This window comes from Aplidium turbinatum, chromosome 1, assembly GCF_918807975.1.
Source record: "Aplidium turbinatum chromosome 1, kaAplTurb1.1, whole genome shotgun sequence".
Classification (NCBI taxonomy): domain Eukaryota; kingdom Metazoa; phylum Chordata; class Ascidiacea; order Aplousobranchia; family Polyclinidae; genus Aplidium; species Aplidium turbinatum.
The window spans coordinates 49115099-49238829 of NC_137472.1; the positions used below are offsets into that span (position 1 = coordinate 49115099).

Consider the following 123731-nt stretch of genomic DNA (forward strand, 5'->3'; position numbering starts at 1 on the left):
GCGGCGTATTAAGCAGCTACAGGGCGCTTTGACTCTTCAAGCGCAAGTCGTTGGTCTGATAAAAGCCTTTCAGAGTGACTTCACTGCAATTTTAACAAGCCTTCTAAACCGTAGCTATAGTTCCCAAATGGTGAAGAATTATCAAGATAAAGTGATTAAGCATGACGATCGACGCTAAAACTGGTGTGTCCGCCGTGAGACTTAATTTGTCCGCCGAGATAGCTGCTCAGACCGGACACGTTTGTCCGCCGTCAACAAAAACGAATTTCGAGGCCTGCTATAATAGTCATCGAGTCAGCTGCTTCCCGTTACCTCCCGTTACTCTGTTACTCTAATAGTCATCGAGTCAGCTGCTTCCCGTTAGAGGAACTGTTACCTCTCGCGCTGTGCAGAGGGGATCCGACCACGCTTTTCAGTTCACTGTTTTTAACGTTTTATTTTAGGCATTGCCGTGTAATATTGCATCATTTTTTGCTAAGACATCTTCATCAGAAGTCAAACGGCTTGCCCCGTTGTCTGTAGCGCCCGAACACTCTCTCTGACGTACGTCATGCGCGCTGGAATCCACTGATTTGTACAAATATTGTAGGCTTTTAGCGCAATCCTGTGTCTCGCTTAGAAATCTAGGAAATTGAATTTATGGAATTGTAAGCAATGAATTCTTGGAAGAATGCTCAATTGCATTCTGACTAGTGCTTCATGGACACTTAGATGTAGGCAGCGTTTGCAATGAATGCGATTAGGCATTCTTCCAAAATTTCATTACCGTACTTACAATTCCCTAAATTAAATTCCATAGATTTCTAAGCGATTTCAAAGCGATTTTATCTTATCTCTTGCACTCAACTGTTTTTCAGCTTACTATGTTTTTTATATCATCTGCTCTCAAAGCCAACTTAGATCCAGCTCATGTATTCATAAACAGGTTTTGAAGTCAAGATTGAGTTGGTCAAGTAAAAATAGTAGACTACACGCTTAGCCAAAGCACTCTGAGCAAAGTAAGTTCAGAAATCAGTAGGCCTATGTTTAACGACATCAGATTCTCCGTCTTGAAACATTTAACATAGCCCACCTTAATAACTTACGAGAATGATTTGTTCTTGACAATAAATATCTGAAGTAGCATCTATGATCTACTACTGTAGGCTAGGGTGGAGTGAAAATAACTTTTTCGCGAAATTCAAAAACATAGCCTCCTAGAAAGTTGCTTTTGTTCATGAAAAACACATTTGTGAAAAAATAAAAATAAAAAAAATAATGTCTTGGTGAATCTCAATCCACAAATCAAAGATGGCCGCCAACTTTGCTTGAAAATACAGTAAATTCACCATAACTTTGCCAATACTTGCCCAATTTTCATCATATTTCAACAAGCTTTCCTCGTTCATGTCATAAAACACTAGAAATACATATGATGACAGCGTGAGCAAATTATGACGTCACCAAATCCAATATGGCCGCCAAATTCAGTTTTTCACATTTCCTATCCATGTTCCACACTTCTTTTTCGATTTGCTCCAACGTTTGACAGTTATATGGTTATGCTGTCTTCTGTCGTGGGTACGATTGTTTCTCTTGATAATAGTAAATACAGATGGAAGCTTTATTTAGTATAGTATTCATCTAGAAATTAAAAATACCTTCAATAATTGCAACAGAGTAGGGTAGGACGTTTAGCCGTTAAGCCCGTAGAATTAACGTTTCCAGTTCACGCCACGTGGAGGCAGTCCTACATGTGAACCTTTTAGGGGACAAACCGGGGATGGAATACGTTTGTCGCCCAAGGGCATTCTGGGAAGTCCAAGGGATATGAATTTCACCCCAGAATCACCTGTTCAATGTAACCTTCATTGAAATTCTAAACTTTGAAATCAGCCTTGCTGTCAAACTTTGGCATTTTTCGCCTGCTCTCTATTCGAGCCCTGATGAAACTATCTATGTTATCTTCTCCACAAACGGAGCCTGAAGCCTCTGTCACAAGCTTAACATGGCGTTCCACAGCCTGGTTATGACATGGGAAACTTTCAACTGTGAGAGAACTCATCGTGAATGGATTTGTTTTGATCATATTAATCAAATTTTTATTGCCAAGGTTCTTGGTGTGGGGAGGTTCAGTAATATCTTCGGTCTGCCAGTCATTTATTTCTATATAATTCCTAGCGTGAAGGTTCAAGGTTGGCACTCTAAAAACTCGCACTGCACTGCTGCTCTTGCGTTCTCTGGACTTCAGTATTCGCCTGACAGCTAGTTCTCTGATACTGATGTTGTCGTCTGCCAACATTGCGAGCAGAACGTTTTCAGGGTGCGCAAAAAAGGCATTTCTCTGGATAGCATTCATAACAACTTCCTTAAGCTCATCCTCAAGATATCTGGCCTTGTCTACCATGTTGTAGACATGTTTTGCTCCATCTGTACACAAAGATGCCTTTTTAATAGAGAACCACATCGGTGCATACACTTTCAAAATAAAGGTGACAACAGTCTTCAATTCTATGGACGGTGCTTCTGTTGAAATATACAACCGCAATATGCGATTTGCTAAAGTCAGCCATCTTGCTTGATTAATTGTACCAGGGCATTTGAGTGAAAGCTCCAAAGAGCAACAACCTTTGCTAATAGCCAGACAGATTTCAAACAGATACGTCTGATCGGTGCTTAAGTCTTTGGGTTGCAGTATGTGCTCTAAATCACAAGGTATTTTGTCAAAATTTACCAGTGGTTGACGGTCACAGCCTCACAGATATGAACGGCTATGCCGACTGGTCCTGCAAATCCATGGGGGCCAGTAGTTGGACCATCTATCTTCTGAAAAAGATACCTGAAAGGTATCTCATTTGCATGCATGTCACCTTTATTTTGAAAGTGTATGCACCGATGTGGTTCTCCATTAAAAAGGCATCTTTGTGTACAGATGGAGCAAAGCATGTTTACAACATGGTAGACAAGGCCATATATCTTGAGGATGAGCTTAAGGAAGTTGTTATGAATGCTATCCAGAGAAATGCCTTTTTTGCGCACCCTGAAAACGTTCTGCTCGCAATGTTGGCAGACGACAACATCAGTATCAGAGAACTAGCTGTCAGGCGAATACTGAAGTCCAGTTAACGCAAGAGCACCAGTACAGTGCGAGTTTTTAGAGTGCCAACCTTGAACCTTCACGCTAGGAATTATATAGAAATAAATGACTGGCAGACCGAAGATATCACTGAACCTCCCCACACCAAGAACCTTAGCAATGAAGATTTGATTAATATGATCAAAACAAATCCATTCACGATGAGTCCTCTCACAGTTGAAAGTTTCCCCTGTCATAACCAGGATGTGGAATGCCATGTTAAGCTTGTGACAGAGGCTTCAGGCTCCGTTTGTGGAGATCAGTGGTTACGCGCCCGGCTCAAGATCACACGGCGCTGGTTCGACTCTCGGGGTGTGCGTTTGAGCAACGCATTTCAGGACTGCTCTCCATTCAGCGGCATCTAGTGAATGGAATAATTTCTCGGCAACAAGACTTCAACAATCGGAAAACTTCACTCTGCCAATCTCGGTAACCGGCCCTGCGTCAAGTGCCTCTACAAGTATGCGAACAAGTACCAGGAATAACCTATCAAGGCTTTGTCAGTCCGAGGATAAAGATTCAAAACCAAAACCAACCAAAGATAACAGAGATAATTTCATCAGGGCTCGAATAGAGAGCAGGCGAAAAATGCCAAAGTTTGACAGCAAGGCTGATTTCAAAGTTTAGAATTTCAATGAAGGTTACATTGAACAGGTGATTCTGGGGTGAAATTCATATCCCTTAGACTTCCCAGAATGCCCTTGGGCGACAAACGTATTCCATCCCCGGTTTGTCCCCTAAAAGGTTCACATGTAGGACTGCCTCCACGTGGCGTGAACTGGAAACGTTAATTCTACGGGCTTAACGGCTAAACGTCCTACCCTACTCTGTTGCAATTATTGAAGGTATTTTTAATCTTTAGATGAATACTATACTAAATAAAGCTTCCATCTGTATTTACTATTATCAAGAGCAGGTTTTTTTAAGGTTTGGTTTGGGCGACCGCTAAGTAGTTTTAAGAGACCGCAAGTGTTTCATTTAAATACCAAAAAATAACCATATTTGCTTAAGACATAGCGAGAAACAACCATTACTTTTCTACTGTAGTTGCAAGTCACAATTTTGGGAAACCGCTGGAGAAATTTGGGGGACCGTTTCGGACCCTAAAAACACCTTAAAAAAAACACTGATTAAGAAAAACAATCGTACCCACGACAGAAGACAGCATAACCATATAACTGTCAAACGTTGGAGCAAATCGAAAAAGAAGTGTGGAACATGGATAGGAAATGTGAAAAACTGAATTTGGCGGCCATATTGGATTTGGTGACGTCATAATTTGCTCACGCTGTCATCATATGTATTTCTAGTGTTTTATGACATGAACGAGGAAAGCTTGTTGAAATATGATGAAAATTGGGCAAGTATTGGCAAAGTTATGGTGAATTTACTGTATTTTCAAGCAAAGTTGGCGGCCATCTTTGATTTGTGGATTGAGATTCATCAAGACATTATTTTTTTTATTTTATTTTTTCACAAATGTGTTTTTCATGAACAAAAGCAACTTTTTAGGGGGCTATGTTTTTGAATTTTGCGAAAAAGTTATTTTCACTCCACCCTACTGTAGGCCTATCGGCCTAATGATCGAAAAATAGTTGGAACTACACCTTTCATTCAAAAATTTGTTTATTTTTAAGTTGCTTCATTTTTATTTTAAAAAGTAAAATTGGGCCCCCTCAGAACTGAAAAAAAAAAACGGAAGACTAGGCCTACTCGTTTTTCTTTTACATGTTTATACTAGGGGAAAATTTTCTCGACTTCCACCATCTCGGAACCCCTGACAGTCGGTAGCCTACCCTACCGCTTTAAGCGAGCCGCAAAAAGGCGATCGTTTTCTGAGAAAAGTTGCCATATGAGTCTGTTTTAAGGAGAATTTTGACTGTTAGTGTCTCAAAAACTGCAAATGTCAACAACTAGGCAGAGCTTAAGTGATAACTTTGATAAGGTGGAGTCCAATAGGCCTAATTTGACTTTTCTCCAGTTTGAGTAAAGCTGAGCTGAGCAAGTAGGCTAGGCTAAACCCTAAGAAAGAACTTCTATGGTATGATCAGTTTAGACAGCGATTAATTTTACGCTTTCTTCCTAATCACGATTGATCAAACAAGCTAGAAATTGCAATAGTCAATTTTCATAAGTAGCCTAATCTCAGGCTAAATCAAAACTGTTCTAGAGAGGCTTTTGTTAAAAACTGTTTTGAAAAACAACAGTTTATTAGCCTACAAGTACAAAATGTAACAGTTAGGCTATACTTTTTCCCTATGTAAGACTGGCTTACTAGCCTAATTAAAAAATTGAAAATCGTTGCCAAACAACCTGATTAATGCTTTACTACAACAGCCAAGCCCACCCCACGAAAACTTGCACACCCTTTGGAGAACAGACAGGCTAACAATCACAATTTATTTTATTTCGCGCAATAAAAGATAAATAATAGTGATGTTTTGTTATTTAATGTTTCCATTTTCGTGCAATAAAGCAACGTGCAAGGTTAAGCTTATTTGTTCTTGAGTTTTCACAAGATAGGCTACTGTACAAGTTAGGCCTATTTACATTTCTAATAAACGTCTGCAAAAAAGAAAAACGTTATTCTACATTCCACAACAAGCGTGCTGAGCCGTATGCACACGCATCCAAGGCCACATTTTGCCGCGGTTTGGACTTTCAGACATTTTTGCCCTAAAAGTTAACAATAAACTGAGTTGCTTTTAACTAACTGCAATAGGCTACTCACGTCTGTTTTATATCTATGAAGCTGCGAAATTTGCTGATTATGCAGAGAAAACATCAATGAGATTGCAGTAGCCGCTTGTTTAAAAATTATAAACTGTATTTTTCAATTAGCATTAACTAACTACTGTTAGTTTGTAAAAAAAAAAAACAGAAAGAGTATTTGTTTTTATTAATTTCCCAAAATATAGATAGACTACAGGACCGTTGAGAGGATATTTTGGACAAGGTAATAAAATCCTTAGGCCACATATCAAAGCACTTTTTGAAGAAAACGTACCATATCCAAAGATTAGCCTACGTAGGCTAATATTTTTTTCAAGTTCTCGAGTCTCTTGAAAATGTTTCAGACCCGTAAAATCATCCCGCGTTCAAAAGCAACCCCTAAATTTCATATCAACGCTACTGTAGGCCTTCCGCCTATAGATATGTGAACTTGTCCGTAAGACTTTTGTTTTCATGTCACTTTATGCCTACCGTGGCCTACTGCCACTGCCTCATCCAACATCTAGCAAAATAAGTGAAAATCACTTGAGTTGGCACCGGTAGCCTTTCCAAACTCGTAGAACGTTTGTAGAGGTTTAAGATTTTACCTTGCTGCCTTATGATAGCCTTCCACTGTACATAGGCTACGTATACGCAGTGGTAGGCTATAGTCTACCCCAGGGTTTCCCAAACTGTGGTCCGCGGACCATTGGTGGTCCGCGACGACTACACAGATAGTCCGTGGCGATATGACAATAAATTAAAAAGTCACACATATGCGTTGTACAGTAGGCTACGTACCCTGTCAAAGATAATTGCCGCACTTCTTTACAACTTAAATGATTTCCTTAAATGATACAGAGTTGATTTTCTCTGACGTTGCACAACATTTGGAATATTGCTTTCTGCACATTTTAAGAAGTAGCCTACTTTTTAAAAGAGACATATGAGAGTTTTGACTGAATTTTGAACCTTTTTGTTGCTAGAAAGACTGATCTGTCAGGACGCGAAGAAGAAGAGTTAGCCGAATCATCATCTGATCGAACTTTTATGCTTAGTTTCAATCAAAACAGCAAACATCATTCAATCAATCATTTTATTTTTCGTCATTAACGCGTCCGGGACGAAAAAGATACTAACTACAAAAATCGATATAAACCTACCATAGGGATGCGAAACTTCATCCGCTGTTGGCTTATCCGCAACACTAGAAGGGTTACATTTTTTTTCTTATTTACAAAATATTTTACTTTTTATGGGTTATACTGTATAAGAAGAGTTAAGTTGGTTTTAAAGTAATTTAAGGTTTTTAGTTGAAAGCAAGCTTGCAGTAAAGCGTAAAAAAATGTCAAATTGGCAATTGACCCTTCTAATGTTGAAGGAACAACGGAGTTGCGCGTCCCGTAATGTACCGTCCCTAACCTACCAGCACGTTAAAGAACGGGAAAAGGTGGTAAAACCTTGAAAGGTTTGAAATGTGCCTGAATGAAAAATTATGTAGTAGGCTATATATCAGTAGTTAGCACGGCCACAAAACCCAAAAAACAAATAGCAAAAAATAAAACAAAAACAGAGAGAAGCACACATGTAATAATAAATGACAGCCTAATGAAAAAAAGGCAGCTGAAATTTTATTGCCTTTTGCCACGACCTACATGTGTGAGACAGCATTGTCAGCTCTTATCAACATGAACACAAAATACAGGCCCAGACGTTCCGTGGACCCTAACTTACGAGTTTGCCTTTCACAAATAACTCCGAGAATTGATGACTGATGCAATAAGACGCAATCCCATCCGTCCCAACGGTCCCATTGATGTTGTCAGTTTGTTAAATAAACAAAATTCGGTTTTATTCATTTTTACCTTTGTATTGGGGGTCCGCGAATAAACAGATTCACAAATAGTGGTCTGTGGCCCAAGAAAGTTTGGAAAACGCTGGTCTACACAGTTTGGGCTTATTAAAAAATAGGCTTATTAAAAAATTAACATACGTTCATTGATAGCTTCTACAAGTTCAATAGTTTTAGTGTAGTGTTTTTTTTTTACGTATGAGCTATCAACATTATTTTGCAGTACCGGTACGGTCTGCAGCGATAAGGGGTAGGGCGGTAGGTTATAGGCTATAACAGGCAGATTGGGTCCGTCTTGTTGGCTAATTGCCATGTGATTTTTTACAGTTTCTTTGTAAAATGATGAATACCTACTTAGACTACCGAACATTACACAAGTCCATATTCATTGAATTTTGGGTTGTCTGCATCCTTGAATCACCTTGGCAAAAAGCCATTTAACATTTTTGTGATATCAAGCAAGGCCTACAATTCTACATCCCACCCTATTACTTTGCGGCGGCCATTTCTTTGATTGTTTAAGAGATATTGAAGTTCGGTTTGTTAAAACTGGTTAGTGTGAAAGTCTTAGGCCTAAGCCATGCGAATGTTTTACTTTTTCTTTGTTTATAGGACGTATAGGTTGTAGCCTAGCTTGTATGATGGAAAAAACTAGACTCTTGGAAAGGCCAGAAAGTGACAATTTGGATTGTCCAGAAACAACGTTGTACACCGTGCGATGGGTGATATTGCTTGCGCTGTTTTTCCAAAATAGTCTTTGCATTTTTGAGGCTAACGCTTTTACCACACCCAACGATGTCTTTGTAGAATTCTTCAAACTTCCATATGAAGCTACAGACTGGTTGTATTTATCACACGTAGCTGCTCTTTCTTTTTTTTCTCCCTTCCTTGCGTGGTTTTGGTTTCAAGGGATGCTCGGAGTCAGAAGACTTATCATCACACAGGCTGTGTCGATTAGCCTTGCTTATACTTTTTTGGTGGCAGGGTTTCTTTTTCCAAAGCTTTTTCCGTTGGTGATTGTCGGTCAATTCATCAATGGGGTTGCATACTCCATTAGTTCAATACTGCCCACCCTATTTGCCGTTCGATGGTTTCCAATTCATCAAGTGAAGCTGGTGATTGGAATATGCGCAGCTGGGATTTATATTGGCTCCGTGTTTGCATACACATTAACAACAAACGTGTTACAAGCGCCAAAGTTGCCACCACTTCAAAAGAGCAACAAATCAAATGAAGACTTTTCGTCAAAGAATGTGACAATAAAAGAAGTTTGGTTTTCCGATAGTCAAAGAACTTTGCTTATTATATTTTGTCCATTGTTGTCTGCATCGATTTTAGTACTTATTTTCGAGATGGTTTTCGCTCAAGATAATTCGCCAACCCCGCCCAATTTTTCTGCTCCTGACAATGAAAGAGTTTTATATCAAGAAATTGAATTTCAAAACGGTGAAACAAAAACTTTTCAAGAATTTCGACAAAAAGTTACGAGCATCATGAACAATTGGACGTTTCTAGTGCTTAGCACTATTTGTGGGATTGCATATTTTGCTTGTATGATTGACATATTATTTGTAAGTCAACTTTTACGAGTTGTAGAACAAGAAACAGCTCTGGTTATTTCAGCCAACTCGCTTTCCGGTTACATGTCTTCCGTATACTCAATAGGATTGGGCATTGGTCTTTTCATTGCTGAAAGTGTGTTTGCTAAATTCTCCAACTACTATTCCCAAGCAACAGTGGGGATTAGTGTGCAAGTTGCATCCAGCTTAGGTGTTTTGCTGTCTTTCTATTTCAAGTCAGTAGCACTCATGTTTGTGTTTTATGCAGTCAATGGAGTGTCCGTGACAATAACCTCAGTTCCTATTTTCAAACTATTGGCACAACACTTTTCTCAAACTGATCACACCTTCCTTAGTTTTTGCATGTTTAGCATTATTGGAATAATGAATGTCGTTGTTTGCGAAATTTGCCGTTTGTTGATCATATATACTCAAGGTATAAATGTATTGATAGTTAAGATTGTTTATTGTTCGCTTGGAGTATTTTTATGGTGCGAAGCCAAATTCAAAAAAGATACTGGAAACACTTCTCAACAATCAAGCAACACCAACTAAAATAGAACAAAAATAATATTAATATTTTTCCAATAAATAAATTGGTAAAGAATGCTTATCTTCATCATTTGTCTGTGCTCATCTAATTATATAGAAGCTAGTTCAATGGTTTCAAATCAGGGCACCGTTTGCTATGCCCAGGGGTCCCCGAACATTTTTCTGCATGCAGGCTATGTGCTATCAGTTGTTTCATTTGTTAGCCTACTCTTGTAGTAAACATCACGTTGAAGTCACCCAAGTTCAAAAACTGTTTTATTGATTGCATGTCATCGTTATTTGGCTTGAAGAAGAGAAACACGCTCATTTTCCAAAGAAGTTATTGTTGTTTTTGAAATAGAAACCGTATCTTTATGTCTTTCTTCTATTGGTGCTTCTGATTCTGGATGACGTACAATTGATCTATTCCACTTGTTTCGGTAAAGCAAACACATGACGATTAGTATGATGAACAAACACGTTAAACCGATGATATTATATAAGTTACAATTGGATACGCATTCGGCTCTTGATAGGATTTTATTTCTCTGAAACAATACGATGGAAAGAAAATAAGTAAACGCAGACTGCTGCAGACGATTTTTTAAATATGGTCATAATGAAAACAGCAAAGCTGCTCGGTTAAATCAAGTTCGTCTTGACCTGCGACACGCCATAAACTAAAAATTCTAACAAGATTAAAGAAATAAGTTATTGGCGACATCCCTACCTTATAGTTTGGAATCACTTCATGCTGTACATGATAAATGTGCTTTCGCACCTTATCAACTGATCAACTTGTCAAATGCCGCGAAAAAATGTTATCGATATTTTGCTACTTTCAGCTAGTGAAGTGATGCTACGCTTGAAGCACACTTATCTTATTTGATGATAATAATCCAACACTTTTTCAACTGTAATTAGTGTATAGAGTTATGACAATTAATATCCGTGAATTCTCTTGTCATATTTATACAGCTTTTTATTTCACAAATTACGAAAGTATAGAAACTTTAAAAATAGTAGACCTAGTGTACAGTAATTTTATTTCGAAATGTCGTATCACTAAAGAAAAATATTTGACGAAACTGCCGATACCCATTGCATTCGGTTAAGCGTAGTTCACCGAGTAGCGTGTATAATCACTGTGAAATAAGCTAGAACTATGGTGGACCACGCACGGCCCACGTTTAACCAGTCCACCTACTTAGTCGAATCGTTTTTTTTTGCAGATACAGAAAGTAATATATTTTTATGCGCTGGTTTTCTAGTTACACTTCTTTTATCTCTTGCTTTATGGTTTCAAGTAATTTTATGTCACATTTCCAATACACTGCTTTGATTTGCGGTTTTACGACAAAAAAAAAACTGATAAAAACTTTTACAAGGTAATGACAGGTAAACCACTAAAAACGATAGATACACAAAGATAACGCAGATGCAGTAATGCAATGCATACACATGCACTGCATTATGTTCGCACAGACCAGATAACGCACAATTGCATTTGTCTAATATCAGAGGCCAATGAAAAGCACTAAATGTGACTTGGTTATTCAGATATGCATATTATTGCGCATCACAAAATTAAACATTGAGAAAAATGCAGTATTTTGGGACAAAACTGTCGACTTTTTTAGGATGGACTCTTCCCAAACAAATTGAACTAAAGATGAGTCCCTTTCATTAGCTAATCTAGAAAACAAATTGAGGAGCACCACACAATTTCTGAAAAAAGAAAAAATTCTAAGAGAGAATCCTCAAGTTTCAATTATTATGTGTTAATCAGAGTTGTTCCATAGTAGATGGGTGTCAGAAAGGTTGGCCAGGAGTGGTGAACTCCAATAACTCTTTTTATGACGTGTATCATGATCAATGGAGCAACAGCAATAATAGTATCACGGTTTATTATTAGTAGGCTTGGGTTTAACTAGCGCTGCGCCACAACTCCTCAAAGAAGGGCGAGACAGTGATCACATTTTTCTCGCTCCTCTATTGATTGGCGATGATGAGACCTTTAGACCATTTTTCATTGTTTTACGTTTTGTGATGTCAAATTGTGACATATCAACAGTAATGACAGGAAATATACTTGAATATTTTGCAAATTAACATCTTTTTCAAAGCATTCAAAATTGGATAAAGGTTTTTGAATTTGAAACGGTTTCATCTAAAATGTAAAAAGATGGGTTATGATAGCTCACGTTGTGATGGTGGCTGAAACTGAAAGGCACTCAAACAAGCTACAATACGAGTTTAACACTACAAACGTCATCACACAATATGCATTATGTTGAGACTTATGGGCCAAAGTTGCTTTACGGTAAGACGTCTAACTGCCCATTTGTTAACCTTTAACGTAAGCACCGCAAAAAAGCATCAAAAAATCCATAATTCCATGCAAATGCTTTTTTATCATACGAAAACAAATAATGTATGTTGGTTTGTACAATTACGAAACAGAAGAAATGTTCATGAACTTGTCCATTGGTAAGAAATTGAGACTTTCCAAGAAGTTTTCGTTCATGCATAGATTTGAAATTCTTCCATGATTTCCAAAATCTGTCAACAAAATAATAAATACTCAGTACAGTAGGCTACAACTGCAGGCTATCGACATTTTTCAAGGAATTTCAAGCCAAATTAATAGACTCAAATACTGTATGTAAACTTGGAATCAGGTTTTGAAGTTAGATGGAGTGGAGTCGGTTCGTGACGTGAACTTCGACATCATTGTTCGTCGTTTTCAAATGGCAATTGTCTACAATTGAAATTATCCGAAAGTTTATGTTCCATTCCATGAAAGACCAAGTATTAACAAGGACATTGATTTGTGCATGCAGCCTACGTTTGAAATATGTTTGTGGCTTGACCGGAAACCTTTTATAGAAAACTAATTTTGAATCAGCGTACCGTAGGCTACATTTATAACAATAGACTACTACAAATGCGCTACGAGGTGGTCCAAAAAGCCAAAGCTCTTCATTCAGCAACAAGCAGCAAATGTCACAATAATTGTGCAAATATTTATTAAGTCCGCAACTTATTTGCAGGCAACAAAACTTCAACTATCATAAACTACTAGCTTACGCAATAAACCTCAGGAAGCGGACATGCGTCAGTTGAAGGCTCGATCCGTGAGCATGTAAAACTGGCTGATTTAAGATTCCACAGAAGCTTTCATTGTCCAAGCATTAGAGGTGAGCAGTAGCGTGCTATTTTTGTAGCGCCGCTACTTTTTTGTATAAGTAGCGGCTGCAGTAGAAGCGCTACTTTTCTTCAATGCAGCGGTGGCGGAAACGCGCTACATTTCTTTCAGTCGCACTTCCGCTACCGCCACTTTCCAAATTAAAGTGAAAAAATGGCTTTTAAAAAATTTTTAATGGAAGCAATGCATGAAAAAATTAAACAAAAATCATTCGGCTATTGCTGGAAACATCAAGCCACGCTGATACCGACAAGAGTGACACCAACTCTTAGGAAAGAGCAGTTTTGAGTAGTTGAAAATTCGAATCTATTTTGGAATAGTTTCTATTCTATAATAGTTTAGAATATTTTTGTCAAGGAAAATGATTTAAACACCAAATAACGTCAAAGTGATTGTTTGGAGCACAAATTATGTTCATTAAAACGTTAAATAAATGCTGTGCTGTGTTTATGGCTTTCCAAATATTTTCCTGTTAAATGTTGCCTCAATTTGATGGTGGTTAACTCTGCAGTGACTATTAATAATGTGGAGACTCATGCAATGCATTCGTTGTTTCAGTACGCCTGCGATTAACAGCGTGACATCCACTGACAAGATTTTATTGTGCTCTCATTGATATAATACAGTTATTCAAATGAAGTGAAACCAACCAACAGACAACGGTTTTCGTATTTATTTACCGTCTGTAAACGCTGAAACAATATAAAAAACGACGGAGAGTGTCACGCAAGAAAAATGTGGATTAATTTTGATGTTGAAGTGTTAGTGAACCAAATGAATAAGTTGCACCAATGACTGCCGCGCTGTTGGATTAATTTATAATTATTATCGTACCAATGATTGCCGCAGCAGTGTTGACCAAACAGACCAAATACCATACGTTACATCACACTAATTATATTTATATATTGACTTTAATAAATTAAATTAACAGTATATTACTTATCAAAAGGCGTATGTTGGCGAATGTTACTTGTTTTTCTTGCGGTTTTCTCAAAAGTTCTGTTTCAATGTTTTCAAAGCAAACGTAGTTTTCATCTGAAGCCTCTTCAAACAAATATTCTAAGACTTCGTATTTTTCTTGCAAAGTTAAAAAGTTAGGATTATAAATTTTCCTGATGTTGCCGGATAGTTGCAAATTGTTAACTGTAAAGAATCGCCTCAAATGTTGTTTTTTTCGTTTTTTTTACGTTTTTTCGTTTATAAAGGTGCTTCCTAATGTTACTTCAGACAAAAGCAGCAGGGGAAAGTAGCGGTAGCTCGTGCTACTTTTGTCCGAGTAGCTGTGGAGGGTAGCGCGCTACGTTAGTCGATTGCTAGCGGGTAGCGGTATCTCGCGTTTTTTAGTCTAAGTAGCGGTAGCGGGTAGCGCGTTAATTTAAAAGTAGCGGGTGCCCACTGCCCACCTATACCAAGCATTAAAAACTGCCATAATCAGTTGAGATTGTGTTCTCATATCTCAATGAGCTGACACAACAGAGAAAGAGCAACTATCTGGCTACTACGCTTGCCCAACTCACCCAAATATAGAAAGCTGCAGCTCCTTCACTGGCGAGATAGATTTGCATAAAATCGTACTTCGACAAAATAGAATTTACTTTCCCGATTGTTTCAAGAGATATATCGCTAGCTTGCTGACGACCAATCATTCGCTTCAGGTGGTTTCGTCCTCCCCGTCCCATTAAAGCTTGAATACTCGACCACGTCTTTCAGAAGTCCAATAAACAATATTTTAAACGACTATTTCAATGCAAGTGTGAATTAATAAATATGACAGTACAGTCTTTTAAATAATTGATTGTCAGTGAAGAAGAACTTTAAGGTTTGCATTTTTGTCATTGAAGATCAAAGAAACAACAAAATAGAGAATAAAGTGTTTGAGGTTGTTTTGATGATAGGCTATCACACTAAGACACGGACTGTGTCAGTAAGAGCATCAGTTCTTTGCTTTACGTTAATTCAACATTGTAAACGTCAAATCAATCTAAAAGGAATCAAATTGCTGTTTATTTGATCTTTTATTTGGACGTTGTGCTTCAGCTTCACTGTAGGATACTTAAATAAATTAATCCCGTTAATCCCTAAACAAAGCATTTAAAAATTTTCATATTAAGATGCCAAGAAACAAATCTTTGCATATCAACGCATCAGGCCAAAGACTACAATAAATTAATGCAGTGGAAATGACTGAATATTCTAACCCGGCTTTCATGCAGAGAAGCAGTCACAAAGGGGATTTGGGGGACAATCGCCTCCCTTCTAAAAAATTGATATCTTTCCTCCAAAACAAAGTATGTTTTACAGTAATACTATTATAACTTTTTAATACCATTATAATTCATGTTGAATGACGTTTTCCCTCCAACGGTTGCTTTTGCACCTAAAATTTCATTTCTATCTGGGTCACTGCTTTCCAGCCAACAAATAACCCGCGTTGTATAAACTAGACAAACCTTTAGTTTTGACTCGTTGTCTTCGCCCAGTAGCATATAAACGCAACACATGACGTCATACACGACCGAAGGTGGCTTCGCGTAGCTGCGCAGTTCGGAAATCAAGCTGGGTGGCATGCTGCGTAATGTTTCCTTTACCCTGTCTGTAAAATATATATATTTTTTTATTTGCTTCAGATAGGCACACATGTTACACACCCATATGGAGTTACATGTATGTTATGTTAACAAAGTTGTATCATGTTCACAAGGTGTCAATGAAATGTCGAAACTTGGGCTGCTTGAAACCAAATTAATTCGAAATATTTCGTTTCGGTGCAAAAGTCTTTGTCTTAATTTCATTTTAAAAAAATCAATTCTGTTTTGTGAATTCAAAACGAAACAGTTTGCCAATTCAGTTACTCTTGCTAGCGCAACTAGGCTATATCATAAATACATTTCAAAATTTTTTGTGTCATTTTGTCACAAACTTGGTTGTCATACTTTTGTTCAATTTCACTTTAAATGAAACTATGTATGAATACTAGGCCTACTGTTTAAACCAAAAACTCTGGTTAAAAACAAACCTGTTAAAAAGATCGTGTACATTTCGAAGAAATTATAGGCTACGCCGTTTCTTATTTCAATATGCGACACAAATAGCCAGTACGTTTTACTAAAAAATTCAAAAACAAACCAAAATTTTCCAGCTCTTTTAACTTAATCTTAGCGGAGTGAATGTCTTCTTTGAGCCAAGTATCACACTCTCCCACTATTGACCACTCGATGGCATGCTTGAGCTCCTCCGCTGTACCATTTGCTACTGCTTGCATCAGATCTGGAGTAAACGTAAGCACGTCAACTTTGTACTTTAATGCAGTAGGTATAATAACTCTTCATAATCATATATTGTAGTTTATATTTTGGCTTCATATTATCTTGCATCTGCACCAGGCTTGTGTGAAATCGTTTTGTTTTCAAGGTTTTATTTTCCTTTCAAGTACTTCGCGATAAAGTGCTGTTGTTTGCACTTCGTGCCATGTAGGAGCGCAAGTGCGCAACCCATGAAGCCTACTGTAAAATCAGAAGATTAATTTGGATCTGCAATATTTTATTTCATTCCCAAAGAGACAGCTGCTGATTCGTGTTTTTTATTGACACGGAAAATCTAAGCTGTAGCCTACCGTCATTAAAGACTAAAGAGCGTGCAAAAACTAACCCTGACAGCTAAACGTAGCACATTAACAAGAAAAATTGTATTTTCCTGTTTCTTCCATAGATACGCCAAGTTGTTGTAATTTATAATGCTGCCTACAAATTATACAAAAGTTCCCACTTTGTAACTTGCGTGATGAAAGAGCATCGTTTTGTAGCCAACATTATTTTCGAGCAACATCACAGCACATAAGAATGTTAAAATAATGCACAATTCCGATAAAAGTCGCTTTGGCTTGGGATTGACGTTAACTAAGTAAGGCATTAACACAGTCTGCAGCAAATTTGATCATTTCATAGAATAAGTGTCATTGACAGGCCTGACATTGTAAAACGCGTTGGCTAATATGCGCCATGCGTCCCACTCCAACAAATATGCAAGAATCCAGCCGGCAAAACGTATTGTCCACCTTAGGTAAGATGATTGGTTGTTTGAGTGAGATTGTAACGGATTGATTATACCAATCCTTGTGGACATGCAACCTTCATTGTTTCTCCAGAAAGTAGCGATCATATAGTAGGTTACACTTGCCTTGGTCGAGCAAGGGCGTCCAACTGTCTAATCACAACCTCTATGTCAAATTTTATATATCCCCTTAAAACTCTTCTCCACAACAAGTCAAGACATCCATTCATGTCAGCTGAGCTAAAACTGAAGCATCATAAAGCTCTTATCACAGTGGATGAGGAAACATAACAGAAACCCAAAATGGTGTATCATAAAACCGACACTGCTATTTTGCACATTATCCAGCAACACGACCTACGGAACTGGGCCTGTCTAGACACACTTGGGCTTCGCTCTATTGACTGGAAATAGCAGTTGGCTGCTTCCACTCCGGTAGACCACCGGTGTATAAATAAATTTCTGGCTCCTCACGAATGAGATGTGAAACAAAAAATGCTTGAGTACCCGACCTACTAAGCACCAAACGGGGTGCATGGTAAATGGTTGGGGCTACAGCAGTACACCCACGGTTTCGTTGTCCGGCTTTTTACCACTCCCTCTGCTTTAATGGTTCAATAATTTGTATAGCATTTTTTGTACATGTAATCCCTAGATCTTACTTGATACTTGAAATTCTGTGTTAATAGCTCACCTTTCCGCTTTTGCTCCACATTCTTGTCTGGGTCTGTTGTTTTTTCGGCTTCGTCATCAGGAACATACTTTGAACAACCATCTGTGCATTCCACTTGTCCTGGTATCGTTACCCTGAAAATAGGCTAGGATATATTTCTGTGGTTTTTAGTGGACATAAAGTTGCATGAGAAGTGACAACCTTTGTAAATTGCCACAAACAAAAAATCAGTGGTTTATTGAAAAACCGACTAATTTGCTATCTAGGAAAGTAGCCTACTTTAGGTGCAGTACAATAAGCAACAACGTTTGTAATTTATCTCACTCCAAAGAAAATTATTCAATAATGTGGCGTAATTATTGCACTTAGCTAGCCTACTTTCTAACGGCATAGCCTAGGCAAGAACATTTTTTGCAAATAGTCGAATTTTCTGCTTTGCAAACCCCTTTGCCTCGAGCACTTGAAGTATTTCTTCTACGTCACCATAAAATCTTTGTATGCGTGATTGCATAGTTATGATGTAGCCTACTGTAGCTATTTTACAGCATTTTTGACGTTTACGCTCAAACAAAATCATTGTAAAGCAGCAAGATTTGGCGTTTCGCTACATAGCCTTGCGCGTTTTTAAACAATTCTGTTGGAATTGTAATGTTAATCAAACGTTATATATCTTTAAACGAACGTTAGTTTGTCAGTTTTTTTAAGTTTTCATTGCTTAGACAACGTGAAAACCAATTCGAGGACTTTTGATCAACTTAAGGGGCTCTTAAAGACAATGCCTTTTTTGCAGTTTTAAATAAAAGTCGCGACTTTTCGTGACTGTCGTCGTTACCATGAACTTTGCTTGAGCTTTTTGGGCAGAGGCTATATTTTCCCACTCTTGATATACGATGTTTTCTGGAATACACCCAAAAACTATTAGTGAGAAGCCAGTAGGCCTACGTGGCAACATTCAAGACACGCAGTTCTTCTCCCCATGTGGAAATCGAAAAATGGTGGTCTACAAATTATAATCGTTGGTGATGTGGTCTACGGTCTAATCCTCAACAGTCAGCATTTATTTTGAAAAACCATTTAAAATATGGAAATTACGCAGTAGTAAAATAATATTCTGCAAACTAAATTGTACCCATGTAGGATAAGTTGATTAGGCTAGAGCAGAGGAAACCAGCTTACTTCAACATGCTTAGCAATTTAATAATTTCATGTATACGAACTAAAATAAAAGATCTATTTTAACGATAACGACAAGACTGTAGGCCTACCGTGATTACAAGCAGGCACGGATTTAAGGGGGGGCAGAGGGTGCAGGTGCCCCGGACCCCCCGACTTTTGAAGGGCCCCCTACGTGAAAAAAAATGTGATTTTGTGTTTTTTTTTTCCTTTCAGCCTTTAAAGTTTCTGCAAAATGCTGTGCAGTACTGGATTAATGCTACTGTAGACGTAGAGGCGGTTTTTCGCGCCTACGACGCGAAAATTTTTTTTGCACGGAGCCTCCGATCTAAAAGTGCCCCGGCCCCCCCATCAGCTAAATCCGGCGCTGATTACAAGTATGGTTGGTAACCATCAAGTTTACTTTCAAGCCTGTCAACAAGCGATTTGTCTTTTGGATTGTTTTGAAGCATTTGTTATAATTGCTGTACAGATGACTTAATCATTTTGTGTCCAGCAAAGCTCAAGTTATTTTGGTTACGGCGTACGCTGCGATTTCTGCATTTGGTCGAAATATTAAACCTATTATGCAACAAAAGAAACGGTTCCACAAGTCACATTGAAACGTGTTGGGCTATTGAGCAAAAAGAAAATAGAAGAATGTATGCAGTAGGCCTACAGTACGCGACTGCTGTTATGCGTGTTGTATTTTCTGCGCAAAATATTCGGCCCACTGACGCTGATGAAATAGTGAATTTGACCCAGGACCGAAAACGTTTTGGGATCGCTAGACTAGAGTAACAATTAAATTCAGAAAGATATTTGCAACCACAACAAAATGATTCTGATTACGCGCATACGTCATCTCTTTCGTTTGGTCGTCAACTGAACAAGACTTCGAATCGATTGTTTTTTCTGCGCTAGAGCTGTCATTTTCATTCTTGCCAACCACATCACTGGAATGTGAATCGACTTCCTCCCCAAGCGAGCAATTGTTTTTGCCGATTTTCTTTGATTCTATTTGTCTGAGTATAAATTAAGTTACAAAAGTCAGTGGTATTAAAAATTTAATTTTCATAAATGGTCTTAAAGCAAAAAACAAAATTAGTAAGAACTGGAAGGGCAATTTCATCAAACATTTGCAAAACTACTGATATTCCAGATAAAACAAACAATAAAAACTATTAGTAGGCTACAACAAAAAGTGCTCAATGCCAAGCAAAACCCAAGTAGAGCAAATTACATCAAATTTAGTTACTATTCTCTAATAACCTCTACCAGTGGCGTACGCAAGGGGGGGGGAGGGGGTTTGAGGGTTAAAACCTCCTCCCATTAAGCTTAATATTTGAAATTTTTGAATTGTTTTATGGCTTATCATGGTTTTATTTAAATGCGTCATCCTCTAATTTTCTTAGTTTTTACTTATTTTCTTACCACCAGCTTGAATAACCGGTATGTTTTTCGCTGATGGCTAGCCTATTTTTAGTAGGCAACAGTTTCCATCGTTTGATTGGACATCTCTTAGGTCCTAGCATGAGCAACTTTAATGTTACGTTGAAACAATTAGTTTGCGTTCTTCTGGTGACTATATACTAGGTTACCTCGTGATGTTAAAGATGATAACTAGCTTTTGTATTTCCGACGTTTCGTCAGTCAGCACGACTGACTTTATCAAGGTGGCTAAAACAGGTTAACACAACCTGTTCAGCAACGATGGCACAACACAAAAACATACTGATAAAATGAGTAAAGTAAAGCAGCAAGAATCAGAATTAAAACACGCAACGATACCTAGAGGTTAAACTAAATGCAGTGAATGCCTAAAACCAGTAGGCTACTATCCATCAGCGTAAATTTATCTATCTATTGGGCCACTGTCAAGAAACGTTGAAAAGACATCAGACAAGACAGAAAACAATGGGATTAGCAATAACAATGGTAGAGAAGACGCACTGAGAATGGAAAAGGTGAAGCTAAAGTTAAAGTAATTTTTTGTACACAGAGGGGAAATTCTGACCATCTTTTTGGTTAAGAGCATGTTGTGCTTTCTGGTTTATGTACCATTTTTCTGTGAACAATCTTTTTGTATAATCCTTTTCAGTTTTAAGAATGGTGGCGTTGGTCCAAGTAATTTTATGGTCTGAATTTATAGAGTGTTTGCAAAGAGCGGAATGCTCTGGACGTTGAAATTTAATAGCTCTTTGGTGCTCGTTGATTCTAGATTTAAGATCACGTTTTGTCTGTCCAATGTAGATTAAATCACAGTCATGACACGGAACTTGGTAGATCAATCCAGAAACTTCACCTTCTTTCATGGGGTCTTTAGCGGAGGGAAGGTATTTACCTATTGTCAGATAGGGTTTCATCGCAACCTTGATTCCTATGCCATAGAGGATACGTTGAATTTTGTCGGTTACCCCCCTTATGTAAGGAAGACAAGTACCTTCCCTCCGCTAAAGACCCCATGAAAGAAGGCAGGCGCGAATCTAAGAGTTTTTTTCGGGGGGGGCCAGAAAATTTGAAAATCAATTAAAAAGAAAGAAAAAGCTAAACAGATATGAACAATGATACTACGACTGTACGACATATACGATATGCTAGAAAATAGACATTAAAACAACCATTTTCATCAATTGTGATGCCGAGGGACAAATATCAGCTGTTTAGAAGCATATCAAACCATTTGATGCGGAAACATACAATTTTTCACAAAATTTCGGGGGGGCCCGGGCCCCCTGGGCCCCCCCCATAAATCCGCGCCTGAAAGAAGGTGAAGTTTCTGGATTGATCTACCAAGTTCCGTGTCATGACTGTGATTTAATCTACATTGGACAGACAAAACGTGATCTTAAATCTAGAATCAACGAGCACCAAAGAGCTATTAAATTTCAACGTCCAGAGCATTCCGCTCTTTGCAAACATTCTATAAATTCAGACCATAAAATTACTTGGACCAACGCCACCATTCTTAAAACTGAAAAGGATTATACAAAAAGATTGTTCACAGAAAAATGGTACATAAACCAGAAAGCACAACATGCTCTTAACCAAAAAGATGGTCAGAATTTCCCCTCTGTGTACAAAAAATTACTTTAACTTTAGCTTCACCTTTTCCATTCTCAGTGCGTCTTCTCTACCATTGTTATTGCTAATCCCATTGTTTTCTGTCTTGTCTGATGTCTTTTCAACGTTTCTTGACAGTGGCCCAATAGATAGATAAATTTACGCTGATGGATAGTAGCCTACTGGTTTTAGGCATTCACTGCATTTAGTTTAACCTCTAGGTATCGTTGCGTGTTTTAATTCTGATTCTTGCTGCTTTACTTTACTCATTTTATCAGTATGTTTTTGTGTTGTGCCATCGTTGCTGAACAGGTTGTGTTAACTTGTTTTAGCCACCTTGATAAAGTCAGTCGTGCTGACTGACGAAACGTCGGAAATACAAAAGCTAGTTATCATCTTTAACATCACGAGGTAACCTAGTATATAGTCACCAGAAGAACGCAAACTAATTTTATTACCAAATGCCTGGTGAACAGTCTCTCTCTGTTTTTTTTTTATTACGTTGAAACGTTGTTAAAACAATGTTTTGTTTCATTTTGATGAAAAATTCTTTTATCTTCTTTGATTTCGAGATCTCAGCAATTTAGTTTCGTTATGCGCTGAAAAGAAACATGAAATGTCAAGCGCAGTGCAGATCAAGCGCAGATCCCGAGAGCTGAACCAGCGGCCACGTGATCTGTAGTGCTTAACCACTGAGCTAACGGGGCGAACGAAATTAAGACTTTCTCAATTTTTAGAGGGTCACACAACCAGGGTCCTCCAGGTATCGGCGTTTGGCCTCCTAATCACAAATATATATATTTAGTTTGTAGGTACCTGCAAATAATCCAGAAAAGTAAACTTTTGATTGTCCATGTGATTGCCATGGCGATGGTTGCGATTATAATTGCCGTGGTAAGATCCATAGGATGATCATTGTTGGTTTTGCAATATTTGCGTAGTTCTTGCAACAAGCCTAATATTTATGGGCATACGAAAAGGTTAAAATAGTTTTGGTACCCCTCCACCCTTGGCGTGGCGAAGAACAAAACTGCAAACAAAGAAGAACTTTTGGCACAAATAGTAGCCTATACAGTGCTTCCACGATTACCCGTATAGGCCTACCTCGAGTAACCGGCATTCCATTATCTGATCGCTTTATTGTCCGACACCATTTCAAAATTTTGTGTTTTTTTAGCGTTGCACGAATTGTTTTCGACGAATTTACTTTACGATAAATCCAATCATGGATGCATCACTTTCAATAACGCAGCATTGCGTCACCATAAAAATAATTAGAGCTGCTTCCCTGCGGTGGAGTCAGCTATCGAGTTGTAACTTCTGTACATTGTGCTGGAGCGGGGAGGCCTATTTGTCGTTAAAGTTTTGAGATGGCTTTTGGCTTTCTCAGCCTACTATGGGCGAAACACGTGTCTATCGCTGTCAATTCTTGCTACAAATCGGCTGCCGAGAAACCTACTATATATATGTTAGTCTTTCGTTTTCTTGAGTAAAGTATAACAATTCGATTATCCGTCTTTTGCTTATCTGTTAAATTTCTGAAACCATCTGAAATTTCCCAACTAAACCGAATAATCGAGGAAGTAGCCTACCTGTAATTCGAATTAAAATTTCGAGCATTTATTCGGTATTGGGTTATCATTTTCACTTTGTTATTGCTTCTAATTGCTGTTGAAAAAAAATCAGGTAAATAGGTCTATCGCAAAGCGACCTCAACACTGCGATTAGTTAGGTTTAGCCGATCTTTAACTTACAGTTCGTCTTGCCTATTTGCAAACCTCCCTACTGGTTTAGGCTACAAAACTCTTCATGGACAGTGGAAACTTGATTTGTACTTTTCAATTGTTTACTTCCGATAATAATGCCACAAAGTCGTCATTGTAGCTGTTTTTGCTTTTTGGTGTATATTCAACAATAAAAAGTACAGTTCTGGTGAACTTCTTCATACACAATGGGGTGCGTGTCAGAATCGTTGTTAGCGCGCTCTTCAATCAAAAAATGAAAAGCTTTCCCGCTGTGAATCGTAAAATTGCAAATGCCAATGAAATCGTTTAAACTCATCCAACGTTCATAAGTAGGCTCTAAGCAAATTTTAACAAATGCAAAAGAATTTGAGGAACTATGTTTTGACATGCAACAGAAGATTTTGTCCATAAGCTATCATTTGTGACAATTTGATGCCCATCTTTTCTTTTCCATAGTAGGCTATGTCCTGATTAAGGCTTAGCCTACGTACACAAAGCGGATAGGATAACGGCATTTTGATGGGCATGGGACTGCGCGATCAGCCTGTCTCATTTCACTCCAATTAACAAATAAAGATAGAAAAACAAAAATACCATGTACGAAATGTAAGCTACAGACCTACAGTGCATAAAAAAGATAATTTTCTGAGCCTTCAGCTTGGGTCAATTTTGACTTTAGAGTACCAACTTAATTTTCGCTGTTCAAAAAAGTCTTTTACTAGAGGTGAGGGAAGCTTATTTAACAAACATTTTCAAATTGACGTCTAAAACTTCCTCAAATGAAGCTGCATCGTACCCTTGAAATTATCGATTTGGTGTGGTAGCCAGTGGTGGCCTTTAGGTTTTGTGGGCCCTAGGCAAGAAGTAATATGAGGGCCAGTGACGTAGCCAGTAACTTTAAAAAGTTTTTTTTGACGGCAAAGCTCGACGGCGTGTCCGCCTAAGACGACACCTAGCGGTGGGGGTCTGGGGGCCTCCTCCAGAAAATTTTGAAAAATTACTTTGGATTTGGTGCATTCTGAGAGCATTTTCAACAAAAATGTGGATATAAATCCTCTAGTATAAATATTCCTGTAAAATGGTGCTGTTCGGTGGCATAGGAAAAGAATAAGATCATGTTTTCTTGGGAATTTTTCGGTAACTTAATAAAGCTAAGTCTCTATGTTTTCTTGTTGCTAATTCCTGGCTGAGATATTTGAATGTTTGGTATTGGCAAAACTCGCTCTTTTAATGGAGTTTCGTTTAAAATTAGGCAAACTTTGTTTTAGAAACATAGAGACTGAAAGCATCATTCTCAATATCGTGACGTTGCAAAGTTTGAAATCTTGATAGGCCTACATTTCCATTCATAGGCCTACTGCATTATAGTTATACCATAGAAAAGGCGTTTTTGGTTACACAAAATTAGAAAATTGCTTGTTTACATTTTACATTGCATTACATTTACTTTTACTTTTACATGCATTACTTTTACATTTACATTACAATTCTCAACTTAATTGAACAAAAACTATGTATTCATCATGCAACAGTAATAAAGTCATTTCAGTCGATTACGTATTTATATTAAAGATCTTATATTATTTAACTGCAGAATGCTAAATTGAAAGGTTTTTTTCTGAATAATATTGTTCACTGTGTATTAGTATTGCAAGCACAAACTTGAAGTTTTTTGAAGCTGCATTGTGCTCTCCTCTGGAAACAGAGGCGCCGGAAGCGGGGGGGCAGGGGGGGGCGGATGCCCCCCCTGCCCTCAATTTTTCTGCAGATGGAGGGGCAGGGGGGGCAATGGTGCCCTTTTAAAGTCATGTAAGCAACCGCACATTTTGCAATATAACAATTTCTGCTATTCGCTTTTAGCCTAATAATAATCTTTCATTTTTGCCTCAAAATAATATTTACGGCAGAAAATTTTGCAACACAGTACAGGCCTTTTTTTCGGGAGCTCCTTCTCGGCGGCCAAATCTGTGTGCTTGGAGGCCAAAATACAAAATAAAAATAACGATAGCACAAGTAAATAAAATTAAACTTGCAACAATGCTAAAATGATCACTTAGCGTTGTTGAAGTCTGGGCCTGGGCGACGTCCTACAATAGAATCGTTGCACCACGCAATAACTGCTTTATCGGGATTGTAATCCAGTACTGCGGACCATCTAACGACACTCGCACGAGTGTCTCCAATGTGGCTGATTTTAAAGAAGTTCGCCACTCCTCTAGAATTCTTTTTAGCAACGAAAAACAACGCTCGACATGATTGTGTTGACGATGACGACAAGGTAATAAAATAAGTATTTCAATGATGTGAAGGACATTACTAAAAGAAGCATAATTTTTGCAAAATATGATCAAAAAATGTTTTCCCCTTGGATGTCAACTAACCTAGTTCTCCTTTTTAACAACGATTCAATGTCCGACAAAATCGAATCGACATAAAAACGACAATATTGCCAGCCGATGTAATTTAGCACTTCGAATTAAGACTTTGTTAAAATAAACGTCGAGAATTACAAACAAGACTTACAGCGCTGGTGATCGCAGATGGATATATTCCATCAATAACAAATATCCCGCACAATGCAACAGTGGCGATTATGACGCGCTGACCTAATTTTGCGTCACTCTTTGATACTGCATATTTTTGACAGTTAATCCACGATCATTCTATTGCGAAATTAAATATTTGGCTAGAAGAGACCGGCGGCCAAACTTGGCCGATTGAGGAGGTAGCACCGGTGGTCATTCAAGCACTACTTAGCGGCCATGGCCACCGGCTGCTTTAAGGCTTGACAGTAGGTTACATCATTATAACATAGCATTCTTTGTATACTGGACACTTGTAGGCTATCATTACTCAATACATAGTGAGCTGATAGATTAGCATTATCGCTATATCTTATCTTAAAACTTGAAAAAAAATTGCCTTTTAGTAAAAAAAAGTGCCCTTTTTTCGTAATCTTGCCCCCCCAGTCAAAAATCGTTCCGGCGCCCCTGTCTGGAAAGTAAGGAATTACAAAAAATAGTAGCCTACTTAACAATAAAAGAGAATAAGGTAGCCTAAGTAACATCACTTTGAAATCGTACCCTAATCAAGCTAAGTAACAAAACTACTGGAGCCTGCGTGTGCTGTAAGCTTTCAATACTGCTCTGTTTTCTAGAATATAATAATAGAATAGAAGTCTGGTGAGACTGAGTGATAAGGCAGAGTGATAATAATCATAAAGCAAAATTGGTACAAAGCGATGTTACACAACAATGAATAAACGCAACCAATAGACATAACCTGATCAAAATAAACGTCATTTGTCATGCAATTGAAACTCAGCGAATACGATCACACAATATTTAAAAATTTACCTTAAAATAGCCTATAAAGATTTCTTCTTATATAGCTTATTGGTGAAGATGTGCTCACAAACGTTTTCGCAAAAGTTTACTTTCTTTTTCTTCGACTAATTTTTGTTGCCAGCAGTGGCGTAGCTAGGGAATGTGCCGCCCGGGGCGGATTCAGATTTTGCCGCCCCTTCAAGAAAAAGCATGTGAAAATGAAGTTTTTTTAATTGAGTTAAAGTGGATTTATTGTATGTTTTGAACCAGTAGCGTAGCCAGTAATTTTGAAAGGGGGGGGGGGGTTTAAGGGCCGGCGGGCGAAGCCCGACGGCGTCCTCGCCAAAGACGACACCCAGCGGCGGGGGTCTGGGGGGGCCCTCCAGAAAATTTTGAAAAATTACTTTGGATTTGGTGCATTCTGAGAGCATTTTCAACAAAAATGTGGATATAAATCCTCTAGTATAAATATTCCTGTAAAATGGTGCTGTTCGGTGGCATAGGAAAAGAATAAGATCATGTTTTTTTGGGAATTTTTCGGTAACTTAATAAAGCTAAGTCTCTATGTTTTCTTGTTGCTAATTCCTGGCTGAGATATTTGAATGTTTGGTTTTGGCAAAACTCGCTCTTTTAATGGAGTTTCGTTTAAAATTAGGCAAACTTTGTTTTAGAGACATAGAGACTGAAAGCATCATTCTCAATATCGTGACGTCACATGCGTGCCAAAGGGGGGGTTGTAACCCCTAAATCCCTTCTCCCCCTTGGCTACGCCACTGTTTTGAACGTTGCCATTCTGTTTGCTTTTATTTTCCGTGTACTTTTGCATTATCAAAAAAAAAAACATCCTGTCTGAAAGTGCCGCCCCCCCCAGCTACGCCACTGGTTGCCAGTAACTGGAAAAAATTACTCATTTGCTACTTGTAATTAATACTTTTTCTTTTTTTGGTTAATTTTATATTTTGTTTTGGTAGGTAAGCTATGGTTGTTTCTAAATTATTTTATCTATGTTTGTAAAAAGGTATTAAATTTATTGAGATATAGCCTAATAAAAAAGTGATAGTTAGCCTATAGATGTTTTAATGAGCTGGTTTGATCAGGTCTTTAATATACGTTTGTTTACGGGTGTTTTTTTTAGATTTAGGCACTTATCCAAAAAAAAACGATGAAATACTTTCGAAATATTTTCGGTTTAAAGCCACAAGGCCAAGTGAACATCCCGGATCTCCAAGTCAGTTGTTATATTTATCCTACTTTCAACCAGCAACAATCTGGAAAAGTTTATGAAAATTTTAACATCGTTGGAACAAAAGTTTTAAATCAAGTCAAGTCAACTTATTTTATTTCAATAGCGCCACACAGTGACGGCTCGTGCCATGGGGCTGCAGCCCCACCTGAAAGAAAGAGAAGAGGGAAAATATGTTTTTCTCTGCGTTTGTCCGACCTGGTTACTTTTTTCACTTAAAGACTGCGTATCGAAAATTGCAATATTAAAAGTTTCGTTTGGCAACACGGATTTTAGGGAAACTTCTCTGCAGCCCGAGATTCTGGATTTCAAGCAATCTGATTGGCTAAAGATTATCCTTGAAGCTCCACCTCTTTTGGTATTTTACACCACAGCACACAAAACAGCGATTTTTGAATCTGTTGGGTTGCATGGAAAACAGCCCCCCAAACCGAACAACTTTACAGACTTTTCAAAGTTAGTTTTTATTTCGCAGAGTAGCGATGAGCCATGAACGCAGAAGTCGTTTGTAGCACTAGTTGCAACGTTTATCTGATGAAATTGAAAGTAAAAGCAACTATAAACAGGATGGTTTATTGCTTCACTGCAGTTTCGCGCACCATGACAATGCGCATCCTCAGACCAAATAACATACAAAATAAAATTTCACAAGGTTATATACTGCAGTGCGATTGAAGGCAAGAAAAAAAAAATATATATAAAATTTCATTTTGTATGTTATTCGCTCTGAGGATGCGCATTTTCATGATGCGCGAAAGGTCAGTGAAGCAATAAACGATCCTGTTTATTGCTGCTTTTACTTTCAATTTCACCAGATGAACGTTGCAACTAGTGCTACAAACGGCAACTGTTCTGATGAACACTAAAACTTTTCAGTATTCAACGTAGAAGTGTTAGCTGTAGAGTTAGGGTATTCAACAGTTTATAGGAAGTGCTAGTCCAGCCTAGGGCATCTCAAAATCGCTTGAGCCTTGTATGCAACTGCTAGGCTAGTTAAGACTAAGCTGAAATACATCAACTTTTGAACAAAGTTTGAATGCATTTTTTCAAAATTTGGGGAAAACACATGCTCAGAACGCACCAAATTTAATGTGATTTTTTTTTAATTTTTTGGGGGAGACCCCCCTACACCACCCTGTGAAGGCGTTCGCCTTCGGCAAACTCAGAGATGGGTTTCGCCACCCGAATTATTTATTGCAGCCCCACTGCTCACAAACAGCATCAGCCGCCACTGGCGCAACATGTAAACAAACAAGCAGAGTAAATGAAAAGTAAAGAAAATGAGCAATACCTGACTTCCAAACTTTTACAGCTGTTAGTTAGATTATGGCGCAATCAGGATGGTAGCAAAAGACCAGAAGCGGTCAATTTTTGCGTTGTGATTATTAGCCTACTTGCATATTTTAAACATGTGGCCTACAGTACTACGGTAGGATATGTTCTTGTTTCTGGCAAATAAACCATTGATTGATTTATTGATTGATCTAGTCAGCCACCACCTCCATGACAATAAATCTAACTAACATATTTTCATAACAAATTTTCTAAGATTTGCAACGTTGCGCCTGAGCAATTTTCTCATTGATTGATTGCTTGTGGAAATCTTTATCGTCGGACTGAGAAACATGTAGGCTAAAGGCTAAGTTATGAGTGTAAGGCCTAATGTTTATTACATTTGTGGTTTCTTTTCAAGTTCTTGTTTCTGCAGACTGCAGGCATATGATGATGCTTGTCTGCCTGATCTGATGCAGACGTTGGTGATCATGGTCTTCTAAACTTTTCTGCCATTTGACATCCGTATAAAATCAGTAGTTTTGATTGTTACGTTTGTGGCCCATTGGTTCAAGCTGTTTAAGTAAGTTAATCTTTGCTGACCTCTGCTTCTTTTTCCTTGTAGCCTATTATGCCAATTAGTGTTAATTTTTCCAAATCTCCATGTCTGTGAATATGCTCTACAAATTCCATCTGACGCCTTCTAACTGTTGTTTTAACCTCCTTTCTGTTTTTGCCAATTCCAAAACTTTGCCATTACTTTTCTTTTCAGTGGAAAAGATTTTCAACATTCTTTCGAGAAACCACATCTCAGAAGCCTCTAAAAACTATCATCCGCATCACTTTGATAAGTCATTTTCGTATCCAGGTTGATACATGATAGTTGGGCAACTCCCGGAAGGAACTCCCGGCAGAACGGTTCAATAGGAGATGGAGAATATATTTACGATAAACATTAAAATAATATGATGTTTGATACTTCTCCAATAAATGTCAAATAAAAGTATAATCCACAACACGCGCCACTTAGCCTAAATTTTGATTGATTGATTGAATTTTTATCCTCGGACTGGGAAAGCTTCTTGCAGAGCTTAATCCTGGCAGTTTCGCATACTTGTAGAGGCTTTGAATCACTGACGCAGGCCCGGTCACCGAGATTGTCAGAGTGAAGTTTCCGATTGTTGAAGTCTTGTTGCCGGGGAACTATTCCATCCATTAGATGCCGCTGAATGGAGAGCAGTCCTTAACGTGCGTTGCTCAAGCGCACACCCCGAGAGTCGAACCAGCGCCGCTTGATCTTGAAGCTTCTTCGTTCCAGAAGTGACGCGCTAACCAACTGAGCTATCAGGGCGGACATGCATCGGATTCAGTATTAAATTACCTTTTCAGGGATGTGCACCATTAAGTGGGCGTTGGGAAGGAACTCCCAGCAGAACTGCTCAAAGATGGAGGGTAGCCTACATTTACGATAATCAAGAAAATAATATGATCTTTGCATAATAATTGACATCTCTCCAAAAAATCTCAAACAAAATTATAATCCGCAGCACGTGGCACTTAAATTTTCAGTTCAGTTCAGTTCAGTTGTTTTTATTTCTGACCATCATATCAAAACAATACACGTCAACATAGCAAAGGTCGAGAAAAGGGTAGAAGCGACAAAACGCAAACGTTAAAAAGTGCTTGAGACCGAAGTAAGTTATTGATTTGAAAGAAATTTGGCACGATCGCAACACCTTCAGAAAAATTTAAGATATAAAGGGAAAATAAAAAAAGAAAATGTTACAAAAAAACAATTAAACAACATATATTTAGGCTATAGCTTTATTAGCCCACATAGCTTTAGCTGATATATTTAAGATTTGTATGGACAGTTGCTATGAAGATCGGCCATGGTGCGTTATCAAGAGTGCTGATGGTCGTAAGGGGAACACGTCTTGATGCGTTTAGCTCATAGCAAAGAAGAGCAAGGCAGGCAAAGAAAACCCCACAAAGAAATCCTACCACGGGCAAAGCCATTTCACAAAATAGATAGGCTATAACTTGACGACATGAAAACAATGACAAAAGCAAATAAAACAAACTAGCAAAAACAACATTATCATCTTACGGAAATTCAATTATACCCAGGGAAGTTATAATTTGAAGATATCAAGCGTGCTTTGATAAAAGTTGCGTTGATAAAGCGATAATTTTATACCCCAGTCAGCTAAACTCGTCACCTCCATACTGATCCAACGTTAGCAAACGTTGAATTAATGCAAAAACGACAGGAATCGCCAGCTGGGATGTAGCCTAGTAGTGGCATGTCACAGTAATATGATAAATTTGGGTTAGGCCACCGTATGTTTTACACGTTAAACCATAACAAAAGTGGAAAAAAATCCAATTTGGCATGTTAGAAAAGTAGATAAACAATCAGACAATAGCATGACGATCCAGTCCAAGATATTGATATAAAACAACTGGTTGGAGCACATGGCCACCGCTTCATCGAAAGATGGTGATTGGTCGAAGAGGATCGAAAAACTTCTGCAGACTCTGTAGAACTTCTGTGGACAAAAAAACACAACAACCAGAAGGCCAGTAGGAGTAGCCTACTTACAACCTTACTATTTTGCTAATAAATCTACACACATTGGCCTATCATTTCTGGGCAAAAAAAAAATATTAGTAAGTTTGGTGTATGTTATACTTAGATAGGATTATTTCAAGGAAGATTTAGCTTGTTCATTTTTGATTTAAAGCTTTTTACAGTTTTGCATTCATTTCTTATAGTAGGGGGAAGCTTGTTCCAAACTGTTGGCCCCATGTACCGTATTGATTGTTTGCAAGTGTTAATGGCTATGCATTGCGAGTTTTATAGGCTATGCATCAGATACAGTACGCTATAAATGACCTTTCCAGGGATGTGCACCAATAGGTGAGCATTTGGAAGAAGCTCCCAGCAGAACAGTTCAAAGATGGAGGATATATTTACCATAATTAAGAAAACAGTACGATTTTTGCAATTTTAATAATTTATGGCCTACTGAATCCGATGTAGGTTAAGTCAAATTTAAGTGGCACATGTTGCAGATTATAGTTTTATTCGAATTTTTGCAGAAGTGTCTGTTATGCAAAAATCGTATTATTTTATTGTTTATTATAAATACAATCCTGTAGCCTATCTTTGAACCGCTTTGCTGTGAGTTCCTTCCAGATGCCCACCTATTGGTGCACATTCCTGGAAAGGTAATTTAATACTGATTCCCATGCATGTAAAGTTTAAGTGGTAGGCTACGTGTTGCGGATTGTCATTTTATTTAAAATTTATTAAAGAAGTGTCCATTATGCAAAACTCATATTATTTTAATGTTTATCGTAAATATATGCTCCATTTTTGAACTGTTCTGCTGTAAGTTTTTTTCAAATGTCCACCTAATGGTGCACATCCCTAGAAAGGTAATTTAACACTGAATCCGATGCATGTAAAATTTAAGAGGCACGTGTTGCGGATTAGAGTTTTATTTGAGATTTATTGGAGAGGTGTCAATTATGTAAAAATCGTATTATTTTTTTGATTATCATAAATATATAGTTTCGGGAGAGAGTTTGCTTTTTTATACCAAAGACAGGCAAGACACAACAATAACACAGGGTTGAGCATTACAACAGTATATTACATATTTATAAATAGTTCAACATTCAAACGTTTTCGGCTTAACTTAAGCCCTCATCTGGAATCTGCAAATATTTATAAACTACACTAAATTTCACTTCTTGACAGTAACTAGGCTACCATAGCTAACTAACTAAACAACTAACTAAAAGCATCGAGAAACACACAACGATTAAAAGCAATAGAGTGGAAAACATACAGACAGGCGAAAAACAAATTACATTAAGAAAAGGCAACTGCGTGACTAAGTTACAAATGAATTTGCAGCACGGGATACGTGATACACTAGTAAATGTTGAGAAGAATGTGTAGGGTTTTTAACGTGTCTGAAGCCCCTAGTGTAGGGTTCTGCCTAACTTTGTCCCCAGCGTAGGGTTTGGCTGTCTAATTTGTCGTATTATTTTTTATAAAAGGAAAAATAAAAGGATAATTTAAAGAATATTGAGAGACTCTAAGTCTCTAATTAAAAAAGGATAATTAAAAGGATAATTTAGGCTTTTGGCTGTCTAGTCTAGGGGTATGATTTCCTACAAAAATTAACACAAGTAAAATGGAATATTAAACATATTTTATTATTAATCAAAGTTACAATTTTTGCTATTCGGGAATTGAAAAATATCTCTAATCAATATAATTTATTGCGACCGGTGTCAGAAGAGCGACATCTCCCAGTCGTGAATTTAACCTTCTTGTTCTAAAGTTCAGTCCGTTCGCTTGCAAGTCTAATTTCGAATGCCTGTGTGAGTGTTTGCATTTTTCAATTCCCCGCTTACTTCATAATATACCGGTAGAGCCTTTTCATCAATAATAGCTATCGTAAGAATCAAGGGAAACGCTATACCGGTTTCATAGTTATGTCGCATTAGAAATACAGATGTGTTGAGCTAGATTCTGTGTGAGTGGCGTTTGTTAACAGGAAGCTTGACTTATGTTCTGTGAGAGCGTTAAGTTTTGAATTTGCAGCATTGAAATGCACTTTGCAATAATGATAATTTTCGATCAAATGTTAAAATATAAATTTGTTAGTTAAAAACATGGTACATGTTACAAATGGAGGCGCCTCCTGTCATATTCTGTCTGTTTACTGGTGTATTATATACAGAAACAACGTACACTTCTACTTTGATTAATTGCTGACAACAGAATGTACTTCCGGGATACTTGCCAGGGTTGCCAAAAGATAATCTGGTAACCGGTCATAAGCATAACATAATAATCACATTTCAATACACTACATCCCTTCCTTCTCGGATTAAAACGTAGTTCTCCAAGGCATTACTTATTTGGATAAAAACTCATTTTACATTAAATGATCATAACAGGTGATGATAACCATGAGCACTTGAACCAAAAGACGCATCATCATTAGGTTTCGATTACGTAAGCATCATTCATGCAATCTATGATATACACAGATTAACTTTAAGTACCAACATTTACTGTCAAAAGCAATATAGCCATACACTAAAGATCATAATTAGCCTAATACGTTTGCTTCTACTTTTTACACTTTGATCTTGAAATTGTAGTGGCGAACAATTAAATAGATTACCACTCAATTGACATGACGTTTAAGCAAATAGACATGCGTTCCAGAGCTAGTCATTATAACGAAAGAACAAAAGGAATCATAGGCATACAAGTCTGCATTCTAGTCCCTTCAAGTTACATAATCGTTAAAGCGAGCAGGTTTACTGACATTACGTGTCGGACGAGTACGTACAGGTATTGAGGACTCATTCGAATCAGCGTTCAAGGTCATGTCAGCAGGAGGTGAGTTTACATTTTCATCACTGGTGTTCAATTTCTTAAAAAACGACGAATTTCGTGTCAATTGAACCCCTTCATTGTTTTGTACTGTCACTTCCCCCCTTTCCTTCCTAACTACCTGTTGGGTAGCGCTATCAAAATTTGCAGAAAGTTTATTTGATTTTTGACTTTTAACCAAAACTTCATCTCCAACCCGAATATCTGAGTCGACAGCACGTCGCTTAAAGTCAGTATATAGTTTACCGTCTATTTTACCCTTCCAGTCTCTGTCTCGAATCCCTTCATCAAAGATCTGAGGTTCTCGGCACAGTTCAGGTAATTTAGACTTCATTTCTCTGCGAAACATCATATAATAAGGAGTAGAACCTGTAGAAACTTGCGGAGTTGAACGATATGCCATTAGAAATTTGTTGATCTCATACCGCCAATCTTTCTTTTCAACTTGAGCAACTTTGATTGCCTTTAACAATGTTCGATTTTGTCGTTCCACCTCACCGTTTGCTTGAGGCCATAATGGTGTTGTTTTGCGGTGTATTACTCCATATTCTTCTAGAAAATTCTCAAAATCATTCGATACAAATTGTGGACCATTATCAGTTCGCAATGAGTAAGGTACTCCAAACCTTGAAAACATGGGCAGAATCGCTTGAATCAATTTTTCGCTTGTGATTGATTTCAAGATTGCAATTTCGTAAAAACGACTAAAGTAATCTACCACTACTAAAATGTTCTCACCACTTGGTAATGGACCAAGAATATCTGCCGCACAATCTTGCCAAGGCCCACTTGGTGGCAATACCCGAGCAATTGGTTCTGGTCTGCAAAAGTCGCTGGTGACTTGACATCCGTGACAAAGTTTACACATCTTTTCTGCATCAGCATCGATCTTTGGCCACCACACCTTTGTGCGTAATCGATTCTTTGTCTTGACAATGCCTTGGTGACCCTCGTGTGCCAAATTGAGCACCTTTTCACGCAACGTAGCAGGTATAACGAGTCTTGTCCCTCTGAGCAACAAGTTTCCATATGTACACAGTTCATTTTTTACATGCAAAAAGCTTGTGTCTGTACACTTGGACCAATTTCCTGAATGAATATAGTCCCTAATTTCTGACAACCGTGGATCAGCAGCTGATTCTTGTTCAAGTTCTTCTGTAGATAAAGCGACTGGCATACTTTGAAGAACAATAGATCTCACATAATCATAAGGTTCTTTTAAATCTCTGCTTTCTTCATAGGGCTCTTTATTTAGCCTTGACAATGCATCAGCGATGTTAGTTTTCCCTGGACGATAGATAACACTAAAATCAAACGATTGTAAACGCAATACCCAGCGTTCTATTTTTGCTGATGGTCTTGATTTCTTCGTGTAAATGTATTGCAGGGGCTTATGATCTGTTTCAAGTTCAAAATGTCTTCCAAATACATACAAATTGAATCTTTCACAAGACCAAACTAACCCTAGAGCTTCTTTTTCCGTTTGGCTGTACTTCTTTTCCACATCTGACAAACTTCGAGATGCATAAGAAATGACTCTCCACACTCCATCTTGTAACTGAGTCAACACAGCACCTAGACCAACTGGAGATGCATCTGTCACAATTCTTGTCTTGCAGTCATTCCGATAATATGCCAATGTATCAGCCTTTGTGATCGCTGCTTTTAATTTCAAAAATGCATCTTGGTGTGCTTTATGCCATTCAAACTTTGCAGTCTTTTTGGTCAAGTCTAGTATAGGCCTTGCAATGGTTGCTAAATTTGGGATAAACTTAGCTGAAAACTGAACAAGACCCATGAATGATCTGACTTCACTAGCTGAAGTTGGAGGTTGTGCTTTTTGAATAGCTGCAATTTTCTCTGCACTGGGACTTACCCCTTGTTGGTGCAAGTCATGTCCAAAAAATGTAAGCTTTGACATTCTAAACTGACATTTTGTTTTATTCAAAGTCAATCCAGATTTTAACAACTTTTCCAGTACCACATGTAATCGACTGTCATGTTCTGTCCTGTCTTTTCCATAAATGACAATGTCATCTGCAATGTTAGCAACACCATCGCAGTTCTTCAATAAATCCCAAATAATTTTCTGATATTTTTCAGGAGCAGAACTCAGTCCAAACATTAGCCTTTTATATCTGTATAGACCTCGATGTGTAACAAATGTTGTAATATGGCGGCTCGTTTCATCCAACATTATCTGATGAAAGCCCCATTTTAAATCCAACTTACTGAAAACAGTACTACCATTGAGTTGATACAACAGTTCTTCAACAGTGGGAATTGGATGTCTCTCTCTAACAATAGCCTGATTGGCTTGTCGCATATCAACACAAATGCGAATGTCACCATCACTCTTAGGTATGACTACCAATGGAGAGATCCAACTTGATGGTCCTTCTGGGACTTCTATAATATCAGCATCAAGCAGTTCATTTAACTTTACATCTACCTTTTCTCTCATCGGAAATGGTATTCTTCGAACAGGTTGAGCTACTGGCTTAAGAGAATCATCAATATGCAATTTTAACTCATAATCTTTTAACAAGCCAACACCAGTAAATAAACCATCATACTTAGACACAATGTCATTATCAACTTGAGGTTCAACATTATTAGCACCAGATTTAACACCATTTACATGTATTGGACCAACATGCAACAAACCTAAAGTCTCTGCAGTGTCTTTGCCCAATAGTCTGTGTCCATCGGTATCTGCTACAACAAAGTCAGCAACACATACTTTTTGTGTAACTTTTGATTCAACTTTTGCCGTAAATGTTCCTAATGTTGGAATTGGCTTCTTACTTCCATACGCGTATAATGTTTTAGCAGATTTCCTTGTTGTTGCATTAATATTACATGTCTTCAGCCATTCCCAAGTTTGCTTGTTCACAATGTTGCATGATGCACCGGAATCAACTAACATGTCTCCCACAGACACACCACCAATGTTTAAACTTACACTGCACAGCCCATGTGTTGAACTTTTCATTGAAAAGACATTAGTTGATGCTCCAAATTCATTTTCACCCAATCCTGAATTATCTATTTGATTGGCATTAGATTTTAAAAAGGTTTTAGATTTTGCATTTCTTTGTTGATAAAACTGTGTTGTATTCCTTACTTTTGATCTGCATTTCTTTTGAAAATGTCCCAGATTTCCACATTTGTGGCACTTCTTCCCTCTTGCAGGGCACTGCCTGTCAAGTTTGAAATGACCAAATAATCCACATGCAAAACACTCTTGTGTGTCTTTTCCCTGTTTTGACTTAATGTTACTCTTTCTTTGTATAGGAACTGAATTTACTTCATGCTGCATGCTTGGTTCTAATGATTTTCTTTCCATCATCTTAACCTGTGAATTAACTGCTTCATGTGCTCTAGCAATAGCTAATATCGTCGCCTGAATTCAAAATAGCTTTATGTCCACTTTTTGGCGATTTTAACTTTTTTCAAGTTTCTAAGTATTTGGACTTAGAGCTTTCTTTTGCACTTGAAATTAGGCCTTTAACACGTACCGTTCAAGATTTAGCTCTGAAAAAAAGCTATATGTCCATTGTATGCTGTTAGATAAAAACGTTTTTTCGCTTTATCTCCGTAATTAGAAATGATAAATAAGTGGACATAAAGCTATTTTGAATTCAGGCGACGATATATCATTTAACTGCACATCTCCTTTTTCCAAAAACTTTCGTCGTAAATGATTGGAATGACATTTATCAATTACTTGATCACGAAGTTGGGTATCCAATGAATCACCAAATTCACACATAGCTGCCTGTTGTCGCAGTCTGCAAACAAATTTGTTTACCGGCTCATCATGTTTTTGCATTAATTGCCTAAAAACATGGCGTTCAAAAGGTACATTAGCCTTAGGAAGAAAATGATCATCCAACAATGTTAAAGTCTCTTGAAGAGTTTTACCTTCATTGTCTGGTACCAAAGAAAAATAAATTTCTTGCACATCTACACCAGCAGTGTGCAGCAGCAGAGCCTGTTTTTGTTCATCACTGGTGACACCTTTTCCAGTGATATACAATGAAAACGCCCGTTTCCATCGCTTCCAACGTTGTCCCTGGCTTTGTGCATCACCACTGACATCAAAGGGTAATACAGCTGACACCTCACAGGTAACTGCAGCTCCATTCATGATGCTCACTAGTAGTTTGGACAACACGATAAGAACAATTCACTGTCTGCTTGGACCTCTTGAACTAATAGGCTACAGATTTAAATATTTTCCTCGTCGCCAAATGTCATATTCTGTCTGTTTACTGGTGTATTATATACAGAAACAACGTACACTTCTACTTTGATTAATTGCTGACAACAGAATGTACTTCCGGGATACTTGCCAGGGTTGCCAAAAGATAATCTGGTAACCGGTCATAAGCATAACATAATAATCACATTTCAATACACTACACCTCCCGCAAATAATTGTTTGTTTAAATTTGGGTTGTAGCGTTTGATCAACAGCGCTTCCTGAATTTTTGTGTCCAATTGGAATTGTTTTCCACTCTATTGCTTTTAATCGTTGCGTGTTTCTCGATGCTTTTAGTTAGTTGTTTAGTTAGTTAGCTATGGTAGTTACTGTCAAGAAGTGAAATTTATCATAAATATATCCTCCATTATTGAACCGTTTTCCTGGGAGTTTTTTCCACATGCCCGCCTATTGATGCACATCCCTGTAAAGGAAATTTAATACTGAATCTGATGCATGACAAATATAAGTGAATCGTATTGCGAATTTAGTTTGATTTAAGATTTCTCGAAAGTAGTTCAAATCGCATTTTATGCCTCGCACTTATTCACGGATGACTTTTTTATGCGAAAAGAGGAAAAATTATTCCGCCAGAATGAATGGTGGTATATTTTGTTTGGGACTGGCATTGGGCTATTGGCAATTCTATTTCTAGTTCGGACTTCGGAGTGAGAGTGATCAGTGTCCAGTGATGCGGATTGCGGACATGCAATGCAACTTCAAAAATGTGACGGTGGGGCTAAGCCTATTTCTCATTCCACTTCACAGCTAGCTAGACACAAGAAATCAGCTAGTCTATGTAAAGATGTAATTGTAGTGGTCTACAATTTCTTTAAGAAGATGAAGCTTGGCCTAGTGTAGCAGTGGTACCGACCAAAGAGAGCTGTTTCAAGCTTCTGAAGTTATCAAAGATTTGGTGTAAAATTTCCATTTTAACCTTATTAAAGAAAGTTTATAATTTTATGCTGGTCATTCAAGTAGTTTAAGCATTTTGTAGTTAAACCAGTCAGTGTGCCATCTCTCGGTTATGAGATAGCAAAACATTGTTTTGCACAGCTACCGTACCAGTAGGTTTCAGTTTGACGTAGGTTTTACAAGTTTAAAATAAAAAAAGAACAAATATGTTCTGACAAGTTAAACCCACAACAATGCTTGATATAAACACCTTGGTTGTATGCTTTGCAATACAAATGGAATTGACATGGTATTTTTGGAAGCACTAGACCAAATTATGCTACGGTGACCTGCTTTACACCACCTTCCCTGAATTTTATATTTCAATGTTTTTGTTATACAATAGTAGGCCTATAAGAACACTACAGTAAGTAACAAGTTTACTCTTGCGTTGTCACATGTTACTTGGCACACATTTGATCTCAATGCATAGTGACATAGGCTATCAAAAGATGACAGTTCATGCCAATGTAGAGGGGGGCAGTGTTTTGCTGTAAAGAGATAACTACCTACTGAAGACAACATCCAGTTTGAGTCTCTTCTATCAAAGCTCAAATTAAAAGACATCAGTGAAGTCCTCCAATTAGGCAGACTGAGGTGGCTTGGTCACGTTGAGCGCAGCTCAAGCTGGATCTTACAGGTCACATACGTGTCAACATTGCAGCACAGCGACGTCAAGGTAGACCAAAACTTTCTTGGGAAGAGCTTGTAAAACGTGACCTTGTAGGCCTGAACATGGACTCTGCCAACCCATTAAATTGTGAGGTGTGGATGAGAAGACTTCGTTCTCGACAGACAGGCCACACCCTCGACATGAGGATTAATTCATGGCCTGTATAATCCAAATTGGTTGATGATGATGTGCACTAGTTCTTATGGTCAAAAGCACCTAGGATTTACCCAAATGAATGACGCTGGTTGGTATTATTTGAATTAAAAGATGGAGTTCCATATATAACTTACGGTAGTCTTATATTTTATTTCTTGTCAGTTCATTCAGTTCATTTATTTATTTGTCACAAACACAAACATGAAAAGAATACAAAGTATCATATACAATAATAATCGGTTGTGTGTCATATGACGAGGAGACTGCGAAAAGACCAAACGGTCATCTAGTCAGCAGCCACCTCAAGCTTAGTGATGTAGGCCTAAATAACATATATACAGTAAATACACAAACACACATACAAAAAAAAAATCAAGCATTTGGTGATACAGATACACATGTTTTCATTATGCAAAAGAAAAAAAAAAAAAGAAAAAAAAAGCTAACAAACTAAGCAGGTTTACCGTGCTACTGAATGAATTAATTGTGAGTGGAGTTTAAGAGATATCAATCGACAATTTTAATCAGTAAAAAAGATAAAAAGCAACGTATAGTCGTATACCAAAGAGATGAGCAAATAGAATAATGTAATTATATAGACAAAACAGTTATTATTCAACAGTGGCGTTTAAATCAAGAAGGTAGTGTTTAAAGTTTCTTTTAAAAGAAGTTGGAGAAAGACCTTTGAGATCACCTGGGACCTCATGCCACACTTTAGGACCCCTTATTAACATCTGCCTTTTACCTAATTCAGTACGCACCCTTGAAACAAAATAGTTACTGCTGGATGATTGGCGCGTATTGTGTGAGTGGCATTCAGATAGTCTGTGGAAGATATTACATTCCGTTTCTGGTAATAGATTTAAATGGACTCTGTGCATGTATTTTGCTATCTCTAGTTTATAAATTTCTTGTATATTTAACAGCTGTAGTTTGTCATTATTAATATTAATTGAGAGAGCACTATGCCAGTATGCCATATATCAATAGAGTGAGAAGTTTTTTTTTTAAAGTTTGATTTTTGCATTTTCATTCATCTTATCTGTGGAGGTAGGCTCTAAATCACTGACGCAAGCCTAGATGTTGAAGTTGGTACGGTACCGGTAATTTAAAATTTCTGCTTGTTAATAAAGTTTTTTATCAATCTTTTGTGTAATTTAGATTGATTTCATGGAGAAGTAACACTTGAGAAACATTGTGAACACTCATCACAAAGTTTTTTGGTAGTATAAAAGTCTATTACATCTGGATGGTTTCTTTGTGAGAAGGTCACATTGGAGGAACAAAATGACATCTAGCTTTTTGCACATTGGTGATGTTATATCTCTCTATGCAGAAGGGTCAGGACAAGATTCTGTTTGTGGATTTATCTCCACTCTTGGGTAAGATTTATACCGCAATGCATGATCCATTGATCCTTGTTCACCTAAGCGTTTTGATGAAGTATATACCTTTTTCAATCTTTACTCTTTACAAAACTGAAGACTTCAAAGCATGCTTGTTCTTATATGATTGCTTGTCCTCATCATCATCATAATCCATCGTCGGTTTGTTCCCCACTAGTGGGGGTGGCCGATTGTTTCCGCGCAGCAATTGTTTTAATCCCTTTTCTCCATTTCACCCTGTCCCTTGCATCTTCCTCCTTCAGTCCGACTTTTTTAAATTCATCCTTCACTTGTTGTTTCCACGTTCTTCTTGGACGACCGCGTTTCCTCTTCCCATCCACCTTTAGATCTAGTGCCTTTCTAAGAAAACTTCCTTCCTCCCTCCTTATCACATGTCCATACCATCTTACTCCATTTGCCCTTGCCAGTTGGTCTAAGGTCTCTCTCATCTCTAGCATATCCAACAATTCTTCAGTCCTTTTTTCCCTTCTCGTTTTCACCCCACACATTGCTCTCACCATTGACCTTTCCGTTCTTCTCAGGATTGCCAGTTCACTCTCTCTCAATACCCATGTCTCGCTACCATATAGCATTGCAGGCCGCACACAGCTCCGATATACTTTCCCTTTCATCCTTAGTGAGAATTTTCTGCCATACAACATTTCCCCACATTCCCTGAACTTTGCCCAGCCCAATCTTGCCCTTGTTGTCACCGCTGCTTCACATCCACCACTTCCATTTATCCGATCACCCAGATAACAGAAGTCTGTCACTGTTTCTATGCCATGGCAGAACTCATCATCATGGCCTTCCACTTCATTCCTTCCTTTACTGCATTTCCCACAAACAAAACACTTCGCCAATCTTGTTGCGGCTCTCTTGACATTAGCACATCTTGCATGTACCCACTTTCCACATTCCTTGCATTGCATTGAATTTCTCATCACTCTCTTGCCACATATTCCACAGGGATCTACTTTGCTCTCAACAACTGTTCCTTCTGCTCCACTCACCATCACTTTTGTTTTTTCAAGATTCACCTTGATACCCTTGGTTTCAAATGCTTCTTTCCATTTCTCAAACTTTCTCTCCAGTCCCTCCATACTATTACTTGTCAAGACCAGGTCGTCTGCATACAAATTTGCTTGTATTGCTTGCTTGTATTGCTGCATTGCTTGTATCTTTTCTATTCTATATAATTTCCTAGAAACTGTTTGACCTGAAGGTTTAAACAAAAATATTTTTGCTTTTGAACAGGCTTGTTGATGATCGGTGTGTCGTGCAACCGGATGCAGGAGACTTGCAATCACCGCCTCAGAAGTTTAGAGGTAATTTTAATAACTTAAATTGACCAGGATGGTCCAGGCCACAAACTTACTGTATATCTTGTGTCGTCTTTGACCTGAATCTTTGCAACCCGTGGAGTTATCTCCTGTCATTCTTGTCATGGTGATAGTTTCATTGGCATAAACTGGCTGTATTGATTTATTATGATACTTAATTGAGTGTTAGAGCCATATGAGAATTACTAATCAATTGTGAGTAGTTAACTAGTAAGAATCAGTTGTGAGTTTTGAGATTATGCAGGCTTGCAAGCCATAGTTTGGACCACCCTGATTTAGACCACAGAAAAGTTCTATACAAAAATTGCAACTTTTCATGAACAAGATACTTTCAGTTTTATTGCATAATGATTTACTTTTATTGAAATGCTTGATGTAAAAGGTAAAGGTGAGTCCCATAATTGATTCAAGGATCGGCGTAGGAGAAATGAAGTTTCTCATTATACTTAGCCTTCAGCAGTATAGTCACTCAATTTATTACACCCTGGGACTGGGTAGAGGTGAGTGTTTTTTTTCAGCAACCGGCTGATGCTGTCGTAAAAAAAGAAAAAAATGTTCAAATGCCAAAACTGTATTTCAGATTGTCTCTTTAAAATTTGTCCGATGAATCGGTACAATGCCCAAAAGCAGTTTTGGAAAACCTTAAAAACTGGAGCCACTCGAATTGCAGATGCTGTGATTATGAAACGATTGCAGGTTGGGGAGTTTTCTGTAGATAAATGTTCCATATCCAATTATCCATATTAAAGAATTCAGTTCGTTTCATAGGCTAACTATTTTGCTGGACAATGGAAACCTAGCTCAAATGATTGGTATTAATGTTTACGTCTTTACTTATATATCTAGTAAAAAATGCATCAAATTCATCCTTTTATGATGTTTACTGAATGTAATATGTATTCTATATTACAAAGAACTTTGCTGTTATTTCTATTTTCAGGAATCTGCAGGGGTTGAAAAGGAACAAAATGAAAAAGAAAATCAGAAACTTCTTGGAGAGCCAGTAAAGTATGGTAGTGTGGTGCAACTTCTTCACATGAAGTCAAACAAGTATGTTCTGCTGCTATGAATCATAGAATGTAATACTTCACACAAAGAAATCTTCACACAAGTTTTTTCTATGGATACCTCATCTCACTGCTGATAATGATGTCTTTTCTATGTCTAGTTTTTGTTGAGCTACTGACAAACGTGTATGACTAGAGATGATAGAGATGAACCTACATATCGATATCGGTGATATCGGCCATTTTTGGAGTATTAGTATCGGCTAAATTTGGCCGATACTGTAGCCGATATTAAAAGAGTATACAAAATCGAATTTGCAACGGATTTGATGGCACAAAACGTAAAAATTATGTGTAGAAGGTTGCACAATGCACATAGCTCAAAGCTGCAGGTTTTCGCCTGACTCTCTTCAGGAGCTATTTTGTATGTTCACCACATTGAAGTTTGTTTTATTCTGACGTTAGCTTCTGAAGAGAGTCAGACGAAAACCTGCAGCTTTGAGCTTTGTGCAACCTTCTACTCACATTTAAAAGTATGAGTGAATAATGTTCTTCTGTATCAGGTTCTTAACTGTTAACAAACGGCTTCCCGCTCTCCTTGAAAAGAATGCCATGCGAGTCTCACTGGATCCTGATGGAAATGAAGGCTCCTGGTTTTATATTCAATTATTCTACAAGCTACGTTCAACTGGTGACAACGTGAGTAACAGTTCTGTAGTGTATGCTAAACAGCTTCCAAACTCTTTACTGAACTAGCCTTGAAAATTATTAAATAAAAGGTAAAGTGCAGTGGCGGTGTTTGCTTGTGCATAATATCAACCACGGCCTACTAGAACTTTGCATAAACTTTCATTTTGGTTTTATTTTCAGTGTAGTTTTGCGGAGAACTAATTTAAATTTTTGATTATTCTTATTCAATCCCATCAATTTATTGTGTATGATCTACTTTCATTTTTGTTGCACTGAATATACTTAATAAGTATATTAATAATATTAAGTAAATACATCAAAATTTGTATTAAAAAAGTGGTCATACTTGTGGTTTGAAGACGTTTTTAACATATAGAGTTAATTAATATATAAAATCTTATCGAAAAATAATGCATTTAAAAAGTTTACTACAACGATACACCACCATTGTCACTAAATTTTCAAGTTTCAAAGGCCTGTTTATTATTTAAAGCTTTGTTTCGAACTTTTAATGTTTACTTCATCGCTCCGCAGTTCAGTGACAATGCAACATTCAGGAGCAATTTTCTGCTCCCTGGTGCATTCTCAGCCTTGATACAAATTAAAAACAGATTATTTTCTTCTTCATTGCGTCGATACTTGAATTTCTTAAAGGCTTTTCCTAAGCAAATTAATTTAAATTGAATAGGGAAACTTACTACAATGCTGTTCGTTTTAACAGAAGACAATTAGCTGATAATCTATTGCATTTCAAGTGCTAATATATTAAGCTTGTCTGTGCAAGGAATTTTAATCCTTCAAGGTCTGAAATGACACGCACTTCCTTTCCCAGACAGTAAATCAATCACTTTTTGTATTGATTCAACGTCTGCAGACGTTGAATAAAAGCAAAAAACGATTGATTTGTTGTCTGGGTTAAAATCTATGCTTAACAGTTCATGTAATTGCCAGGTTGTCATTGGAGACAAAGTTGTGATAATGCCAGTCAACGCCGGTCAGCCCTTGCATGCCAGTAACTGGGAATTGATGGACAATCCCGGTTGCAAGGAAGTTAACTCTGTCAGCTCGAACACCAGTTGGAAAATTAATTTGTTCATGTCATGGAAAGATGACCGGTATTTGAATACGTGATTCTCCTATGTATCCAAACGCTATTTACTAAACATTACACGCATGTGGCTGGTTGTAATGCCGTACTTGGTTTTGAAGACAGTAACTTCTTTCGATGCACAGTAACGTGCCACAAATATTATGATTTTAATCAATTCATCTTTGTCTCGTTCCCACACATTATGCTGCCTTGTATAAGAAAATTATAAATAATAATAATAAATTTTAGCAATACGGACAATGCAAAGCAACCTCTCTGTATTTATGATGAATTAGTTTGCCAGCAACAACATCCATTGTTTCGTTTTTTACTGTGTGCGGTTTGCATGTTGTTTCATGCGGCAATGTGTAGAGTGGACGCGTTGAAAGGAGGTGATGTTGTTCGACTGTTCCACGCCGAGCAGGAAAAGTTTCTCACTTGCGATGAGTACAAGCGCGGTCTTCATGTTTTCTTGCGAACAACTGGACGGATGTCTGCTACGTCAGCAACAAGTTCTAAGGCTCTCTGGGAGATAGAAGTACATTTGTCTTCTTTTATTGGCTTTTTTACTCTGTTGTTACCTGATGAAATTAAAGTGCTTGGTTAGTTTTTAAATTTTGAAATTGGTGATGAAATTTTTATTGTAACCTACTTTCAAAGCCCAAGAGTTTCAAACCGGAACAAGGAAAATATAAATTGCCGGTACATTTAAAATAAAAGTGTAAATTTACTGTAGAGGGATATATTGCATGAAGAGTGCACAATTCTCATCTGAAACGGGCTAAACTTTTAAATATTTTTATAATTTCAAGTTTGTTAGAGAGATTTCTTTTTTTACCATAAGCATACAAATCCAAGCAACAACACGGCATTTAGCATGATATAACGGAATACTTGCTTTCTATGACGTTCCATTGCTGTATTTTTAGGTAATTTATAACATAATTTTACTTTCTTTTAGGTTGTGCACAAAGACCCGTGCCAGGGGGGTGCTGGCCACTGGAACAACCTGTTTAGGTTTAAGCATCTTGCTTCCGGGAGCTACCTGGCCACGAAGGTAACTATCGCAAGCGATAAATTGAAATGGTGCGCTATCGTATGTTGAGCAAAAACTCAAATTATACATAAAGCATGTTTTTATCTTTTTGGCTTCTTTATTAAAAGAAAAGAGCTAACCATGAGTGTTGACAAAAATCATGGTAAAGATTTCGAGGAAAATGTTTTCCGTATTCCTAACTTTTGTGGATATAGTATTTACACAGACCTTGCCAATGTGGGAACTGGAGGTTATGGAATTTCGAATTTGAACTCCAAGCTAAATTCATTTTATAGGCTTTTGAAATGATAGTTTTGAGAATTCAAATTGCGAAAGTGTGGTCATTGGATCTCCACTGCAAAAATTCTAGTTTCACGTTAAAATAATAACGAGTGTTGCCAGACACTGTTTGGATTTCCAGCACGTGTAAAAATCTAGTCCATTATTTGTATGGTAACAAAGCACAAAAGTAGCTCAAAATATACAGAAAGATTTTAGTTTGAACTACTACTCAAACTATCAACCTTTATTCGCGATTTTGGCAACTAACAGATCGTCCTCCAGTCAAATTTAAAGCTGCACTATGGCATGATCTGTGTATAAAGATCGTCATGCTTTTGTGAATATGCTTCGCATCGTGTTTGGCGGCGCCTTCTTGCGAATGTTCTCTTTCTCTCTGCTTCATTCGCTTGTTTTTTTTGTATTTCAAATCTAACAGTGTGCAAACCTAATGTTGCGACTGTGATATCACAAAACCGTACCAAGTCCCTGGAGAAACATTATAGTTGTTTAGCCTGGCAGTGTAATCATGTCGTTGATTTAGTACATATGCGCATTGCGCAGTTATTGTTATTTGTCATTAAATATACGGATAATCACTGCGAAAATACGGTTAGTAACTCACGATTTGACAGAGTTTGGCTGTGGCGACATTTTCAAAGTAAGAAGATTGAATGTTACCAATCATTTTGTGGATGCAGTTGTTTAGATTTAAGCCACCGACTGCAACGGTCATTTTAACCGGCGAATGTTCGTAATTAAGCAAAAATGCAGAATCAATCACAGCTTGGTCAATTAAGCCTTTTGCTGAGGACTACAGGACAATTACTTTGATGTTGGCCTGACATCAAGCAGATAACTTTGAGATACCACACAACTTTTCGCATCCTCGATATGGATTGTAATGAATGTAGCCTTTAAAAGTTATACTGTGTAATTTTTGCACTGTTTCCTTCTCTTATTACTGGAATTTTCTCACAAACGCACTGCATAGACTTTATTAACGCACTTCCACCACTAAACCTTATCAGTGACTCAGTTAACAAAAGTTGCCTTGTTTACAATGCTTCAACGTTTAAAACAATGTGAAACAGGCAACTTTTGTAGAGCGCTTATTGCATTTTCGAATTATTCGCTGACTAATCCACAACTTGGATGGTGTCCCTGCTTTCACGTTTTCGCCGCTGGTTCTCAAAAATATCACAATTTTTGAAGAATTTTTTCTTCCTCCGAAAACCTGTGTTGGTCAGTATTTACTGGCCCACTGTTGTTAGTCTGTGACAAAACAAACTAACATGTGCTGATTCGCTAGGAATATAAAAAAATAACGCATTATTAATCAAGAATACGTTTTGCGGCGTTCGTGGTTCTCATTTCCTGCATGAAGATATGAGACAATTTTGCAGCTGGCTGTTTTTACCTTTGACAATTTGCGCCACTAGACTTTGACTGCATCACTATGCACCTCGTGGATGAGCTTATTTCGTTTCACGATTTTAAAATAAGCTTCTTATGAGTTATAAAAATTCCGTCAGTTCAAAACATTGAAAGCAATGTTTTGATGATAAGAAAAGTTCTCTGTCATGTTGTTTGATGCTATAAGCGCTGAAAGGTCTAGCACTCTAACTGGACGGAAATGATCTTGTTTCAGATACAGTATGTCGTATTTTTTTGTGTATAGTTAACGGCATCCTTTTGACAAAACATCGCAGACATTGCTTCGCTTTTACAGAAATAAACACTCACAGACTGATCTCGCACCTCGTAGACAATTGATGCAGAAACGAGCACTTAATAGCTGCGGTAACTGCCCCTTTAAAGCTTTTCAATGTTGTATAAACAAATACTTTGCTATTCGTGTAACCCTGCAGGGGCTGCTTGCCAGCGAACCAAACCGAAAGTCTGAGAAAGTTGGAAAACGTGAAATAATTTGCCGACTTTTTAATTGCTCTAAATTTAATGCTGTTGTGTATAGAAACTTGAACCGATTGAATAATGTTGAATAATAAATAGTATCGGCAGCAAATCAAAGAAAAAAGATTTAAAAAGGAACTGTTTACGTGTTTAGCTATCTGAGAAGCAACTGACTCGCCTTGCAGGCTTTGTTGACTATGCATTAATGCTTTGTAGATCTAATTCTAAAGTTCTCAAGCAACATCACAATAATTACAAGTTTTTAACGTTGCATGATGTTAGAAAACGTGCAACTTTTAGCAGGATATTGGATTACATTGCTCAATATATTGATGGTCATCATTTTGTCACAATTTTTTTTTTATTTGGTGAGCTGCAGTCTGGGTCTTGCTTTACGCTACAGCTATTTTTAGACGATTGCTTTTTTTTAACGCGGGTTTGCAAGTCCATCATTGAAGACGTAATGCATCCTTTGTTAAATTTTATAAACTCATTACTTTCTTCGTGCTATCCTGACTTGTGCAGATAGTCAAAAATTTGGATTAAGTCGCCGAGAAGGCAAGGAAGCTAATCGTTGTTGTCACCTTCCAGCGTTTCATTAAGTGCCTTGCCAAGATATAGCTGTTTGTTTACCCTGAGTGGAGAATCAGCTTCCGTTCAAGTGTTGGGCATACGCTCTCACCAGCCGGCCACGCAGGCCACTTATACGGTTAAAAAGTTGCACATAATTTGCAATTTGATTTTTTATTTCGATAACTATAGGCCGCCATAGACAATACGCAATACGCTCGGTAGGCTAATGTATGCTCGTCCAACACGTTTCCCATTGCATTTTTAAATATATTTTTTTTGCAATGTCCGGTCACATTTGTAAACTAAGTTCAGCTCTGGTTAAGATCCAAACTTTAACTCTTTTTGTATTTGTTTGTGATGGATTTGTTCTGTTTGAATGAACGTATCTAGATTTGCTTGCTTTTCAAAACAAAATAGTTTATTCTTTGTATGAATCTTCTTCATTAATCCACGGATAAGAGCTCTGACTTTTGTACAATCACACTCGAGACAATCGCGGTAGCACGGACTAAATATTAGGGCAGGTATCGAGCAGCCGTTGTGTTGTTCCGTTATTCAGATCCCGTAGACCACGACCCCCGTTTAGGGCACGATGGATTATGCAGTTTTGAGGGGGTTTGTCGTCACTTTTTCCTTTCACACTCACAAATCATAGAATTTGCCATTCCCCATTTGAGCTGAAAAATCTGGATGATTCAGTCACACACAGAATCACAGATCTGTCTTTGCAATTGCATTCCAGCTGGATGGAGATCAACGTCGGAAATGAAAGTTTGAAGTCTTGTGGAGTTTTTCCACTCCATGCTCCACTGGTGGTCCGCTCCACTAGCCGCACCAATAGATTATTCATTTGATTTCTTCATCAGGCGTTTTGCGGCTAGAATTAATGGGTGTCAAGATTGCACTGCTTTTTTTTTTAAAGAACTTATAAACTAAACATCCTGCTGCCGTTAATTCGTGTGCTGTGCATGACAATTTTAAAGTGCCAGCGTTCCTAACCACTTTGAAACCCAAACATGGAGTTCAGTTTTTAAATCTTGGACAATCTTACTTTCTTGTATGGTGTTAACACGTAACAAGAATATAACGATCACCAAGAGTCATTAAAACTGTTTTGCTTGATGCTTGTGTAAGCAATGAGGGTGGTTTATTGAAGAGGCGATTTTGAATAACTTTGCCCGTCTTAGGTTGATAATGACTGGAGTCACCGTGAACCAAATGATAATTACACTGACGGTATATCATCCCCCATCTCCCTGTCGCATTCTAATGGTTTTTTTGGCGGCTCGTCGCGTACACACAGTCAAAGTGGCCCACGGTCTTTGTCTGGGTCAAGTCAGGTTTGAGCCTCACTAACGACAGACTTTCATGCATGACTACTTCGCATACATGGTGATATGTTTGCAACATTTTAACCACGCCAGTCAAACAGCATTCACATCTTTTGATTGACAATTTCAACCATTTTTTACTTAAGTCTGACAGTTGTTCAGCAAGCCTAACCCAGCCAGCAAAGTCCGTTCTTTTTAAATTGATTAATCGTTTGCAAACGTTGAACCAATGTAAAATAATCGATTTTGTTACCTGGGAAATGGGTTGCATGTGCCGATCGAGCGGTTTTATTTTCAAACATTCATAAAATTTATCATCACTTGCATCCTCTTGATCGTTACATGTTAAAATCCTACATTCAATTACATGCTAAAATCCATGGTTATTTCTCATAGCAAAAACGTGCTTGTGAAAAAATGGCCGGCTGGAAACATTTTTATAGAAAAAATCTCACCTTGCATGAAGAAAGATTTGTTGCAAATTTTTGGTTTCGTCATCAGTCTTCCTCGACATTTCCAGCCCTTGAGTACATTGGCAACGTTGCTGTCAAGAAACTTCAGAAACGTGTTAATATTTCGAACTATTTTCCCCATCTGCTGTGACGTGACCATTTACCTTGCTGCGCGTGCATATGCAGCGTTATTGGCACGTATTTGTTCTTGTGTACTGTATCCTCTCCTTCATAATTGCAATGAGTGCCAACACCAATTAGCAGATTCCGTCCATGTTGCATAGGATTAACGTCAGCAGACGTTTAATTTATGTAAAAATGACGGGTTTTTCTAAGCTGGGAGTTTATCAAATTATAGTCTTACCTCAGTTCAGGAGTTCCCTAACTTGGGTTATTCTAATTTTCACATAATATTATAAGCTATCACCCTGTATGCAAGCTTGAGCACCTCGCGTTGCCGTTGATAGATGGCGGATGGCTCGAGACAAATATTTACTCTACGTTTGTCGGGCATGTGGGATTTTGACTTGACTGTGGTGCTTCATAATAAGCTCTGTCTATAGCTAGTCAGGTGTTAGTGTGTGCAACATTGAGTTTTATGGTTGTGATAGTTACATGCGTGAAGCTTGTTTCCCATGCCATATGCTTGTCGTTTTAAAGCGTCCAAGGTTCTTTTGGTCTTGCTGCCTTTTCCCATTGATCTGTGAGCTGGAATACCTCATATTGTAGATGATACTGTTTTTTCATTCCGCATTCCGGATAAATAAAATGACAAAAAGGGTAATGGTTTGGATGGAGAATCTGAAAATAAGTTTGTCTTTGTGTGCAGCAAAGCTTGTTTGAATTTGAAAGAAAAAATGTTGAAAAACCTTTGCCACAAGCGCTTACACCAAAGCTATACACTTCTCAACTGATAATCGACACACTATCTGTTATGAAACTATTTTATCAAGTCATTTCATTTATCTAATGCCTGATGAACAGTCCCTTTCTGTATTTGTTGTGAAACCACGTTATAATACGTTTAAGTACAAATTATTTTCCTCATGTTTTCATCGCACGTTAAGTCGTTAACCATGAGAAGGAAATATGACGTTTCATTTGCTTGGCCATTCTATCCACGACTCAACCAGCAAATCAAGCATTTTCTGCATTCTGCAGACGTCAGAAAAAGTTTGGAAATGGTCGATTTGCTAGCTGAGATTGTTGACTCGTCTTTCTGTTCAAACTCAGCCTTGGACAGGGATGAAATCTGAATCTAATCCTCATATACCACTTGACTGGCATGGTGGCATCAACATCTGCAGATGTAAAATCAATCTAAATTTTTTTAGCTGGTGCCATACTTTTACCGTCATCTGAGTCATTCATCATTCAATTGTGTTGTGCTGCAGTGAGGGGTTAATGTAAACAACGGTTGTCTTTGTATAGAAAGTTCAATTCATTCCTTATGAAGGCAGGGGGGTGTGTGTTTGTTACTCCCGAATGCTTCAATTATTTTGTAATGTTTACAAATTGGCATTGGTCTTCATCACAAAATGCGCGACGTGCAAAAGCTAATGCAGTAGTTGTTGGGCACCTTTTTTATCGCAATCTTTTTAGTTGCCAAACATCGCTGTTTGTGATTGTAGTTTAGTGCCCAATTTGAATCAACGCTTTGTTCGAATTTGAATCAGCCATATCGCTGTAGTGTGATATTAACCTATTTTGGCAGTGAATTTGTTAAGATCTTGTAAATTACGACCACCTAGTCTCCTACACCTAGAGCTTGATTGTTTCGATTCTGCTTTCACAATCTTTATTGTAAATTTCCATGAAAGCATTAAATTAGCATTACACGTTATCTTAGAAAAGTCGATGTCATTGTTTTTCATGGAATGGCTTCACTGATTGAATTAAAATTCTTGTTTGGAAGCTTGGAGGGCTTTATTGTTGTGGTAGTTTGTTTTGGATTTGATGTTTGATTCTTTCAATTTGGGTTGACTCACTTGATTGTCTTCACCAATGTTAACCATATCACTAAACAGTAAACCGCAAAGAAAGCAGGAAAGATTTCTTGTGAGCTTTGTATGTGTTTGCGCGTGTTCAACGCTATGCCAATCTATGGGTTGCTTTCGCAGTGATTCCTTTTAAATTGGCAAAGGAAAAAAAGTTCTTGGTTGCACTGTTCGTGCTGTTTTATCTCCTAACCTACTACAGTTGTTCATTGCTATAATAGCACATTTTTGTTGTGATACTTTGAGCTCAGTTGTTTAATGTTTATGTTGCAACGACAGTAATAAAATGATTGTGTAAAAGCCCTACCTGTCAATATAAATCAATGTTCCACTGAGTTGCATTGTTCAGTCGTGAAGTTGTTTAACAGCTTGAGCTCGGCGTGTGTGTGCAGTTAAACCCAGTAGCTTTTCCTGCCTTTTAAAAGCCAGACGCAATGAAATTTGTTACTTTGTTGCTATTACCATAACAAACTAACCTCAGGTGCCATCGCTTACATGTTGTGTATTTTCGCTGTATTTTACAAAACATCCTTTGGTCTTCTTTGATCCGAACTTCTATGCAATCATATTCATCATAAAACTACTCACTTATGTACACTGTACAGTATTATACTCTTTTCTCATAAGGATATAGATTAATACATTTCAGTTTTACATTTTAGCCATTTGAGCCATCTTATTAAACTCTAGTGGCACTTTCAGCTTTACGTCATAATAACAAATGCAATGCAACATATCATCATCCAATAACTCGTTCACCTGTTAGCTTTTTGCTGTCATTACTTTTATGTTGAATCAACATAAATCATTTTTATCGACTCCATTGCATCTTGCGATAATCATCTGATATGCTTGTCTATGTATTACGTATATCGGTTTGTTCCGGTTGTCATACAATGTAGTATACTGTGCTCACTTTGTGTAGTTTTACTTCTGCCCCAGTCATGTAGACACTTCGTTGGCTGCAGTGTTTCGATTGCATGTTTCTATTCTCTGCAAAATTTCACTGCATGCTTTCAGTCATCATAATATGGCGTCTTGTCTTAGGTCAACGAAAGCGACACAGGCGCATCAGAGAAGAGCTCTTCCAGATCCGGAAGAGGGCGAGGGCCCCCTGGCGGGATGATGTATTGTCTCATTTCCACACTCGAGTCAAACAGTGTCAGGTTAGTCCAAAGTGTCATGTCAGCGGTGATGAAGTGTTTTAAGCATTCACCCATTGCTTTTTATTTTGAAGTCAAGTAATTTGCTGACTAAAATTGTATATACTGGGTTGAAGGATAGTAGACATCACCTTCGTTATTGAAATGGTGATGGTGAGCTTCAACGTTTTTGGGCAGCGTTGTAGGGTGTAAAAATTGAAACTTTTCTGTTCAACCTTTGGTTTTTAAGTAGAGGCTGAGATTATTATTGCAGCATAAAAGTGGTTTCGTTCCCAGTCAATGGGATTTTTCATATGAATTCGAAAGGCTGCAGCATTGACATACGTCAAGCCCTGCAGTGATATGTTGCGTGAAGCTACCTCAGCCAGCACAAGTTGCTGTTTTTACATCGTTCCAACGTCACTAGATGTAGGTAGCAACATTTTCTGTTTGAGACTAGACGTCTAAGCGCTGATTCTAACCGAAAAGAAGCACAGACTTCCATCTACATTGCAGCTCCATCTTTGAGCTTGATCCGACCTCGCTCACGAAAAGTGATGCCTTGGTTCCGTCCAACTCCTATGTGAGATTAAAGCATCTGTGCACAGACACATGGGTTCATTCTACAGTGATTCCTATCGACAAAGATGAGGAACGGCCCGTCATGTCAAAGGTTATTCTGATGTATTTTTTGAAATCTTGTGCTTGTGAATCTCTTCCTGATTATGTCGTATGTTATTTGTTTTCCATTCGTGCATTCATCGCATTGTAGTTTGTTGTTCATTGGGTGCGTAGCTGCTTGATGAGAGCCTAAGTACGACACTCCAAAGGATACCGGTTTGACATCGTTCAAGAGCACGCGGCTGTGTACTTGGCAGAATATTTTAAGGACACCCCTAAAGTTGGACACACTAATATTGGCTTTCTAATCTTCAACCACCGGTTGTAAGCCTGGATACGACAAGAAAAAATTGTTGTATGTATTTTGCTGCTTTACATTCAACTTCAGATCGGAACGTGCAAACATAAGGAAGACCGCGAGGCGTTCGCCATAGTTCACGTCAACGTTGAAGAGGTTCGAGATCTTGACTTTGCCAACGATGCAAGCAAGGTGCTCGCCGATTGCGCAAATAACATGGAAAAAAAGAAAATTACCGTCAACGAGCGAAGGTGACGAATATTTTTGTTCTGATTTGATTGATATTTCTTTTTGCTTTTTCTAAATATCACCGGAATGAAGTTTTCAGTGTGACCTTTACTTTTCACGAAGATGTAATAGGTGCAGAGCATAATTTACATTTTCACACATCGACCCCATTTTTTTACCAAAACAATATGGCTTGATAAAACTATTTTACTGTAAGGAGTAAGCAATCGTTTTTGTTTTTTTTGCATAACCAATAACCATTCAATCGTTCAGTATACAGTAACTTATCAGCAAGTAATACTTTCATACCCCGTGTCTTCTAGTCACAAAGCTGTGTAAATAACATCGATATGGTGCTGTTTATATCTATCTTTCAGTTTCCTATCATATATGATTTTGTTCCATGTTTATTTACTCAATACCTACAGTCCTACATTTATTCCAATGAGTTGCTGTTGAAAGCGTGCAGCAGATGCTTTCACGTACAGCGCGTTCCAAACATTGGAACATGATGGTATCATTTCGTCGGTGATTTTTTTAAATTTTTATATGGATTATCTCTTTTACATGCCCATAATTTGATGAAATTGCGTGGGAAAGAATTTCTCGTACTTCGAATGTTATCAGGGCTTGGTGTTATTCAATATTCATATTGATGAAGCAGGTGATGAATGTTAACAATCTTGTCAAACGAGATCATGTCTGCATGATCCCACACAGCAGTCTGTTATTTTCACATTGATTCAACGTCTGTAATCGTTGAATCAATGTAAAAATGACCGATTTGCTGTCTGAGCGGTGATACAACTTTTTAATCCTGATCTTTGATTTCTTCAAAATGCCCCAAACTGGCAAAAATCGTCACAAAATTGGCCTACATTAAAACCATCCAATCCAATGCAAGAACATGCCTGAGTAGATGAATTCCTGTTTCTTCGGCTGGTTTTGCCTTCGTGACATTATTGCATGTTTGTAAGTCTTTATTACGTCATAAAAAGTGGCGGATGTCAGGCAACGATGGTTTTTGTTGAGGCTGTGGAACATAAAAACGTGTGCTGCCTTTTATTGGGCATTGTGCAGTCATAGAATGCCTTTTTCATATTTGGTTGCAGAAAATATGCATATTGCATACAGTGTGAATTCAATTTTTTGATAAAGATGTCGTTCTCTGAGAATCAGATATTAGCATAAAGACGTTGAATAAATGCAGAATAGAGTCAGAGTATTAAAACCGGGTTAGTTTCCATTCGGGTCTTTTCTAAGACTTTGCCATGCGCGTTAGTATTTGCCGGAGCAAGGTCTTTAACATGGTGTGATACACTAACACATGTCCGAATAACTTATTTTTTTAACATGTGACATCACATTATCTTGATTTTCAATTATCACTGCTAGCAGCCATTTCCAACCTTATACTGTCAATAGCTTATTGAACACTTGGACAGTGCGCTGTATTCTCATTGATTGTCGAAGCTGTACATTTACAACTGTTTACACTTCACGCGTTTTGGTCGTGTTCTTTTTCCACAAGGTTTTCATTAATATTTGTCAGCTTGGCGACAAATTTCCATATGCACTTTTTACTGCATTTGATTTTCATTTCGGTGACGCTAAGTTGGTAATCGTGGCGGATGATTCATAAGATCCGTTTTTTCAGATTTGTCATAAAGCTGCTGGAAGATCTTATTTACTTCGTTGCCCGGCAACCGCGTAGCGGGGTTGATGCGCTTGAAGTGACCGTACATGACCCAGATCGTGAGAGACAAAAGCTCCTCCGAGAGCAAAACATCTTGAAACAAGTCTTTAAAATTCTGCAGGTAAGACGAGACTTATAAATCAAGATCATTAGAAATGTAAACTTGTCTGCATCAGCTACTTTATTCTAACCTTGGCACTTAGAATTAGTTGGTGTCGGTATTCCGATCAAGAAAAGGCAAATCTTAAGTGTTTCTTACCTTTCAGTTCCGATAATAGTTCTTTTAAATGCATCCAAATGGTTTGAATTACACTTTTGAACTTACGTCGTTTTTCGCTATAGGTGTCTTGCACGGACTGGTCTAATAACTCCGCATGTTACAAAAATAAAGGTTTAAGAATATTGTTCAATGACCCATGAAGCTCCTTTAATGTTAATATAATATAAGTGTGCTTTCGGCCACAATGGCGCATAAAGTTTCTGAAGTTTATTATTTGAGTGCAAGCCTCATGTTTTGCAGCATGGCATTATTTCATTAGGCGATTTTGAAAAGTAACTTAACAAATATTTTTGGCCTGTCTTACTTAAGTATAAGGGACAGAGTGAAAAGAGAGCATCGAACCTTTTTTTGCTGAAATGTGAGGTTTGACTTGGATGAGGTTTTTAAACCACACATAAACATTCTATATTTTACATTAGAGTGTACTAAACGAAATAAAATACTATTTTTTCAATCAAGCTTGCATGTCTCCACACAGTTCCAGCTTGGTTGATAAATGCGGCAATTAATGAGTTGCGAAGGGAAATGGGAAGGTATTAAGCCACTGTATATTGTTGAGAAAGATAAGGCAGTTTGCTCGTGTGAAAGATATGAGTGGAACACTTGCTTTTTATTTCAGTGTCGTTGAGATAGTTGCCTCTTTCGAGCTCCATTCACTGATAACTTTGCATGCGTACTTACCCAGCAAGCAAAATCAGTCATTTTTACATGGATTTAACGTCTGCAGACGTTAAATCCATGTATGCTGGGTAACTTATTGGTATGAACGTAATTGATTTTGTGTTTTCAAACTACTCAAAGTTTTTAGGTGATTGTCTATTGCCGGCAGGTTCTGTTGTTCTTTATATTAGGTGTGTTTCATTCACGTAACTCGCGTCAAGTGGAATTATCTTCGGTGGCTGTCGCATGCGTTGCTTCCGTTCTGTTGTATTGTAAGTTCAACCAACCAAATCCGTTCATTCTGTGTAGACCATGGTGTAGACTCAATGTCTGCAGACGCCGTCTAAATGTAACAAAGGCCAGGTTTTTCTAGGTGTAAGGGCACGTACAATACCCTTGTTGACATGAGCGAGATAAAGTTCTACTGCTGATTTTGTCCTACCCAGGACTAGGTGTTTCTCGGCAGGTGTCACCAAGTGATTTAATTCACATAACTCTCAATAGAAAGCGACACGATCTCAGACAACAAAGTCGTTATTTTTTACATTGATTCAACGTCTGAAAACGTTGAATCAATGTAAAAATGACGGATTTTGCTGTCTGGGAGTAACTGCAGTGCAGGAAGTTGTCTTTTTCAACTTTAAAATTTAGGGTTTTCTTGGATTGAAATTGAAAGCAATAATGCAAAACCTTAGGTTGTCTCGTTGGCGTTGCCTCAGTGCCATATTTCCGAAGCCAGAGGTCAAATTCGCCATTTTTGCTTCGATACAACAATTTTTGGCGTAAAACTAACACCAGCAAGGTTTGCAGATAGGGAAACAATTGAAGGAATTGGCTGATTTGATGAAATGAAACTGTTTGTTAAAGTGACACATTAACATGTTCATATTAACAGATTTGACATGACATTTTTGTCTTGCTTGTCAGCTGCTTGTCAAGTTGACATTTGTTGTTTCCTGTTCTGAACATTTCAAATCGTTTCCTTTCACGTCATTTCAACGTCTTTTAGCATTAAACAAATGAAAATGTAACCATGCTTCGTTTCTCATATTCTTCATTATTCAAACCGACAATTACTTCTCCCTGTGCACCTTTCACACACTTGATAGAACGATCATTTTCTTTTGTTGAACACTTTTCAGTCGGAAGTAAACATTGGCCAGATGTTAACATTTTCATGTTGCAAGTGCAGCTGTGTTTGATTTTTAACCATTTTGTCATAAAACAGCGGCTACCTTTTAACTTGAATGGAAATTGTTGCAGCAGCCTCTGATGTATTATGTAGCAACAGCGTTGCATTAAGTCAGCTTGAATTTGATGCTTGGTAGTTTCCGGGCTAATTTTAAGCTGATGTCCCCATGCTTATTGTTTTTTGTATGAGGAATGAGGATCATATCATTCAACAGCAAAAGGGTTGCCGGCCACTGTCAATCATTGCAAGGAAAGAATATAAAAATTTTGGCAATTTGTTTTTGTGTTTTCACTTTTTGTTCTTTTATCAAGTCTCTTTCTTAGCCATTTTTCAGCCTTTGTAGGGTCAGTGCTTTCACTTACAGAATTAAAAAGTCAGTCGAGTCAGCGGTTGACCATCTGGCACGTCATTTCCGCACAGTCGTTCACTTTCCACATTTTTCCAGGCGCCGTTCAAAGACTGTGGTGATGGGGCGCTTCTTCACATCGACGAGCTTCGGGATAAGAAGAACGTGCATTACCAACATATGCTCAAGCTATGCTACAGATTGCTGCGTCATTCCACTCAAGACTACAGGAAGAACCAGGTTCGTTGCTTAGTTTGTCCCTTCATGCATTGATACCAAATCAAATATCCGGTTGTCGTTGCGTCAACATGGAAGACTTTACACAACTTTTTCAAATATATTCAAAGGAGTCTTGTTGCTTAAAAAAATGATCTACTACATAAGAAAAGGTACCGAGCCAGGCATGAACTGCGAATGGCGCAGTAGTTTGTGCCCTGCTATTCCAAGCGCAGATTTCTTCAAACCAGTATTTCCTTTATCAAGCGTTTAATTGCCAAGTATCGATTTTTTGATGGTTGCTCAAAAAAGATCGTTTAGAGTTGATGAAAGACGAAATTAAAGCAAGGAAATTGGGTTGAGTCAACCCCGACAACCGAAAAGTATGATGAAACGGCTGTACATTTACTGTTTTTATCTGCAGTTTTCAAGATCTTTAATTTTTGTTGGCTTGACATCTTGTACAATTTCAGTGATTTATTTTCACGAAACTGGAAACTGTGTAAACCACTACACGCATTTGAAAAAAAGAAAAAATTGATTTAATGTAGAAAAGCAACGGGGATACAACAGTTCAAAAATAGAAATCCAATCTAGCTAAAACCAGTTAAATCTGGATAGGCGACTTGTCATCTGATTCGAAACTTTCACAAGTTTATTATCTGTTTTTAGGAGTACATTGCCAAGTCATTTGGACTGATGCAACAACAGATAGGACACGACATATTGGCTGAAGACACGATCACAGCATTGTTGCATAACAATCGAAAGCTACTGGAGCAGCACATAACAGGAACTGAAATTGAAACTTTTGTTGCTCTCGTCAGAAAGAACAGAGAGCCAAGGTATTGTGGTTCAATGGCATGGCTGTCGGGACTCGTGAAGCGGTGTTGGAAAGCCCCTTTCCGAAAAGCGCCATCACGTCTGGGATATGTTTATTTTATTTTTTTTAAATTATTTGTGAGATGTGCACGCTTATAGGCTTCAAGGTTTTGTTTTGGGAATCACTTAAGATATTTTTAGAGACCGCAACAATGTATTCAGTTGTTTTCCCGTAGGATATTTTTTAAAATATAACAATGCTTGCCGTGCAAAGACATCCTTAAATACTGCGTTTATCACTCGTCTAAGTGGCTGCAATTGAAAATTCATCTTCGTATGAGTTCTCACACACAATAGACTTGAGTTTTGCTGAATTTTAGCTGCACGAACATATCATTATGTGGTCAGTGTATACAATTTACATACTTACCACACCGAATGTAAGAATACTGGAGTGCATACCATGCGTGGAGTAATCCTGCAGAATTTTCCCTTTTTTCAGTGGTTTAACATCTGCACAAGTTGAATCAAGGTACAAAGGACGATTTTACTGGGTCGATACTCAAGATACTCGTCTTGTGTTTAGCGCATATGACCTTGTTTCTTCGAAAGTAATGGGCATTTGTTTGTGATGATAAAGTTATGTTAAATCTTGAAATGAAAGAGAAGTCGTATCAGCATGTAGCTCTCTCAGACAACAAAACCCATCATCCATCAGAATGTAAAAGTGGCGGATTTTGCTGCTGCGCATGACTTGACGCTTTTTTTGTTTCCAGATTTCTCGACTATTTGGCGGATCTATGTGTTACGAACAAGCAAGCCATTCCCAAAACGCAAGAGCTGATTTGCAGGAACATACTAGCCGAAAAGAACAAAGACATACTCATTGAAACGAAGTCAGTTCGATTTTGAATTGCTGAAATTTCTTGATATAATTTTTGGCTCGGCTGCATCAACTCAGAGGCTGCATTGATAGGCAACTAGTGCTGTTTACTGTTTAATTTCACGCTTGCAATATGTAGACCAGTGTTTCTCAACTTTTTTTGACCCAACGCCTCCCTTCATAAACTGGCGAAACTTTATCGCCCCCCAACAAAAATGATTAGTTACGAAATGCAAATATATATTTGCGAGCATGAAAACAGTGTACTGGTAGTAGTGGTTACGTCATAATGGAACTCACCAGATTTTGTGATACACTGAAAAATAATGAATTTACATTTTAAATAGATAGCGTTTGTAAACAAAACGGTTGGTCAATCAATACGACGGTGTAAGAGAAATTGTTTGGCTATGGTGCGAGGATGTACAGTAGAGTACATTATCCAGACAATGATGTGACAAAATCGTTACGCTGGTCGGTAGATGGGTTAAACCAGAATGCCCTCTACTAATCAAAACGCCCCCTATAAGCTGAGATAATCATATCGCCTCCCTGCAAAATCAAAACGCCCCCCCGGGGGGCGGTACCGCCCCCGTTGAGAACCACTGGTGTAAAACAACGTATCCTTCCGCCTGGCAGTGGTCGAAGTGAGAGCGTCTTACCGACTCTCGAAGGATGTCAGTTCGACACCTACCAACAGCAACTGTCTGTGTCTTGATAGGAGACTTGACCGTCTGCATGAAGATGGATCTTTCATTAGAGACATATTTCTGATTCCTCCACAAACGACAAACATACACAAATTTTACTTCTATGCGTCGATGAAGTAATCATAGCGATAAGTTTCATTCATGGCACTCTGCACAGATTGGGACACAATGAAAATGGAGAGGAGGTTGTGCTGTTGAAGTATGGCGAAGGTGCAGCTGAGGTCACGATCCGTCATCTTGCCCAGTCTACAGAAGGTAGCGACAAGACCATACTCAACTATTATAGGTGAGCTTGTCATGATTGGTAGCCATGTTAATTATGTGATAAGCAAGGTCAACCATGTAATTTAAACAAAGATTAACTCAGTTACATATGAAGGATTTTTATATTGAATATTTAAAATATGTTTATTTCTTTTACACATCTGCATTGTAATTAAGGTACTTGCGTTCTAAGTTTTTTCGAATTTCGTAATTATTACGTCACACACACATTTCTTTGTTTCGCGAAACACATTTCGTAACATTTTTCGATGCATATACGGTTATCGTGACTGCACAGCTATGCGTATATGCTTTTGTTACTGCTTTGTCTTTGCTGCTATTTTTTCTTCACGCAGTATTAGCAATTTACTTGAAACACTGCTTGTAAGAAAATTCTCAATTAAATATCTTTTCTACAGGCATCAGCTTGACCTGTTCAGCAAGATGTGCTTGGATCGTCAGTATCTCGCCATTAACCCAATATCCACTGAGCTCACGATCCCCATCATATTGAAGTGTATGTCGGACACTCAACTGCCTTATGGTCTTCGGGCTTCGTTTGTTCAGGTATGCAATTTAAGGTTACTCAACTGCAAAAAATCAAAATTTCCATTTTGTATATCGTTATCAACAAAGTTTTTTTCTCTCGAATAATTTTTCACGCATTTATTATGAGCAAAACTAAATGTCATACTACGAAAGGACTGGTCGTTTTTTTATGGATTTTTGAAAGGACCATTTTACTTCATGGCAAAACAACAACAAGCCAGTCAATGTTGCGGGTCAATAAAAATTTAGCTTTTGTCTTATTATTTCACACACATTCAAAGTGGGTTACAGTATACGCCCATTACGTATGCAGACGTCGAAACAACATAAAAAATAACGGCTTTGATAGTTCGGTAATACCAATGCGTTGTTTATTCTCAAAACAGATTTCCAGGTTTCTTTTTTAGATGTTTCATAGTTCAATGCATCGCTTTGGTTGACCGGAAATGTTGCAAAATTAATAAAAAATCAACGTATGCAGACGTCGAATCAACATAAAAAAATAACGACTGACTGGATGTTACACTACCCAATTCAGACAACTTGCTATAATATAAACAAAAGCTACTGCCTTTTACTTGGGTCTGCTACTATTCGGTGAGTCCGATTCGGTGAGTCCGATTCGGTGAGTCTGATTCGGTGAGTTCCTAACTTCTAACCCCTAACCTTAACTCCTAACCCCTACCCCTAAAACGGCAATGATAATTAGGCTATGGTACCCGATAATTTAAAAAAAAAATTGAAAAAATCCTCCGTTAAGGGATCGGACTCACCGAATCGGACTAACCGAATCGGACTCACCGAATCGGACTCACCGAAACGGGCCATTCCGCTTTTACTTAGAAGTCAGAAGTCTATTCCTACTGAATATCTGACAGTTGATGCAACAAGTTCAGCGCTTTGCTGCAACCTACCGCTAATTTCATGTCTTCATCTGTTATCTTCAGCTGATGCTGCATATGCACGTCGATCGTGACCCACAGGAGCAAGTCATACCAGTGCAGTATGCTCGCTTGTGGTCGGAGATTTCAAGCCAGATCACCATCAACGAGTGAGTGAACGACTTACGTGTTAAAAGTTTAACGTTTGTGCGATGCAAGAATGGATTTTTACGATTTAGTTTGGTCTAGTTTGTGCATTTTTTTCGCTTTGTGGATTTCATCGTCTTAACTTTTATTGTTTAATCTCTTTAGCTACGATAGCGACGGGAGCATATGCGAATGCAGCAAGTTCGTCCCGACTATGCAGTTTGTCGATCAATACTTGAACGGCTTTATAAACAACGCCTGGATATTCAAAAACAAAAAAGAAAACAAACTTACCTTCGAGGTGAGTGTTCAAACGTGTTGGATTGTACGGTTTTTGTCGTATCCAAGCTTACGTCGGGCAGTTGAAGATTTAGATTAAGTGGACGAGAATGTAAGAAAAGCCAACCTTCATGTCCACTAATGACTATCTGACAAGCTTGCTCAGATACAGCCACATGCTCTTAAGCGGTGTCGAACCGGCGCCCTTTCGAACGTCGAATCTGGTCTCTCACCACGCGGCTATGCGCCGACTGTGCGGGGTATTGAATACTGGCCAATCTAATATCTAAAAAAATTTAACTTTTTGAGTTATGATAGTAACTTTCGCCTTGATGTGACCTGTCCTGTAAATGCGAATTGCTATGCACTTGAAGTGGGATTATGATTTTTTTCAAGTCGATAACTTGTTTTATCTAACAGTAGCAGCTTTGGTTTATTACGTCCAAGCACATGTTTTACTTCAAGCACTTTTATTAGCTAATTGACTGCTCTGATTTTCACACCACCATTGGCCTAACGTTTTAGAATATTCTAGTTTTACTTATAATGTGCAAACGACGCAAGAAGCGTAGTTATAATGTTTATTACATCCCCTTTGCTTACGAGGAGGACAAACTTAGCGATCTTTGTCACGTGAGTAGGTCTCTGTGTATAATTAAATTAAAAACTATACTTTTATTTAATGTTTTTATGAAGTGTTTGGCGATCACCCAACTACGCCATCGTTTTAGCGTAGAATTGATGTGTTACAGCGGTATAAATGCTGTTTTTGCCCAGACAGCAAAATTTGATTTTTTTTGTACCACTTTCAACGTCGCTAAATTGTGAAACCATGTAGAGGCGACAACGCTTTTACAGTAGATCCAGATTTGTATTTTTAGATCTAGCGTTTTCTTGAAATTGCTTAGAATCTCAGCAACAAGTATATCACACGTCCATTTCAACACTCACGTCGCAACGTGTGGGTCGTATTTGCGTTTACGTACATTCACGTTTGCGTTTGTTACGTTTATTCGTCTTTGTTACGTTCATTTACGTTCACATTACATTGTATTCAAATGGTCCAGGTCGTTAACTTGGCGCGGCACCTCATCTACTTCGGCTTCTATTCATTCGCGGATCTGCTCAAGCTGACCAGGACTCTGCTGCAAATACTTGATTGCGTCAATGGGGCATCAGGGCTGCATGCCCTCAACACCATGCAAAGTAAGGAAAGACGTTTTTTTTTTAAAAAGCGTGCAGATTAGAATCGCTCTTGTCCACGATTTTGAACTTTAATTTTCTTTAAAACTCTCAGAAATTATCTTGTGTTTCCGAAACAATTTGTTATTGACTCCATACGATTACAATGTATTTTGTTGACATTTAGCGCCAAATACTTTATTTTAGTGTGGTTGGTTGCTTTGGCTGTCAAGTCATTAATTAAAGTAGAACAAGAGCTCAACAAAATATCTAATTTAATCAAATGAATGGTTCATGTAAGAACTAAACCATTGATTTGTGGTCTCTATGCTGGCATATACAATACAGTAGAATTCGTCTAATCCGTCAGTTTGCCTTATTCGTCACATTTTTGTCGATCCCGGCGGAAGTCGTTAGTTTTGAACCTGTTTGCATAATTCGCCAGTTCGCCTAATTCGTCACTTGTTTCTAATTCCCTTGAGGTGACGAGTTGGGCGAATTACACATGAATGACGTACGTGGACGTCACCATGTCATTGATCCAGGTTCTTCCGCTGATCCGGACCTGGTCAGTCGGAGCGTGGGAACTATTGGAATGATGGTCAGCACCATGGCACTAGGTGGCAGTATAAACCAGTCACGAGAGGGAGGTGAGAGCGATCCCCCAGCAGGGCAGCAGATAGTGGCCGCCACAGCAGGCCCACACGATGAGTACGTTCTTGAGACGAAGCTGAAAATTATTGAAATCCTTCACGTGAGTATAGTTTGATTTACTTTTCAAAATTATAAAGTTCTCACTGTGATTGGGAGGCCAGCACTGGTATTATATCAGTTCCTTTAAATGACGTTGCACTGATCATGGTCAAGTGATAAGTTTCCGTTAATCAAGTTTGGTGAAAAGTTTACAAGGTGGAAAAATATCTTCAAGTAAACAGTTCACATAGGGCCATCCACTCTGCTTTTTTTTATGAAAACCCGTTTTCTTCTACTTTTTCTACCGAGATTTTAAATTCGGTTGGTGCTCACTTCTGCCACAATTGACATACACTTGTGCCACACAGTTATATACTGCAAGGTGCCACTTACTGCACTAGGGGGTAAACTTAGGGCACACAAGTAGATGGTTTACTGTTTGGAGCGGTCACGAAAACATGCAATCGGTAAATATGCGTATTGTGCGACTCCCTGGAAAGCAAAATCCGTCATTTTGCATTGATTCAACGTCTGCAGACGTTGAATCAATGTAAAAATGACGGATATTGTTGTCTGTATCGGTTGACATTTCATGCAACTTTCAGTTCATCCTTGACGTACGACTGGACTACCGGATCTCAAGTTTGCTTTCGATTTTCAAACGAGAGTTTGATGAGAACAAGCAGACGAGTGGCAGCAACGAAAGCACGGACCAGGCCGAGCCCAGTTCTCCCGGCGCTTCGGAAGAAGGTTTGTACATTTTTAATATCGGTTATTAGTTTAAACTACGTTGTCGTTTAAGTCGATTTCAGATGATGGGTGATTTAATGATTGGTGTATTTTGTTGTGCTCTTCAGTAGCTACATAACAGTAAAATGATACAGCGCTGAAAACAATCACACCAGAAAAATAATCACATAAAGCTACACTACATCTGACAAGTAAAGGACAGCGGGAAGCTGCAAAGTGACCATGGCAGTCCGAGTCAAGCAGCCACTCTCAGCCAAGCTGTTGAGAAATAGTTACTATGTCTAGTAACAAACAGAATCAAACTTACATTTATAAAACACCAAAAGCGGTAAAAATACGTAGGTGTATCAAGAACAAGATATGTTTTTTACTGATTCATAACTGTATGGGTTACTACTGATTTAAAAAACCTTTGATAGCGTGCTTGGCTGCTTGCTTTGTTAATGTACCCTCAAATGTCTGCATAGGGTTTAGCATAGTATTTTTTTTAACTCAACGTAAAATACATCAGACGTTTTGGCTTGTACGTAGACCCCTTAATTCATTTAACTTTAATATACAAAGGTGGGTCTCCTCTGATTAATCTGAGCATCATATCAGCCAAAGCTGAGGGGATATTTGATGGCTCTTTGGAAAGCAGTGGACTTGATCTGGATGAGGATGGTGGACGAATGTTTCTCCGAGTCCTCCTTCATCTCGTCATGCACGATTATCCTCCGCTCGTGTCCGGATCTCTCCAACTACTATTCCGACATTTTAGCCAGCGCCAAGAAGTTTTGCAAGCATTCAAAAACGTAAGAACAAACTGTATTTTGTAGACTTTACGATAGACTAGGCAGTGGTATTATAACTTTAAAGTTTTTTAAATGTTACTAGTTTGGTTGAATGCAAACATGGGATAGTTTTCACAATGTTAGTAGCTAACCACTCTAACGTAGATATTACGCTGTTGTAACATCACGATGGCCAATTTGGTGAAGCACTTGGCTTCCAGTCAAGCAGTCCTGGTCGCCACCCCGCTTATGTTGATTGTTAAAGAACCCCTTCCGGAGAAAGAAAATGATCACTCTACTCTTAGTGTCACAGACCCAATACAGTAGGAACTTCACCTGCGTATACCTAGAGTTTCGCAACCAAGTATGAACCCACTTTCACCTTTGTAGCAAACAACCTTTCCAATGAAGTTATACCGTTGCTTGTGTTCAGCATGCATGCAGTTTTGTAAATGTAAATTTTCCTTGGCTTATTTATGCTCCTGTATATTGATTCATCATTCGAAATTGATAATTTGAATCCTCAATTCCAGGTTCAATTACTTGTGACTAAAGATGAACAGAAAAACTACAAAGAAATCAAAAAGAACTTGGATCAGCTGCGTCTTCTGGTGGAGAAAAGCGAGCTCTGGGTTTTGAAAGGCAAATCAAACGCGCCGTCCGAATCATCGTCACGTGACGGTCGCCGTGGTGATTCGGTGACGAGCACAAACAGTATAGATGCCTCCATGCCAGTGGTAAGTTGTTGTTTTTCAACGTTTTTTTCTTTTAAAAGAGTTGGCGACTTTGAAAACCGCGAGGAACCACTATTCTGGGGTGTTTGTGCTGGTCGCAGAATGTGTTTTTCAAAATTGTACACTGAGAGGAACCTTATACACTATTTACATGCTTTGAGGATTGAATTTTTTGTAAAGTACATTAGAAGGTCTATTAAAGTACGTTATGAACAGCTTGACGGACATATCAAATTACGATTTTTTTTTATAAAGACAGCACTACCAAATTTCCCTATCATTTATGAACTGGTTTTTATGCAAAAAAGGTTTCATTGAATATTTTTTAAATATTAGTTCTCTGGAAAAGTGCTCTCTCGATAATATATAATGCTTTGTCATGTCTCTCCTTAATCTACCGTACATACATAAGCTTCTAAAGAGTAGTTTTTCCTGGCTATCAACACGGAGCTGAGCACTCTACTTTAATTAAGTCACTATCTTTGCCTCGTACCAGATATATACTTTCTTTGACTCAGCCAGCAAATAAGTCTTTTTTTACATTCATTTAACGTTTGCAGACATTGAATTAATGTAAGAAAGACTCATTTATTGGCCGGGAACTATTTGCTGCAAGATAATTTTGAGTTTTGTTTAGCACTTGTCTTGTGCCAATGTTTTTAAATGAAGTTACTATAATAACTAAAGAGTCGTCTGTGAATCTCACTAAATATTTTCTATGTTTTTTTTTATGCTCATTGGGACAGGGAGATGTGTGTATATTGCCCTCTCGTGCTCGTACGTATCGGGTTAGTAAAGCGGCTTTCGATTCATCTTCTTTATTATTTCCGCACGACAAGGGAAATGCTTTGAAATTTGAATGAGACTGTAGACCAATTTCTGGACCATCATCTGGCACAAAATTGTTTTTCTCAGCATGCGAATGTATTCAAAACGCCGACTGATAAAGCGTGAGCTTTTGAAAAACGCGTTAAATTAATTGAATTTCTGAAATAGATTGGCAATTTGTCGCTCAATAATGTTAAATAGGTTTAAAAGTAGCCTGTTTTTAACAATTTCTTTCTGCAATGTGATAGTGGTTTAATAAATTATTCATGGCTTTCATGCATAAAAATGCATGCGCCACCGTCATAAGACTGTCGTCAAGTTCAAACAAAGGTTTTCATATGTTGCATACTGCTGTGTTTGCTGCAAAAACAGTTGTTTTTAAATTCTATTTTTCATGCGATAGAATCAACTCACGCATGCTATGTTGCCAATTATTTCCTGAGATTGGCTGCAACTCATCAAATATCTGGTGCCAGTTCCACAATGCACCTATGGCGCGTCGCTTGTCAGTGAAGCATAAACTACCACGCTTATGCACATAACAAAAGCCATTTATGCTTTTTCATTTCTGACGCTATTTGGCGAAATAGTGGTGTCGTATATTGGTTAACAATACTCATCGAATGGCAAGGGTGCTGGCTACATGGTCAACTACAAATGGAATACATAACTCAGGAATGCACTTTATTTCAAATTTGTTAAGAAAGAAGCTTACAGCATCGTGGCAATTCAAACTTAAAATGCCAGAATTCCAAATTTCTATTTAACGGTAATTTATCTTTTTCGAACTTGGGTTATTCTTGGTGGATGCATTCATTTGAGAGCGTTGCAACCGGGAATTTTGTACTACGTCATGTAACCTTACATCTAACCCCTAGCACAGTATCACGTTCTTACGATTGCGTAGCAATCACCTAACAGTTTTCATAGCTTTATTAACCATCTGTAGTCCAATGTTACTGTGATAGCATGTCGCTATTTTGTTTGAAATAACTTGTGTTGTTGGCACTGTCATTGCATTTCTGTCAAATCGTATGCTAGACCTGCACCATACACCCCGAAGAGCAAGTCAAACGTTTTTTACATTGATTCAACGTGTGCAGACGATAAATCAATGTAATAAACGAACAAAGATGGCGTAATTGTTATTCTTTTTGACAACACGACATAAAATTCCGTTTATTTTGTGTAAAATATGAAACACGATAAGTTTGAAGGCGACATCAGCAACAACTTTTGTAAATTTTCCACAAAAATTGTTATAAAATTGCTTGAGGATCTCCATCAAAACAACAAGTGCTGATCACCGAATTTGAATGTGAAAAAGGTTGTGAATTACATGTTACCACTTCAATTTTTTTTTATTTAACCAAGCACATATCATAACCCAGATCACAAAGCTCTTCCTGTTTTCATTAATTCAACATTTGCAGACGTTGAATCACTGTAAAAACGACAAATATTGCTACCTGAGATATCGTTTGGGGTAGGAAGAACGTTGCGTAAAGTGTTGAGTAACAACTGTGGTTTACAATGATGTTCAAAGGATTTCCTAAATTTGAAATCGTAGCCTATATCTGAACAAACAATTTTTTAAGCAAAGTGGTTATTTTGATGAATCAGAACAATTACTTTTTATAGGTTGAACAGCAGCAGCCAAAAAATCATGTAAAAGTAAGAATCCTCATTCAATCATGTTTCTGAGTTGCCACAATTGGTCGTGAACTAGCCGATAATAACAGTGGACTGATTAATATTTTACACAACATAATTTCACTTTTTACGTTTAACTAACGTGAGGTGGGCCTATTCAAGATACAAAATACTATAATATTCATTATTCAAAATTAAAAGCATGTGATGCATGCCTTTTATTTGACACTACTTACAAACTCGTGTACTTCGCAGAAAGTACACAACTTTTTTTTCACTCTCTTCATCCCAACGTGGTCATTTCAGTACCAGGAGTTTCGTTTCTTCTATTATTATTTAAGCATTTAAGTCGGGGATCGACAAATTTGTGATGTCACACTGTCCTTTCACGTTGTCACGTTTGCTGTCCATTCACTAACAGCATGTTGCAATCACACTGCAATTAGCTTGTATTAATTTTTCATCCGGAATGTAAACGGGACTGGACCTGCATCGCAGTGTTTCACGAACAAGAAACCTATTGACCGAGTTGGTTTGGCTTGCCTACGATAGCTATAATCGTGTTCGTAATAATTAAGTTTGCTGAAAACCCACTGTTTTTCTGTCAATTGGTCGGTATTAAATAATTTATATTTTGAGTCGAAAAAGTTTGAAATCGCGGTTCTTGCGATGTTACTTTAATAGAGGTGCAAGCAATGAAGTGTTTTGTCCACAACTTCTAGTTTGTGCTTATAGTTTAACTGCTGTTCTTCTTTCACCGGCCTTTTCTTCTATCAAGAAGAGTTTTTTTGCAAACCTTTCACGCCACAATTGATCCCTTTGCTGTTTTTGTTGTAAAGCTAAAGCATATTTCCTTCAGCTGCCTGCGCATTTTTCTACTAACCACGCGAACACTTGTATAATGTTTCGCAGCGTGAGTGCTGATACGAAAAAAAATTACAGCACGCCTACTATTTCTATATGATATTTACTAAAAACAACTTGAATACCTTTTCTGTTATCTTTTGGAAATTTTTTTTTGTTTTTAACCCATTAATGCCTGAAATTAAAAAAATTAGAATTTTTGTATTCCACTTGTTAACTTTTTTCAAAATGGTCTTTTAAGCACATTGTATGCATTTTTTTTTAAAATTCTTTAAAGTACTATTTTTTTGGCGTATGATATATGGTACGCTGGGCATTTAAGTTAAGTTTGTTACACATTTCAATCATTTTCTGATGTATTTTTACTAAAAGCTAAGAACTGTTAGTACAGTCATTACTAGTCATACTACAATTCAAAACATGAAATAATTGGCATCAACACAAACTAGCCATGTCAAGGCGTGGGTTCGATTCCCACTGCTACTATTAGTCTTTTTTCTTCTGTAAATATCAAACACAGTATAAAGCAAGAATCATCAGTACTCTGGCTGAGTACGAGAAGGCTCACAATGAGTGCAGTCAGCTGGTTTGTAGAGAAATTTGTTGTATGTTCAAAGCGTCTACCGTTCAAAACACTCCGTTTGCTGCAGCGACTTGCTGATTATAAATATGTGTATAGGCTACCGTTCATGTTACTTCCCAGCGTATGATATCACTTACTTTTGAAAATACTCTTAAACACTTTACTCACGCCCCCTAAAAACATATCACCAAAATATGACTCTACAATCTACATAGAACTGGTTATTTTATAATCTTGCGGTTGCAACTCCATTCTCTTAGTTTGTCACATGTCAACATAATAATTAACAAACAAAATACACATGAAATATAAACAGCAAGGTTTTCCATTTTTTTCTCGTAAACACATAAAAAAGCAAACCCGATTTGAGCGTATCATACGCTAGGGTATGAACGGGTTAACGACATTTTGTTTCGAACTCATGCTGAACTAACACTTTAACGACTTGCTGTTTTGTATGTGTGATTCAGTTTCTATTGCTGGTCCACGTTACATCACTGATCGCCCGAATGCAACAGCACCAAAGCTTGAAACGCATGTTCCACTCACACAATATATTAATTTCTCGGTCAAGTTAATAATTTTACATAATATTTGTTACATAATTTCGACTGTCAAACCTTTTCTGACGATTAGCGCCTGGTCATTGAGAAAAGTTAATTTTCATCATTAGATCCTTGTTTGTATCAACAGATTGTAATCTATGTGCTTTTTTGTTGCTAATCAGAAAAATGTTGAATTCGAAATTGCCTATGGTTTTATCACTCAAACGATCTGTAATTCTACTGTATCCACCGATTGACGTACACAATGCTCACCTTCATATTGTTGCGCAGCATTCTGGCCGGGACGCCAGCAGTGAATTTGAAAAAGGCGATCCTTTGAAACCCTCTGTGAGTTCTTCGTCATTCAAGAATTACGGCACCATCCAGGAGGTATGTCAATCCAAGCTGCATTTCAGTGTAGTATATTTACACATTTAGTATACAACAGTTAATAAGATTGCGATATTATTATCATCATCATCAGCCATTGTTATTCCACTGCAGGATGAAGGCCTTCCCCATATCTTTATAATTTTGTCTGTCTTTGCACGTTTGTGTCCAGTGTTTGTCGAATTGGTAGAGTTCGTCTCGCCATCTTGTTTTTTGTTTCACTCTTTTGCGTTTATTGTCAAGCGGTATCCAGTCAGTAGCTCTTCTTGTCAATCTGTTGTCAGTTGTTCGCATGATATGTCCTGCCCAATTCCACTTTAAACTTTTTATTGTTTGAATGATATCTTCGATATAGATTGCGATAGAGTTTTTCTTTATTTATTAATCACTTTCGTTCACGTCTCAGCGGTGAGATGGCGCAAAGATAAAACGCTTTTGGGTGCGGATGGGTTGTTGTTAAAAACTTCAAAGTTGTGAACGTTTTCCAGATCCTCACCAAACTGGCCAATCTGTGTGCGCCCGATGGTGGTGACCGGCCGAAGAAAGAACAACAACGATTATTACGCAATATGGGAGCACACAGTGCTGTGCTGGACTTGCTTCAAGTAAAAGTTGTTTTTGTCATGAAAATTTGCTTACCGCGGCATAAATACATATGAAGAATTGTAGTTTTCTGGCGCGGTGGTTTATCTTCAGACTTAACCTGCTAAAAAAAGCTAAGCTAACAATTTTAAATCTTATCAAACTTAACAATACTTTTTGCATGGAATACTTGCACCACATTTTTGCTTGACAAAACCGATAAATTTTAATATTTGAACTAACGACAATGGTTGGTACGATTTTCTTTGTGCTTGTCATTCGTCGATTAGGCATCAGTCCGCTCTGGAATAGGTGATAGATACAATGATTCCGTACTACATACGTTGGATAAGCTTTAACGACTATTGACTGCTTTATGCACACATACCAGTTACTTTCCTTTTCTGAGGTCAACACTGATTTTCTAATGCGCATATTAAACTGCTATTTTGTCTGTGTGTTCAGATATCGTACGAACGGACGACAGACAAGCGCATGCAAGGCATCATGAAGCTTGCTCACAAGTTTCTACAGGTGTTTTGCAAGGGAAATCCCCAAAACCAGGCTCTGCTTCACAAGAATCTCAACTTGTTCATGACGCCAGGGGTGAGTTGACTCCACCAAACTCGAGCTTACCAGTGAATAGGCAGTTGAGTGTTGCAAGAAATTCATGCCGTTTTCATTGATTTCGACTGAGAAAAAGCGAAGTTAATTTCATTTTGTCTGTTGCGGCACTATACAATTACAAGTAACTTGACTGCATTAGTGAATTGAAATATCAGTTTCACAATCAACAGGAAGCAATGAACCAGTCCACCAGGCAGCTGATCTCTTGTGAGTTCAATTGAGTGAAAGGAAAAGAAAACTAACAACCGTGTTCACCTTCATGTCGTCATTTAGTGTCAATCATCACAGACGTTGAGTCAATGTAAAATGACGGATTTTGCTGTCCCTATCCTTTATGTCTTCATTTAGTGTCAACCATGACTTACCCGCCCAGACAGCAAAATTCATTCTCAGACGTTGAATCGATGTAAAATGACGGATTTTGCTGTCTGGGCGCTTGGTTGCCACAGGCTTTGAAGCGGCGGTTAGACGTCATCATGGCTGGTCTGGGCCCGATGATGACCAGACCCGATCTTCAGAGAACGCGGTTTCTTTGAACAAAAAGCACTTCTTTGTGATAACACTGGGTTCGTTTGTTTTAACTATTTTGGATTTCAGTTGCTAGAGGCGCAAACGATGCAGGCAATCTTTCAGGACAACGTCACCCTTTGCAATGAAGTCACTCATGGCGTCATTCAGCACTTCGTTCATTGCATTGGTGAGCCTATGTCGAATCTTAAGCAGAAAACTTAAATTTACGGTTGATACCTGTCGAAATGGAAGAATATGCAAAACAATCCACTTTATTGCATTAAAAGCTTAATTTGTCGCGTTTCAGTTCAAAGTTAATGTATTTAGTTCTCTAGTCCACAACAATCTTTGCAACGACTTGGTTTATCGATCGATCCGATAAGTTGACAAGAAAATGTTTGCACATTCAGAACAGTAAAGCGTTTCATGACTACGGCGGCTATCGTGCCAAACAGAATCACACCTTACGTCACGATTGATATCAATTGATTTCATTTTCAGAAAGCCACGGCCGACGAACGCAGTACTTAAAGTTTCTTCAAGCAATCATCAAATCGGAAGGCAAAGGGTACATTCGCCGTTGCCAGGACATGGTCATGGCAGAGCTTGTAAACACACAAGCAGGGGAAGAGGTATAAAAACTCTTATACAATGCTGGGTTCATATTTGCTCTTCTTCAGATGCTCTGTCAGTTCAGTTGTTTTTATTTTTGACCATCACAGCGAAAACTATACACGTCAACACAGCAAAGGCCTAGAAAAAGGTAGAAGCGACAAAACGCGAACGTTATATCGTGTTTGAGACCGAAATAAGTAATTAAGTTAAAAGAAAATTGGCACGGTCGCAACACCTTCAGTCTGTACAAAAGGTACATAGGCAAATGTATTGATTACGTTTTGGGAGTGTTTATTGCAGGGGTGTTCAACACACAACCCGCGGGCTACGGTTAGCTTATGAAAAAATAAGGATCTATCGATTTTGATCTTTACATAACATGGCAGGTGTTGTTGTTCTACAACGACCGTGCTTCCTTCAACACTCTCATTGAGTTGATGGAGAAGCACGCACGAAACTCTAGACTCAACGACCGTTTGAAGGCAGAAGAGGATTTAGATGAAGAACTGAATGCCTTGTTTTATCACATCGAACTGGTTCAGTTGCTCGGTCAGTGTTTTCGGATGATGGCTTTGGTCAATGTTGATCAATTAGTTGATTTGTTTCATAATTATGCATATTTTTATACGGCACTGTGTTCATCGCAGATATGCCTTGTCAATGCTTTACAAAGCAGACAGTTTTATCGCAACCGTGCAAAAGCACAGCGGAATATATCTTTGCCCTTAATCTATTATCTTAATGCTGCTAAGCTGGAGTGAGGTAACGTAGCATTGCCATGAAGTATTTGGTTTGACCCAATGCGATATATCAACCACCTCTCCTGAGTCTGAAAATTTTATGCCTTAGGTCAGAAAACCTGGCAAGAAATTGGCGTTTTTTACACCGATATTGACATTGTGATGTTGTGGTTTTGTTTGACTCTAAAATTTTTATTTGTCGTTACTCGCCAGCTTTTTGCACCGAAGGCAAGAACGTCTACACTGAGATCAAATGCCACAGCCTTCTTCCACTTGACGATATTGTGCAGGTTTGTTTAACATAAATTTTGACGTTGAAGACGTTCAATCAATGTAAAAATGACGTATTTTGCTGTCCGGGTTTATTCTCTGCATACTGGCATACATAACAAATTTATATAAAATGTATTTAATGATTTAACTATTTTCGATCTTTATGGCTATGTTTCCAGCGCTTACATACAAGGAAACGTAATCCGAACTGTTTAACTTTGCTGTAGTTGTAACCTTTAACCTCTGACCTATGCAACGACTCAGGTTGTGACGCACCCTGCGTGCATTCCGGAGGTCAAGAATGCTTATGTTAACTTTCTCAACCATTGCTACGTCGACACAGAAGTGGAAATGAAGGAAATTTACTCTTCGTCGGATATTTGGAGGTTGTTTGATGAGTTCATGAAAGACATGGAAAAGGTGACAAAATGTTCTTGTGAAAACCATAACAGTTCCACTAAAAATAACCCTAATTAAAAAGAGTTTCCTACAAGTCAGCAGTTGTGAACTGAGCAAGTGACAACTGAGCTAAACTTGGCATGTCACAAGTCATTAACTTCAGTTTAGCAAGCGATGGCCGAGCAAGTTCGAACTGAGCAAGTAAATCTCATTTGCTGACTAGGCAGTACCTGGAATGTACTTGCTAAGTTGTCTCATGCCGAGTGATCTGACAACCGATTAAAAAGATGTACACATATCTATATTTTAATAACAGGCAGAAGCATAACATTCATACAATCTGGCGACAGTTGCGTATTCCACCAGCAGTTTAGTGATCGACATTGCTCAAGGTCACTTCAACATTCAAACTCCTGGCTCGAATGAATAGCACGCCTGACCATTTGATTAATGCAAAGATTTAACTTTAGTCTCAGTTTTTCCACAACTTGATCGATACTTCTCGAAGTTTCTGTATTGACAGATTGAACTGGCAACCACTTTATACATGACTGTTACTCACATATTGTTGTAAACCTTTCTTTTGAAAGAGATAACTATTTGAAAATGACAATCCAACTTTTTCTGTCAACAGATCCGGACTGAACCGGTTGATGACGTACAAAACCGAAAGCTACAAGATTACATTGCAACAACCGTCATGGAGATCATTACAATGTTCTTCAGCTCGCCATTCTCAGACGCCACCACGCTCATACAGGTATCCGTGTGCTTTTCTTTTCGATTTTTAATGATCTTCAATCTGCAATAAAAAATTACGGCCTTGTCTTTGCACCTGAAGATAACCTGAACAAACCCAAAGAGCGATTTTTTTACCTATTAGTTCAAGACATTTGCTGAGTTCTTGGCGTAAAGTTAGTTTCGTTTTTCTCTTCATTTTACTTCAAAGATCTCGGAAGATCAAGGTCGACCGGGTCTGTTTGGAAAGCAAATATCCAGACAGCAAATCAACCGTTTTTTTACATTAATTCAACGTCTGCAGCCTTGGCAAGTTGACACGTTTGCAGGCGTTGAATCAATGTAAAAAAAACGGTTGATTTGCTGTCTGGGTAACAACCACGTATCATGTTTTGTGTGCGTCACTTGCAGAACTTAACCATTGCTGATTTAGACTCGGCAAACCACATACGTGCAGCTTCTGCGCGCCATAGTGCTCCTCTATCAAAGCTCCAACCTCATACCCCAGCATAAGCAAAGGTTAGAAGAAACCATCAAAAAGATGGGAGAAGTTGGTAAGTGCAGCTAATCAGCTATGGTTAAAAATTTTAAATTGTTCTCTTGACACAGGCAATAAAGTCAAGTTACGCGAATGTGAGCCGCCTTGGACGCAACTTGCCAAAGTAGCAAAAATTGTACCATTTATTTTCGACTAATTTTAACAAAAACTGACTGCATTCGGTGTTGTAGTGGTGATCACGTAACAGTCTGCTGCCTCACATTAAAAAGTTAACGCTTTTCGCCCCATACTGAGTAAGATAACTACGTTAATTGAAGGTGGTCAATTTTTATAAAATTGCTGTAGTACAAACTGGGTTGAAAGTAAACTGAAAACTGATGCTATGCCTGGATGGGGAATACATTTATTTTTAAAGGTGTTAGATTCTGAAAAGAGTTTGCTGCAATCCTCAAATGCATACGTCGAAGATCTAAAGCGGTCTTTTATCTAGAGTACTAAACTGATTGAGATGAAAATTGTTAAATTGTAAACTTAATATTGTTTTGTTGTTTTTTAATAAGATCTGGCAATCATATATTTGACCAAGAAGCTATTAAACAAGAAACAATCTCGATTGAATTGCTAATATATTTTGATTTACTTTCACAATTTTAGAAGTTTTTCCGTCTATGGTGCAATTGACACTGCCTCACTCTGCTGAAATTTCAATTAATTTAGCGGAAGCACGTGCGGCTGACACACTTGTACTAATTCCTGACCGTACGCCCAGTTTGTACTGTTCACTAATAGTCTATCCAAGAAAAGTTGAATTATTATATCGAGCACCATGTTTCGTATCATGCATGATTCCATGCTTTATGTACTCAATAACATGATAATGACATCACTGTTACGTCATTTTTTTTAACTGTGATGCTGGATATCATTGTGTCACGCATGTTGTCGCCATTTGATTTCGTTTGTGTGACGTCGCCATGATGTCATCGTGATGTCACTCAGCCTAACATTTATTTTTTCCCTGTATATCTGCTTCAGCGAAGTCTTGCAAAGTATGCGTCCCTCAAGACATACAAAACCTGATTCTTCTACAAAACAGCGTTAAATTGTTCGGTTAGACTCTTGCATGCGATTGCCGTGCCCTACGGAATGCTGCCGTGTTGCGCTTGGAAAAATTCCGGGTTGCCTTTGTTTAATTCTTCATTATATGAAAAGCAAATGGCTGTTTTTGCCATATGTATGTTGTCACTGGCGTGATTTGCATGCAAGTAGTTGATGTTGCTATCACTGGCTTTTGCGAAGCAGCGGTGGTTTTTTGATCAAGCACTTTTGATCGATGTATTTGCAACTTGAAAACTGAGTGAAAGTTTGGTGGTAATTGTTTGGGGAATGATGTGACTGGCTGGTGGCATTTTCTGGACTGTGTGCTGTGTGTAATTTTTATCTGCTTTTGTTTTTGGTTAGCCATCTCATGGCAGGTGTGCAAGGATTTTGATTCAACGAATGCTTTCGACAAAACTCCACATCATATAACATCCATGCGACGTTTAGCCAAATATCTCTACCACACGAATTGATTTAATGCCGTTTTCTTGATGAACCGCATGAATCAACAATGGACATTCAAATGGAACAATGTTATCAGAAGAATATGACAATAAACTGATAAACAATAATTGCTATTAATACTACAAAAATTGCTCAATGCCACGCAAAAAAGCCAAGCAGAGCAAACTAAATCAAATATAGTTATTACTTTCTGAAACCTCTAGTCTACAGCCTGTTTCACCTTAAAAGATTCCCCTTTTAGGGTGAAACAGTCTGTAGAGGTTTTAGAAAGTAAAACTATATTTGATACAATAACATGATATGTTTAAGTTATTTTGGCAGCCGATTGTAGCATCGAATAGACAGCGATAGACACGTGTTTCGCCCATGAGGCTGGGCTCATCAGTATCGCACCGTATTCTTGCCACTTTAGTAATCGACCGCCGCTTTACCAGTCAGTTTAACTCTTATCTTTGTTATCTTCGACAACATGATATGTTATATTATTTTTTTTTAAAGTTTTTTTAAAGTTTACATGTCACAACTAATCTATCCATTTACAAAGCTTTGTATGATGCCACTTTCAAAGAAGAATACTTTCAGAGTTGTTTTTTTCCTGTCAGTGAATCAGTCATTTGATTTTGATCTTTCAAGTCATTTTCTTCAATCACCATCCGGCAGCTCATCTCTTCCATAGCAAAGTGAAATTCGATCTAAGGCACAACATCATTGACCTTGACCTGTTTTTTTTACTTTCTTTACCCGCCCCCTGCATCTGTGATCTCCATCAATGCATGAAAGCCATTCATCTCATGACGTTTATCATCCGCCCCCTTGCCTCCGACGTTCTGCGTCAAAGTCTTTTGTTGCAAAACACCGTCATCTACAAACTGACAAAGCATCCTCGATCTTTAGGGCGCATGATACAGATAGAAAATTAACTGTCTGGTCAATTTAATTTTATTGCAACACATTTTCTAGGAAAGAGCTTTGACCAAGTGGACAGTGCCATTATGAATAAAACATAACGATGTAAAATCTGGAATTGTTTTGTTAAAAAGATGCAAACGCTTGTGCTATTGTCTCAATATGAACGATTTTCCCATGCAACAAAATCCGTTATTTTTACATTTGAAAATGACGGATTTTGCTTTCTGGGTGGAAGCCTTACGTATGAACAATGGTGCTAACGCGCCTAAACACGTTGCACTCAGGTTTGACTATTTCACTACCAGACAATGCACTGTTTCGAAACTTCACTGACTTTCATTTGGCTCACTAAACTTCACGTAGACATTAACATTCACACTTTTTGTGCTTTTTCATTATTTTGATCGTTTTTGTGAAAAAAAAAGTTTTCGGATTTTTTTTTTGTTGATGCGTTTTAAGTACTTCAAAGAGAGAGCAATGCAGCACGCAAGTATAAAATTGTGTCGTTTATTTTTGTTTAAAATATTTCTAAATTAACTGATGATAAATAACGTCTGAATTAACTGATTTTTAAATTAATTTGATGATAATTAAGATCGTCTACATTTTCAAACTTAATTTCATGTCGTGCGGTAGAGCATATTTTCTAACACGGTGTGACACTGAACTTAAATAACATTAAACAAAATTTGCGCTAGGAAAAACAGATAAATATACTCTAACCTTCTTTCTCAATAACTGTAATTGAATCTTAGCTCTGCCTGCAATTCACCAACTTGTTTGAAACTTTATCTCTCTTGTGGTGCTGTTTTTATCGTTCACTATTTGTCATTAGCACGGAACCGGCACATAGCAATACCTGGCGAGCTCGGCAAGCAGTTGTCGATAACTGCAAACCGTCAAAATGTCATGGACGTCATTCAAAAATTCAGAAGTCTCCGAGCTGGAAAACGTGACTCTGACGTCACAGGCATAGGACAGGTTTGCTCGCCTTCGTTTACAATAGCCTTCATTTTTGCATTGATTTTTACATATATTAATGCCGACTGATTGCAACATCAAAACAGATTGCTATCAGAAAGGTCACCATCTCAATAAATGCATATTTTCAAAATTAAAATGCAGTTGTTCTGAAGGTATGAGCGGTTTGTGTGAATGATACTGCTGCCTGCGATGCATTGTTGCCGTTTGGGGCGATGTGTCGTTGCCCTGCTGACGTCAGGTTTCTTAAAACACACTGGTTGCAAGAGGAGTGTTTGTAAATCCTTGGGGTGTGTTTTGGTAAACAATCCGGTTGATATCGCTAATACAACAGGATAAACTAAAGCAAATATGGATTTCAGTAAAACAAATACAGATATGAATTTGTTTGTAAGCACAATCATGCATTCTAAAAGTCACCAGATTTTTTCGCTTCATTGTCCTTCATGTGTAAATGTACGTTGTTTTTTTCGCTTATTGTCGTGTTTTCTCCACACGGGTTTCACTCACCTCCTGCCAGAAAGTCATCTCTTTTCATCTCTGCTAACATTGAATCAATGTAAAAAGGAATGATTTGCTGGCGGCGGCCACAAGTGATTGTCGTGTTTCTATCAGCATCAGACAATCACCAATCTGAATAAAAGCTGCAATTCTTTTGTCGCCAACCACAAAAATGTTGCATGTGCCGCCAAAGTACTGTCTCTTGCTAAACAAAGAAACGAGATCATTTGCGAAAACAATTTTTTATGCCTATACTAGCTTGGCATCGCCTTTTCTTCCAATGTCATTGTTGGTATCTGGATGATTCAATTTTGGTAATTATTTCTGGTATAAAATGGTGGATTGGTGGAAGGATTGAGAATATCAGCGTTAGCATACTTCAGTGTTATAGCGATTTCAGATGTTAGAAGTTAATGCCTGCCCAATGCAATCGCAACCGGTTTTTACCAGTTGCCTCAATTGCTGACGAGTTGTTGCAAACAATCATGCCAGTGGCTAGTTATGCTGTAGAATGCTTTTTTAGTTGAATTTGTTTTTGCTTTGCCAAAAGTAGCGTTTCATCGAGATCTAATTTCATCTGCACATTATAATGTCATATCAATTTAGCACATTATAATTTGTTTACAGTTTAAAGCACATATTTTTTTAGCTTTATGATGAAACTTTCCTAATTCTTGCTTGTTCAAGCGAACGTTTGTGCAAAATTATTAAACCAATCAACAGCAAGAAGCGCGTTGTCGTCAGAATGTTGCATGACCTCAGCGTAGTTTAAAAACCATCAAATGGCAAAATGTTATCACTGCTTGTTATGTTGAAAATCTCTTGTGTGACATGTGCAGCGACTCAGAAAGGCATTGCCATGACGTCAAACCTGCAGAAGGAGATGAAGAGTGCTAATACTGCGCATGTGCAGAAAGCGATGCGACGATTTATGAGTCGGCGACAATTGACAAGGCCGAACTTGTCGCCACTTAGTTCCCACAATCAGGTTTGATTATTCAGCTGCTGTTAGTACTTTCAAAATTGCTACGAGTACTTAGTAGGGATCTTGTATGTTAGCAGCATTATGTTTTATTTGTGTTAGCAGCATTAGCAGCATAATTCTGATATATCGAAAAATGCTCATGCTAACGGGGGATAAAGACATTTAACAATCTTCCATCCAAAGCAGAGAAAATGGGGAAGCATTCAGTATCAATATTGTTTATTCACAAACCTTGCTTCCACTACCAACAATCACGAATATTTCGCAGCCAATAATTTTTTAACTCTAGTCTTGACACTAAAACAAGAACGAAATCACATTAATGCTTCTGTTGCTTCACATGAATTTTAGGTAAAATTTCCCTATTTTTCCACATCTCTCAACAGCATCTATCAACCAGGCGCCAGAGGTTATAATTGTTTCTGACTTTCCATGTTGCACGAAGTTTTCTGCATGCACTTTATTCTAAAACAAGACACACTTAAATGTTCATTGGATACAAACTGAACGAGAGGCAAGCCATGTTCAGCCTCATTCGCTTTTGTCTACATTGTCAGAAGTCTACACTCTATAACCTGTTTTTCCACTTTTTTTTTAGGAATAACCGGAGACACCATCTTGTTTAAAGATAAAATATCTTTCTTAGAATATGACTTCAGTCAGATTTATATATAGATATGCCCAGCAGTTTCTAACGTTGATTTTCATTCCGTCGTTGAAAGTATCTTCTTGCAGACACATTCCCGAATCATGACAGAGACAGATTTTTTACCTTGAGCCTATCGAACAGTTTTGAAGTATTGCAAAGACTCCTGCATTCTCTTCAAGAACTCTGTTTACTGCTTCTTGAAAAGTGAGAACGTTCTCGTTTGTGAATAGAAGAGCTGTGTTGAGGTTATTGAAGGCGACGTTTTCGTCGTTCTCATTTCCCTTGCTTTCTTCATCATCAACTTTCTTTGAAGGGGATGTCTCTTCACCGTACGATCTACTTCTGAGCTAATCAAGTTTCCTGATGTTAAATGCAGTGTTTATAGAAAAAGCCTAACCCCAGATTGGGCTGCTTTACCATGATCTGATGAACATCATGTCGTGATGTGGTGAACATCATGTCGTGATCAACTTTAATGAACGTCTTCTCACTTCGATTGTGGCTTGAGTAACTAATAGTAAAGCCTATGGAGATAACTGAAATAGAGAAATGTGATCATCTAAATGTCCAACCCAAGCGGCCGAATTCATCGGTTAGCTGAGAAATTGGCTATTTTTACCGAAAACCGTCGTCAATTGCTGTGGTGTGAAAGATGAAAGATTATAAACAAATTAAAAAGTACTGGAAATGTACTTTTGTATTGTGTAGAGATTTTTTGACGTTATAGATCTTTGCACGATGTACGATCGTTATTTTATGGGGCAATCCCAATAGGCGATCTATTACAGCCCAAAGAATAACAACAGAATATTGCAAGAAAAACAAGCGTAGTAAAGTTTTACGGGTATCCCACAGTTTCGTTTAGACTCAACCACGAAGGTTTTTGTGGGACAAGTTCTCTCGAAAGTTGTCGTTGTTTTTGTAACAAGTACACACAACAGGTTGTTATCTGCAGTAGTGTGGTGTTAAAGGAAGTGTGTGAACGCAAACTCAAAAACATTATTGCGAAGTTTGGGAGAACGATCAAAATAGCCTATTTTAGTAGCACGTTAGATTTATTGACGAATCAGTGCGTAAAGTGGAATGGGAACATGTTTTCCGTATTTTTTGCACATAGGAATCACTGAACAACACATCTTTTTTTCATGATTCTTTATACAGTAGAATAATTCGCCTATAAGGACACCTGAAGGGACCGCGGAAAAAGTGTCACTATAACCGAACTGTCACCATAGACGAATTCTACTCAACTGTGGCGTATGCAAACGGGACTTTACAACAGGTGTCACTATAGGCGGAGTCACTATTAACGATTTCTACTGTAGTAACAATACTTTGTTTGCACTAATTGGGTGCAAAATGGCGTTAATTAAAAGTCTTCATAAATGGTCATTTTCAGCCAAATGTCGCAGTTGATCCTCTATAGTCTACACTAGGAGATTTCAACTGCGGTTAAAAAGTTCTTGTGTAGAGTATGAACTGCGGTTAAGTTTTCTACTTCAGGGAAAACAGGTAAAGGCCCCATATTCAGTTATTGACCTTTGGGAAATGAGAAGACAAGGTTCCCATTATACTCATAAAATAGGCAGAATGATAAATGCTCAAGCGTTTATTCAAGAATGGCTGGTAACGTTTATCGCGTCAGGGCATTGTGAACAGCTGCATTTAATTTTGTCTTCGATATTTATTCCCCACAAACGTTGGTGACCTTTCTGATGCATTTCAATTTTGAAATTACTTTTAAAATCTTCAGTCGTTGTTCATGCGCATATCTACGGTGTATTTACACGCACACTGAATGTGATGCTTGACAATTGCAGAGCTACCGTGAAATCATCGAAGGCTTGCAAGACATTGTTGCTGTTTTGGAACGGCAATTACGACCCCTAGTTCAAGCTGAGCTTTCTGTTCTTGTTGATATTCTTCATCGCCCTGAGCTACTCTTTCCTGTGGACACAGATGCAAGAAAACAATGTGAAGACGGGGGATTCATATCCAAGTATTTAGCATTAGTTTTACGTTTGTTCAACGTGTCAACTTTGTCATAATTATCAAGCCAAGGCCCCAGACAGTTAGGTGAGCATATTTACTCCGCTTGTTGAATCAGATTCTTGAAATATCAAAAATTTCCATGCTTGCTGTATTTTAAGTTTTTCATCGCGTTGTCAGAACCAACAAACCACTTGCCAAGGCTGAAGCAGCTACATGCCGTTGCTGTTTCACCCACACTCCACTGTTTGTTTGTCGTATCCAGGCTTACACCTGGTGGTTGAAGATTTTGATTAAGTGGACGGGAAGGCAAGGAAGCCAATCTTCGTGTCCACCTTCAGGCATGCCTTTAAGTGTCCTGCCAAAGACACAGCCGCATGCTCTTGAGCGGTGTCGAACCGGCGCCCTTTCGATTGCCGTTCCAGGGTTCTCACCACTCAGCTATGTCCACTTATGACACGCAAATGCTTGTTTATTTCTTTTGGTATTGCTAATTGTTTGTTGCAGGTTGATCAAACATACCGAGAAGTTGTTGGAAGATCGAGAAGAGAAGTTGTGCATCAAGGTGTTGCAAACATTGAGAGAGATGATGACTGTTCACATTTCAAGCTTTCGAAAGGTAACTACAATTGACAAAAGATATATGTGTTTTTTTGCATAAATCTTTCAAAAGTGTCAATGGAAAGCTGTTAATAAACAATACGCCGTGTAGAGTAATAGATGTCATCGCTAAACGTAACTTTTATAAGCTGACGAATGCATACAGAAACCAACTTTAGTATTTTATCCAAGCTGTTCTTTCAGCGTAGTCATCACATTGCATTAATTGACTTAGCGAACTTATCCATACAGCAAAATCCGCCTTTTTACGTTATGTAAAAATGATAGAAATGGGTATTGGTCACAATATACCAATTTTAAGTCTTGATCATTTTTGCTTAGCACAAGTGTTATCTATTTTCATCATTGATATTGTTGCAAAGCTGTCTTGCATTCTAGACAAAAAAAAAGTACCGGTAATTATAGAAAAGTAATCGAGATCTAAATCTTTGAACACGTTTTCTTCAAAACTTTAAAAAGTGGTTTACTTGATAGAACCACTTGACTATCTGCTAACGAAGTTTGAAATTACCTAACCCAGTCAGAAATTTACTCTTTTTTTCATTGACTCAACGACTAGACACGTTGAATCACAATGTAATAAAGACTCATTTGCTGATTGGGAACGTTTGAAAACTTTTCTACTCAGTAAAAATAATTTTGCATCTATCAGCTCGAAAGCGAATTGCAAAATCACGCAATTGTTGATCAGTCACGCAAACAATAGTGCTTTTGAAATCGTTATCACGATGCACAAACAATGCAACCAATCAGAGTTAATTTGCTTGATCTGCGCTGTATCTAAGAGCTGGTTTTTCAGACAAATGCAATTAATCTGCTGCTGTTCGGCCAAAGCCTGAGGTGTGTTTAGCGGCTTTTATTGTGCGCTGTTCTTAACTCTTAATTGCAATTTAACAGTCGTGGCTGTGGTTTCAGATCAAAACGATTTTTTGAGCAATATTTTTAATAATATTTTTAATAATACTTTTTTAATAATTTTTAATAATATTTTTAATAATACTAGCATTTACATAGCGCAACATCCGCTGTGCAAACTCACTAAGTACAATGCGTAACATTGATCTTTGATTGTTATTTGTAGAGCAATGTGTACAATGAGAATATCTGGGAAGAGGTTACTATTACCGTTTTATCACAGTTTCTTTGAGATCATGGCCAGCCAGAGACATAATTGCCTTTGCATTTGATCAGAACACATCCGATCAAGAACAAAGCTTTTTGTTTCTACCTGTGCTTTGGATGCATGAGTCACTGCATGCGTCTGTGCGATACGCATGGTTGTGTAAGCCCCTGGCCAATGTCCATGCTAACAAAAGGGTGAAAAATAACCCACTAACTATAGTGTCACCTACTAAACGTGGACACAAACAAAAAATGTATTTATGAGTCTACGTATGCGGAAGCATTGGAATGTACCCAGACAGCAAATCAACGGTTTTGGCATTGATTCAACGTCTGCAGATGTTAGTTGATTTGTTGTCTGGGTATGGCGACCATCATTTATTCATCTTAATCTCAGGACTTTATTAAACACAGCGATATCATCCTGATCCACTATTGTGGGAAAGTTTTCATGATAATGTCATGAGTAAGTCAGTTGACGTTGCTCAGTCAAAAGCTTTCTGTAATTGTTTGATAACGCTGGGCACATTGTTCCGACAACTGTTTATGGCTGTTTGAAAAGTGTATTTCCAAATCTGGTTTGTTTCGTCCCAACTTAGTAATCGTTGTTCTAAAATCGAAATGGAATGAATTGGATACTTTTCTTGTTTGGATCTAGCCTTGGTTGGAAAAACTTGTCTGTGTTTTGGGTAAAAGTGAAAACATGTTTTCTTTCTACTAACATTCGGTTGGTCCGTATTTGCTGTTGATTCCCCATGTTGTGTTTGTCTTGTGACTTCGATTAAACACAGTTGAACGACCGCGGTTTCGAACCACCCAGAAAGACCACACGTGTCATTTGATGCATGGTGAAGGATTTGTTAGCCGACACTGACTGTTTTAGGCAATTAACCACTGTCGTTTTCATTGTATTCGATACTTTTTCTTTTGTACCTGCACTTCCTATATTTTTCGTTCCTCCTTGACAAGAACTAAAATTTCTTTATATGATCCAAACTCTAAACTACCGTAAGCAGGTTCAGCATCGTGAGAACTTCTATGCAACGTTTAGAATGAAAACGTTTCCATGTTTTGCAAACATCTGCTTTTTTTTGAAGAACGTGTGCGCGTAGTCTTTATTGAGGGGTTGTTGATCTCAGCTTGTAATGTTAGCTTCTCGAATTGGTACTTAAGCTTAGTTGTCGTAGCCGACGAAATCTAGTGTTGTGATAACCTTGTCGAGGTTTGTTCATTGGCATAAAAACGAGCCACCCTCTTATGCATGCATCATGATCATCCATTGTGTTGTATTTCCTTTGTTGCAACCCTTCCTCTGTTCAGAATCAGTTACAGCATTTTTGAGGCACCTTGTCATTCTGGTAGAATTTCGATCACTTTGCATGATTGTTCGGTCAAAATCTCATTTGTATGTTGAAAAGTTGTAGACTACTCTTCGCTTGTGTCAATTCCACAGGTTGACGCCTGCAAACGTGTTGATTCTGCTGTAACAAAATTCAACATATGGTTTCATTTCGTCAGTGTATTACTTTGCATAGCCAACCATGCAACAACCAGCAACCTACTTGTGAAAGTGATAATATATTGTGCGAGACTTCAACCTCAACATTATAATGCGATTGGTTACCACTTTACAAACTATAGTAGTTGCAATTTGCATAAGAGGTCGTCGAAAAAAAATGATTGAATTCTGCAAGGTCAGCATTTTCCTTCCACATCGTGACTGGTTGCGTTTGTTTATTTATTTTCATAGTTGATTTATCATTGGTTTTTAGGAGCAGGATATTCAGGTCCGTGGATCCACTGTTGAGGACATTCGGAGGGTAAGAACCCCCAACCTTTGCGTTGAAGCCCCCAATTTCTTTGTGTGTTCCCATAAAGTGTTATATATGCCCGAAAAGAGTGCTTGCATGAAAAATGATTGCAAGTCTATACGTAAAATTAATAACGTTTTGGTTGGAGTTTTATTGCTCTTGTTAACAAGGTATCGTGGAAAATGTTTCACTGGTGGACAATTTTTCTTTTCTTAAACTGACATTACAGTCTTCTATTGCGTCAGATAACAACTGCGAATTTTTTAATAGTCTAAGTTTCGTCGGAAGTTTTTTTCACTTGGAAAATTTATTTTTTTGTTATTTTCATTCTTTCATCAACTAAGACTTCCAAGTGCCTCAAAACTCTTGAATACTTAACCTTAACCGAACAACGAGAAAGTTTTGTTTTATATGATAGGCAAAGATATAATAATAATAATAATGAGACCTGTATTCAATTGAGGAATCACGTGTGTGATCCCTGAAAAAACTTAACTCCTTGCAAGAGCCTGAGAAGAAGGGTTGACTTGTTTGTTAAGACGCCGGGCTATGAAATTATTTATACTGCACATGATGACGAGCTTGATTGTTTGAGATCGTTCATGCTTGGTTTGATTTCTTTTATTTAAAGAAATGGAGTTGTCTCAGTTTTTGCCTCAGTGATGCTGCATGCTTTCGACAAAGATAAAGCAACGATCTATCTCATTTTCTTGCTTACAAGTGTTTGATTTCGCAATTTACCAACAAGCTATGTAACGTTATTGTCAAGTTTAACCGATTTGCTTTAAATTTATCAGAATTCTGATGAACGGTTGAGACAAATGCGGAAAAATTTGCCATTTTGAACCCAATTAAAACTGTATTTTAATTAACAACGGTTAAGCTTTTACTAATATTATTATTCATGGGTAGTATTCGGCTGTAACTTTCACCAGTGAATTCGTTTGGTGTTGCTGAAATAACTGCACCTTCTTTTCTCGCGTACACGGCCTTGATGTGTATGGTAAAGTCTTCTTGTTCTAGGGAGAGGCACTGCGCCAGATTCTGTTATCTCGTTACTATGGCTCAAATTATCATCATCTAAAAGATCTTGCTCAGCGCGACGTGTCGAAATCCAACAACAGTACCAGGTTTGTGGAAGTCCTTATTGGCTGAAATTGATTCCGCTGGTTTAATCTGCTTAAATAAAAATAGAAACATGTTTTAATTACGGATTTAGAGGAGCACTTGGTGAAGTGAAGTGCCTTCACTTGTTCACTTGGTGAAGTGCCTTCCAAAGTTACGAAAAGTCCATTTTTCGCGACAAAACCTGGCAAAAATGTCGATGTGCAAAATACGTACGAGGCTGTGTCCACCAATTGCAATATTGTGACATTGAATGACCAAAAAAAGTTTTTTGATTGTTAAGAATTTTTCGACTGACACTTGATTTTTATCAGCGTTTTCCGCCGAACCGAACTCTCACTCGACCAGGTCCAGTGTTACTTGAAGAAGGAAGGCGCCACTGATCTCGTCATCAACCTAATCATAGGCAACTACAGTGAGAAGGTTTTCCACGAAAGCGTCTTGCTCGGGATAGCGTTATTGGAGGGCGGCAACCATCACAACCAGGTTTGTCACCAGCCGACTAATTGTTGCCAATTTTACATCGTTACTACATCTAGCAAGGTTGAAACGATGTAAAATAGGCGGCTTTTATCGCCTGGTTTGATATGATTCGTTTTACAGTACTGTACTACATGGCGAATATGATTTTCAATGTATAGGCTTGAAATCAACTCTTGTCCGCAATTCTCACTTTCAGTTCGGATTTCAATCATAATATAGCATACATCGTTTAAATGTCACGTTCGCTCGTTGCCCATTGTCTAGTATTGTCTACTCAAAAGACCGGAATGGCTGCCCATTGCCCAAGCTTGAAACAAAGAATCAAAACTTCTGTGACACGTTTCAACGATGATGATTCTATGAAGTTTATGACTGTATTTTGGTTCTCACAACGTACCATTTCTTTTCCATGTAGATGGCCTTCTATGACCAGTTGACTGGGGACAAGGGCTCCGAGGCATTCTTTCAAGTGTTCCATGATAAGATCGAAATTGCTCAGGGAGATTTGAAAAGTTCTTCTACTGTAAACGCTGGCGACTTTCTGACGCGTGTTGCGGACTCTAGTTCGGCTAACTATGACAACATCGATGGAGGGAATAACAGCTTGAAACAGGTGACCTCTTTCTCTTGTGTCAGATTTTAAATATCTCTTTTAGCTCACGCTTTGAGCCCTTTTTCACGGGGTAATTAAAGAGTGGTGTTTCTGAACTTTTTTTTAGTGTTAAGGTTGTCAAAACAATGAAGCTCTCAATAGGAACATTACGTCTTTATTGAAATTTCGCTTCATTTTATTCACACTGCTGTAAACCTGGTGGACAGATGAAGATAGCTTTCTCGTCGACAAACTGTATCCTATGTGTATAACAGCGAATACAGCAGCAATTCTCAAGACCTTAGATATATCAGCTGTTGCATGATGTCAAAGTAATGTGTATTTGTTGCTAAATCTTATGAACTATGGTTTTTGCACCTGTGTACTCCTGCGACATTGCAACCAATTACATTCATAACTTGATAGATGACGCCTCAGCTTGTGGAAGAGTTGGCCGACGCAGCTTCACAGACGAAGAAGGCGATAGAGAATGTTCAGCGCCCTCATGCGGCTACAAAAGCCGCTTCCGAATCTCAAGCGTCAAATCTACAGAGTAGGTGTTGTTCATAACCCCTGTGAATGTTATATCAGTGTTTGTTGTGTATAGATGTGAAGCGAACGTTTTTGTGATGAAGCATTGTGAAATCGTCACACGCATATTAGCTTATACCTTATGCATTACCCGTGACTTGTCATAGAAATAGATATCTGAGATTCGATTTTTGTAAAGTTGAATCTGTTAAATTTAATGAAGCTAGTTTTTCTTGCATTCTGCTATAAAATTTCCATTGCTTAAATTTTAATGCTTTCGACCTTGAACAACTTGACGTATAAACACTTCTTTATACCAAACATTTGCTTTCCAGGTGACAGCGATCGACGTGACGACGATCGAGGCATGAGCCCCACGATCTCCATCATGAAGCCGATTCTTCGCTTTCTCCAACTGCTCTGTGAGAATCACAACGCCAAGCTGCAGGTTTGTGGTCACGGTTGATGATCACGTGTTTTCTCGACTAATTTTTGCGCAGAGACCCGGATTTTCAAGAGAATGGCTGCTTTTACCTTCTTTGGTTATTATATTAACGCTAGTTGTCTGGTTTTCAAACTACAGACAAGATAAAACGTCAAAACTACAAAGAATGACGTAGAATTTGTGTTTTCATTCTTGCAGAACTATCTGCACGTGCAACCCAACAAGAACACATACAATCTCGTCTGCGACACCTTGACTTTTCTTGACTGCATTTGTGGAAGTACGACGGGAGGCTTAGGCCTCCTAGGTCTCTATATCAACGAGAACAATGTTGAACTGATCAACCAAACGCTAGAAAGCCTCACTGAGTACTGCCAAGGTCCCTGCCATGAAAACCAGGTCAATTTTTAGGATCAGTCCTTGCCACTTTTGTTGCTTGCAGCAAAAGGCTTCTCTTTAACAAAAGTTATTTTTGCGTCGTTTTACAGTCCCAAAACGTTAAAGCTATGTCAAAAAGCAACTTCTAGTAGCTGGAAACTGACAATCAATACTGAACGAGACTGTTCACCAGGCATTTAATTATAAAATAACTTCTTGCGTTGTTTTGGTGTTACTAATTTTCGCCTTTTCGGTTATTTTTTGGTGTTTTGTCTTTCCGGTTATAACGTATGCTCCAATTGTCTTTCGCGGTGCTACACGTGAATGCTTCTTCATGTTTTAATTTCTCTCAATAATTTGCCAACAGAACGCGATAGCAAGCCACGAGTCGAACGGCATTGACATCATCATAGCTCTCATCCTCAACGACATCAACCCTCTGGGAAAGCAAAGGATGGACCTTGTCATGCAGCTCAAGGTATGATTGCTCGACTGTACACGAACATTGGTCTACTGGCTTTGTCATGATTCTGGCGGTAAAACTTATTCTTTTTTGACTGACTCGTGTTGATATCGGAGTTTGCTTTATTTGTTCGTTTTACGATTTTTTTTTTTTTTTTACATGTGCTAGCTGAAGATGCTATCACTATAGCGAAATCGATTTTTATTAAATTACACTAAGAGGTTAGATTGTTGTGCAAATGCCAGCATTTGATGAATGCAAAATAGCAGTACCATCGGTTGATGCAGTTAATGTATTTTTACTTGGTATCAAACCGTATGACTGAAGTCAAAGATTAGTCAAGTTGTAGGCATCTTTTCAAAACATTAACTTCGTTATTACCCCACGGTCTACTTATTTTGAAAGTTTGTAAAATCAATAATAAGCAATGCATTGCTACTCTTCCGCAAATAAATAAGAATAGAAGTCTAGGCATTGCCACTGTCGAAATGGGAGTTTGTTTTGTGACAACGTGTTAATTTTCTGAAGTAAACCTGTTTGTATCTACAGTTTTTGTGACTGAATTACAGTTACAATAAATCCACATTGAAACAATACTTAGTTGTTTATCTGACCTTGGGAACGAGAGTCGTGGAATCGTTAGACGTTAAAAAAACTTAAATTTCCCGTTCTATGACGCAACAGAACAACGCGAGCAAGCTCCTTCTGGCGATCATGGAGAGCAGACACGACTCTGAGAATGCTGAGAGAATCCTCCGCAACATCAACCACTCCCAACTGGTGGCTGTCATTGAACAGGCATACACAAAGGTGATCACTTGGGATCTTAAGCCGAAGACAGATGTGTATCTAACCATAATAGCATTAGACTTACACGATGATAAGATTAATATGAACGTTTTTTTTTCAAAGTAAAAATTCCACTTTTTTGTGAAAAATTTAACTGTTTTTTGTTTGCCTCAATACAATTAAATTAATACTTATATTCGGTTTGTCGTTCGTTGTCTATTTTGAAATGTTTTGTTTTTCGATATTTCAATAGACCTGCAAGGGTGCATGTGAAATTCTTTTGAACAACTTACGCTACCACGCATTTGCACGTGGTCTATTGTGTGAATTGGTCTAAACCGGTTGGTAACCATTGTTACAGGGCCAACGCATGGCAGAAGAAGAGGCAATGGAGGACGGCAATGACATCCCTAGCATTGTGGAGTTGGACTTAGACACGTCAGATCAGCTCGATATGACAAGTAATGATTCTCTAAGTTAATTAGAATATTCATCGTCCGTATCGTTAACATTTGTACCACCTTTCGTCTATCAAACGAATAAGGTTCCGATTGTTTTGGTTGATGAGACCTAAAAGCCTAGCTTCTCTAGCAGCCTTTCGGTGTAATCCGGGACAACACCATCCCTTTGTGGTGATAAAAGGATCAAAGTCAAGAAAAGAATTTAATGTTTGTGAAGCTAAAGATTTTGAATTGTAAACGGTTTTGTTTTAGTAATGAAACTGTTAATATCTGCATGAGTGAATTGAATCCAAAGGAACACTTTACTCATGGTTACACTATTTCTCTTTCAACACCTATTCTTGAAATCTTTAATAAGGTGAGCTGCGTTGTGCTGTTGTATTCAGCTTGCTTAGAGTTGGGTTGGTGAGACCTATCAACTGCTTGCTGATATTTAATGGGTAACCTACTGACTGCTTCGTTTTCCGTAGATCCACCACAAGTATACAGTGCTGCATGTCAATAAGTGACAATCATCTACTTTGACAATGAACCGTTTTTTAAGCGTTTTCAAAAGAAAAATCATTCAATGTATCCCCTTTGTTTCAACAGGCGATGGCTCCCCACGGGCGGTCGGCCATAACATCTACATCCTCGCGCATCAACTAGCCAAGCATAACCGTGATCTTGCTTATGCTCTGCGCCCCGAAAACTCCCTCAGAGGTACCGAGGCACTGCAGTACTACAAGAAAAACACGGCTCAAATTGAGGTACGAAAATTACGGCACTCTATCTTTTTAGCCCACTGGATGTGAACATGAATAATTGGTGTCAAGTTTTATTTCGGTATCAATTTTGTTGTGTATCGACTTTCAAGATGAATTTGAAAGAGCGCTGAGCGACTGTCAGCAAAGTGCTTTAAATGTATGTGAGCCGAATCACACGTCTTTTGCCTATTACTATGATATCTTTTGTGGCGACGAACATTTTTCGACTTGTTCGGTGTATGGCTTACCCCCGTTTTTAAAACTGCACTAAACTCGACACCGGATTATCTTTACTGGTTGTGGCACCAGCGTTATCAAATGTCTGCACTGCATGGATTGTAACATACCTTCATAGTGAAGTAACCATTACGTAATAAACATAAAGGCAGCTTGAATTCATACTCTAGCGCTTCTATGACTTCCATTTTCCGTTCAATGATCTGATATTTGAGCACCCTCTTTTAAAGAAACAAAATGGCAACACGTTTGTTGATCAATTTACAAAATTCATCAGATCGTTCGTTCCGACCGGACAATGGAACAGATTGTGTTCCCGGTACCGCATCTTTGCGGCTTCCTCACTCGAGAGAGAAGGGAACGAGTGCGGCTGACAACACCTAGAGACGAGCAGGGGAGCAAGGTAGAGGGATTTTTTCAACAAGTGGATGACATGTACAGAGAAATGGTCTGGCAGAAGAAATTAAGAGGTGATATTTTAGTCTAACTCCATATTAGCATAGTTAGTCTTAGTCTATTAGCCTTAGTCGATATTAGCATAAGCTAATTTTTTGTTTGTTTAATAATTAATCCCAATGCTATAAACGTGAAAGCTTGTACGTGGTGAACGCATTAATACAGTCAGAGCTTCGATCAAATGGCTGAAATTTTTGCAACGTTTCATTTCATTTTTACTATTTCCAGAGTACAAAAGTTTGTATTGGTTCAGTCGTCACATCTCACTGTGGAGCTCCATATCAACCAACTTCATCCTCATCATCAACATGCTGGTGGCCTTGTTCTATCCTTTCAAAACCGTCGATCACAAAGGTATCTTGTTCAATGGTTATTGTAGTTCAACGACTAAATCTTCATATTTACCATTTCTGCCGGCACTATCAACGATTTCAGCAACTACAGATGTAATCGGACTAGTTTTACTTTACACAGGGTTCCCACGCAGTCGGGAAAGTAGGGAAAAAGTAGGGAATTTGAAAACCTGTTTTCCAGACCGGGAAAAGGTCGGGAATTTCGTGAAACCTCCTCGTGGTATTGAAAAAGTATGGAAAACCTTGATGACTAAATTGTAGATAAAAAATCATGCGATATGGACTGGATTAAACCGGATACAATACGTCCTTGTCAGCTGGATCAGCTGTTAAAATAAATCACTACCGCACCAAGCGGTTTTTCTGCGTTTGTGTTTGGGTTCAAAGGTCAATCCATCCAGCATGGTTTCACTGATTTGATTGATCACAATTACAGAAGTGCCTCTCGTTGTTCAGACGTGGAGTGCTGGTAAGCTAGGCCTAGGTTAATAAATGACGTTCAGTGACTATGTGGTCAGATGGTGGGAGAACTAACCCAACTACGTGTAGGCCAGTTCAGGGCTTCCCAAACTTTTTTGCTCGGGACCCCTTCTAATCTCCTAAAATTTTCGACGACCCTTTACGGTTAAAAGGATAAACAATGCAAAATAAACGTTTTTGATAGGATTTATTGAAAGGCTTAATTTAAACGAAAACTAACAACAAGCTATCCGTAATCGAAGCCTACTACTTGTAGCCTGCTGGAAACAATACCAAAAAGTAAACACATTTATTCAGTGTGATGGGTGCGACTGTTCTCTGCTACAAAGCAAGCCCAGCCTTGGCTCGATGTTTAGCAATGCTGGCCTTAAGGCGGTTCCAATGTTGCTTAGGTTGGAACGGTATTTTATCAACGTTGAAAACACTAACATCCACATATACGTGGAGACAAACGGCAGGAGTGCGGTTACTGCTAAGCCGTGTAATGGTGAATATTCCGCTCTAACGTTCGGCTAAGCCAAAAAGTGTGAAACTTTTTTCAGAAAATTCAAGCCACAACTTAGAATCAAAAGATAGATCTGCAAATTTTTCCAGAGATTTGAAAGAGAGGTGTTCGGTAGTTTGTTTTTGCATTGCAAATGAGTTTTGGATCCAATCTAAATTGGTATTGTCCAATTCTAGAAAAACATACTTTTTAAACTTCTTCAACAGTCTTGACAATAACCAGAGGAGTAGCCTAATAACGTTTGATTCCACGCCATTGCTTGCCAAAAACGTGATTCATTGTTCAGTAGCTTTTTACTTATTTTATTTTTGCCAGTAGTGTGATTTTTAATTGTTTTGGTTTGGCTTATGGCTGTTTGCCATGTCCTATGTAATGAAGCTTTGAACTGTAATTTCAGTATAAATGTGACAGTTTATCCGGACTGGTTTCAGTTTAGGTCTTTTGAAAAAAAAACAGTTTTTTGTTCCTGTTTTGTTCAAACAGGAATCTTCTGACATTATTATTTTTTCATACTGATTCGGATGTAATAGAGTCCGGTTATACAATTTCAAACTTATGCATGATCGTGTTTAGAAATAATACAGCAGAGAAATTTTCATTGATTTAGCACTGCTAATGCGAAATTTAGATCGAAATTAGGTAGGGAATTTTTAAAATTTAGTATTGAATTAGTATTGAAAAAGTAGGGAATTTATTTATAAAAAATGTGTGGGAACCCTGTTTACATCTTTTTCAACTATGCATTGAACGTCGAGTACGTGTCTGAAGGATAACAGTGTCTGGCCTTCTATTTAAAGGACCTCAGTTCGACGCCCCTAAAGAGCATGTGGCTGTATTTTAGCAGGATCTCAATGACATGCTGAGTTACGGCCGCGAATATTTAGTTTTTGTATCTTTTGTCTACTTAATCCACATCTCCAATCACCAGTACGACAACGGGTAGAATGAAGAAATTCTTTAACAAAAACACTTATTTTTCTGACACAAGAGATCCAAGACGGTTCTATTTAATTTCTCTAGGTTGGAACGACAAGGCTCAGCTACTGCTATGGCCAATCATGTTGGTGTCCCTCGCCGCTATCACAAACCCCCTCGCCGTGCGGAGTCTCGCCTTGTGTTTGATGATCAAAACCATATTCTGGATAGGTGTGCAAAATGCTCTGGTTATACTGGGAATATTTAATGTAAGTAAGCAAGCCTAAAAATTTCACTCACTGCATCAGTATTTTCCATTTTTTTTCCGAAAATAAAGTAAGTGTATTTGTTGGACTGCCCAAAGTTTATGAGAGGAAATTTCTTAACCACTCTCCATCGTCTTTTTCAACGTCTTTTTGGTCATTTCGCAGAACAAGAAAACGATTCACACATAAATCAACTGTGCCTGATTATTAAGGCGATGTGAAAATCAAAAAATTTTAAAAAATCAAAAATCGAATTATCACACAGGGTGACTATTGCTATGTAGAGTATTTCTGTAAAATTTCACGCAAAAATATTCAGTAACCTTAAACATGTAGTCGATTTTGTCTTTGACATTTGTTGCCAGCACAGAGTTGCCAGGTACAATTTTTTTGAAGAAAAAACTTTGTTTATCTTTTTTAAATTGTAAAAATTTCCAACTTTAACAACCACAACAACAATTACATATGATGCGACTGCTAGTTGCCCTTTTAGGTAAAGTCTGGCGGTGTACGGTAAGATATTAAACAATCACCTGGCAACCCTATTTTTGCTTGGTCAGCAAAAACTGATGATATTAAAGCCTTTTTCACTTCCATGACAAGAGTAGGAATGCACTGTGCATAAGATGACACTTTGGTTTTGTTGTAGTAATATGTATTACATAATCACACAACGCACTGCATTAATATTCGATTGTTTTCGCCGATTTACATTTGTTTTTTGACAGATATAGTAACTGCAACTCTCCAATGGTAGCATACACATCAATCAACTAACTTTATATGTGCTTGTAAAACGTGCACAAACGAATGAAGAATAAAGACAATGAACAAGAAACAGTGGTGAATATCAAAATATTATACTGCAGCCAATGAAAGAAAGTCAGATTTCGTGTCTGCTTTCGGCAAGACCCTACGCGAAGCAATTCTCGCCCGAATGAAACCATCCCGTCGTTGATGGCCAGCAATACTTCCACAGTCGTTAGTGACTTCCCAAATGAGACGCTGCACAGCCTGAGTATGGGCAGGAAAATGAGAGTATTCAAACTTTGTGTTTATCAAACCCTTTAGTTCATCCATGGTCAAGTGTGAAGTAAGGATAGACTCAGTAAGCGTGGCATGGTCCCAATCAAAGAGAACAGTGAGCTGGCATCCAAATTTAATTTTGGTTGGGTAAAAGTGCGGACAGAAACATCACAAGAGTTACTGCCTTTGCAAATATTTTCTAACATGTTCACAGAAAAAGATCGCAGAGCAGGATCATCACTGAATACCGGGGCATTGTCACATTCAGATGTACCAAGTGCAGCTGGTTCGAAAGGAGAGTCAATTTCTTCATCAATTGCTGCAGAAAACTGCTGTTTTTTCCAGTTCTCTTCCTCTATCACTTGTGACTTCTTTGCTGCAGCGAAATCATCTCCTCGTTGATGTTTGAGGCTCTTGAAAAACAAGTTTTTTGTGTGATTGATAAATGTAAAGAACACAAAATAATCCATGTAAATCAGTTCAATTTGTTTTTATTTCTGACTGTCACAACGAAAAACAATATATGCCAAACATAACAATTAATACTCTTTCGGACAAATGGCAGTAAAAATCAGTGATAGTAAAGAAAAATCTTCTCGCCATAGCACGACTAGCTTTAGTGAAAGCACAAGCCTGCCTTTACAGACATAGAAATCAGAACATCTGAATCACTTTCCCACGAGGAAATGCTTTAGGAAATCGAAAAATCCTTAAACCACCTACTATCTAGAGTTGGTTGAACTACATCTGCAATGGTGAAGTGGAGTTGTAGAATTGGCAGTAACCCATTCTCCTTCTCATATGGCTCCATTCAACAAATATAACAACAGACCAACCCCAGTACACAACATGGGACATGTCTATGCATGACCCTGTTATCAAAGAATATACCGGTACTTATAAAAGCCTTACATTTCATAGAAAATTAATAGACAAAAAAGTTTGAAAAGATACCGTATGTAAGAACTTACCTTTTTGTTAACTCTCTTTTGAAGCGTTTTCGTTGTCCTTTTGTCAAGAGGCCCAATTTGGTATAACGGTGCTTCTACTCTACTATAACGTTGGGAGAGGAGAAACCTCAATTGTTTTAGGAATGCGATCTTCATTTGAAGAGAATAGTTAGCTTTTTTCCAGCTTCCTGAAAAATTAATTCCTTATGAGTGCTGTCTCTGTAAACGTGCAATTAATTATTTCAACACATTAAGGTTTTGAAAAGTGTCTTCTAGTTGGTTATTGTAGCCTACGTGTACTGTTCATTCATGCAAGCTATATGTTAGTATTTTTAACAACTACCCTTCATCCATACGAAGATATACGAGTTGGTCTATGTTTTATGTCACTACCAAGTTTAATTAAAACCAGTCAGAGAAAAACTTGCAGTAATAAAGTACTTGAGTATCACCTTTAACAAAGTACAGAATGCAAGAACATATCGTAGTGTTGGTAAATCAGCAGTGGGAAGCTCCTTGGAGGGTCCAATGACAGAAGAGCTTTCCATGCTTCTTACTCTCTTTTTAAAACTTTTAGGCATGATTTAACAGTTAAAAATGCTACCCACAACAAGGTCAGCTTTATGAACTAAAGATAATATGTGAAGACATTAATGCATTTTTTGAAGAAAAAAAAACATAGCCCACTTACAGTACGGTACACAGAACTAAGAATTTAAGTGCTGAAAACTTAGTTGTCTGAGCCTTCCGTAATACTATGAACTTTATTAGTGTCATTCTCAAAGCTACATATAAAAAATACAGAACCACAAACAGCAACTTCACCTGAATAAGCAGTTCTTATTCCAGAAGACCTGATAATTACAGACACTCCCTCTTAGGCCTACTTTACACAATTTGGAAAACCTAGCCTAAACTAACTTTGAACCGAAGCCTGAATGATTATTTAACAACCAAGCATAAAATCATAGCAAACATTTCGGCTGAACACAACTTCTTATCTGAATTTTGCAGCCTTATCTTCAATAATAATCAGCAATTCAGCATCTCAAGGTAGAAATCTCTCAGCAGCAGACAGCAATCGCTCGCGCGCGCGTGTGTGCGGCACACAACGCGTTTTCCCTAACTAGCCATTCAGAGCGCGCTATCTGGATCACGTGGATTGATGCGTTGTGATAGTATTGTTTGTGGAATCACCTTGCAAGAATTAGAAAATACTAACCTTAAAACGCTTACATGTTTACGGATACTGGATTTTATTGCATAAAACTTCACAAAAATACTCTACACAACAGTAGTCACCCTGTGTGATAATTCGATTTTGTCCATTCAAATTTCACATCGCCTTACTGATTATACGTGAATAATTTGTGACTCGTGAACTCCATCATTTCAGATGACCTGATTAGCCTAATCTTTTCTCACACAGTTGATCAATCGCCTCATATACCTGCTGAGTTGGCTTGGAAACAAGGGCACCAACGACAAAGGCGTTATCAAAGTGATCACTGAACCTCAGTTTCTCATCCATGTCATGAACATTTGCTTCTGCTTCGTCGGTCTCTTCTACAACGAGCTGTGCTACAGCATTCTGGTAACTCGGTCGAATCAAAAATAATGTCATTTTAACAACGTTTGAAAATGTTAGCAAAACTTTTTTCGTTTTCAAAATCTCCACCCTGTTGATCGACATGGAGATAAACGCCTTCGTTTTTTTTATTCGCGTTTCAGTTTTTCGACTTTATCTACAACGAAGAAACGTTGCTGAACGTGATTCGGAGCGTGACGAGAAACGTCCGCTCGTTGCTACTGACGACCATGCTGGCCCTCATACTGGTCTATATGTTCAGGTCAGTAGGCTACGCATTGTCACCTGTTGGGCATTGTACATTTCATTAAGCATTGCTATTCTCAGAGATTGTCAGGCGCTACTACGTATACACTGTTTCCAACAAAGTTGCAATTTTTATATCGTTTTAACGTCCGGTGATGAAACTATGTCAGATGACAACTTTTTTTAGCTGGCTAGCCACTGACAATATCAAACACGAGTTGTTTTTGTTGCGTTTACAAATGTTCACTTTCGTTGCAGCATCGTCGGCTATCTGTTCCTGAAACAAGATTTCAAAGTGAGCGTCAACCCTCGCTGTCACGCTTCGCCGAACATGGCTGACATAGTCCATGACACGTTCGTGGGAAGAAGAGACGAGCCTGATGTCTGTCTGCAGAAAAATGGCAAATGCAACCAAACATCCGGTATGGCAATGCTTGCGTCATCTCTACATCGAGAACATACTTCTAGTTCATAGAACATTATTTCTGTGTATGTAAAAGTTCAAATTTTCTTGCTAGATGGTTGCATGGCTCAGTTTAAAAAATGCTATTTTGGGAGTTTTGAACCTTTTTACCTTGTTATAAACTTATGAAGTGTGATCTGGATCATTACGAAAAATCTTGATGCGCTACAATGATGACATGCGCACAATCAACGACGTTTAAATAATTGCTTTCTACACGTCAGCACCTGCAATGATGGTGTGCGATGATTCTGAGGAAGTTGAAGAGAATCACTGCGAGACTCTCCTGATGTGCATCATAACCACACTGAACGAAGGTCTGAGGAACGGCGGTGGCATCGGTGACATTCTGCGCAAACCATCACAGTCGGTGAGCCTAGCAACAATGTTTTCACAAACTGTCACTTTTGGAAAAGTGGAAATGAGACGTGTGTTGTCGGAGTATTCTTTCATTCCAAATTAAAAACATTGCGAGCTTAATTTTTTTAATTCGGCTATGTAGTTTCGTGCAATGGTGTAGGGATGGGGATGCAATGGCAAGGATATTGATGTGTCCAGGGTGTGGCATTTTCGGCCTCATTCTGTAACTCTGGTGAAAATTTGCTGATTTGCGTTATTAATGATAATTGTGATGTTGGTTTAGTGTTTGACTGGTCTTGTAATCTATCTAGCTGATCATAAGCTGTTGCGTATTTTTTTTTTCAACAACAAGATTATTTTTTACCAACAGGAGGGCTTCCTTTTCATGGGAAGAGTTGTATACGATCTCCTGTTTTTCTTCATCCTCATCATTATTGTTCTTAATCTCATCTTCGGAGTGATCATTGACACATTTGCCGATCTGAGATCAGAAAAGCAACAGAAGGAAGACGTGTTGAAGAACACCTGCTTCGTTTGCAGTGAGTTAGAACACATTTATACCATAGATAAACAATAAACTGCAAATGTAATTTGTGTCACTGAATTCTTTTTCCAAAGGGTTTAAGGTTGGGCAAGCAACAAAACATGTAATTTCAAAACCTTCATTGAAAAATCTAGAAAAAAGTTCTCACTGTGTTTTCTGAAAGCTGTGAAGAATACTCCTACATATTCAACCCAAAGCATCGAAGTCGTGTTAAAATTCTTTGATAGAATATGTGGTGGCCCGTGAACTGTATCTGAGTAGCTTTCAATTTGTGTAGGTTTGGAACGTAAATCTTTTGACAACAAGACCGTTTCCTTTGAAACCCACATCAAGGAAGAGCACAACATGTGGCACTACCTCTATTTCATAGTTCTCGTGCGTGTAAAGGACTCCACTGAGTTTACAGGTCCCGAGAGCTACGTCTACAATCAAGTGAAGGTACTGCGTTGAAATGTGTGCTTGAAATTTTGTTTCATGACAATTGCAGTAACCGCTCGCTAAGGCATCAAATCGTCGACGTTTTTTGCGTCATTCTTTTGCGTCATCATGGTGATCTTTGTTAAGGACGGCCAGCTGGATTGGTTCCCTCGAATGCAGGCAATGTCGTTGGCAGCGGGAGATGAGGCAGTGGAGAACAACGACATGCGAGGACTCCTCATGCAGTTGGAGGGAACAGCAGACATCGTGAGGCAGCTGTCCAGACAACTACAGGTACTTGCCGAAATAAAAATTTTGAGACACCAAAATCTGTCATTTTTACATTAATTCAACGACTGCAAACGTAGAATCAGTGTAAAAATGACGGATTTTTCTGTCTGGGTTATGACGACAAGAACAAGTTTACTGTTACGGACTTTGCGCTCAAACGTTTCGTCGTGTTTTACGTTTAAAAACTTTCCGTGTCACAACAATGCTTGAGATCTTGATTTTTTGCCATGCAATAGCTCAAAAATTTGAGGGTTAGTTGAAAAGGTTAAATAATCGGCTGTGGGATGAAGCAAAAAACAAAATGACGTTATGTCGTATTTAAATGGTCCCTTTTTAAGAGGCACAGCATGTAAAATAGAGCCTTGGCTAAATAAACTGTTATTTGCTGTGTTTAGGACCTTCAAGATCAAGTTACTGAACAACGTCGCAAGCAACAAAGACTCAATTTCATTAATCCGCATAATCATATGCAGTATCAAAAATAACTGTTCAAAGTTCAGCAATTCATTTGACGTTTCCTGAAATCGTATTCATGTAGACTTCTTTTTGTTCTCTACTGTCTGCACTTTGTCTGAATTGTCCTGACGATATTGATATCTGACGAACACTTGTGACATAATTTCTTCACACCTATTCATTCACAGCTTTTGAAACGATGTTACAAACAGTGCGTGTAATTACTACCGATGTGCAGTCGGAATTCGCCAGCCAAAGCAGGGTTTACCAGTACCTGAATATTGATATTTTTGAAAGCAAAATGAGGCAACAAGTCTTCTGAGGCATAAAGTTATTTTGTGCATTCTGGTTGATGTTCAACGGCAAAGATGCGATTGTATGGAAGTTCTTTCTTGCATGAAGATTTTAAAATGGCGTTGCGTCAAGCTGGAATCGAACGTTGGTCCCTTTGCAAACAACAAGAGATTCTCATCAACACTGCTGTGAAGTGCGAGCAAAACGTATTTTTTGTTATGTACCTTCGTGTCTGTCGCACAGCGATCCAAGAAATTTTATTTCTTTAGCCATTGTAGAGTTTAATTTATTTTTCACTGGAACTTTGATATATTGTACAAACATGGTGATTTTTTTCGCCCGGTTGCTGTATGGATGTGGCGCTGCGGTGTCGGCTGTACAAATCTTCGCCTATGGTTTTTATCCCGTGAGTTAACAGCTCCTGTTGATATGAATACTGACTTGTGATCGCAAACATGCACCGTCAGCCACATTGTATATTTTTATCCAAAAACATTTGCTTAAATTTTCAAAAAACGTGACAATTACAAGCGTTCATACAACAGCGCTCCAACTTTTGTAACCCAGAAGAACCCTTCGGTATTTTTGTTTGCTAATGTAGTTATTGCCTTTGCCACTTGTGCGATGCCGAGAATCTCATGATGCATCATAATGCTTTGCCACTCAAAGAAAACGCAGATTGAACCTCCTTTAATGTTGAGTCAATCTAACCAAGTGTTTTCTTGACTGTGGTTTCCAGGACAGTAAATCAGTCGTTTTTTACATTGATTTAACGTCTGCAGACGACTGATTTGCTGAACGTCATTATTTTTTAAGGCTGAAAAATAAGAACAATGTGGAAACAGCTTTCGGTTTGTGAAGCACGCATTGTGACATCAGCAGAAGATCATTTGCACAAATGTGTTCGTCAGCTACGTACTTGCAGCACTTTGCTGTTAGGTGAGGAATCAATGTGGGTGAATTTTATCATCACAACCTGTTAATCGATCGATTTTGACTTTTGAGAGCAAATTCCACTGAAATACATTCACTTAAAATTAGCCACTTACTTCGTTAACGTCAATTTACATCGAGCAAACTGCAGTAGAATTTTTATCACATTGTAAGTTAGCAATAGTTGAATATAGCGATAGTTCATTATGTGAAAGCTTTTCAACCAATCAAAGCAAGCCATACCCCGACTACGTTACAGACTGTAATATCCATCGATGCTTGTGAATATTATTGACCAGGAAAATGTTAGTATTTTCTAACGAATGAAGTTTTGTGAATGTTGAAAGACTGTGTGTTTCTAACAAGAACAAGGTATTTTCGTGAATCAAATAAATCGTTTGTGTTTTGTAATTTTGCGGAAATTAATTTAGCGCAAATGTTCTAGTTAATCACGTGACAGTTTTCCAGGTGCACTTGTTAAATATATATCGCTGTCGTTTGTTGCTTCTTCGTCGTATGAGCTGTTCTTCGGGACTATATGTTTAGGCATGATGTCATCAGCCACTCTACAGTCTCGTCATCCAGGGTCTTCAGTCCAAGCGTTCCATGTGGTGGTTGATGGATTGGGCAGTCATGGACGACATGATCTACTGTCTGGTCTGTGGCGCCACACTCGCATCCCGGTGAGGGAGCCAGGCCCCATCTGCACATGTCTGAACGAAAGCGACCGACGCCGGTTCGTAGGCGGTTAAGCCGGACCCACGCAAGTCTTGCGAGGGACATTCCCGGAGGGTGGGGATCGACGTCGGGTAGGAAATCATGGAGTCGGGAGGTGTTGTTTTGCCACTCCATGTTCCATGTGTAGTTCGTCCAGTGTGCCGCACTTATTCCAAGATCTTCAACGTTGTTCAGAAGCTGTTGTGCGGCGGGCACAAATGGGCGTCTTGATTTCAGTCGCTGCTGTCCTCCAGGTAGGCGCTGGAGTGCACTGTGGAGGAGGTGGTCGGGGTCCAGTGCGCGACGAGCAAGGGAAATCATGGCTCCTTTACGGCGAAGCTCAGCAGGTTGGATGCCTGCAAGGATGGGAAGGCAGTCCGTTGGAGTGGGACGCAGGCATCCAGTCACAGTGCGTAGTGCGTCATTGATGGCGGTGTCAATGTGGCGGGTGTGAGAGCTGCGGCACCACACTGGTGCGCAGTACTCAGCGGTAGAATGGACGAGGGCCAAGGTAGCTGTGCGAAGGGTTTTCGCATCAGCTCCCCAGCCGGAACCCGCCAGCCGCCTCAAAAGTGCAACGCGCGCCGATAGTTTTTTGCGCAGTGACTCCAGGTGTCGTCGGTACGTGAGTGACCTGTCCAGGGTTACGCCGAGGTAGGTGGGTTCGGCGCAGTAGGGGAGGTGTTCGTCATCGGTGGTAATGTTGATCTCACGTTTTGCTTCCTTGTTGTTTAGATGGAAGGCCGCCGACACTGTCTTTGCCTTGCTGAGCTGTAGCTTCCATTTCTGGAGATATGTTGATATAGTTGACATGTCCTGGCTTAGGTTCCTCTCCATTGACTGCCAGTCTCCGGCTGGATGCAGGAGAGCCAGATCGTCTGCGTAAGCATACTTCCTGGAGATGGTGTCAGGCAGGTCATAGATGTAAGTGTTAAAGAGGAGGGGAGCCAGGACAGAGCCCTGTGGGACGCCGTTCCTGAGTCGACGTAGTCTACTTCGTCGGCCGCTACCGGTGGAAAGAGTAAAGCTGCGGTTTTGCACAAGTTCCATAATCATATGGACCATGTGCCTGTCAGGAAGGAGACGAAGTAGTTTGCAGGTAAGGCCGCTGTGCCATACAGTGTCGTAGGCAGCCGTGAGATCGACAAACACGGCGCCAGCCTTCTTTTTTGCCGAGAAGCTGTCCTCGATGTCTTGGGTCATCAGGGTGACCTGGTCTACAGTTGATCTACCGTGGCGAAAGCCGGCTTGTTCCCGAGGGAGCTGAGGATCTATTATCGGTTCGACACGGGCGTAGATAAGTCTTTCGAGTATCTTGAAGGGGATACAGAGCAGAGAGATGGGACGGTAGCTCTTCGGATCCCCTGGGGGCTTCTTCGGCTTTGGGACTGCAACCACTAGGGCTCTTCTCCAGATTCTTGGGATGCGCAGGTGACGCAAGCAGCAGGAAAGGAAGTCTTTTAACCAGGACCTCATAGAGGGGGCAGCTTGGAGTATTAGTTCCGGGCATAGGTGGTCAAGACCCGGGGATTTGCCTGGCTTTAGGTGCTGGAGGGCGGAGGCAAATTCTTCTGGGGTAAACTCACCAGAGATGTTGCCCTCGACAGGTGTTGGGACCTTCCAGAGGTCCGTCATTTCCTTGAGAACGGACTTGTCTGATTCACGGTCTCTCGTTCTGTGCACTCCATTTTTCACAAGTTGTGAGGCGATGGCATTTGCTGAAATGGGGCATTGGCGACGAGAGGCACGTGATCTGCCAGTGAGGTTGTTGAGTGTACTCCATGCTGTGCGGCTGGAGTGCGTGAAGTCGATTGAGTCTATGGCTTCTGTCCAGCGCTTCTTCCTCTTTGAATCCAATCTTGCCAGCAGGGCTGTTGCTGAGTTGGTGGTGGCGGTGCCCTGGGGGGAACGGAGGAAGTCGCGGTAGAGCCTGTCGCACTCCACATCCCAGCAAGGTATGTAGTTTTTCCGTCGACCTCGCGGGATGGAGTCTTTTGCCGCAGATATGATTGCATCACAGAAGTCCTGGTAGGCTTCATCCACTTTGATGGTGTGTGGGGATGGGAGGTACTGCGTAGCTTCGTTTGTGAGTAAGCTGTAGTATTCCCAATCGGCCTTTCTGAAGTTCCATCGCTTGACAGGCTTGCTCGGAATAGGTGTGGCAAGCAAGGGGGCCGTGATTAGCGAGGGTCGGTGTTGAGACCTTGGGAACTTCTCTAGCACACGTCTGTCCGGCTGGCGATCATCGGGGTCATCACTTGCGAAAGCCAGGTCTGGGTTCGTGCCAGTGTTCCAACGACCGGAGTGGAAGCTCGGTACGCCCTTAGGATCGTATAAGAGGGCGAGGTTGTTGTTGGTTGCCCAAGCGGCCAGACTTTCTCCGTCGTTGTTGATGGAGTTGTAGCCCCAGTCAGTGTGGTGGCAGTTAAAATCGCCAGCGTAGAGGCTGGGGTGGGGGAACACTGGGATGGCTGTTGATGTTATCCGCGAAGGTGGAGGCTTGTAGACATTGACGATGTTGTAGCCTGCTACATCTACACAAAGCCACTCGATCTCCGATTGAGCTTGGGATTGGTCAACCAAGGACCAGCTCAGCCGGTCATGGACAAACGTGGCGAGGCCGTGTTTCCTGCTGCAGGTTGCGCCTGCGAGTGTGAAGTTGGTTATTACCAACTTATCCACAGATGTACAGTGAGTCTCCTGGAGGAGGATGATGAGGGCTTGATGCTTGGTGGCCAGGTGCTCGATGATGTTGAGCTTGCTGGCCGTGATGCCCTCGGTGTTCAGCTGCAGTACGGTGGGTCGTCGGTACTTTTCGACAGTTCGAGCACTGCCGTGCCCTGAAAAGGGCATTTCCCTACCCACCCTGCACTGAACAGTCTCATTAGCTCTTGTTTGACAAGTTTCGTTTCGCATACGTATTTTGTATAATTTCGTATGTTACTGACGGGGGGGACCACGTTTGTTGCTGCTTAATTATGACTCAATACTATCGGCATTTGCAATGTCTAACTGTTTTTCTGCTGTGTTTGTTCTTCGTTTGAACTATGGCGACCTCTAGTGACAGGCCACCAGGTTGTGCGGGTGCTCAGAGTCGCTGGTAAAAGCTGCTAGTCTGTTTAAAACTAGCTCAAAGTTTGAAGTCGTACGACTTGCCTTAGAATGGTATAAGTAAACTTACTTGCAGCAGTTAATCTAAAAAAAATTTGCCGATTGGTTGATAGATTTAACTTGTGTTGCATTCATCAAAGCAGCTAAAAGTTTCTAAAACCAAAGAAATTTGGAAAAAGCCAGAGTACACCTCCGTGATAAATAGGGTTGTAGCCTCATGTGTAAAGCGTTCAAACGTGCAATTTATTTTGAAATTATAAGTTCTGTGTGTGGGTTACAAACACTAGTGCTTTGATGAGGTGATAACCGATTTCGCGAAAACCGCGTAACTGGAAATCCTGGGAATTTTCAGGGGTTGTCGGACCTTAATCTCCAAAACTCACCCAATGGAACTGGCAACCTTGACAATGGGTAGCCTGTTGAGAGAGCTAATTGGCAAAAACATGTTTGGGGAAAATAAATATTTCCGCAGAAAAAATTTACTGGTAATGTGCAAAAAATGTTTCTTCTAGGCTAGGCTATATTTATCGGAGTAGATTTTTTCTGGAAACATATTTACCTGGAGATTAGATGTGCCATTTTCTTGCAAGATAGTTGAACATCCCATTGGAAGATCAACACATCCGGCCAGGAGAGCATTTCTAACTCCTTCTCACGGAGCGTATTCAATGCGCCCTCAAGCACCTAAAACTTAGGAAGGCTCCAGGTCCAGATAGAATAGGCTAAGTCCAAAACTTAGGCTATTACGCACGCTGGTTACACTAAAAGGTCTTGGTTACGCTATTTCCTGTCGTCCTGCTTGCACCGCCTCAAGATTCCAAAAGCATGGAGAAAATCCTTGGTCGTCGCGATCCCTAAGCCGAATATACCACTAGCTAGACGATGCAAAATCCTAGCTTTGCATCCCACTCAAGATCCTTGAGAGACTGATTTATGCTCGTGTCGAATCAATAATTGACCCATTTCTTCCCAAAGAACAAGCTGGATTCCGACACGGGAGGTCAACCGTAGATCAAGTCACAATATTAACTCAAGACATTGAGAAGAGTTTTTCAGCAAAAAAGAAAGCGGGTGCTATGTTTGTTGATCTAACTGCAGCCTATGACACCGTGGTCTAGTAGCCTAGTCTACAAGCTACTCCCTGATAGACACATGGTCAAAATGATCATAAAGCTTGTCCACAACAGCAGTTTCACACTTACCAACGGAAATCCTTGTAGACTGCGGCGTCTCAAAAACGGTGTCCCACAGGGATCAGTCTTGGCAGTTGGCACCTTTTCTTTTCAACGTCTACATAGGCCTACTGTCTACCTACAACATCTGACAAATATGCATACGCTGATGACTTGGCCATCTTGCATTCTGCGAAAGATTGGCAATCATTGGAAACGACGTTGAGCAAAAACATGATCCATATCAGGATACCTCTATTAATGGAAACTGAAACTCAGCGAAAGTAAAACGATGCCCCCCTGGTAGCCTATGGAACTGCTCCGGCCGACTTAGGTTAGGCTAAGCCAGGGCAACTTTAGATTTGGAAGTTAGCGCGTCACTTCTGGAACGAAGAAGCTTCAAGATCAAGCGGCGCTGGTTCGACTCTCGGGGTGTGCGCTTGAGCAACGCACGTTAAGGACTGCTCTCCATTCAGCGGCATCTAATGGATGGAATAGTTTCCCGGCAACAAGACTTCAACAATCGGAAACTTCACTCTGTCAATCTCGGTGACCGGGCCTTCGTCAGTGATTCAAAGCCTCTACAAGTATGCGAAACTGCCAGGATTAAGCTCTGCAAGAAGCTTTCCCAGTACGAGGATAAAAATTCAATCAATCAATCAGTGTTAAAATTAATTTGGTGGTTTCTGGCAACACTGATGATTCAGCTGCATTGCCAAAACTAGTGTTGCCAAATAAAAAAATTGTTTTCAGCGCCTTTAGAATGAGTTGAGAAGCCTGCCACCAAAATAGCAAACCCTCTTTTTTGCGTTTTAGAGTGCATTCCAATTGGTAAAAAAATACTTCGAGAGTAAGTGAAGAATTTTTTTTAAAGGTCACGCTTAACTTGATATGACTGGTAAATTGACGTCAAAAGATTGAGGTTAGTGGAAAATTGCTGATTACAAGTGGTTTTGTTTAGTGAATTTGTGCGGACCGATAGCTCAGTTAGTTAGGCGCTTGACTTTATGAACTAGAAAACTGAAAGATCAAGCGGTGCTAGTTCGACTCGGGGTGTGTGCTTTTGCAAGGGAACAACGTATTTGAAGGACTGCTCTTTAATATTTCACAACAACAATCAGAAAATTTTCTTTGTCAATCTCGGCAACTAGGCGTCAGTAGTCCAAAGCCCTTGCAAGTATGCAAAACTGCCATAATAAGCTTTCTCAGTCTGAGGATAAAGATTTCCACGATCAATTTGGATGGGGAGAGACAAAGACATTCGTTTGCGTCTGGCAACACTGACACAAACAGCAACCACAAATGACTGAGGAGTCTTCAGTCACTTCAGTCCAGCTCCTTTTAGCCTTGCAAGTGCAATAACTTGACTTTTAGTTTTTATAGGCTCAGATCAGATGCAACTCGAATAGAAAGCTTATATATGTCAAGTGATTAGTATATATATTGTATAAGTGTATGCAGCTAGATATCTGCTTTAACTTGTGTGTGTCCAAAATGTTCTGAATTTCTTGCACTCAAATTAGAATTTTGGCATATCAAAAGCCTGTGTTCAGTTTTAAACAGTGCCAAAAGAAAAACTATTCCTTGTCGAACCGTTACTCCATTGGTGCGATGGAAAGGCAGCCTCCATCATCTATAAGTCATACAGCAAGCAATTCTTCAAGTGATGATGCTGACACAACTACCGGTACTTGCTTACAAATCAAAGCGAAACCAGAATTAACTTCAAACCACTCTGGTACTGTCAGTAGTCAATCAATTGTTGATGATTTAACTGCACATGGAAAAGTCATATTGCAAGGAAAAAATGTGTCATTTCTTGCTACTGATTTCATTGAGCAATTGAAAATAGGTAAGTTTGATATTTTTGTTTTTTAAAGAAATGAACTTTCATCAGAAAGCTATGGTACCGGTAGTTGATTGAACAGCGATATTGCAGAAAATCAAATTTAGCTCTTTTCCAATAACTTGGGGTGTACAATGCATTTGAATTTGTATGTGTACATTTGATATGCATATTGTTGAGGTGCAACCTAATTCGTACCATGAACAATTCGTACCGCCAGTTCGTACCTTGAAAAGATCGAGAGAAAAAATTTAAAAAAGCCAAAGTTGCTGATCGCAGTTTCGGCAAACATTTTAAAAAGGCTAGGGTATCGGAGTATTGGTTAGGTATCCCCTATCGGTATCCGCAAACAAACAAACTGAAAAGATCGAGAGAAAAAATAGAACATTGCTGATCGCAGTTTCCGTTTTTCCGCAGTTTCCGCAAACATTTTAAAATTTCCGATAAAGATCCTAAGAGTTTGCCGAAGTCGCTGATCGCAGTTTCCACAAACATTTTTAAATTTCTGGTAATGACCTTAAGAGTTTGCCGAAGTCGCTGATTGCACTTTCTGCAAAACATTTTAAAAAGGTTAGAGTTGATCGGAGTTTTCGCAAACATTTTTAAAGGGTTAGGGGTTAGGGTTGATCGGAGTTTCCGTAAACATTTTAAAATTTCTGGTAATGATCCTAAGAGTTTTTGTTTGTTTGCGGAAAATTTTAAAATGTTTGCGGAAACTGCAATCAGCGAGTTCGGCTCTTTTTAATTTTTTCTTAAGATCTTTTCATGGTACGAATTAGGTTGCATCCATATTGTTGCAGGTGCCACTTCAGGTGCCCATTCTTCTTCAGCAAGATCAAGTTTTTCATCCAGGCATCGGAGTGGATCAGATATTCCTGAAATAAATCCTGGTTTAATTAATAAATTGGAACAAGATTGCGTTGCATTAACTAAAAGTGTAGATGACGTGTTGTCTGAATTGACATCTCGTCTACATAAAGTAAGTATCTAAGCAGTAGCCTATGATGTGCATAAAACATAATATACTAAAACTAAAACAAATCATTATTGTTACCACAGAGTTGTCTAAGATCATCTAACCTGTTTTTAAACGTATAAATTGGATACTTAACTGTGGTGTTATGCTAGCTAGTAGCTTTCTTTGCTTTGAATAGTATAGGCTATTGCATAACCATACTTTGCAAAGTTTTGTCTTTAGTTTTCTGGCTTAGGTTTTCTACGCTTTTCAACTAAGGGTATTTGTTAATTTTAAGCCATATGCATATAATAATGCCTTCTTGTATTTTTTTTACTTTCGTAAAACGTCTATTCTAAACTATTAAAAAAAATCAATATACTTTTGTCTAAATAAAGCTTGTTTGCTTATATCTTATATCTGTATATCCATCTAGCTTGTGCAACATCATAAAATTTCATCAATAACTTTGGGTTGAAGATGTATGACATGGCAACATTGCACTTTTAAGAATTTGAAGTTATTTTAGTTTTAGCTCTCTTTTTCTGCAAACTCTATTTTCAATTTAACCAAATACCAGCTGTAACAAAAAATATCATCTCACAGTTTAAAAAAAAATAAAAGTGGCATGCTGATTTTCTACTGAGAGTTTTTAGATTTTGCTTATTTTTTTGACGTTTTTCATTCTTAGATCTCAGCTATATCAGTGGCTAACACACAGGCCTGTAGTGAGCATATATCTGAACTTGGTTCTAATACTGATAATGCAGTGCACACAATGTACTCATTACTTGCCCACATGGAAGAACTTGATGAAGCTGTGAAACCGATTTATTCTCTTGCTGTGAAAATGTATAGTATTTTTTATTTTTGTATTTATAACTTTTGAAAATAAACTTTTTAGTACTATAGTTTTTGTAAACAATTCTTGCTAGGATGAGCCATTGAACAATGAACATGGCTCCACTTATAATATTTAAGGAATTGATACTTTTCAATGTTTTTGGTAAGCTATAACATCACAGCTTCACAGACATCGCATTCAAATTGTGCTGCCTTTACAGTTACAACACCACACCAACTTCATTAAATTTCTTATAACTTTGCAAAAAAAAAAACTTTTATTGAGCATCATATTTTTAGCATACATTTTCCTTTGCATAGCACAAGAAATTAAAGTTTATATATTTGTCAAAATATACCATACAATTAGATTCATTCATATTCTACTATTCTTTGCAGTTCTTCCCTCAAAGACATTGTTGTGATGTTGGAGAATTACATACATTGAACTGTTGTTATTTCTATACTGCAATGGAATGAAAAAGTATAAGTAGGCCTATTGACTATTGATATCAGAAAGTTGTTGGCTTTTTAACTAGCAGTTGTATATCCACTAAAATATGGTGCATCAAAGTGCAAGAAAGTGATAGGAACTATTTTATTTTTTTCACTTTGTGACTGAGCGAATAATATTTAGTTGTGAGTTTGTATTGTAGCATCTACAGAGTATTCACTATTCATGACATCATTTGTTACTGTACAATATTATATATCTATCAAGATGTATAATAAACAATTATACATTCATTTGTCATTACACTAGGACGTGAAGCACTGTGGAGCATTAAAACAAAATTTAGGTTTGTTTCGAAGCATTGTCATGTCCTTCAACATCACTCATTCAGCTATGCACTATTGTATTGGTTGTAGAGTTTAGTTAAAGTGCAGAGTACCTGAATTTTAAAACTTTTTGAATTACTACTTTGGTGCATAACAAGCTGTGTTGCTGGCTTTGATTGAGATTCCAGTGCGTTTTTTTCGGATTCTCTTTAGGTTGTGCTTATATTCTAAAGTTGAGTTCATGCTATGCTTCATCATGTATAAAAGATCTCATTATGTAGTTTTCAAGACCGTTTGTATATATGCGTTTTGTTTAAAATGTTTTCCAACTTTCTTTACATTTTGAGAAACTAGTTTCAAGTATATAATGGTTGGAGAGACAATGCTAGTTCTGAACAGTACATATGTTCAATACTTTGTCTTCGAGCTTGTAGCAAGTTTATCGTTATGGAATTGATGTATAATAATTAAGGTTATAAACTGATTTGTGTTTAAAGGACTAAATTGTTTGTTTTTTTGAACTGCACTATAGTTGATTCACAAGTAATCAAGTAATGTGTCGCTGATGCAGTGGAGTCGCTGATCAGATTGCAGTCCTCCACATCACTCTATCAGCAACATCTTCCTCCTTCACTCCCACTATTTCCTTATATTCTGTCACACAATCTATCTTCTCTTCCGTGTTCCTCGCATTCTTTTACCAACCTCCAATTGTCTTGTTTTTGCCACATAATCTTCGTCTCTCCATAGGACGTAACCCAATCATTTAAGGCATGTCTCTTTTATCTCAGACTTGCATTGGTTCTCTGATGATTTCATTTTTTATTCTGTCCTGCTTTGTCAACCCCAGAGACCATTGCAACATTTTCATTTCTGCTACTTGATTTTTCTGTTCCTGTGTTTTTATCAGGGCTACCATCTGCATCCCAAAACATTGCTGGTCTTATCATTGTTTTGTAAAGTTTCCCGTTCGGCTTTACTAGCACCTTTCTGTCACACATGACTCAGCGTTATTGCCAATTGCATATTCGACTTTGTTTCGTTCATATAATCTTTACATTAGGTTATTGAAAAGTTTCAATGTCTATCATCGTGGTCGTTATTGTTACAAAGTTCTAGAATCAATATTTTGTCTCTGCATATCTTGTGCTCAAATGCTGTATAAATGGGATTACCGTTTGTCCAAATCTGGTTATCCAATACGTTGCTGAACACAAACTGAAAAGTAACTTTCTACTCCACAGTCCACATGATAATGCATTATATACTTGTTTTGCTGCATAATTTTATTATATATGTGTTTCTTATTATCATCAACAAACATTGTGTAGTGTTGTACGTTGCTTTTTTTGTTGTGTTGTGCTTACGTTTTTGTTTTTTTATTATTTAAATAATATATGTATGGTTATTGGTTATTTTGCATTTAATGCGTTGCAATGTTTGGAAATGTTAAACTTTAGGTGCAACTTTTTGGCAAACTATTCTAAAGTTAACTTTTTGAAAACAAGTATCTTGACACCACGATACAAAAATCTTGTTTTTTTTTCATTTGGAAGCTTTGCATCTGTGGTCAAATGATACTGTGACGCAGCAGTTCATCGAACAACAGATCACCAAGAATGATTCATGGCAAGGCAATCTTGACAATGCTTTAAGTTGACATTCAATGTTTTGTCACAACTTTCAGACCTTTAACCTCCTCATTTATATTCAACTGATTCAGATGGCTGTCACAAGCTTTTCATATGTTTTTTAAGCCATTTGTTGAAGTAATAGTGTACATTTTCTTGATTTTTATTATATGGTACTACAATCGTCATTATTTAGGTTGGATTGCTGATTTAAAAAAAAAATTGTAATAGGCCTAAGTAGTTTCAACTTTTCTTTTATGTCAAAGGTCATGCAAGCGTTGTAATAAACAATAACAAACTGAGTTAGCTCGAGAAACAATGTTTCCAGTAGCCTACCTAATGTCAAAAACACAAGTGGACGGTTGAACTGTTTGTGAGATTTCATTGTCGTCACCACTGATTTATCGCACATAACCTGAAAATCCTCCTTGCTGTCTGGTCAAAATCACTATGTCACTCGGAGCGAGATGGCCCGTTTCGGTGAGTCCGATTCGGTGAGTCCGATCCCTTATAGGGGGATTTTTTCAATTTTTTTTTTAAATTATCGGGTACCGTGGCCTAATTGTCATTGCCGCTTTAAGGTTAGGGATTAAGGGTTAGGGGTTAGAGGTTAGGAACTCACCGAATCGGACTCACCGAATAGTAGCAGACCCCACTCGGAGTCACCACTTGCTCCAACGGAGTTTCGTACTATATAATAATTATGAAACTATAAAGATATATAGTTTTTTTATTTATCAAAAATTTTGTTTGAACTTTATGCAAATCAGCCTTGCTTTTGATTGGAAAGTAGTGATTTACTTACAGTTATATATATATATTTATCGTAATTTGATTTTTCTTTTTCAGATTGTTACACTCTAAGACATCGTACTGTAGTTGTTAATAAACCAAAATGTCTGGTTCTTTACCTGATGAATCTACAAATGTAAAATGGATGTATGAAGGAAAGGACTCTTCTATTGACAGGGAAGCTTATCTTTTAGGGAAACGCATCACCAAAGTTGAAGAGGAAAAAGGAGATTTTATAGTGGAAAAGAAAACAAACGAAAACCTAAGTGTTTCAGTGCTTGAAAAGCTCGATTATGAGAGCAAAGTCAGAGAAGATCCACTTTTTGCAATTCGAAATAAAGAAAGTGAGAAGCGACGTGAACTATTAAGCAATCCAATCAAGCGAAAGCATCTGCAAACTACATTAAAGAATGCACTTCTCAAAGATCTTGGATCAGGGAGCAAGCATAAGAAAAAACGCCGTTCTTCATCTGAAGGTCATCATAGAAAACACAGAAAAAGGCGTTCTTCTTCATCTAGCACATCGGATAGTTCCCTATCATCAGCAGAAGATGTACAAAGTTCCAAATCTAAAAAAATTCTCAAAAGTGCTAACAAAGACAAAAATCTTCATGCAGCACTGAAGAAAGCTTTGGAAAAAGATTTAAAGAAAAGCAATCGTGCCATTTCGTCATCTTCTGAAAGTGATGCAGAAACAAGGCATAAAAACAAAAAATCAAAAAAGCACAAAAAAAGGGTTGACAATGATCAACAAAGACTAAGGGAGTACTCTCCACCAAAACACTCTAAGAAGAAGAGTAGGCATGATAGGTCATATACGAAAATGGATGAGTCATCCGAACATACTAAGACTATAAAACAAGAATCAGCAAGACATGACAAGCCTAAGAAAGATGGTTATGGACTTATTGTAATGGGGTCTCATCATTCTAAGCCAACATCTAGAAGACAAAGAAGTCCCACTCCACCTCCTGTAAAAGAAAGATATTCTCGTAAAGAGAAGTCAGGATTCACTAAAAAGCTGAGTAAGGAAGATTTAGAAAGAAAACGCAAGGAAATGATGGAAAATGCGGACTGGAGAGATGAACAGCGTAAGAAGAACGTGACTCATTACAACAAGAAAGAAGAGCTGGAAGTCAAGAAGGAAGCTCATATACGCAACCTTCATGATGATCAATTAAAGAAGCATGGAAAGGTTAAAACGTTCCTCCATGACATGAAGCTAAAACAAGTCTCTCATGGATCTTTGGAAGATACTGTGAAGAGGAAGAGACATAGAATGGAGAGGGCTTCTAACGACTGAATTGATTAAAAAGTCTAACAGCTCATCTTGTGAGAGATTGCAATCAAACGATTGATCACTCAACTTGAATAAAACAGAGAGAGACACATGCTTTTGTGGCAAAGATAGTGAACTGATGACAGGCTTGTCGTGTTGTTGATCTGACTTCTTGCAGCTGGGTGTGTCAATATATCCAACGCCCTCCAGAGATGACATTGCGGTCGTTATTTTCACACCTATCACTTCGGTTATCTAAAATATAACGTGAAAATATATGAGCATGAAAAGGATTGCAACAGTAGAGTACCTACTATTGATCAACATAGCGGACCAAGAAGTGTGTGGTGGTCGGTCCTACTGCAGTCATTTACATTCATTTCTAGTCGGGGAGCAAGTCTTTTGGGCGCAGACAGTTAGGCGCCGGTCAAATAGGCGCGCACACTGTGGCGTCTGGATATTTAGGCGCAAAGCGCTGTGGCGCCCGTTCATTTAGGTGCTATTCCTAGTAAAATCCGCAGATTATATCAGCTTGGCAGGTAGGGAAACGCTTTCACACAGAATGTTGTATTGAACAGAAAATTATGTCATGGCTTCTGTGAGTGAATTTGCTTAAATCGGCAATGCTTTTCACACACAAAATGTTTTATTGAACAGAAAAATATATATATTGTTTTTTAATGCGTGTGTTCCGCATTTATTTGTTGTTAGTCCAGGTTTGCGTTGGCGAAAGCTTTATCAATAAATCATTTAAGTTTCCGAATATGACTGAGTTCACTTTTAGTGAGTCAAATAATAACTACACTAATCATCAGTAAAAATATACCGTAGCCTATATTCAAGCGGGTGGTAGGCTTGAGTGAAGAGTAAGTTAGTTTTTCGTCAAAACCCCGACTAGGTTTAAATAACGAGCAAAGTCGCACCATTATGCTTGCAACTTGTAGCCAGGGTTCATATGCCCTATAGAAATGTATTCATGTAGTAGAGCGTTGTCTCATACGTACTCGCCACACGACTAATCCATCCCGAGTAGAAGTAATTGCGAAAGATAACAGATTAAGTAAGGTTCCATCTGGTTACAACCTGTGTTCAGGATGCATAGCAAATGTTCTGTGGAGATGTGCTAATATCAAGAGTAGTGGAGAGCTGTCTCGCACCTCATCTCCACACGCGCATTCAAAAACAACATATTTTTCTGTTTAATATAACATTTTGTGTGAAAAGCATTGCCCTACCTGCCAAGCTGATACAAATCTGCAGACTTTACTAGGAATAGCACCTAAATGAACGGGCGCCACAGTGCTCCGCGCCTAAATATCCAGACGCCACAGTGTGCGCGCCTATTTGACCGGCGCCTAACTGTCTGCGCCTAAAAGACGTGGACCCTCTAGTCGCAATCTTGCATTTTTGCGTGGTTATTTAGTTTCTAATTTTTATACACACTTTTTCGTAATTTTAGCAGTTTCCTTCAAATTCTTGTAATGCAACAAAGCTTTAAAAATAGGTGTACAGATTGCAGCGGAATGGCCCGTTTCAGTGAGTCCGATCCCCAGGGCTGGAAAAAATGTTTAGCTTCCCGGGAATCTGTTTTTTAGCGAAAAAATTTCCCGCGGCTTACAATCACGATAATCACGTCATAATTACACCGTTTACAGTTTTCCGGCGAAAAGCCTCAAGCAAAAAATATAGACGGCCATTTGTAGCTTCATAGTTCCAATAAAGAATCTTGGTATCGTATTCGTAAGCAGGCATGGCGCACTGTTTGTGCCTGATGTGCCCGCTTTGATCGGAATACATTGGCCAACAACAATAGCTTAATAAATTAGACGCGGCATGCTTACAAATTAGATTCACTTACTCACCGACCACCGTGTGAATGTCATGAAACAATGCGACATCACGAGCCGCTTGTTACGTACTTGACAAGTTAACAATATGCTTCATGCTCGAACGGGTTGATAGTATGTGCAATGTGCATGAATAGCATAACTAATTATTAAGCGATATAGGCATATAGCACAAAAAAACGGCCAGACGGCTGAATGCACAACAAGTTTCGCTGAGTGAGAACACAAGACAGGCCTCGAAATTTGTATTTTTTTCCAGCGGTCAAGCATGTCCTACCGGACTGGCCCTTTCAGCGGACATTTAATATCTCAACCGGACATATTTTTTGCATGTAGATTTTGCACAAAATCACACTACAGTATTGTGTAGTCGTGTTTGTAGAAGAAGATTTTCTACAGCAGACAAATGTGTCTAACACCCTCCCTTCTGTGCAGAAATTCTATTTCTATCAGTATCAGCGTGAATAAGGTCGCCACATTCGCCTTAGCACGTGCGGAACCCAGCTGAGACTTGCTTCTCTGTGACGCTTCTTTTTAACAAACGATCAATGTAACGAAATAATCCTCATTGTTAAAATTAGAATACATATCCTGCTGAAAAGTTCAGACAACTTTATTTCAAGGCAACATTGCAAGGCGTTGAAATGATGTAAAAATGGCTACTTTTGCCATCAGCTCGTTAACCACGCCACTCTAATGTGATCTTTAAAACAATTGCCTATAGCCTCCTATTATTGTTTCAGCTCCGTATTTGTTCGGGTTAAACAAACAATTGTAACAATTTAAATTTAAAATATCTTTTTGCTGTATTAGCTCTATTTTTGTCAGGAATTTTGCGGCGGTCAGTTATGACCGACCAATGAGTCGGCTTCGGCAGACATTCGAGGTCATTCCGGAGGTCATGACCGCCGGATATTTCGAGGCCTGCAAGACGTTGGGAAATTACTTCTGTAATCTACAAAACAACCAGTCGGTTACACGAAAAATAACGAAACGCATTAATTAATTTGACAACAAAATCAAAATTACGACGTTAAAACAGCTGTTTTTGTAAATCAAAGAAACCGCACGCAAGTTTTGCCCATGCGAAATTACTACAAATACATTACCAGGACATAAAAATTGGTGACGATTTCTTGTTGTTTGATCTATCTACCACAGCAGACACTTTGTACATTTTCGAGCGAACGTCATTAGTACTAAAATGCCATAGTTTTCTTTTGAAATGTAGGTCAAGAGCTTGTTTCACGATGCTATTACACTTGCTTATGTGAGGCCCATTCCAGTGAAAGAGCAGCTCGTTGCTAATGTCTTTATTTTTTATTTGTGGATGTTTTTGCACCTCCGCAAACATTCGAATTTTTTCAATTACACTTCCCGTGCTTTTTACGACGCTTTCGGGCGGACTACTGCAAAATATTTGCGCAATTTTGCTAAGAACTTGTTCAGCTCGGAGGTACAAGTTGGAAATCGTAAATACGCACTACGCAGTGATACGAATCAGTGTCGGAACTGCAATGTGGTAGCAAATTACGATGACGGTTGACGGTGAACGAAAGA

General features: G+C 38.5%; 4 protein-coding genes across 4 annotated transcripts; 3 read left to right on the plus strand and 1 right to left on the minus strand.

Moving 5' to 3' along the window:
• Positions 1-11303: 11303 nt before the first annotated feature.
• LOC145766638 (uncharacterized) lies at positions 11304-18214 on the minus strand. The gene is made up of 6 exons (XM_082578354.1): positions 18147-18214; positions 17725-17837; positions 16107-16247; positions 15431-15573; positions 14498-14683; positions 11304-12331 (listed from the first exon to the last, which is right to left on the minus strand). The coding sequence occupies exons 1-6, from the start codon at positions 18212-18214 to the stop codon at positions 12293-12295; spliced, it is 690 nt and encodes a 229-aa protein (XP_082434480.1). The 3' UTR covers positions 11304-12292.
• Positions 18215-42149: 23935 nt separating this feature from the next.
• On the plus strand, positions 42150-107702 carry LOC145781973 (inositol 1,4,5-trisphosphate-gated calcium channel ITPR1-like). Its single transcript, XM_082593690.1, has 64 exons — positions 42150-42364; positions 43625-43695; positions 44291-44406; positions 44651-44760; positions 45281-45416; positions 46359-46522; positions 46870-47035; positions 47459-47554; positions 51487-51639; positions 55127-55245; positions 55738-55894; positions 56231-56391; positions 58026-58185; positions 60642-60782; positions 61431-61603; positions 62357-62476; positions 63331-63459; positions 63857-64004; positions 64934-65037; positions 65180-65315; positions 66361-66511; positions 67021-67229; positions 67774-67918; positions 68483-68712; positions 69225-69428; positions 70172-70213; positions 72546-72563; positions 74190-74288; positions 74777-74893; positions 75336-75476; positions 76095-76194; positions 76509-76639; positions 77009-77171; positions 77576-77652; positions 77900-78055; positions 78669-78794; positions 79206-79326; positions 80307-80381; positions 84068-84216; positions 86683-86861; positions 87359-87470; positions 88554-88586; positions 90367-90414; positions 91429-91535; positions 91845-92016; positions 92429-92626; positions 93032-93158; positions 93472-93584; positions 93780-93980; positions 94327-94437; positions 95107-95232; positions 95573-95672; positions 96264-96421; positions 96933-97125; positions 97340-97465; positions 99470-99633; positions 103036-103200; positions 103338-103456; positions 103699-103862; positions 104128-104273; positions 104634-104802; positions 105085-105245; positions 105372-105518; positions 105911-107702. Exons 1-64 carry the CDS (start codon positions 42270-42272, stop codon positions 105998-106000), a joined length of 8538 nt encoding a protein of 2845 aa, XP_082449816.1. The 5' UTR covers positions 42150-42269; the 3' UTR covers positions 106001-107702.
• A 5960-nt stretch (positions 107703-113662) lies between these two features.
• LOC145770916 (BLOC-1-related complex subunit 6-like) lies at positions 113663-119097 on the plus strand. Its single transcript, XM_082582662.1, has 4 exons — positions 113663-114050; positions 114845-115023; positions 115691-115851; positions 116242-119097. Exons 1-4 carry the CDS (start codon positions 113810-113812, stop codon positions 116288-116290), a joined length of 630 nt encoding a protein of 209 aa, XP_082438788.1. The 5' UTR covers positions 113663-113809; the 3' UTR covers positions 116291-119097.
• A 9-nt stretch (positions 119098-119106) lies between these two features.
• On the plus strand, positions 119107-120650 carry LOC145770906 (pre-mRNA-splicing factor CWC25 homolog). Its single transcript, XM_082582653.1, has one exon. The coding sequence runs from the start codon at positions 119149-119151 to the stop codon at positions 120346-120348; it is 1200 nt and encodes a 399-aa protein (XP_082438779.1). The 5' UTR covers positions 119107-119148; the 3' UTR covers positions 120349-120650.
• Positions 120651-123731: the final 3081 nt, after the last annotated feature.

Excerpts from the sequence above, each read along its gene's own strand:
- LOC145781973 (XM_082593690.1), top strand. The coding sequence starts at position 42,270 with ATGACATCTAGCTTTTTGCACATTGGTGATGTTATATCTCTCTATGCA. Across the intron at positions 42,365-43,624 it reads GGATTTATCTCCACTCTTGG|GCTTGTTGATGATCGGTGTG; the intron begins GTAAGATTTATA and ends GCTTTTGAACAG. Across the intron at positions 77,653-77,899 it reads CACTTGACGATATTGTGCAG|GTTGTGACGCACCCTGCGTG; the intron begins GTTTGTTTAACA and ends GCAACGACTCAG.
- LOC145766638 (XM_082578354.1), bottom strand. The coding sequence starts at position 18,214 with ATGCAATCACGCATACAAAGATTTTATGGTGACGTAGAAGAAATACTT. Across the intron at positions 17,838-18,146 it reads CAAGTGCTCGAGGCAAAGGG|GGTAACGATACCAGGACAAG; the intron begins GTTTGCAAAGCA and ends GCCTATTTTCAG. Across the intron at positions 14,684-15,430 it reads ACAACGAGTCAAAACTAAAG|ACGTGGTCGAGTATTCAAGC; the intron begins GTTTGTCTAGTT and ends GACTTCTGAAAG.
- LOC145770916 (XM_082582662.1), top strand. The coding sequence starts at position 113,810 with ATGGAAAGGCAGCCTCCATCATCTATAAGTCATACAGCAAGCAATTCT. Across the intron at positions 114,051-114,844 it reads CATTGAGCAATTGAAAATAG|GTGCCACTTCAGGTGCCCAT; the intron begins GTAAGTTTGATA and ends ATATTGTTGCAG. Across the intron at positions 115,852-116,241 it reads TATTCTCTTGCTGTGAAAAT|TTCTTCCCTCAAAGACATTG; the intron begins GTATAGTATTTT and ends TATTCTTTGCAG.
- LOC145770906 (XM_082582653.1), top strand. The coding sequence starts at position 119,149 with ATGTCTGGTTCTTTACCTGATGAATCTACAAATGTAAAATGGATGTAT.